Below are 144,179 nucleotides of genomic sequence, written 5' to 3'. Positions count from 1 at the left end.
CTGTGCTTGACCCGACCTAGCTTCGCGCTCTGCCTATGATTAGCCTGCGTCAAATAGTCTCGTGTAGGAGTCGGAAAAGGGAAAAAGCCGTGTCGAATCTCTCGGATTTTTGTATCTAATGGCGCGAGTGTTTTGAGATCAGCCGATGATTCTCGGAAGGTGCTAGCTTGAGGGGAGCAAGCAACTTACGTACTCGTCAAAGTCGCGCTGGGTCGCGAGTCGTATGAAACAGATCATCTCCCCGCGTACGAACGGAAGTGGTCGAAGTCAGCGGGTGCACCTGAACGGAGCTGGTCAGCTGGGTCTCCTCTCCACGGCCTCGTAAATGAAAATGTTGTTCACCGGGACCTGACAGAAAATTCCAGGTGAAATATCTGGCGCGCGTCTGTCCTCAGCATCACATGCGGCGTTCCACTTCCACTTCCACACGCACATAGGAATAGGAATAGGATGGCAGGGAATATTCGATCCCTGGCGCATATGCAGGCACGTTCACTGGCGGTGGCTGCGGCGCTCGCCGCCGCACACGAGTTTCCCAGACGCCGGCTGCTGTCCCGCTCAGCTAGCGTACAACAAATGCACGCGGAGTCCCGTCGGCCACGTCGGGCCGGCGACAAGTGGCGTCGCGGGGAGGCGGGGAAACGGAGCGGGTGGAGCTGGCCCATGCCGATGCGGCGACCGAAAGCGTGGCGGGCGCTTTTGCGGCGCGGGGTCGCCGTGAGACCGAAAGGATGGATGGATACGTTGCGTCCATGGGCAGCGTGAACCGCATCGCCGCTCACTCCATCCATCTTTTTTTTTTGAGACCGCCATCATGGCAATTTATTATTGAACAGGCGGTACACCCTCTGATTGCACAATAGCAATCAAGAAGTCAGGGATTACATCAAACGAGGAGCTAGAAGTCTCCATATTTCGTGCTACTCTTGCACACACGTGAGCTGCAAAATTAGCACTACGGTGAGAAAAAACTAATGCTTTGTTTGGATGTTGATATTCAAGGCCTTGGAATTGAATTGGCCCCAATATCAAATCCTCCCGACTTTGATATTGACATTGCACCCGAATTCTGGTGTTTGGATGTTCACAGAATTGACATCTGGAATTTGCATGAGAGGGCCAATTGGAAAGCGTGTTTGGATGGCCAATGTGTACATTGGAATTGGTTATTGTCATAGGATGCACATTGTACTTCTATGTAATTTTTTAGTTAAATTCTATGCATCATGTGAATATATTTTTTAATGTTTAAATTTAAAGAATACAACCACGGCACTTGCAAAAAAAAACGTTACTTGCACAAAAAAGGGCATCACTACTTATACAACAACAACTTTTTCTTCCACAGCCAAATACAGTACGACTATCCCGAGCTACTCTTTGTGAGATAAGGTATGCCATCCAGACAACTACACAATAATTAAGTAATTATGCATCAATTTGTACAACATATATCAATCAATCAAGATAATGTATGTTCAGTCAAGCATCGGAAGGACTGGAAGCAAAATTTGTATCAACATCACACGTTTATAACAGACCAATATCACACACAAACCACGTCAAGTACTTTGGATCTGCCTGCTGGGGAACAAAGCTCAAATCGATTGACCTGCAGAAGACTGTTGTTTTTCAGAACATCAGCACATAGTGTGGGGGTTTGAAGGGATCAGGGGATTGGGTTTTCTGCCTAGGAAAGGGAGGGGGCTAGTGGGACGGACGCACGGGGAGGGACGGGAGCCATCTGCCATGGGGGCATGCGCGCGGTGGTGGGTCAGGCCAACGACGGCCAGTGGGACGGGCGCACGGGGAGGGAGGACGGGCTCGCAAGGAGGGAGGCAGGCGCGCGGAGAGAGAGGTAGGCACATAGGGGAGGAGCGGATCCGCCGGAGAGATGGGAGAAGGAGGAGGGTGGAGAGGGGCCGACCAGCGCCGCCGGGACCTCCCGCGTCGCGCTTCCGTTCGTCTTCTGTCGCACATGTCTGGCCTATTTCTTTTCGCTTGAGAGCGGGCGAAGCGGTAAGTCAAACGAGCAATCCCGAATATCTCACGAAGTCGAGCTCTTGTGCTCTGAATTTAGGAACAGCCATGCGGCCTGGGAGAGTGGGCTAGCGAATATCGCGGGCCAATTCAGCGAGTCAATTCTGTGACCATCTGAACAATGGCATTCGGGTTGCCCAATGCCAATATCAATTTTTAGGCCCCAATATCAACATCCAAACGAGGTGTAAGGAAAATCCCTGGAAGTTTGGGAGATATGATCTCATCTCCCTGAAGATATGACCAGCACCAGACCGATCAGTTGCATCCCCTCATGCAGACGCCACCATCAGACAATCAGTCTCCAGCACAACTCTCTGAATTCCTTTCTCCATAGCCAGCTTCATACCATCTCTACAAGCTAATGCTTCAACGATGAATGGATCTGATACAGCATCATACTTTGTCATCATTGCCGCAACAAACACTCCCAGGTGGTCTCTCAAAACTGCACCCGTCCCAGCATAGTTTCTGACCGACCCAACTGCACCGTCGGTATTAACTTTGATCCAGCCTTCCTCGGGAGGTTTCCACACTGGTTGAGGCTTAGATTGTTGCACCTCCGTAGCTGCGATATCCAGAGCTCTCACCAGCTCCTGTACCAACTGCATTGACCGCAACGGCTGGTAGACTGCTTCATTATGAGTATATCTGTTTCTGTTGTTCCAAATCGCCCACATAACCGAAACGGCCACTGCTGCATCCTTCTTACTAATAAAGTTATGATCGAGCACATCCCTAGCCCATGTCACTGGATGTAATGCGGGCATTCTGAGTTCAAAAAAATCCTCTGCCTCTTCCCAGAACAGCAGCGCATGCTCGCATGTCACTAGCGTATGAAATAATGATTCATTGCTTCCTCCACACATGGGGCAGATAGCATCCGTTCTGATATGTCTCATGCATAATTCCCCATGTGATGGTAACATATTCTTCAAAGCTCTCCATATAAATACTCTTATTTTTGGCTGCACTTGCAACTTCCAGAGAGCTTTCAAGTTACTCTGTCCGCCATGAGACGAAGAAATCTGAGTTTGTAAGTTAAACTTGTTCTCAATGGCCATACGATAGGCAGACCTAACTGTGAATAATCCTGATTTCTCCCATGCCCAGCTCCAGAAGTCTGGGAGGCTCACTCTTGGACGCAGCATACTTAAGATAGCATCTGCATCTGGTGCTATGAACATAGTTCGTACCAATTGTACATTCCATTGTCCTGTATCATCCAATAAATCAGCCACTAGCTGAACTGGTACCTCTGAGAGACGACATATGGGCTTCATGGACAATGTCCCAGCTATCCATTTGTCGTGCCAAATTTCTGTCGTCCTCCCATCTCCAACTCGCCTTATTAGGCCATCTTTTAGCATGTTTCTACCGGTGATAATTGCTCTCCATGTAGGTGATGCACTCCTTGGGCAACCAGCACTCAAGAATTCACCATTAGGGTAATATCTTCCCTTCAAAACCCGTGCACATAAGCTATCTGGTCTCTCCAGTAGCCTCCATGCCTGCTTTGCCAACATTGCATCATTAAATATCTCCAAATCCCGGAATCCCATGCCACCCCTAATCTTCGAGATGGACATTTTCTCCCACGACTGCCAATGCATTCCTCTCTTATCCAGTGATCCCGCCCACCAGTACTTGGACATTACTGCCATAACTTTTTTACACAACCCCTTTGTGAGCTTGAAACAACTCATAGCGTAGGTTGGTAAGGCTTGAACCACTGTCTTGAGAAGAACTTCCCTCGCTGCACAAGACAACTTCTTTTCACACCATCCTTGCACTCTACATCTTGAACATTCATGAATATGCTCAAAGTGCTGCTCCTTGAGCCTACCAGAAGGAGTTGGTAGCCCAAGATATTTCTCAGTAAGCGCTTCCCTATGAATATCCAGTGCATTCCGCACACCCACCCGAACAGATGCTCCCGAATTTGCACTGAAAAAAACTGAACTCTTTTGCTTATTAGCTCTATGTCCAGATCCATCACTATAAATATGCAGTATCTCAGTCAGCCGAGTTGCACTCCTAACATCGGCTTTCATGAATACAAGACAATCATCCGCAAATAAGAGATGTGAGATCCACGGGGCTGTAACACCCACTCGAATACCTCTGTCAATCCATCCCGCATCATAATTTTTCAGTAGGCACGACAATCCTTCTCCACACAACAGAAACAAATATGGGGAAATTGGGTCCCCTTGCCTCATCCCTCGTGAAGGCTTAAAAGAGGGTAACAGCTCACCGTTTACCTTTATCTGGAAACTAACTGAAGCAACACATCTCATTACAAGAGAGACCCATTCTTCAGCAAAACCTAGTTGTTGCATGATTCCCTGCAAATAGGGCCATTCAACACGGTCGTACGCCTTCATCATATCGATTTTGACTGCACACCATCCCTGCTTCCCTTTCTTTCGCTTCATGGAGTGAATACACTCATAAGCTGTCAGCACATTGTCTGTTATTAACCTCCCAGGCACAAATGCGCTTTGCTCTTCTGCTATAATCTCGTCAAGGATCTCACGGAGTCGGTTAGCCAAAACTTTAGAACATAATTTGTAAATTACATTGCACAAGGAGATCGATCTATATTGGGTAATATTCCTTGGATTTTTTACTTTCGGGATTAGAACAACTACCGTTTTATTGACTGACTCTGGCATGTGACCACCATGGAGGAAGCCCAAGACAGCACGGGTCACATCCTCCTTAATAAGATCCCAATGTCGCTGATAGAATCCGGCCTTGAAACCATCAACACCCGGCGCCTTCGACGGCTTCATCACAAACATGGCACTGTTCACCTCCTCTGCAGTGAACGGCCTAGTTAGTCGTGCATTCATATGGTCTGTTACCATAGGTGGAACATGGTGCAGAACAGCTTCTACATCCAGCTCCTCTTGCGCTGTATAAAGGTCAGTATAGAACCCTTGGATTTCTGCCACGACTTCTTCCTTACTCTCGTGAAGAACACCCGCACCATCTTCAAGTGATACAATACGGTTTTGACTCTTTCGAGCAGATGCCTTCGCATGGAAAAACCCGGTGTTGTGGTCGCCAGCATGTAACCAGTCAACTCGCGACTTTTGTCTTGCCATGATTTCTTCTTTATGTAATAGTTCATTCAGATTTCTGGCAAGCTCTCTCTCCCGCTGTGACGTGCCCCTGTAAAGGGAATTTGCACGCTCACGCTCGTACTCCCGACGAATCTTATTAATCCTCTTCTTAATGTCACCAAACTTCCTGTGTTTCCAATCGGTAAGCTCATTTTGCATGTGCACTAGGGCGTTATTCAACTCCTGAAGGTCATTCATTGCCCCGGCCGTACTCCAACCTGCGAAAACAGCAGCGTTGTATGATTCTTCTCTCTGCCACACATCCTCGTACATAAATCCTCGCTGGCCTCTTCCCTGCCAAGCATCTGTCATCCTGCTGATTTTCACCTCAACCACACAGTGATCAGATCGGGGAGACCAAACATGTTTGACACTCGACGCATCATATAATTGCATGAACGCCGGGTCTGCCAACATTCTGTCCAAACGAACTTTGACGTTTGCGATACCATCCTGTTTATTATCCCATGTGAATGGGGTACCATGGTAGCCTAGGTCACGGAAATCGCAGAAATCAATCGTTTCCCTAAAGCTCTCCATCTGCCACTCAACTCACTCATGACAGCCAAAATACTCCGAATTATCCAGTATTTCATTAAAATCACCCCCACAAAGCCATGGGAGGTCGCTTTGGGTTCTAAGCCACCTCAACAATTCCCAGCTTTGTGACCGTTCAGAGCGTTTTGCCTTAGCATAAAAGCCAGTAAACCTCCACCTCTCACGGTCACCTCCTACATTTATTACATTTGCATCAATATGCTGATCAGAGACATTATTCACCTCAACATCTACCTCCTTAGACCAAAATAAAGCTAAACCGCCACTTAAGCCGTTACTGCTTACGGGCATACAACCAGCGAACCCTAACCTTGAAGCTATGTCCGCTACTCTCCTTTCGTCGATCTTTGTTTCAGACACAAAGACCAAGGCGGGCGCTTCCAGCCTCACTAAGTTGTGAAGCTCACGAACTGTCTCTGGGTTCCCAAGCCCGCGACAGTTCCAAGCGAAGCAACTCATTTGTCTTGGCGGGGCTGACTCGCAGCCTCCGCCTCGAAACTTGCACTATTGATCTCTTGAGCCTTCTTCTTCTTTGAGTCTCTGCTATCTCTAGAATCACTTGACACGTCCTCTCCGCCATGCCTCTTCTTGTTCAACGTCTCTTGATCAACCAGCATCAATGTCCCTCCAGAAGTACCCTTTGGATGTGCGTCTTTGCCATCCATGCTAACCCTCCTATAAACTCATGATTTGTCCGACCACGTCCACGGAGAGGAGATGAACCTCCCACTCTGTTGCTTCCTCCACGTGCATTGAACTGATACACAAACCTGCTGACATTGCCTTTAGTATTTTTGTTTGGTGAGGTAACTTCCTGCCCCACCTCCACTTCTTCTTCCTCGTATTCTCCTTCTTCCTGGGTAGCCCCATAGGACTGCTTTGGGTATCTCAGTGGTGCACCCTCCCAGTTCCTCTTCGGAAACGAGAACCTCAGCGACTCCTTATATGGCAGTCGCCCCTCTACATCTCTCTCTGCGGGACAGGGACAATATAATTCAGCATGTCCAAGTACACCACAAGAGAAACAGAAATAAGGCAGGTGCTCATACTGAATATCATAGAACATCACCTCCTTAGTTCTAGCTGATTCCAACTGCACCCAACGCATCAGGGGTTCCTTGACCTTGATCCAAATTCTAGCACGTAAGGCATCTCCCCATGCAAACCCTTCGCATCAGTATCAACCTTGACCACATACCCGAGCAAATCCGCAATCTTCCTCGGCCATGGGGGACAACGAAGGTTATATGGGAGCTTAGTGACCCTAGCCCAAATCTGCATCTGCTCGAACTTCCAATCATCCGGATTCGACCTGAAATCAAATATCTCAAGAACCACCACATGCTTGCCAACAGTCCATGGACCGCCTTCCCAGATGCGATCTCGATCTCTCTTAGTCTCCAGATTGGCTACAAACGTATTTTCCCCCACCGAACTAAAGTACAGCCCTTTAGGGTTCCCCCACGTAGGTCGCATAGCATCAGCAATGGTGTTGACATGTAGCACACGTTGATGCAGCACCTTCCCGATGAGCGCAAAGCTTGGCACCTGCGTCTCCTCTTGGTCATCCACAGTCAGCCTCACACTTTCCTTCTCTGTAAGATTCATCTTCTCCATCATCCTCTCCACTCCTTCACGATCCTTTCCCAGATTGTTGTTTGAACTTGCCATCTCCGCCGAAGCCGCCTAACCCTAGAACTCTACTCTCCTCGCAAGTTCCAAGGACGGGCAGGACCGATAGGGTCCCCCTTGATCGTCCCGAGAAGCAACAACGAGGGAGGAGCAGAAACCAGGGAAGTTCGGGCGAATCGCGGGTGAATTTTCTTATGATCGCGCCTCAGGAGATGAGATCGCCTGAGCGCCGCCTCATGCCACTCGAAACCCTAAAAACATTTCGGGGCACGCAACTGTCGAATTTTTTTTCTCACTCCATCCATCCATCATATTCATCATGCGTGCCGCCGCTGGGTTTGTTTGATTCCACTTCACTGCACTCCACTTCACCACTAGCCCAAGTAACCCTACGTGCATTGCGTTGGCCGTCCGTTTCTTCTCTCCACGCAAAGATGAGAAGAAACAAGCCCACACACACCACGGATCGGTTATGATGGTACACTTGAAACCCGATGATTTTTTCACCACAGGCCGTTCTGTGGTGCCAGACTACAAGTCGTTTGCAGAAACGTAGGCGCATCAGATCTTCCTGACGGACGACGCGAAGAAAAGAGCAGCAGCGTTCTTCAGACGCCTTTGTGCACATGAGCTGAACGCTTTTTTGTGAGAATCGAACGACTTGCAAAAGTGCAGTCCAAGTCAGACAACCCGCACAAGCCACAGCCTTCACCGTACTACTATAACTTGAGTCCCCCATCGTTAACCAATTATTGCATATACTCCTTTTTTAGAAAAGGAGGAAGACCCTGTCCTCTACATCTGGACGATGCATGCAACCACTTTATTAATTATTCACAAAAGTTCTTACAAAGAAATACAACAATAAGTCTGAAGCCACCGTCTGGGCAATATTTGTCGCTACTCCTATCCAGTTATGAACGGATGCTGATAGTCCGGGCCTAATACCACAGACCTCGCAGCCAAGCCTAACATCTAAGATCTGAGACCCCAACGTAGACACTTGCCGGTCTGGGGCACACACTGGTCCGGCGTGCTCTCAGAGGTCGCCGCCGCTAACTGCCACCGCTCCATCTTCAGAACTGTACTGATGCATCAACCTTGCTCGGTCTAGCTATCGTCGACGCCACCACGGCGCCCAACGGCACCTCCTCTCTGCGCGCAAACAGCTGAGCACGTCGCAGTCGCCACTGATACACCTCAGCACCATGCTGCCAAGTACCACCAGCCGACATAGCTTGAAGTCTTTGGAAGATCTGTCGTGTGTAGCACCTGCCGACCAGGCATGACAAAGCGTAGCACCTGTCGGTCAGGCATGACTTGACATCTCCACCGAAGCTCCATGCAAGACGAAGCCGCTCCATCTCCTGCCTCTGACTTTCAGCGCTGCTCCACAAACGATGCTCCCAAGAGAGGAACGACACCACAGTGCCGCCATCGTCCGATCTGGAATACCAGATCCTAGGGTTTTCCACGGAGCAGCACGAGTGGGTCGACAGTAGTTACGCGAAGATGCCTCCATCAAGGTAACAACGTAGAACGCCGTCATCGCCTGTCGTCGGCTCGGTTTTCACCGGCAACCATGTCTTCCCAACTCGTAGCCGGTACTAGATGATGGATCTCGAGATCCGATCACCAAGCCTCTGGCCGGCCATCTCTGACGAAGAAGATGACCACCACCACTGACCAACAAGACGACACGAGATGAAGTAGGGCGCTACCAGCGTGGTCCTGGCCAGCACCACCGGCGCTAGGCCCGCCGAGACCACGCCCCATGGCCGAGGGCAACGTCAAGCGCTGCCATGACGGGGACGCAGACCCGCAGCCCAGATCCGGCCCACCCATGCGCCGCCAAGTGGCCACCACCAAGCGCCGTTTAGGGGCAGCTCCGCCGCCGTGAGGGACGCCGCCCGACGGGCAGCAGGCGCCAGCCACCGCCGCGCGCCACCGATCGCCGCGAGATCTGCGATCGGCCATGGCAAAATAACAAGGACGCCCCGCCACCACCTTCCCTGGGGACCACGCGGGCTTCGCCGGTGTCCTCTCCGGCGGCGGCGAAGCAAGGGAGGAGTGGGGAGGGGCGGCTGGCGGCGCGGTTAGGGTTTGCCCCATGCGCCAGAGGGGACGCGCGGGGGCGGGCCAACAATCCTATTGCATATACTCCTAAATCAGACTAACTACTTTGGTGCCTACACTGCTTCTACTGCCAGCAGCCAAGTAACACCACTTGTTAATGCCAATCTCCTTTCCGGCGTCTGTTGCGCTCAAGCGAAAAAACCGATCGAGGAGAGACCTGCTTTTCGTTGCAAAAGGCACCCCCAACTCAGCTCTGTAGCAGTTGACGGCCCTTTGACCTTGTTGAACGCCGGTGCGCGGGCGACGTAGGATCGGCGAGATAGACTAGAGAGGATCCTCGGCAGATATGACAAAGACGGGCACCATCACACGTACTTGATATGTATGGGCCGCATGCATGAGCTAAAAATGGGACAAGTTTGAGTTGGATGAAACGGCGGAGCCTACTTTTACCTGAAGTTGACATTGCGATCGGATGCAACGTCCATCAACTATTAATTCCCTGCGTGGAGAGGAGAGAGCTTTCAGCTAATTCATTTCGAGTTCCATACACTGAACCTACTCTAAAGAAGAAGAATTGTTCCGTGCACTTGAACAGTATGGGCGTAGACTCTCATCATTTTTTTAAAGTGGTCAGAAATCTGAACGGTAGGTCTTGGAGGGATGTCAACTCAAATATGTTGCTTGCCAATTGGGCGCAGTCGTAAGAAAAGGTCTGCGTGCTTTTCTTTGCTTTGCTTTGTGTTCCAGGCAACACAGCGACGTACAAATTAATCTTCTTGTTTTTTCGATTTACGTCCAAACTAATCATTGTGTAAGAAACGGAGTCAACGTCCTCACAAAATAGCGCAGGTACAGAGAAAAGGGGGCCTGAACTTTGATCCCGAGGCAGCTAGCGTATATCGTCGTTGACATTTAACCTTGAGTAGACGAGAAGAAGCTGACCAACTCGAATAACCGTAGTAGCATTGCCTTTTGTATTGCATTCAGTACCGAACTTCTTTAAAGATGCAGTGAATCAAAAAATAACTACTTGTAGGATAGAGATTATTGTGTTGGCATCAGTGTGATTGGTGAGATCGTCTTGATGGGATGGGGACGCGGTAGAGATGTGGCCTTTTGGGCTGGCCGACTCCAGCAAGACTCATCCAAATATGAACGCCCAGATGATTCCTTCCATTGGCTTGCAAGTTGGGTGTTGGATATGGCAGTTGGCTAACCACTCAAGTGCCCCAACTTCAAGTGATCAACGAGCGGACTTGGCATGGACTGTGGTTCATCTTCGGAGAACGAGCCGACGTGTACGGCAAATTATTAGCAACGGGAGATAGCTGGAGATGAAACGCCGAGTGTGAAGTCAGCTTCGTCGGTCGGGTCGGTCCTTGTTTATCCCCTGCCGTGCTGGTCCTGCACAAACACAACAGCTCAAGTAACGTGACTTGTACTCTAATAAACAGTGTCGCGGTCCCTGAAAACAAAACTTTTACTATTTCGATGGCTCATCATTCATGCCGAATGGAGCATTACTCGGGTGTCAATTTCTATCACAAACTCACAACCCTTGTACGAAATGAAAGTATCTTACTACATGAAACAGGAAAATAGGAGGCGTCTTTTCGGGCAACTGGAAAACGTTAACGTCAGACGATTCTTCTTCTCTCGTTTTCATAGACCACCCTCCCGTCACTCTCGATAGAACTGCATACCCCTCCAACCGATGTCCGTCCCTCAATGAGGCTAAATTTTGTGTTTTGACCATTTCCTGAAACTTAATCCAAATTTGACCCTAGTCTGAAAAAGTTTCGGGATCAGACCCTTTTGGTACCGCTAGGGTCCATGGCGATACGTAGGGAATAACAGCCTACCGCTAAGGTCCCTGGCGGTAGGGTTGCATGCCCTACCGTAAATTCCTCCCAGTGCGTGCTCGTGCCTACCGCCGAGCACCTTGGCAGTAGGGTTGTACAGACTACCTTCAGCCTGTTTGGCGGTAGGGATGTTTTCTACCGCCAAGGTCCTTGGCGGTGCTGTTACATCCTACTGTTATGGACACTGGCGGTAACAAAAGGGTCAGATCTCGAATTTTTTTCAAACTAGGGTCAGATGTTGATTATGTTTCAGAAATGGGTCAAAACACAAAATTTTGCCTCCCCTCGCAACCCTGTCTGAGCAGCTTCCTTTGGCGACTTGCCGCCACACTGGTCACATCCCCCCCTCCCTCCAAGCACCCTCCCGAGCCGTCAACAACCCACAGTTACATACGCACTCGTTAACCTCCGCCTCCTCACCGTCTCATTCCTGGATCGCCCTCCTCGGAGTTGGCGAAGACAAACAAATCATCCATGTCTCCGTCTTAATGCATTGCACTGGGTCTCATTGCGGGGAATCGACTAAGACAAATCAAAAAATATTGTATATTTGTGAGTGTTTTCTTGAGACAAATTCACATGTATGATTTTTTTTATTATGCAGCCTAAATATTCGGCTTTAGTAGACAAAATTATAATTTTTTTTAACTCTAATGCTTTTCCGAAACAACACATAGCATTACCTGGTGAGAGTAGCATAGCCAGGATTTTTGAGTCTGGTGATCCAATCGACACAAAAAATTGCGGATGGAGTAGCATATCCAGAGACTCATCACACTGTTTTAACCATGTTTTCGTACCGATCCACATGTGTAAATAAAAATATCTGCACGCACCAATCATTAGGCACATGATGTACTACCAAATGATCGAGCAGCGAGTGACCACCCATGATCATCGGAAGAGCGTCACGTCCTTGGGAGGGACCCCAGGTCAGCATGATGAGGCCGGTGGCGTCAACGCACCAAGCTGGCTAGTAGCTAGGTGCGCCAGTGCAACGCGCGAGCAAACCCAGCGGCCGGCCAATCATGAGTCGGCGAGTCGATTGGGTCGCACCAAGTGTGCCGTGCAAACGCAGGACTGCAGCCCACCAAACCGCCCGTGCGACCCAATCGACCCGCCGTGTACTGCACCGGTCAGTGCGTTGGTGCCGATTATTATTGTGCTTGCCGGAATCCCCCACGGCGACGCGTCTCTGACCCGGCTGGCTTGCAGTTGCAGGCCAGGAACTCGCATCCGGCATCGTGTTTTTTTATGGGCATTGACGAACGCCGAGAAACACACGTGTACTACCTTCCACTTCCACACCGTACCGGGAAAGGCAAACGCGGCGAGCGGTTCAACAAGCAAATGCCAGAGTACGTTGCATCTGTACACTTGTCGTGGCCATGAGCAAGGTGATCCCCCCACGGCTGCACCAGTGCACCTACGTGCCCAAGCTGGTCCGCGTCGCCATCTCGTGGACGTACGCCGAGCGACCGAGGGAAGGAGGCACGGATGACAGCAAGCGCGGCCGTTGGTGGCCGAATGGTCGGAAGGAGGCACACGCGCTTTGCAGGGGCAGGGGCGGCAGTGAGTTCGGGGCCGGACTTGGGTCAACCCACCGTCCATGGCGTTGCGTGCCAGCATTGTCCCAGCAAAAAATGGCAAGAGTGGTAGTACGAAGATTTGATGGGAGCGTGACTGCTTTGGCTTCTGCCGTTCGGACACTAGTTCCGTTGCAGAACATACATCGGCTGCTTGCCACATTGCATCGTCCCTCTAAGTGCATGCACGTCGGCGTGCTCATCTGGTCGCCAAGCGATGCCCAAGCAACCGCGCAGCTGCGCCGTTTGCCGATTCGTTCAGGTGTCGCAGCCTAGCTTTCTCCTCTCCTCCACGCTTTTGTGCTGCCCTTTTGTATGCGTTGCTCTCGGCAGCCGTCTTTCTCCAGCCTTTTGTATGCGTTGCTCAAGGAATCTTGGTGGGCTGGTGCCGTACGCTTTAGATTCCGTCGCTGTCGCTCGGGCCGAAATCACTGTTTTGACCTTTTCAGCGATCTTTGCCACAAAATAAACTTGACATAAAAGTATTGTACGATCTGACCCTTTTAGCAACGCCATAGCCTGTGACGTTTCTTCTTCATATAGAAACACCGAGATATCTAGCGTTTTCGCTTCATATGGAAACACCAAGCATGTTGGCGTTGCTGCCCAGGCCGAGACGCCAAAGCTTATGGCATTGCTAGCTGAAACTCTCTTAATCTTAGGAAGGAGCTCGCGGATGCCAACGCGCACCGGGACGCCGATAGTGACCCCGACCGTTCGCTCGCTCGAGCATGGCCGCCGTTGCCATCTCAAATCCAAGTGCAAGACATCAGGTCGTGTCGTCAGGAACCGCATGGTGGTGCGCCGTCCTTAGCCTGGCCGGTTCGTGCTGCGGCAGAGGGTTCCGGTGCATTGAGCTGGTTGTTGGTAGGAGCAAAGTGCACGTCGGGTGCAGTGGGAGCATGAGACACGGAACGAGCAAGGGGCCCGAGCTCTTGCTCTCGCGCTCTGCCGTCTTCGAACAGGTTGAGAAGAAGGAATAAACGGCGGCGCACAAAGTCGCCAGAGTCACCAGGCTCGACCTCGTCGACAGCGCCGCCGTGCGACCATGCTCGCCGCTCGCGTGAACACATCTGCCCGACGAGCTCGGCCGTCTCGCCGGCTCCCTGCATCGCTTGAGCTGTCGCGCATCTACCTGCCACCGTTGAGCTGAGCTGAGCTGAGCTCAGTGCAGGGGAGGAGGACGAGCTAGTGAGCGACGTGACTAGTATTTGTTGCTTTTGCTGTGGTTTAGCCAGCCGGCCGTATCTTTCCTGATTTCTCCACGAAAAAGTTTGCATTATCCTCCTAGCTTCCCCAGCCCCTCCCTTCATGCCTTTTGTACGTGCCATTGCTCGCCGTAGCTAGCTAGCAACGCCATGAGCTTTGGCGTTTCGGCCTGGGCAGCAACGCCAAGATGCTTGGCGCAAGATGCTTGGAGTTTTCATGTGGAGCAGAAACGCTAGCTAGCTCGGCGTTTGAATGCGGACTGAAACGCGAGATATCTCGGCATTTCTATATGAAGAAGAAACGCCACGGGCTGTGGCGTTGCTAAAAGGGTCAGATTGTGAAATACTTTCATGTCAAGTTTATTTTGTGGCAAATATTATTAAAAAGGTCAGAATAATGATTTCGGCCGTCGCTCGTGGAGACTCGGGCGCTGTCACCCCTGAGGAGACCGCGAATCAGTTCAGCGTGACCGGTGCTCATAGACTAGCTAATCCTCTCTCATGCAGAGGAGATATAGATAGATGTCATATCTGCGAGCCCAACCAAGATAATGCTACTCATGCACTCTAGCTTAAAGGGGCATGATTGGTTTGACACAAGACATGTGATTTCAACTCAGCCAAGTAACTAAATAGCACTTGATTTTTTGCTGTTTGTGGAGGAGCCGCATTACTCGAACTGGGCTGGTTGACAGACAGTTGGCACTCAGCTAGCGACCTAGCGTGCTGTGAACACAACAGCTAACCTCGCATGATGAACAAAGAAAATTCTACTTGCGTGCCAGTACAAGTTCGATCTAGCTAGTAGCATAAGTCAACTGTGTAACATATACATGTCCATGTCCATGTTAGAGCATCTACAATCGAAATTGCCTGTTCCGGCTCCCTATACGTCTGAGAGCGCGCCGGCGGTCGTGACTACGTGGGCCTCAATTTGTGTCATTTGTAATCACAAAGCCCATTGCCAAAACATCCGACTCCCCCGACAGCCACTGCAGCAACACCGCCGCCGATCTCTCTCGCGCCGGCGACCTCAGCCATGCTGCGCGACACCGCGGATCGGGGCGACAGGCGCCGCCTCCTCGCACACCTGTACTACAGGCGGCGGGGTTCCCCCTCCCCTTCGTGTACGAAGCATTCCCGGAGGCGCTTCGCCTGATCCACTTGGCGTCAGACGAGGTGCTTCAGGCGACAAGGGAGCAGAGGTGGATGAAGCGGGCGAGGCGGATCTGCGACGATTCCTTCTCGTGGACGCAGTGCGAGAAGGAACGGAGGGAGGCGATGGAAGCTGCGCAGGCGGAATCAGATCCGGATCTCAAGCTCTTGAAGGAGAGGTATGTTCAAACTTGCCCAATCCAGGCGGATCGGGAGATGATGAATTTGGAGAGGAGGATTCACTTCGAGGGTTCGCCAGAGGAGCGAGCTCGTATGCCGCCGTTCCCCACATCGCCATCAGTGTCGATAATTGATAACCCACAAGTATAGGGGATCGCAACAGTTTTTGAGGGTACAATATTCAACCCAAATTTGTTGATTTGACACAAGGGGAGGCAAAAAAATATTCTCAAGTATTAGGAACTGAGTTGTCAATTCAACCACACCTGAAAGACTTAATATCTGTGACAAAGTATTTAGTAGCAAAATAGTATGGAAGTAACGGTAACGGTGACAAAAGCAACAGTAGCAGTTTTCAAGCAATCATAACAGTGGTAACAGAAAAGTAACCAAGCAAAGATCAATATGTGAAAAGCTCGTAGGCAATGGATCAATGATGGATAATTATGTCAGATGTAATTCATCATGCAACAGTTATACATAGGGTGATACAGAACTAGCTCCAGTTCATCAATGTAATGTAGGCATATATTCCGAATATAGTCATACGTGCTTATGGAAAAGAACTTGCATGACATCTTTCGTCCTACCATCCCGTGGCAGCGGGGTCCTATTGGAAACTAAGGGATATTAAGGCCTTCTTTTAATAGAGTACGAGACCAAAGCATTAGCACTTAGTGAATACACGAACCCTGAAACTACGGTCATCACCTGGAAATGTCCCGACTATTGTCACTCCGGGGTTTGCCGGATCATAACACATAGTAGGTGACTATAACTTGCAAGATAGGATCAAGAACACTCATATATTCATGAAAACATAATAGGTTCAGATATGAAATCATGGCACTCGGGCCCTAATGACAAGCATTAAGCATGAAAAAGTTATAGCAACATCAATCTTAGAACATAATGGATACTAGGGATCAAACCCTAACAAAAGTAATGTAACAGCCTGATTTTTGACCCTTTCTTTTTCTTTTGTTTTTCTGAGGTTTTTGCCTGAGTTTTTTTTTCCCGTGGCTTTGTGGTCTGGAAAGTGAAGAAGATGCCCTCTTCTTTCTTTTCAGAGTGGCTTGTCATACCCAAATCCTTCCCTAGACCTTTCCATTTCCACCTTGGACCAATTCCCAATATTCTTTTTATTGAGATTATTCCTTTTCTATTAAAGGAATAACTCAATTTGTCCTAGGTTGTGAAGCTACCCATATTTCCCTCACTCCTAAAATTCCCAAATAATTCTCATAAATTTTTTGAGCCATATCTTCATCAAAATGTGGCAAAACTTTTCATTGCCATGTTCAAAAATAAACCTCAAATAATTCATTTCATATTCTGTCCTAAATGGCACATTGTGAAGCAAGTGCTATTTTCCTTTGCCCATTGGCCCTCAAACTCCTTGGACATAGTTTTCGGTCCATATCATTGCCACATGCCAAATGCAACCTCATTTGCCTAATTATGATTTTCCAAAGTTTCTGTCCAGAAAGAAGCTTTGTGAAGGAGGTACAAGCTAGGCATATCAAAATGAGTTGCCATTTTGCATGATCCTTCATATCATCATATTACAGCCCTCCACCAAAGTAGAGCTCATGTCATGCCTCCATGTGAGCTCATCTTCAATTTTTTGATTTTGTCCAAATTTTTAGTCTGTGAAGCAAGTATATTTTATCTTGCTCCATTATGGCTGAATTTTTTTCTAGGCCTTCTATTATCCATATAACCTATCTTCACCCATTTTGGGCATATTTCATCTAGCCATTATTTCTCTAAAATTATTGCAAGTTTCTAGTCAGCAGGGGTGGTTGTGAAGCAAGTACCATTTTGGTGAATCCAATTGGTATGAAACTTTCACAGCATCTTTACATGATCAAATCATCAAGCCTTGCCAAATTTCAGCCCAAGTGGCATCACCATGTGAGTGCATCATCCAAATCTCATTTCAGGACCAAAAATGCAGTTGTGAAGCAACTATATTCATTACTGGTCCATTTCTCCTTAAACTCTCCAAGATTATAGTCCTTCCTAAGCTAATCACCCCAGACAAACTCTTTGGCTCCAATCAAGTTTCTGTTGATCACTAGTGCACGTTCAAGTTTACTGCAGTAAACTTCAGATGTTAATTACCATTTAACCACAGAGCTTTTCATCGATCTACCACCGAAGTTGAAACCTCCCCTGGAAGAAATTACCACTAGACAACACGTTCCAGGCCATTGCCCCTGCTACATGCCAGTGCATGCAGTGACCGCGTTAATGGCATAACAGTGCGCGTGCTCTGTGCTCAGTGGCCACGTCCAAGGCGCCGTTTCTGCTCGTCCTCTTCCCTACTCGTCATCTTCGCGTGTGTGACCATGTCCAACAGTTGTCCGAGTCGTCCTCTTCTCCCTGGACAGCTCACCCCCTCTGGCAGCTTCCTCGCCGATGCTCGCACACGGGTGCACTGCACCCCGTTTGGCTCCGAGCTAGGTTCGGCCTCTTGCTCTGCTCTCCGGCATCGTCTACCTCTCCCTGACCTCTGCATCAATGGTTGGTTGTGTTCCCGCGCCCTCCTGTGCTCGCTGAGCTCGTCAGAGCCTCGGCCGGATGTGCCCGGCGGCACCCGAGCCCATGCCTCTCGCCCCGGCTATAAGTAGCCCTCCCCGCAACCTCTCGAGCTCACCAGCCTCCTCACCACTCTCCTCTAGTCCTCCCCAGCCACTTGCCTGAGCCCAAGCCGCTCTCCTTGACCCCCATTGCCACCATGGCCGCCACAGACACCCTCTCAAATTAGCTCAAGCCCGAGCCCCTCTCCTCCTTCTATCACCACTAGTGCACCACCTAGTCCATGTAGATCCTCCCCATCCACTCCGTTCGTCGCCGGACGCACTGTAGCTCCAACCCCGTCCATGTTGGGGAACGTTGCAGAAAATAAAAAAAATTCTATGGTTTCACCAAGATCAATCTATGAGTTCATCTAGCAACGAGAGAGAGGAGTGCATCTACATACCCGAGATTCGATCGTCGGTACCCCAATACCTCGTTCAATCTCATTACCGGCAAGTCACTTTACTCGTACCGTAATGCATGATCCCGTGACCAGACACTTGGTCACTTTGAGCTCATTATGATGATGCATTACCAAGTGGGCCCAGAGATACCTCTCCGTCATACGGAGTGACAAATCCCAGTCTCGATCCGTGTCAACCCAACAGACACTTTCGGAGATACCCGTAGTATACCATTATAGTCACCCAGTTATGTTGTGACGTTTGGTACACCCAAAGCACTCCTACGGTATCCGGGAGTTACACGATCTCATGGTCTAAGGAAAAGATACTTGACATTGGAAAAGCTCTAGCAAACGAACTACACGATCTTGTGCTATGCTTAGGATTGGGTCTTGTCCATCACATCATTCTCCTAATGATGTGATCTCGTTATCAATGACATCCAATGTCCATAGTCAGGAAATCATGACTATCTATTGATCAACGAGCTAGTCAACTAGAGGCTCACTAGGGACATGTTGTGGTCTATGTATTCACACGTGTATTACGATTTCCGGATAATACAATTATATCATGAATAAAAGGCAATTATCATGAACAAGGAAATATAATAATAATCCTTTTATTATTGCCTCTAGGGCATATTTCCAACAGTCTCCCACTTGCACTAGAGTCAATAATCTAGTTACATTGTGATGAATCGAACACCCATAGAGTTCTGGTGTTGATCATGTTTTGCTCGTGGAAGAGGTTTAGTCAACGGATCTGCCACAGTCAGATCCGTATGTACTTTGCAAATATCTATGCCTCCATCTTGAACATTTTCACAGATGGAGTTGAAACGACGCTTGATGTGCCTGGTCTTCTTGTGAAACCTAGGCTCCTTGGAAAGGGCAATAGCTCCAGTGTTGTCACAGAAGAGAGTGATCGGCCCCGACGCATTGGGTATGACTCCTAGGTCGGTGATGAACTCCTTCATCCATATTGCTTCATGCGCTGCCTCCGAGGCTGCCATGTACTCCGCTTCATTTGTAGATCCCGCCACAACGCTCTGCTTGCAACTGCACCAGCTTACTGCTCCACGATTCAACATATACACGTATCCGGTTTGTGACTTAGAGTCATCCAGATCTGTGTCGAAGATAGCATCGACGTAACCCTTTACGACGAGCTCTTCGTCACATCCATAAACGAGAAACATGTCCTTTGTCCTTTTAAAGTACTTAAGGATATTCTTGACCGCTGTCCAGTGTTCCTTGCCGGGATTACTTTGGTACCTTCCTACCAAACTTACGGCAAGGTTTACATCAGGTCTAGTACACAGCATGGCATACATAATAGATCCTATGGCCGAGGCATAAGGGATGACACTCATCTCTTCTATATCTTCTGCCGTGGTCGGGCATTGAGCCGAGCTCAATCTCACACCTTGCAATACAGGCAAGAACCCTTTCTTGGACTAATCCATATTGAACTTCTTCAATATCTTATCAAGGTATGTGCTTTGTGAAATACCTATGAGGCGTCTTGATCTATCCCTATAGATCTTGATGCCTAATATGTAAGCAGCTTCTCCAAGGTCCTTCATTGAAAAACACTTATTCAAGTAGGCCTTAATGCTGTCCGAAAGTTCTATATCATTTCCCATCAAAAGTATGTCATCTACATATAATATGAGAAATTCTACAGAGCTCCCATTCACTTTCTTGTAAACGCAAGCTTCTCCATAAGTCTGCATAAACCCAAACGCTTTGATCATCTCATCAAAGCGAATGTTCCAACTCCGAGATGCTTGCACCAGCCCATAAATGGATCGCTGGAGCTTGCACACCTTGTTAGCATTCTTAGGATTGACAAAACCGTCCGACTGCATCATATACAGTTCTTCCTTAAGATAGCCGTTAAGGAATGCCGTTTTGACGTCCATCTGCCATATCTCATAATCATAGTATGCGGCAATTGCTAACATGATTCGAACGGACTTCAGCTTCACTACGGGAGAGAAAGTCTCATCGTAGTCAACCCCTTGAACTTGTCGAGAACCCTTAGCAACAAGTCGAGCTTTATAGATGGTAACATTACCATCCGCGTATGTCTTCTTCTTAAAGATCCATTTATTTTCTATCGCTCGCCGATCATCAGGAAAGTCTGTCAAAGTCCATACTTTGTTTTCATACATGGATTCTATCTCGGATTGCATGGCTTCAAGCCATTTGTTGGAATCTGGGCCCGCCATCGCTTCTTCATAGTTCGAAGGTTCACCGTTGTCTAACAACATGATTTCCAGGACAGGGTTGCCATACCACTCTGGTGTGGAACGTGTCCTTGTGGACCTACGAAGTTCGGTAGCAACTTGATCCGAAGTACCTTGATCATCATCATTAATTTCCTCTCCAGTCGGTGTAGGCACCACAGGAACATTTTCCTGAGCTACACTACTTTCCGGTTCAAGAGGTAGTACTTCATCGAGTTCTACTTTCCTCCCACTTACTCCTTTCGAGAGAAACTCTTTTTCCAGAAAGGATCCGTTCTTGGCAACAAAGATCTTTCCCTCGGATCTTAAGTAGAAGGTATACCCAATGGTTTCCTTAGGGTATCCTATGAAGACACATTTTTCCGACTTGGGTTCGAGCTTTTCAGGTTGAAGTTTCTTGACATAAGCATCGCATCCCCAAACTTTTAGAAACGACAGTAGGTTTCTTCCCAAACCATAATTCATACGGTGTCGTCTCAACGGATTTAGAAGGAGCCCTATTTAAAGTGAATGTAGCTGTCTCTAGAGTGTATCCCCAAAATGATAGCGGTAAATCGGTAAGAGACATCATAGATCGCACCATATCCAATAGAGTGCGATTACGACGTTCGGACACACTGTTACGCTGAGGTGTTCCAGGCGGCGTGAGTTGTGAAACGATTCCACATTTCCTTAAGTGCGTACCAAATTCGTGACTTAAATATTCTCCTCCATGATCTGATCGTAAGAACTTTATCTTTGGGTCACGTTGATTCTCTACCTCATTCTGAAATTCCTTAAACTTTTCAAAGGTCTCAGACTTGTGTTTTATCAAGTAGACATACCCATATCTACTCAAGTCATCAGTGAGTGTGAGAACATAACGATATCCTCCGCGAGCCTCAACGCTCATTGGACCGCACACATCGGTATGTATGATTTCCAACAAGTTGGTTGCTCCCTCCATTGTTCTGGAGAACGGAGTCTTGGTCATTTTGCCCATGAGGCATGGTTCGCATGTGTCAAATGATTCATAATCGAGAGACTCTAAAAGTCCATCAGCATGGAGCTTCTTCATGCGCTTGACACCAATGTGACCAAGGCGGCAGTGCCACAAGTATGTGGGACTATCGTTATCAACTTTACATCTTTTGGTATTCACACTATGAATATGTGTAACATTACGTTCGAGATTCATTAAGAATAAACCATTGACCATCGGGGCATGACCATAAAACATATCTCTCATATAAATAGAACAACCATTATTCTCGGATTTAAATGAGTAGCCATCTCGTATTAAACGAGATCCAGATACAATGTTCATGCTCAAACTTGGCACTAAATAACAATTATTGAGGTTTAAAAGTAATCCCGTAGGTAAATGTAGAGGTAGCGTGCCGATAGCGATCACATCGACCTTGGAACCATTCCCGACGCGCATCATCACCTCGTCCTTCACCAGTCTCCGCTTATTCCGTAGCTCCTGCTTTGAGTTACAAATATGAGCAACGACACCGGTATCAAATACCCAGGAGCTACTACGAGCATTGGTAAGGTACACATCAATTACATGTATATCACATATACCTTTAGTGTTGCCGGCCTTCTTGTCCGCTAAGTATTTGGGGCAGTTCCGCTTCCAGTGACCCTTCCCTTTGCAATAAAAGCACTCAGTCTCAGGCTTGGGTCCATTCTTTGACTTCTTCCCGGCAACTGGCATACCGGGCGCGGCAACATCCTATCCATCCTTCTTGAAGTTCTTCTTACCCTTGCCTTTCTTGAACTTGGTGGTTTTATTGACCATCAACACTTGATGTTCCTTTTTGATTTCTACCTCTGCTGACTTCAGCATTGAAAATACTTCAGGAATAGTTTTCACCATCCCCTGCATATTGTAGTTCATCACAAAGCTCTTGTAGCTCGGTGGGAGCGACTGAAGGATTCTGTCAATGACCGCCTCGTCCGGGAGGTTAATGTCCAGCTAGGACAGGCGGTTGTGCGACCCAGACATTTTGAGTATGTGCTCACTGACATAACTATTTTCCTCCATCTTACAACTATAGAACTTGTCGGAGACTTCATATCTCTCGACCCGGGCGTGAGCTTGGAAAACCATTTTCAGCTCCTCGAACATCTCATATGCTCCGTGTTGCTCAAAACACTTTTCGAGCCCCGGTTCTAAGCTGTAAAGCATGCCGCACTGAACGAGGGAGTAAACACCAGCACGTGACTGCCAAGCGTTCATAACGTCTCTATTCTCTGGGATGGGTGCTTCACCTAGCGGTCCTTCTAGGACATATGCTTTCTTGGCAGCTATGAGGATTATCCTCAGGTTCCGGACCCAGTCCGTATAGTTGCTGCCATCATCTTTCAGCTTGGTTTTCTCTAGGAACGCGTTGAAGTTCATGTTGACATGAGCGTTGGCCATTTGATCTACAAGACATTTTTGCAAAGATTTTAGACTAAGTTCATGATAATTAAGTTCATCTAATCAAATTATTTAATGAACTCCCACTCAGATTAGACATCCCTCTAGTCATCTAAGTGATACATGATCCGAGTTAACTAGGCCGTGTCCGATCATCACGTGAGACGGACTAGTCATCGTCGGTGAACATGTCCATGTTGATCGTATCTTCCATACGACTCATGTTCGACCTTTCGGTCTCTGTGTTCCGAGGCCATGTCTGTACATGCTAGGCTCGTCAAGTTAACCTAAGTGTTTTGCATGTGTAAATCTGTCTTACACCCGTTGTATGTGAACGTTAGAATCTATCACACCCGATCATCACGTGGTGCTTCGAAACAACGAACTGTCGCAACGACGCACAGTTAGGGGGAACACTTTCTTGAAATTATTATGAGGGATCATCTTATTTACTACCGTCGTTCTAAGTAAACAAGATGCAAAAACATGATAAACATCACATGCAATCAAATAGTAGTGACATGATATGGCCAATATCATATAACTCCTTTGATCTCCATCTTCGGGGCTCCATGATCATCTTCGTCACCGGCATGACACCATGATCTCCATCATCATGATCTCCATCATCGTGTCTCCATGAAGATGCTCACCAACTATTACTTCTACTACTATAGCTAACGGTTTAGCAATAAAGTAAAGTAATAACATGGCGTTAAATCATTGACATGCAGGTCATACAATAATTAAGACAACTCCTATGGCTCCTGCCGGTTGTCATACTCATCGACATGCAAGTCGTGATTCCTATTACAAGAACATGATCTCATACATCACAATATATCATTCATCATTCATCACAACTTTTGGCCATATCACATCACAAAGCAATTGCTGCAAAAACAAGTTAGACGTCCTCTAATTGTTGTTGCATCTTTTACGTGGCTGCAATAGGGTTCTAGCAAGAACGTTTTCTTACCTACGAAAAAGCCACAACGTGATTTGTCAACTTCTATTTACCCTCCATAAGGACCCTTTTCATCGAATCTGCTCCAACTAAAGTGGGAGAGACAAACACCCGCTAGCCACCTTATGCAACTAGTGCATGTTAGTCGGTGGAACCTGTCTCACGTAAGCGTACATGTAAGGTCGGTCCGGGCCGCTTCATCCCACAATGCCGCTGAAGCAAAATAAGACTAGTAGTGGCAAGAAAGTTGACAACATCTATGCCCACAACAGATTTGTGTTCTACTCGTGCAAAGAGAACTACGCATAGACCTAGCTCTGATACCACTGTTGGGGAACGTTGCAGAAAATAAAAAAAATTCTACGGTTTCACCAAGATCAATCTATGAGTTCATCTAGCAACGAGAGAGAGGAGTGCATCTACATACCCTTGTAGATCGAGCGGAAGCGTTCAAGAGAACGGGGTTGAGGGAGTCATACTCGTCGTGATCCAAATCACCGGAGATCCTAGCGCCGAACGGACGGCACCTCCGAGTTTAACACACGTACGGTCAGCGTGACGTCTCCTCCTTCTTGATCCAGCAAGGGGGAAGGAGAGGTTGATGAAGATCCAGCAGCACGACAGCGTGGTGGATGCAGCAGGGATCCCGGCAGGGCTTCGCCAAGCGTCTGCGGGAGGGAGAGGTGTAGCAAGGGGGAAGGGAGTCGCCAAGTGCAAGGGTGCGGCTGCCCTCCCTCCCCGCTCTTTATATAGGGTCCCCAGGGGGGGGGGGCGCCGGCCCTAGGAGATTGAATCTCCAAGGGGGGGGGGGCGGCCAAGGGGTTGCCTTGCCCCCCAAGGCAAGTGGAGGCGCCCCCTCCCCTAGGGTTCCCAACCCTAGGCGCAGGGGGGGCAAGGGGGCGCACCAGCCCACCAGGGGCTGGTTCCCCTCCCACTTCAGCCCATGGGGCCCTCTGGGATAGGTGGCCCCACCCGGTGGACCCTGGGACCCTTCCGGTGGCCCCGGTACAATACCGGTGACCCCCGAAACTTTCTCGATGGCCGAAACTTGACTTCCCATATAAAATTATTTACCTCCGGACCATTCCGGAACTCCCCATGACGTCTAGGATCTCATACGGGACTCCGAACAACTTTCAGTTTGTTGCATACTAATATCTCTATAACCCTAGCGTCACCGAACCTTAAGTGTGTAGACCCTACGGGTTCGGGAGACACGTAGACATGACCGAGACGGCTCTCCGGCCAATAACCAACAGCGGGATCTGGATACCCATGTTGGCTCCCACATGCTCCTGGATGATCTCATCGGATGAACCACGATGTCGAGGATTCAAGCAACCCCGTACAATTCCCTTTGTCAATCGGTATGTTACTTGCCCGAGATTCGATCGTCGGTATCCCAATACCTCGTTCAATCTCGTTACCGGCAAGTCACTTTACTCGTACCGTAATGCATGATCCCGTGACCAGACACTTGGTCACTTTGAGCTCATTATGATGATGCATTACCGAGTGGTCCCAGAGATACCTCTCTGTCATACGGAGTGACAAATCCTAGTCTCGATCCGTGTCAACCCAACAGACACTTTCGGAGATACCCGTAGTATACCTTTATAGTCACCCAGTTACGTTGTGACGTTTGGTACACCCAAAGCACTCATATGGTATCCGGGAGTTACACGATCTCATGGTCTAATGAAAAGATACTTGACATTGGAAAAGCTCTAGCAAACGAACTACACGATCTTGTGCTATGCTTAGGATTGGGTCTTGTACATCACATCATTCTCCTAATGATGTGATCTCGTTATCAATGACATCCAATGTCCATAGTCAGGAAACCATGACTATCTGTTGATCAACGAGCTAGTCAACTAGAGGCTCACTAGGGACATGTTGTGGTCTATGTATTCACATGTGTATTACGATTTCCGGATAATACAATTATATCATGAATAAAAGACAATTATCATGAACAAGGAAATATAATAATAATCCTTTTATTATTGCCTCTAGGGCATATTTCCAACAGTCCAAGCCCGAAGCCCCCGTCCGCCGCGGGTGATGCCCCGCTCACCTCCGACCTCTCCGGCGACCGCGCCACCCATAGGCGGGTTCGCCTCCGTCCCTTGAGTCCAATGTTAGGTCGGGCGTCGCCGTTGGTGGCCGGAGCTGCGAGCACGGCCGTCGGCGCCGGCCCTGCCTTCTGGCCGTGTGGGCGAGCGAGAGGAGGCGTGGGGGACGACGATACCCCCCTTCCCCTGCCAGTGGGTCTCGCGCGTCAGCCTCACGCGTGGACCGGGAGGACCCGCTGACGTGTTTAACTGGAGACATACTCCGCTGAGTACGCTTTCCCTTAACCGAAAGCGCGTTCCGTTTCTTCTTCAGCCGTAAGTATGTTTTCACCTCCGGAAAGCGTATTTTCTCAAAACCCGCTTCTGCCTTATCCACTCAGGGACTTGTTTGTGATGATATTTTTGCAGAAAAGTCCCAGTTCATCATCACCTTGCAACTTTTCGCTCGTAACTCCGAATGAGGTGATTCCAAAGCCCACTTCTTCGTTTCGTCGAGCCCGATCTGTTGGTAAAATTTTCACCATATTTTGACATTCTGAAAATGACAATTTTCTCCTTGCACTTAATCAGCCCCCTCCGAGGGAGACGATTTCCGGCGATTCTTTCCGCGAGCTTCTCGCACTTCTTCCCAGTGATTTCTCCCACCCCAGGCAAGCCACAAAAACCACTTGCATGATAGTCATGCAGTAGCCATGGTTTTCAACTTGAATGTTTAATAAATGTTTGCTCATGCATTGTAGTTGCATCATGTTATTTTAATATGGCTCAACTTACTGCATTCAAGTTTAACCGGACTTAATTGAACTTGAACAACTGTTGGCTGAGTCATGGTGCCACCATATCGAGTTGACCAGTGCAACCACACTTGCCTTTATGGGAGGGTCCAAACTGGGTCTATTGTCGTGCCTCCCGCCGGTGCCTCCCACGAGGGAAGGTTATGGGCGCGCGCTACCCTGATCAGGTAGGCGGACATAAGCCTTGTGTGCCAGTAGTTGTTATAGCCTTCTTGTCCCCGTTTGGGACCGTTTTTGTTTTGCCACGACGGTGGCCGTTTTGCCATGATGGTGGCCGTTGGTGCCTTTGGTAGGCACGGGGCCACCCAGGAGTTAGCCTAGTGGGGAATGAGTCAGAGTGGCCAGGAGAGTGTCATGGCAGTAGGACGGTTTTGTCGGAACACCGTTGGTCCACCCGAATGGGAGCGCGAGGCCATGGGTTCCATGGTGTGTGTAGAGTGCGCTACCTGTGTAGAGTGTATACTAAATCTATCGATAGCCGCACCCACGAATAAGGGCCCAGTTCGTAGTTGGTCACACTATGGGTCAACAGTAATAATAATAATGATGTGCTTAATAACAACCCCGGTTTGATGATGAGATAAGTTGGATATGTGATCCATGATTGATCACCGTTGGGTTATGCGGTAACCCGAACCAAGTGTGGTTCGGTGAATGATCACTGTCGTATCGAGGATACCAAGTTGTTGGATATTTGTGCGAGAATCATGGGTAAAGATCAAGGTCCTTGTGTTCATGTAATGATTACTGTGGTATTGTTTATACCATGCTTGATTTGATCCTGAGATGATCATGTGATGTCCGAGGTTGGTAAGTGATGCATGTGATGGTTACGAGGTAACCGGAACAGAGTAAGTTGGTGCATGATAGTGTCATCATGTTGCATGCTAGTATCATCAGATTCATATGTTCTTGCCATGCTCATATTATGCTAGTTGTATCATGTTCATGTTGTTCATGCCATGTTGCTATGATGATATCATGTTAATTCCTGCTTAACCTATAATTGCCATGCTGTTGTTTGTCTTGAATGCTTCTTGTTATTGTGTGCTTGCAAGTACATTCAATGTACTGACCTGGCGTGTCATGCCAGCTTGCAGGTCATGCCAAATTTGATTGCTTGTTTGCTGTGGATTCTTTGTTTGCCAGCTAGGATAAGCATTCCAGTTAGAATCCCTGCGGAGTGGAGTTCACCACCATCGTCGTTGTTCCGCTGCTAGAGTTATTAAGCTACTTCGTGTTATTCTGCTGCTTGCATAGAGCAACCGTGGCAGGCATAGTGTCGCCTTGCCAATGTAATTCCATGTTATATCGGAATCCCCTTGTACCCAATATAGATTGTAATAAAGAGATGATTTGTTCTATGCTAAGCAGTGTCGTATTCCATAAGACTTCTCCTTGATCTCTGGGCTGGAATACGGGGCGTTCCGGTTTCTGTGAGCCGGGGTGCCACAGGCTTGGTATTAGAGCAGGCCTGGCTGTAGGACGCCCTAGACCACGCGAACGTTAGAATGCGGTAGTATAGACCCCAGTTGGTTTGTTGCACTTGATTGCTGCATTTGTTTGTTGCATAGCATGCATATAGACTTATTATCTTGTCACTAACGGTTAATCTTGTGAGTGTAGGTGGCATCGGTTTTGATCCACTACCTGCACCCTCTTTCTTTGCATGCCTGCTCTTTGGTGTTCGACATCATCTTTGTCCCAGCAGAGTGATGCCCTGGTCCCGAGTGTTCCAGACACCATTTGCAGGAATTATGCTCAGGTATCGCATTGATATCTTTCCGCCACCCACCCATATTATTTTGGTGATAGATTTGTCTCTATCCCGAATCGTGCCATCCATCTCGTCCCCTTGGCAACCCTTGCTGATCTTTCTTATCAAAAAAGGGCAATGCCATTAAACCCAGTCTTCCACCGTTATCTTGCCCTGTCATTCCATTCTTTGCACGTGTACGATTCCCGTTCTTACGCTTGATGATGATGTGGTCGTGACCGTTGTGTCTCGCTACTTGATCACCAAGTCTGTCGTCGCCTCCATGTTCGTCTAGATGTAACCGGTGTTCAGCCAGTGCTTGGTGTAGCTTTGGTTACGCCAACTCCTTCCACACAGATTCACTTCGTGCATACCGTCACAGCATATTAGACTGCAATACCGGAGTTTCCGTGAGATTTGTGTGCTTAGAAATGCATGCATATTATTGTGTGAGTAGCAGCAATATGTGATGTGCTTGATTAGTTATATTAGTAGTATGCTTGTGTGCTTTTGTTTTCGTCATTTCTTTTGTTTCTTTGGGCCTTCGGTGTTACATATTTTTCCCCTATTAAAGTTGCTCGTCAACTGACACAGGACCCGAAGAGTCAGCAAGAAATGCATATATTTGGAAACTCAACTAAACAGAGTAGAATTATCAGCACGCGGTAGTGAAATTGGAAATATCTTGTCTGAATACAAAAGAAATCCTGGATGGACTGTCAGTATCAAGTTTGCATTAGCGTGCACTCCTCATGACAGAATGGAATTCTCAGTCGTCTGCATTAAGATTGGGGGATATCTGATCATGATACTGAATAATCAAGTTTGTCTCAGTGTGCACTCTTCATAGCAGAAATAATCAAATCAGCAAGAAGATAAATTGTGTGCAAGGTTGACAGAATATTATCAAAGGTATGACTCACATACAAGTTTGATTCTTCGTTGAGGATGATTTTGAAACATGATATACCTGGAAGCAAACAAAAATATGGCATGTACTCAAAAGGGTGGGTAATTCTGCAAAACCCCGTTTCATACAAGAAATCAATAGCAGAAACATTAAGATGGTATGTATATGTGATAATCGATCTGCATATCACAATGAGAAGCTTTTGGTGTAAGCAACCCCATTTTCCCTCGCAAAGCTACTAGAGAAGCTTACAAGGCAAGATTCATCTAGTAAGCAACCGTGAAAGCTTTCGGCATAAGGTACCACATCTTTCCCCAGCAAAGTCTTTAAGGGGGTAAGCTTCTGAAGCACGATATCCAGTCTTCTTCGGCAAGCTGTCCGATGAAAGTTTCGAGCACAAGCCATCCAATCTTCCTTAGTAAGGCATTGGTACAAGGTAGCACGCTATGAATTGACAGCATATGGCAGCGAATCCCAAGAATCAGATCCACAACCGTTTGGTTCGAAGCAAGAATCAGTCTGAGCACACGTCTATCTCGGGAATCAGATTCTCATATATATGCGGTAAGCCTACCACCAAGGAATTACAAGTCACTCGGACGAGGATCTGTCAACCATGCGAAGATTTTTAAGAGAAGAAAGCCAGTATACACCACAGTGTGACAAAGGATTATGAGGATTTACAACATCAATGAGCTCAGTGCAAGTACCTGTGAACCTCGAATATGATCTTTATGAGCCCTCGTCTTCTTTCTCTGGGTTCGGATGATCATTTTCCAACAGTCAGAACTTGAGAAGTGATGAACCTAACATTTAAACAATATTACGGTGTCAGAAGAATGAGGATAAGTTATGATTGCTGAAGGATTGCACCGACAATACCTATGGTCACACGAAGAATGCAATATGACCAAGCTCTTTCAATAAAGGATCCAGACAAAGAAACCAAGAATGAAGGAGCAAAGACCGCCAATACAGGTATGAAAATTGTTGCATGACCCTCATGGTGCAGATGCTCCAGACAGTCTGAGTCAGTATTGATCACCATGAATATTCAACTGCATGGTCTACTCAATTTTGGTAAGGACCCCTATCCAGACAACCCGCTCGATTAACAATATATGCTCAGATTTGTCAGTATCAAATATCTGAGTCTGTCAAGTCAGACTAAGAGTCAACTCAATAGTTTGACTCCAGCAGATATGGTAAAGCATCACACATCCTGCTATCCTCATGGACATACCGACAAAATGAATAATTAGAAGTTGAAATTGAAGGAAATATGCCCTAGAGGCAATAATAAAGTTATTATTTATTTCCTTATTTCATGATAAATGTTTATTATTCATGCTAGAATTGTATTAACCGGAAACATAATACATGTGTGAATACATAGACAAACATAGTCTCACTAGTATGCCTCTACTTGACTAGCTCGTTAATCAAAGATGGTTAAGTTTCCTAACCATAGACATGAGTTGTCATTTGATTAACGGGATCACATCATTAGGAGAATGATGTGATTGACTTGACCCATTCTGTTAGCTTAGCACTTGGTCGTTTAGTATGTTGCTATTGCTTTCTTCATGACTTATACATGTTCCTATGACTATGAGATTATGTAACTCCCGTTTACCGGAGGAACACTTTGTGTGCTACCAAACCTCACAATGTAACTGGGTGATTATAAAGGTGCTCTACAGGTGTCTCCGAAGGTACTTGTTAAGTTGGCGTATTTCGAGATTAGGATTTGTCACTCCGATTGTCGGAGAGGTATCTCTGGGCCCTCTCGGTAATGCACATCACTATAAGCCTTGCAAGCATTTTAAGTAATGAGTTAGTTGCAGTATGATATATTATAGAACAAGTAAAGAGACTTGCCAGTAATGAGATTGAACTAGGTATTGAGATACCGACGATCGAATCTCGGGCAAGTAACATACCGATGACAAAGGGAACAACGTATGTCGTTATGCGGTTTGACCGATAAAGATCTTTGTAGAATATGTGGGAGCCAATATGAGCATCCAGATTCCGCTATTGGTTATTGACCGAAGACGTGTCTCGTTCATGTCTACATAGTGCTAGAACCCATAGGGTCCGCACGCTTAAGGTTCGATGACGGTTATATTATGAGTTTATGTGTTTTGATGTACCGAAGGTAGTTCGGAGTCCCGGATGAGACCGGGGACATGACGAGGAGTCTCGAAATGGTCGAGACATAAAGATCGATATATTGGATGACTATATTTGGACACTGGAATGGTTCCGGGTGAGATTGGGACAATACCGGAGCTCCGGGAGGTTATCGGAACCCCCCGGGAGGTATATGGGCCTTAATGGGCTTTAGTGGAAAGGAGGGGAAAGGAGCAAGGGAGGGGGCGCCCACCCCAAGCCCAATCCGAATTGGGAGGGGGGCCGGCCCCCCTTTCCTTCCTCCCTTCTTCCTCTTCCTTCCCTCTCCCTCTTCAAATAGGAAAAGGAGGAGTCCTACTCCCGGTGGGAGTAGGACTCCCCCCTTGGGCGCGCCTCCTCCCATTGGCCGGCCCCCTCCTCCACTCCTTTATATACGGGGGAAGGGGGCACCCCATAGACACAACAATTGATCATTGATCTCTTAGCCGTGTGCGGTGCCCCCTCCACCATAGTCCTGCTCGATAATATCATAGCAGTGCTTAGGCGAAGCCCTGCGTCGGTAGAACATCATCATCGTCACCACGCCGTCGTGCTGATGGAACTTTCCCTCGACACTCGGCTGGATCGGAGTTCGAGGGACGTCATCGAGATGAACCTGTGCAAGAACTCGGAGGTGCCGTGCTTTCGTTGCTTGATCGGTCGGGCTGTGAAGACGTACGACTACATCAACCGCGTTGTGCTAACGCTTCCGCGTTCGGTCTATGAGGGTACGTGGACAACACTCTCCCCTCTCGTAGCTATGCATCACCATGATCTTGCGTGTGCGTAGGAATTTTTTTGAAATTACTACGTTCCCCAACAGTGGCATCCGAGCCTAGGTTTTATGGTTGATGTTATATTTACGAGTAGAACACAAGTGAGTTGTGGGCGATACAAGTCATACTGCTTACCAGCATGTCATACTTTGGTTCGGCGGTATTGTTGGATGAAGCGGCCTGGACCGACATTACGCGTACGCTTACGCGAGACTGGTTCTACCAACGTGCTTTGCACACAGGTGGCTGGCGGGTGTCAGTTTCTCCAACTTTAGTTGAACCGAGTGTGGCTATGCCCGGTCCTTGAGAAGGTTAAAACAACATTAACTTGACAAACTATCGTTGTGGTTTTGATGCGTAGGTAAGAACGGTTCTTGCTAAGCAAGTAGCAGCCACGTAAAACTTGCAACAACAAAGTAGAGGACATTTAACTTGTTTTTGCAGGGCATGTGGTGATGTGATATGGTCAAGACGTGATGCTATATTTTATTATATGAGATGATCATGTTTTGTAACCGAGTAATCGGCAACTGCAGGAGCCATATGGTTGTCGCTTTATTGTATGCAATGCAATCGCCCTGTAATTGCTTTACTTTATCACTAAGCGGTAGCGATAGTCGTAGAAGCAATAGTTGGTGAGACGACAATGATGCTACGATGGAGATCAAGGTGTCGTGCCAGTGATGATGGTGATCATAACGGTTCTTCGGAGATGGAGATCACAATCACAAGATGATGATGGCCATATCATATCACTTATATTGATTGCATGTGATGTTTATCTTTTATGCATCTTATCTTGCTTTGATTGACGGTAGCATTATAAGATGATCTCTCACTAAATTTCAAGATAAAAGTGTTCTCCCTGAGTATGCATCGTTGCCAAAGTTCGTCGTGCCTAGAAATCACGTGATGATCGGGTGTGATAAGCTCTACGTCCATCTAGAACGGGTGCAAGCCAGTTTTGCACATGCAGAATACTCAGGTTAAACTTGACGAGCCTAGCATATGCAAATATGGCCTCGGAACACTGAGATCGAAAGGTCGAGCGTAAATCATATAGTAGATATGATCAACATAGTGATGTTCACCATTGAAAACTACTCCATCTCACATGATGGTCGGACATGGTTTAGTTGATTGGGATCACGTGATCACTTAGATGATTAGAGGGATGTCTATCTAAGTGGGAGTTCTTAAGTAATATGATTAATTGAACTTAAATTTATCATGAACTTAGTCCTGGTAGTATTTTGCAAATTATGTTGTAGATAAATAGCTCGCGTTGTTGCTTTCATATGTTAATTTTGATATGTTCCTAGAGAAAACTGTGTTGAAAGATGCTAGTAGCAATGATGCTGATTGGATCCATGATCTGAGGATTGTCCTCATTGCTGCACAGAAGAATTATGTCCTTGATGCACCGCTAGGTGACAGACCTATTGCAGGAGCAGATGCAGACGTTATGAACGTTTGGCTAGCTCAATATGATGACTACTTGATAGTTTAGTGCACCATGCTTAATGGCTTAGAATCGGGACTTCAAAGACATTTTTGAACGTCATGGACCATATGAGATGTTCCAGGAGTTGAAGTTAATATTTCAAGCAAATACCCGAGTGGGGAGATATGAAGTCTCTAACAAGTTCTATAGCTAAAAGATGGAGGAGAATAGCTCAAGCAGTGAGCATGTGCTCAGATTGTCTGGGTACTACAATGGCTTGAATCAAGTGGGAGTTAATCTTCCAGATAAGATAGTGATTGAAAGAGTTCTCTAGTCACCATCACCAAGTTGCTAGAACTTTGTGATGAACTATAGTATGCAAGGGGTGACAAAAACAATTCCCGAGCTCTTCGTGATGTTGAAATTGACGAAGGTAGAAATCAAGAAAGAGCATCAAGTGTTGATTATTGACAAGACCACTAGTTTCAAGAAAAGGGCAAAGGGAAAGAAAGGGAACTTCAAGTAGAATGAAAAACAAGTTTTCACTCCCACGAAGAAGCCCAAAGCTGGACCAAAGCCTGAAACTGAGTGCTTACACTGCAAAGTAAATGGTCACTGGAAGCGGAAATGCCCTGAATATTTGGTGGATAAGAAGGATGGCAAAGTGAACAAGGGTATATTTGATATACAGGTTATTGATGTGTACCTTACTAGTGTTTATAGTAGCCCCTGAGTATTTGATACTTGTTCGGTTGCTAATAATTAGTAACTCAAAACAGGAGTTACAGAATAAACAGAGACTAGTTGTGGGTGAAGTGATGATGTGTGTTGGAAGTGGTTCCAAGATTGATATGATCATCATCGCACACTCCCTATACTTTCAGGATTAGTGTTAAACCTAAATAAATGTTAGTTGGCGTTTGCATTGAGCATGAATATGATTTGATCATGTTTATTGCAATACGTTATTCATTTAAAGTCAGAGAATAATTGTTGTTCTGTTTACATAATTAAAACCTTCGATGGTCATACACCCAATGAAAATAGTTTGTTGGATCTCGATCGTAGTAATACACATATTCATAATATTAATGCCAAAAGATGCAAAGTTGATAATGATAGTGCAACTTATTTGTGGCACTGCCGTTTGGGTCATATCGGTGTAAAGCGCATGAAGAAACTCCATAAAGATGGAATTTTGGAACCACTTGATTCTGAATCATTTGATGCTTGCGAACCGTGCCTTATGGGCAAGATGACCAAAACTCCGTTCTCCGGAACAATGAAACGAGCTAGTGACTTATTGGAAATAATACATACCGATGTATGCGATCCAATGAGTGTTGATGCTCGTTGAGGTTGTCCTGGATTAGGGGGTATCCGGACAGCGAGACCGTATACTCTGTCCGGACTGTTGGAGCGTGAAGATGCAAGACTCAAGACTTCATCCCATGTCCGAATGGGACTCTCCTTTGCATGGAAGACAAGCTTGGCGATCCAGATATTATATTTCTTTCTTTGTAACCGACTCCATGTTAGCCCTATCCCTCTCCGGTGTCTATATAAACCGGAGAGTTTGGTCCTTAGAGGGACGATCACAATCATAATCATCATAGGCTAGCTCCTAGGGTTTAGCCTCTACGATCTCGTGGTAGATCAACTCTTGTACTACTCATATCATCAATATCAATCAAGCAGGAAGTAGGGTTTTACCTCCATCGAGAGGTCCCGAACCTGGGTAAACATTGTGTCCCTTGCCTCCTGTTACCATTAGCCTAAGACGCAAAGATCGGGACCCCCTACCAGAGATCCGCCGGTTTTGACACTAACATTGGTGCTTTCATTGAGAGTTCCTCTGTGTCGTCGCTGCAAGGCTTGATGGCTCCTTCAATCGTCAACAACACGGTCCAGGGTGAGACTTTTCTCCCCGGACAGATCTTCGTGTTCGGCGGCTTTGCATTGCGGGCCAATTCGCTTGGCTAACTGGAGCAGATCGACAACTACACCCCTGGCCACCACGTGAGGTTCGGAAACCTGAACTACACGGCCGATATCCGCGGAGACTTGATCTTCCACAGAATTAGGCCTGCGCCAGGAGCGCCGGACAGTTACGACGAGCACAGCTTAGACCTGCTGGTGGACAATGCTCAGGATATCACCCCTGCAGTAGCCTCGGACCTAAATCCGGAGCAGAATGCATGGCCCAAGGACGGGTGGATGGACCCTGCCCCGCAGGCCGCACACTCATCGGCGGTAGAGCCGAACACAGGCCTCACCTCTAAGGAAGCCTGTGACTCCGGACCCCCGGACTCGTATCTAGTTGTAGGTTCCAGTCCGCGCGCTCCTGAGCCCGCCGAGCCTGGTTGGGCTACGATAATGGAGTTTACCACTGCGGATATCTTCTAGCACTCGCCCTTTGGCGACGTGCTGAACTCATTAAAGTCTCTCTCTTTGTCAGGAGGCTCGTGGCCGAACTATGTCTGGCTCGAGTGGGAAGCAGGAGACGAAGGAATTCGCTGCCCACCCACCACCCACTTCATTGCCACGGTCGATGATCTAACCGACGTGCTTGACTTCGACTCCGAAGACATCGACGGTATGGACGACGATGCAGGAGAAGTACAGGAACCACCGCTCACAGGGCGGTGGACAACCACCTCCTCATACGATATATATATGGTGGACACTCCGAAGGAAACCAATGGCGATGAGGCAACGGAGGATAACCCCTCAAGGAGAAAAACAAAGCATGGGCGTCATCGGCGCCGCTCCAAGCCCCGCCACAGCAATACCTGCCCAGGAGACGAAAACAATCCGGATGCCGAAGAGGAATACTACCTTGATCAGCCTGCCTTCGAGCAGGCCGAGCAGGAAGACGGGCAGGTCAGCCCAGACGAGCAGGCGACGGGTGGATATCCGGAGGAGGACAACTACATGCCCCCTCCAAAGACTAGCATGCGACAAACGGATTCCGGCCTGTGCCAGGAGCGCCGGACAGTCACGATGAGCATGGCTTAGACCTGCTGTCGGACAATGCTCGGGACGCTGCCCCTGCGGTAGCCCCGGACCTAAATCCGGAGCAGACTGCATTGCCTAAGGACGCGTGGATGGACCCTGCCCCGCAGGCCGCACACTCATCGGCGGTAGAGCCGAACACAGGCCTCACCCCAAAGAAGCCTGTGACACGGGACCCCCGGACTCGTATCCGGCTGTAGGTTCCAGTCCTCGCGCTCCTGAGCTCGCCGAACCTGGTTGGGCTCCTGCAATGGAGTTCACTGCTGCGGATATCTTCTAGCACTCGCCCTTTGGCGACATGCTGAACTCGTTAAAATCTCTCTCTTTGTCAGGAGACTCTTGGCTGAGCTATGCCCGGCTCAAGTGGGAAGCAGGCGACGAAGGAATTCGTTGCCCACCCACCACCCACTTCATTGCCACTGTCGACGATGTATCAGACGTGCTTGACTTCGACTCCGAAGACATCGACGGTATGGACGATGATGCAGGAGAAGATTCAGAACCACTGGGGCACTGGACTACCACCTTGTCATACGATATATACATGGTGGATACGCCCAAGGAGGACGACGGCGACAATCCGGAAGATAAAACCCCCAGGCAAAAGCCAAAACGACGGCACAGACGCTGCTCCAAGTCCAGCAACAGTAAAAATAGCGACAAGAGCTCCAGAAAGATCGACACCCTAGTCAACTCTAAAGGCAACAACGACCATATGGACCCAGCAATGGAGCAGGATGAGCCAGGTCACGCCGAACATAGCTCAGAGCAGACACCCGATCACAATGATCCCGAGGGACGAATTAATCAAACCGCCCCGGGACAAGAACACAGTCCGGATGACGATGCATTCATCATCCCGGAAACACGCTTGGAACGAGATAACCTCCACCGAAGGCTTATGGCCACTGCGAGAAGTCTAAAGAACCAGAAGCAATGGCTAAAGGCCGCACAGGAAACGCTCAATCTTAGATGGAATAAAGTGCTAGACACTGAAGAAAAGTACGGCGACGATCGCCATACAAAGAGCTACCCAAAACGCAAGCTGCTACCAGAATTTGACGACGAGGCCGTTCCACCAAAGGACAACACAACCATGAGGCCGGACAAACCACTTCATAACCGCAACAGCGCACGTACCGATGCCGAACATGATTTACATGAGCTCCTGGATAAGAAAGCCGGCGTGGCCAGGTCCATCTATGGATATAAAAGACACACCCCGGCGCAGGACTATGGTCACCACAACGATCATACCGATCGGATACTAGTTCGGAATGAACACCGGACACAACAGCAGCCGACGGCATGCCACAGCACGTCCAGATACAGAGGGGCTGCCCACCCCTTGTGCTTCACCGAAGAAGTACTGGACCATGAATTTCCACAGGGTGTTAAACCTGTGAACATAGAGGCATACGACGGAACGACAGACCCAGGGGTCTGGATCGAGGATTTAATCCTACATATACACATGGCTCGTGGGGATGACCTCCACGCCATCAAATACCTTCCCCTCAAGCTGAAGGGACCAGCTCGACACTGGTTGAAATGCCTCCCCAAAAATTCAATTGGAAGTTGGGAGGAACTCGAGGACGCTTTCAGGGCCAATTTTCAAGGGACCTATGTCCGGCCTCCGGATGCGGACGATTTAAGTCACATAATCCAACAGCCCGGAGAGTCCGCCCGCAAGCTTTGGAATAGATTCCTCACTAAGAAGAATCAAATTGTCGATTGTCCGGATGCCTAAACCTTAGCGGCCTTCAAACACAGCATCCGAGACGAGTGGCTCGCTAGACACCTCGGCCAAGAAAAGCCAAGTACAATGTCAGCCTCAACAAGCCTGATGACCCGCTTTTGCGTGGGTGAAGATAGCTGGTTGGCCCGTAAAGGCACCAGCGACCCAAGCACATCCAAAATAAGGGATGGCAACGGGAAGCCACGCTGTAATAAAAAAAACATCAAAGCAAGGAAGAGAGCCCGGACAACACAACGGTCAACGCCGGATTCAGGGGCTCTCGACCCGGTCAGCAAAAGAAGCCATTTAAAGGCAGTAAAGACGGACCGTCCGGTTTGAACAGAGTCCTGGACAGACTATGGCAAATTCATGGCACCCCCGACAAACCTGCAAACCACACTCACAGAGAATGCTGGGTCTTCAAGAAGGCCGGCAAATTAAATGCCGAACACAAGAGAAGGGAAACACCAAGTGAAGACGAGGATGAACCTTGCCAGCCGAACACTGGGGGACAGAAAAAATTCCCACCAGAGGTAAAAAACAGTAAACATGATCCACGCGACTCACACACCCATGAGAAGGCGCAAACGCGCACTCAGAGACGCATATGCTGTAAGGCCCGTCGCCCCAAACTTAACCACTGATCGGCCTGCCCGATCACCTTCGATCACAGGGACTACCCGACTAGTATGCGGCACGGAGGATCAGCTGCCTTGGTGCTCGACCCAATAATCAATGCATACCATCTCACTCACGTCCTCATGGACGACGACAGTAGTCTCAATTTAATATACCAGGACACTGTCCGCAGGATGGGGATAGACCCTTCCAGAATCAGACAAAACAACACCGCCTTTGAAGGGGTGATACCAGGCGTTGAAGCACATGGCAGGGGCTCCATCATACTGGAGGTAACATTCGGTTCCCCCGGCAACTCCAGAAGCGAAGAACTGCTCTTCACCATCGCCCCCTCCAAAGCGGCTGTCACGCATTGCTCGGGAGAACGGCACTCGCCCACTTCAACGCAGTGCCGCATTACGCCTACCTCACACTCAAGATGCCCGGTCCACCTGGCGTCATCACCATTATCGGAAACGCAGAGCACTCCTCACGCACCGAGGAATACAGGACGACTCTAGCAGCCGGACTCTAAGAGGCCTCCAGTACCAGAAAGCATGGCTGGTCGTTAAGACCACAGACACAGCTAGACGAGTCCGGCAGCCCGGATAAACCCGAGCTAGGGCACCATGCACATAATCCTATAAAGGACACCAGGGGCTATAGATATTTAATACAGCCCCACTGTTGGCTTGACCTCATTAACAGGCCAATGTCTTACACTTCTACTATCCATTGCACGCTTATGTTATACTCTCCTACATGAGTTTTTCTTTTTCACAGACACAATACGCGCGATGCCCTTCCAGGAAACGGCACAACGGAGAGAAAGGCGCACACGTGCAGCAGGGCCCCGCTTAAAGGTTTCTCTTTAGATTTTGCCCCTGTGTAAACCTTTTTATTGTCTCTTGTTGTTTTCACATCCCATGGGTACTATACCCACAGAGGGTACTGCCGTTATTGACATTTCTCCATGACAGACTAATGCACGTACCTGGAACTACTGGGTTCATAATGAAAGGGCATTCTTCAGCCCATTATATATTGCAAAGTCCGAATACCTTCGGGAGTGTTCGGCGTCACGAGTTTGGCCCTATATGCATCAGCTCCGAATCATGTCTTTGGTCAAATGTTGGGTTTGCCCGGCTCCTGGGTTTGCCACCTTACGTTCCATTCTTATCGGCTAAGGCGGCCAAAGGAGAACTACTGCGATTGTGCCTCGGTTATTCCGGACGAGCACCTCAGTAGAGAAAGCCGAAAACTGACTGTCATGATACATCGAGAGACTGTTCAACCACTCCAAGACTTACCAGAATCTTTAGGATTCCTCTGCATTAACGAAGGACCATTCCCCGGTCATGTACACACGCGCCCGCATTAGGATGCACGCGAAGGTACCAGGGGCTACATAGTAGCCCCACCGTCAAACTCCTATGGCTAAGTGAAAGTGTTACAATTATATAGTCCGGTTGCCTAGTTCGACGTGCGATCACCTCCTTAACGGACCAAGACATTGGATCAAGTGTGATTACACATATTTTTCATGAACACCCCCGCATTGTATGCGTGGGGGCTGAAGCCAACGACTGCTAACTTTCAGATTACACATATTCATAAAAACGGCCGCACAGGAGGCACAATAATACTTTTGGGCACAAAGTATAAATATAGCCTCATAATCAAAATAACATTGTTTTTACAATGACACGATTTGTCACTCGAACATGACATCCTTCGAGCACAGAGCCTCTATCAAACGAGCACCTTCTGTTACCTGCTCCAAGTAGTGCTCAGCCAGATCTTGGCCTCCCGCCGGATTCTGGGTCGCAATGATGGTGGCCTCCATATCTGTCCAATATGCTTTAACACGGGCAAGTGCCATCCGTGCACCCTCTATACACGCCAGCCTTCTCATGGCATCGATCTGAGGTATGGCACCGATGAATTGTTGCACCAAACCAAAATAACTGTCCGGCTTAGGACCCTTCGGCCAAAGATGGTCTATTATAGACCGCATTGCAATCCTGGACAGCCTATGAAGCTCAGTCACAGCAGCCATCTTCTCACTCAATGGCAATGGGCGCGCGGGAGCATTGAATTGCGACCAGAACAACTTCTCCACTTCTTTATCACCTTGATCCTCGAAAAACTTGGCTGCATCAGCCGTACTCTTCACCAAGTCCGCATACGCGTCTGCAGCACTCCAGCGTCGATCTAGGGGAGCATACTTCGAATCCAAAAACTTCATCCGCAATAAGTAGGGGTTCCCAGCCGCGATCTTCCCGGCCTATCGAAGCTCCTCCCGCACATCCCTGATTTCGGTCCGCATATCCTTGGCCGCATCAAGTGCCTTGTTCAGGTCAGCTAAATTAACCTGATTCTCCTTTTCAAGGAGCTTATACTGGTCGGCGACATTTTTCAACTCCACCGCCATTTCAGCTATCTTGTCTTCACTTCGGCGATGAGCACCCTGTTCGGCTCTCAACTCTTCGGCCGCCTTTAGGGCGGCCGCATTACTAGCCCGAGCTTGTTCCTTGGCCTGGGCAAGCTCCGCTCTCAGGGCTTCCACGGCAGCAGCACCATCTACAACACACACATATCACATCAATATTATACTCATTTTAATTAGGGGGTATCCGGACAGTCGGACTGTATACTCTGACCGGACTGTTGGAGCATGAAGATACAAGACTCGAGACTTCATCCCGTGTTCGGATGGGACTCTCCTTTGCGTGGAAGACAAGCTTGGCGATCCGGATATTACATTTCTTTCTTTGTAACCGACTCCATGTAAACCCTAGCCCTCTCCTGTGTCTATATAAACCAGAGAGTTTGGTCCTTAGAGGGACGATCACAATCTTAATCATCATAGGCTAGCTCCTAGGGTTTAGCCTCTACAATCTCATGGTAGATCAACTCTTGTACTACTCATATCATCAATATCAATCAAGCAGGAAGTAGGGTTTTACCTCCATCGAGAGGGCCCGAACCTGGGTAAACATTGTGTCCCTTGCCTCCTGTTACCATTAGCCTAAGACGCACAGATCGGGACCCCCTACCCGAGATCCACCGGTTTTGACACCGACACTCATGGCAAGTATTGTTATTTTCTGACCTTCACAGATGATTTGAGCAGATATGAGTATATCTACTTAATGAAGCACAAGTCTGGAACATTTGAAAAGTTCAAAGAATTTCAGAGTGAAGTGGAGAATCATCGTAACAAGAAAATAAAGTTTCTACAATCTGATCGTAGAGAAGAATATTTGAGTTACGAGTTTGGCCTTCATTTAAAAACAATGTGGAATAGTTTCACAGCTCACGCCACATGGAACACCACAGTGTAATGGTGTGTCCGAACGTCGTAACCGCACTTTATTGGATACGGTGGGATCTATGATGCATCTTACCGATTTACCACTATCATTTTGGGGTTATGCATTAGACACAGCTACATTCACTTTAAATAGGGCACCATCAAAATCCGTTGAGACGACGCCTTATGAATTGTGGTTTGGCAAGAAACCAAAGTTGTCATTTCTTAAAGTTTGGGGCTGTGATGCTTATGTGAAAAAATTTCAACCTGATAAGCTCGAACCCAAATCGGAGAAGTGCGTCTTCATAGAATACCCAAAGAAAACTGTTGGGTACACCTTCTATCACAGATCCGAAGGCAGGATATTTGTTGCTAAATTTGGATACTTTCTAGAGAAGGAGTTTCTGTCGAAAGAATTGAGTGGGAGGAAAGTAGAGCTTGATAAGGTAATTGTACCTTCTCCCGAATTGGAAAGTAGTTCATCACAGAAATCAGTTCTAGTGATTCCTACACCAATTAGTGAGGAAGCTAATGATGATGATCATGAAACTTCAGATTAAGATACTACAGAACCTCATAGGTCTTCCAAAGTACAGTCCGCACCAGGGTGGTACGGTAATCCTGTGCTGGATGTCTTGTTACTAGACCATGATGAACCTATGAACTATGAGGAAGCGATGATGAGCCCAAATTTCGTGAAATGGCTTGAGACCATGAAATCTGAGATGGGATCCATGTATGAGAACAAAGTGTGAACTTTGGTTGACTTTCCTGATGATCGACAAGCCATAGAAAATAAATGGATCTTCAAGAGGAAGATAGACGCTGATAGTAGTGTTACTATCTACAAAGCTAGACTTGTCGAAAGAGGTTTTTGACAAAGTTCAAGATGTTGACTACGATGAGTTTTCTCTCACTCGTATCGATGCTTAAAGTCTGTCCGAATCATGTAGCAAATTGCCACATTTTATGAAATCTGGCAAATGGATGTAAAAACTACATTCCTTAATGGATTTCTTAAAGAAGAGTTGTATATGATGCAACTAGAAGGTTTTGTCGATCCTAAAGGTGCTAACAAAATGTGCAAGCTCCAGTGATCCATCTATGGACTGGTGCAAGCATCTCGGAGTTGGAATATACGCTTTGATGAGTTGATCAAAGCATATATTTTTATACAGACTTGTGGTGAAGCCTGTATTTACAGGAAAGTGAGTGGGAGCACTACAACCTTTCTGATAAGTATATGTGAAAGACATATTGTTGATCAGAAATAATGGAGAATTTTCTGGAAAGCATAAGGAGTGTTTGAAAGGAGTTCTTCAAAAGAAAGACCTTAGTAAAACTACTTACATATTGAGCATCAAGATCTATTGAGATATATCAAGACGCTTGATAAGATTTTTCAATGAGTACATACCTTGATAAGATTTTGAAGTAGGTCAAAATGGAACAGTCAAAGAAGGAGTTCTTGCCTGTGTTGCAAGGTGTGAAGTTGAGTAAGACTCAAAACCCGTTGACTAAGTTGTATAAAGTATACTATGTTGTATACCAGACCTATTGTATACCTTGCTCTGAGTTTGGCAAGGGAGTACAATTTTGATCTAGGAGTAGATGACTGTACAGCGGTCAAGAATATCCTTAGTGAGGACTAAGGAGATGTTTCTCGATTATGGAGGTGATAAAAGAGTTCGTCATAAAGAGTTACATCGATGCAAGCTTTTACACTAATCTAGATGACTCTAAGTCTCAATTTGGATACATATTGAAAGTGGGAGCAATTAGCTAGAGTAGCTCCGTGTAGTGCATTGTAGACATAGAATATTTGCAAAATACATACGGCTCTGAATGTGACAGACCCGTTGACTAAACTTCTCTCACAAGCAAAACATGATCATACCTTAGTAATCTTTGGGTGTTAATCACATAGAGATGTTAACTAGAATATTGACTTTAGTAAACCCTTTGGATGTTGATCACATAACAATGTGAACTATGGGTATTAATCACATACATATGTGAATATTGGTGTTAAAACACATGGTGATGTGAACTAGATTATTGACTCTAGTGGAAGTGGGAGACTGAAGAAAATATGCCCTAGAGGCAATAATAAATTTATTATTTATTTCCTTATTTCATGATAAATGTTTATTATTCATGCTAGAATTGTATTAACCGGAAACATAATACATGTGTGAATACATACACAAACATAGTATCACTAGTATGCCTCTACTTGACTAGCTCGGTAATCAAAGATGGTTAAGTTTCATAACCATAGACATGAGTTGTCATTTGATTAACGGGATCACATCATTAGGAGAATGATGTGATTGACTTGACCCATTCCGTTAGCTTAGCACTTGATCGTTTAGTATGTTGCTATTGCTTTCTTCATGACTTATACATGTTCCTATGACTATGAGATTATGCAACTCCCGTTTATCGGAGGAACACTTTGTGTGCTACCAAACATCACAACATAACTGGGTGATTATAAAGGTGCTCTACAGGTGTTTCTGAAGGTACTTGTTGAGTTGGCGTATTTCGAGATTAGGATTTGTTACTCCGATTGTCGGAGAGGTATCTCTGGGCCCTCTCGGTAATGCACATCACTATAAGCCTTGCAAGCATTTTAACTAATGAGTTAGTTGCATGATGATGTATTACAGAACGAGTAAAGAGACTTGCCGGTAACGAGATTGAACTAGGTATTGAGATACCGACGATCGAATCTCGGGCAAGTAACATACCGATGACAAAGGGAACAACGTATGTTGTTATGCGGTTTGGTCGATAAAGGTCTTCGTAGAAAATGTGGGAGACAATATGAGCATCTAGGTTCCACTATTGGTAATTGACCGGAGACGTGTCTTGGTCATGTCTACATAGTTCTCGAACCCGTAGGATCCGCACGCTTAAGGTTCGATGATAGTTATATTATGAGTTTATGTGTTTTGATGTACCGAAGGTAGTTCGGAGTCCCGGATGAGATTGGGGACATGCGAGGAGTCTCAAAATGGTCGAGACATAAAGATCGATATATTGGACGACTATATTTGGACACCGGAATGGTTCCGGGTGAGATTGGGATAATACCGGAGCTCCGGGAGGTTATCGGAACCCCCGAGAGTTATATGGGCCTTAATGGGCTTTAGTGGAAAGGAGAGGAAAGGAGCAAGGGAGGGGCGCCCCCCCAAGCCCAATCCAAATTGGGAGAGGGGCCGGCCCCCCTTTCCTTCCTCCCTCCTTCCTCTTCCTTCCCTATCCCTCTCCAAATAGGAAAAGGAGGAGTCCTACTCTCGGTGGGAGTAGGACCCCCCCCTTGGGTGCGCCTCCTCCCCTTGGCCGGCCCCCTCCTACACTCCTTTATATACGTGGGAGGGGGCACCCCATAGACACAATAATTGATCATTGATCTCTTAGCCGTCTGCGGTGCCCCCCTCCACCATAGTCCTCCTCGATAATATCGTAGCGGTGCTTAGGCGAAGCCCTGCGTCGGTAGAACATCATCATTGTCACCACGCCATCGTGCTGACGGAACTCTCCCCCAACACTCTGCTGGATCAGAGTTTGAGGGACGTCATCGAGCTGAACGTGTGCAAGAACTCGGAGGTGCGTGCTTTCGGTGCTTGATCGGTCAGGCCGTGAAGACGTACGACTACATCAACCGTGTTGTGCTAACACTTCCGCTTTTGGTCTACGAGGGTACGTGGACAACACTCTCCCCTCTCGTTGCTATGCATCACCATGATCTTGCGTGTGCGTAGGATTTTTTTTGAAATTCCTATGTTCCCCAACAGTAATAATAGTCTCGTAGCATGTGCCCTCACTTATGTGAATCACCAAAGGGTAGCCTGTCTGAAACAAAAATTTTCCGCCAGACCCACCGTCAGTCAAGTCTGAGGATATTATCATGTAAGGTCATACCCCTTATGCTGGCCCCAACAGGCGACAATCAAATATCTGGTATGAATCTGAAACTCAAGACAGTGAGGCCAGTCAGAACAATTCAGAAGTTCCAGCAATAAGTCAAAATCTGCCAGGAAAATGGTTATGCCTCAACTCACTATTTGGATCCCGAAGGACTTGCATTTAGTGGATAAACCCAATGCAAGGAGTCAGAGCTTGGGTTTTCATCAGAAAAACCTGATCACCACTTCATGAAAAGTTGTCAGTGCCGGATGGCACGCCCATCGGATTTAACTCTTGGATTTGTGAGACAGACATATATTTCATTCATGATAACAAATCACACTCAGCTAAGTTAGCAGACCTAAAAAGAAATTGGAGCCTGTATCAACATGAACAAGCCAGGTAAGATCTGCCAGAATGTGGATACAGTAAAGCAAACCACCCAGAGCCAGTCAGACAAAATTTAGTGGGAACAACAATCAAGAAAAAGGATACCCGAGTTGGAAACGGTTTCCTTAAGTCAATATATTCATACTTGTTCCTTGAGAAACTAAATCTCGAGGATGAGATTTCTTTAAGGGGGTAAGAGTTGTAACAGCTTGATTTTTGTCCCTTTCTTTTTCTTTTGTTTTTCTGAGGTTTTTTCCCGAGTTTTCTTTTTTCCTGTGGCTTTGTGGTCTGGAAACTGAAGAAGATGCCCTCTTCTTTCTTTCCAAAGTGGCTTGTCATACCCGAATCCTTCCCTAGACCTTTCCATTTCCACCTTGGACCAAATTCCAACATTCTTTTTATTGGCAATATTCCTTTTCTATTAAAGGAATAACTCAATTTGTCATAGGTTGTGAAGCAACCCATATTTTCCTCACTCCCGAAATTCCCGAATAATTCTCATAAATTGTTTGGGCCATATCTTCATCAAATGTGGGAAAACAATTATTTCCATGTTCAAAAATAATCGTCAAATAATTCATTTCCTATTCTGTCCTAAATGGCACATTGTGAAGCAAATGCTATTTTCCTTTGACCATTTGCCCTCAAACTCCTTGGACATATTTTCCTGTCCATATCATTGCCACATGCCAAAATGCAACCTCATTTGCCTAGTAATTATTTAATTATGATTTTCCAAAGTTTCTGTCCAAAAAGAAGCTTTGTGAAGAAGGTACAAGCTAGGCATATCAAAATGAGTTGCCATTTTGCATGATCCTTCATATCATCATATTATAGCCCTCCACCAAAGTAGAGCTCATGTCATGCCTCCATGTGAGCTCATCTTCAATTCTTTGATTCTGTCCAAATTTTCAGTCTGTGAAGCAAGTATATTTTATCTTGCTCCATTGTGGCTGCAAATGTTTCTAGGCCTTCTATTATCGATATAACCTATCTCCACCCATTTTGGGAATATTTCATCTTGCCATTATTTCTCTAAAATTATTGCAAGTTTCTAGTCAGCAGGGGTGGTTGTGAAGCAAGTACCATTTTGGTGAATCCAATTGGTATGAAACTTTCACAGCATCTTTACATGATCAAATCATCAAGCCTTGCCAAATTTAAGCCCATGTGGCATCACCATGTGAGTGCATCATCTAAATCTTATTTCTGGAACAAAAATGTAGTTGTGAAGCAACTATATTCATTACTGGTCCATTTGTCATTAAACTCTCCAGGATTATAGTCCTTCCTAAGCTAATCACCCCAGACAAACTCTTTGGCTCCAATCAAGTTCATGTTGATCACCACTGCACTTGAACTGCAGTAAACTTCAGACGTTAATTACCATTTAACCACGTAGCCTTTCATCGATCTACCACCGCAGTTGAAACCTCCCCTGGAAGAACCTACCACTAGACAACACGTTCCAGGCCATTGCCCCCGCTACATGCCAGTGCACGCGGTGACCGTGTTAATGGCATAACAGTGTGCATGCTCTATGCGCAGTGGCCTCGTCCAGGTCGCCGTTTCTGCTCGTCCTCTTCCCTTCTCATCGTCTTCGCGTGCGTGACCTTGTCCAACAGTTGCCTGAGTCGTCCTCTTCTCCCTGGACAGCTCACCCCCTCCGGCAGCTTCCTCGCCGATGCTCGCCGACGCTCGCCCACGGGTGCACTGTGCCCCGTTTGGCTCCGAGCTAGGTTCAGCCTCTTCCTCTTCTCTCTAGTGTCGTCTGCCTCTCCGTGACCTCTGCATCAATGGTTCGTCGTGTTCCCGCGCCCTCCCGTGCTCGCTGAGCTCGCCAAAGCCTCGGCCGGACGTGCCCGGCGGGACTCGAGCCCGTGCCTCTCGCCCCGGCTATAAGTAGCCCTCCCCGCGAGCTCCCGAGCTCACCAGCCTCCTCACAACTCTCCTCTAGCTCTCCCCATCCACTTGCCTGAGCCCGAGCCGCTATCCTCGACCCCCATTTCCACCATGGCCGCCGCGGCCACCCTCTCAAATTAGCTCAAGCCCGATCCCCTCTCCTCCTTCTATCACCACCAGTGCACTACCTATTCCACGTAGATCCTCCCCACCCACTCCGTTCATTGCCGGACGCACCATAGCTCCAACCCCGTCCAAGCCCGAAGCCGCTGTCTGCCGCAGGTGATGCCCCGCTCGCCTCCGACCTCTCTGGCGACCGCGCCACCCATAGGCGGGTCCGCCTTCGTCATGTGAGCCCAACGTTAGGTCGGGTGTCGCCGTTGGTGGCCGGAGCTGCGAGCACGGTCGCCGGTGCCGGCCCTACCCTCTGGCCGTGCAGGCGAGCGAGAGGAGGCGAGGGAGACAATGACACCCCCCTCCCCCTGCCAGTGGGTCCTGCGCGTCAGCCTCATGCGTTGACCGGGTTGGCCCGCTGACGTGGTTAAGTGGAGACGTACTCCGCTGAGTACGCTTTCCCTTAACCGAAAGCGTGTTCCGTTTCTTCCTCGGCCGTAAGTACATTTTCATCTCTGGAAAGCGTATTTTCTCAAAACCCGCTTCTGCCTTATCCACTCAGGGCTTGTTTGTGATGATGTTTTTGCAGAAAAGTCCTAACCTTCATCATCTCACAACTTTTCACTCGTAACTCCGAATGAGGTGATTCCAAAGCCCACTTCTTCGTTTCGTCGAGCCCGATCTGTTGGTAACATTTTCACCATGTTTTGACATTCTGAAAATGACCATTTTGCCCTTGCGCTTAATAAGCCCCCTCTGAGGGACAATGATTTCCAGCGATTCTTTCCGCGAGCTTCTCGCACTTCTTCCCGGTGATTTCTTCCACCACAGGCAAGCCATAACAACCACTTGCATGATAGTCATGCATTAGCCATGGTTTTCTACTTGAATGTTTAATAAACGTTTGCTTGCTTTGATACGGTTATCGTTGTTTTGGTGATGCTTTGAGATCTGTGTTCACTTTCATGCTATGCTCTTCTACATCTTGTTATCTTGCACTTATTACTAGTATTATTTTTATATGTCATGCTTGGTAGTAGTAGCAGTGTGTTCTTTTAGATGCATGTTTATGATCTGTTATCTAGTGCTGTAGCTATGCATGTTTTGTATCTAGTTGGTTATATGCTTCCTTGGTAGTTTTCTAAATGAGTTCTTGCATGGTATTTATTTATGATGCTAGTGGTCATGGCATGTTCATGTGTAATGTTATGCTCATCAGTTTGCCATGCTCATTTGGTTAATGTTTCATTAGGGTTATGCTCGATGATTATTTTGCACTTCCCTGCTTATGTTGATCCATGCTCATGCATTGTAGTTGCATCATGTTATTTTACTATGGCTCAGCTTATTGCATTCAAGATTAACCGGACTTAATTGAACTTGAACAACTGTTGGCTGAGTCATGGTGCCACCATATCGAGCTGACCAGTGCAACCACACTTGCCTTTATGGGAGGGTCCTAACTGGGTCTATTGTCGTGTCTCTCGCCGGTGCCTCCCATGAGGGAAGGTTATGGGCGCGCGCTACCCTGATCAGGTAGGCGGACATAAGCCTTGTTTGCCCGTAGTTGTTATAGCCGACTTGTCCCCGTTTGGGACCATTTTTGTTTTGCCACCACGGTGGCCGTTGGTGCCTTTGGTAGGCACGGGGCCACCCAGGACTTAGCCTAGTGGGGAGTGAGTCGGAGTGGCCGGGAGAGTGTCGTGGCAGTAGGACGGTTTTGTCAAAACGGTGTTGGTCCACCCAAATGGGAGCGCGAGGCCATGGGTTCCGTGGTGTGGGTACAGTGCGCTACCTCTATAGAGTGTATACTAAATCTATCGATAGCCGCGCCCGCAGATAAGGGACCAGTTCATAGTTGGTCACACTATGGGTCAACAGTAATAATAATAATGTGCTTAATAACAACCCCAGTTCGATGATGAGATAAGTTGGATATGTGATCCGTGATTGATCACCGTTGGGTTACGAGGTAACCCGTTGAACCAAGTGTGGTTCGGTGAATGATCACTGTGGTATCGTGGATACTGAGTTGTTGGATATTTGTGCGAGAATCATGGGTAAAGATCAAGCTCCTTGTGTTCATGTAATGATTACTATGGTATTGTTTATACCAAGCTTGATTTGATCCTGAGATGATCGTGTGATGTCCAAGGTTGGTAAGTGATGCATGTGATGGTCACGAGGTAACCCGAAGAGAGTAAGTTGGTGCATAATAGTGTCATCATGTTGCATGCTAGTATCGTCAGATTCATATGTTCTTGCCATGCTCATATTATGCTAGTTGTACTATGTTCATGTTATTCATGCCATGTTGGTATGATGATATCATGTTAATTCCTACTTAACCTGTAATTGCCATGATGTTGTTTGTCCTGAATACTTCTGGTTATTGTGAGCTTGCAAGTACATTCAATGTACTGACCTGGCGTGTCATGCCAGCTTGCAGGTCATGCCGGATTTGATTGCTGGTTTGCCGTGGATTCTTTGTTTGCGAGCTAGGATAAGCATTCTAGCCAGAGTCCCTGCGGAGTGGAGTTCACCACTGTCGTCGTTGTTCCGCTGCTAGAGTTATTCCACTGCTTCGTGTTGTTCTGCTGCTTGCATAGAGCAACCGTGGCAGGTGTAGTGTCGTCTTGTCAATGTAATTCCATGTTATATCGGAATCCCCTTGTACCCAATATAGATTGTAATAAAGAGCTTATTTGTTCTATGCTAAGTAGTGTCGTATTCCAGAAGACTTCTCCTTGATCTCTGGGCTGGAATATGAGGCGTTCTGGTTTCTCTGAGCGGGGTTGCCACAACTAACTTGATTACATGGTAAATCTCATCCAACCCATCACCGTCCAGCATGCCTACGAAGGGATTACTCACGCACGACGGTGAGCATCATGAAATTGGTGATGGAGGATGGTTGATGATGACTATGGCGACGGATTCCCCTCTCCGGAGCCCCGAACGGACTTCAGATCAGCCCCCCAAGGAAGATTAGGGCTTGGCTGTGGCACCATATTGTAAAACGCGATGAATCCTTTTCTCTGATTTTTTTCTCCCGGAAAGTGAATATATAGAGTTGGAGTTGTGGTCAGTGGTGGTCCAGGGGACCCACGAGGCAGGGGGCCGCCCTAGGGGGGTGGGCACACCCTGCACCCTCGTGGACAGGGTGTGGATCCCCCTCTGTTGATTCTTTCGCCAATATTTTTTATTAATTGCAAAACGTGACTCCGTGGAGTTTTAGATCATTCACAGAACTTTTATTTCTGCACAAAAATAACACCATGGCAATTCTATGAAAATAGCATTAGTCCGGGTTAGTTTCATTCAAATCATGCAAGTTAGAGTCCAAAACAAGGGCAAAAGTGTTTGGAAAAGTAGATACATTGGAGACGTATCAACTCCCCCAAGATTAAACCTTTGCTTGTCCTCAAGCAATTCAGTTGACAAACTGAAAGTGATAAAGAAAAACTTTTACATACTCTGTTTGGTCTTGTTGTTGCAAATATGTAAAGCCATCATTCAAGTTTTCAGCAACGATTATAACTAACCATATTCACAATAACACTTAGGTGTCACATTTACTCATATCAATAGCATAATCAACTAGAGAGCAATAATAATAAATCTCGGATGACAACACTTCCTAAAAAAAATCATAATATGATATAACAAGATTGTATCTCGCTAGCCCTTTCCGAGACCGCAAAACATAAATGCAGAGCACCCCTGAAGATCAAGGACTGACTAGACATTCTAATTTATGGCAAAAGAGATCCAGTCACAATCATACTCAATCTAAATTAATAGCAATGCACACAAATGACAGCGGTGCTCTCCAACTGGTGCTTTTCAATAAGAGAATGATGACTCAACATAAAACTAAATAGATAGGCCCTTCACAGAGGGAAGCAGGGATTTGCGGAGGTGCCAGAGCTCATGTTTTGAAACAAAGATAAATAATATTTTGAGCGGCATAATTTCATTGTCAGCATAACAACCAAGAGATCTCGATATCTTCCATGCTACATACATTATAGGCGGTTCCCAAATAGAATGATAAAGTTTATACTCCCCCACCACCAATGAGCACATTCCATGGCTGGTCCGAAACAACGGGTATCGTCCAACTAACAACAGTCCAGGGGGAGTTTTGTTTGAAATTATTTTGATTTGATTTGATCATGGGACTGGGCATCCCGGTTACCGGCCATTTTCTCGTGAATGATGAGCGGAGTCCACTCATCATGAGAATAACCCACCTGGCATGGAAGATATAGACAACCCTAGTTGATACATGAGCTATTCGAGCATACAAAACAGAATTTCATTTGAAGCTTTAGAGTTTGGCACATACAAATTTAGTTGGACTCATATGGAATAACTTTGGGGTTCATGGAGGTGGATGCACAAGCAGTATTCCCGCTTAGTACAAGTGAAGGCTAGAAAGAGACTAGGAAGCGACCAACTAGAGAGCGACAACAGTCATGAACATGCATTAAGATTAACCAACAATGGGTGCAAGCATGAGTAGGATATAAATCACCATGAACATGAATATCGTGAAGGCTATGTTGATTTTGTTTCAACTACATGCATGAACATGTGCCAAGTCATGCCACTCGAATCATTCAAAGGAGGATACCACCCTATCATACCACATCACAACCATTTTAATAGCATGTTGGCACGCAAGGTAAACCATTATAAACTCCTAGCTAATTAAGCATGGCATGAATAACTATAATCTCTAATTGTCATTGCAAACATGTTTCATTCATAATGGGCTGAATCAGGAACGATCAACTAATCATATTTACAAAAACAAGATAGGTCGAGTTCACAACAGCTTCTCTCATCTCAATCATTTCATCGTATATCGTCATTATTGCCTTTCACTTGCACGACCGAACGGTGTGGATAATAATAATATTGCACATGCATTGGACTAAGCTGGAATCTGCAAACATTTAATTCAAAGGAGAAGACATGGTAATATGGGCTCTTGGTTAGATCAACAATAATGCATATGAGAGCCACCCGTCATTTTCATTGTGGTCTTCTCCCCTTGAACCCCAAAGAAAAGAAAATAATTTCAAATAAAAATAAAACTATTTACACGGGAAAGCTCCCAACAAGCAAAAGAAGAACGGGAAATCTTTTTGGGTTTTCTTTTAGTATTACTACTACAAGCATGGAAACTAAACTAGCTAAAAGCTACAACTATTTTTTTTTGTTTTTTCTCAATGTTTTTCAAACACCCAAGAAGAAAGCAAGAAAAGAAAATAAACTAACATGGATAATACAATGAAAAAGTATGAACACCGACAACTAGAATGAGTGTATGAACATGAATATGATGTGGGTGAGAAATATGTACTCCCCCAAGCTTAGACTTTTGGCCTAAGTTGATCTATGGCCATGGTTGGCCTGGCGGATATCCAAAGTTGTAGTCAGGGTTGTACTGAGATGCAACAGCTACTGCCTTGAGAGCTGCAGCCTGGAGACGCGCCGCCTCCGTCCTCCTCTCATATTCATTTGCTTCCTCCCTGGTTATAAAATATCTCATGTTAACCTGAAAGTTAAAGAAAGTAGGAGCAGGAAGAGTATATGGATAGTACATCGTGTGTTAAATATTAGTCAGTACTGAAGGAACTGTTCGTTCCTCTGAAGAAACTGATGGTGAACCATAGCATTATAATCTAGATAAGCAGGTGATAACTCAATATCATTTCCATTTATGGGTACACCAAGATAATCAGCTAAACGAGTTGCATAAATTACACCAAATAAATCTCCACTTTTACCATTAAGATGCAACCTCCGTGCAATAATGGCCCCCAAGTTATATTGTTTATCACCTAATACCGCACTCTTAAGGACACTAAGATCTGGAACGCACATGTGACAAACCTCATCTTTACCGTTAATGCATCTACCTATAAAGAGAGCAAAGTAATGTATGGAAGGGAAATGAATGCTCCCTATGGTAGCTTGTGCGATTTATCTAGTTTCTCCCACAATGATACTAGCAAAAAAATCTTTATATTCATATTTGCGAGGTTCACTAAAGTTGCCCCACTGTGGGATTTTGCAAGCAGTATTAAAATCTCCAAGGTCCATGGTATATTATTTATCATAGAGATCAAATAAAACAGTGTGAGTGTTGCCCGTGGATGAAAATTTAAATCTCCTCACAAAGGAAACAATGAGGCAATAGTATTGTTGGCACTTATCTGATACGAAGTCCTCAAGATCAGCATTACGTACATACGCATCAAATTCATCCTTGAAGCTTGCTTGGACCATAAACTCTTCCGACGGCCAATCACAAGGCCGCACTTGAGCTTCCCTTGGTGGTTCAAGGTCCAGCTCACGCATCGCGAGCCTTCGTTCTTGCTTCCTTGAAGAACCACCTTGGTACATTTTCCTAAACATTTTTCTTCCTCTGAAAATTCCGAAATTTTTAGTGACTCAAAATAAAAGTGAACCAAACTCAACAAGATTGATAGCAACTACTCCCACAAGTGCCTAGATGCTATATCATGCATTAAAACTACTTTGGACCATATAAATTTGACATGCAAGCTCAAGAACATGGTCACCATAGTAGCAAAAAATTGCAATAAATAAATCGCTAGAACAAAAACTAATTGGACCATTGGAGGAGTCACATACCAAAGAACAATCCCCCAAAGCAGTTTTGTGAATGGAGCTTTGAGCAAGCAGATAAAAAATGGCAGCAAAATGAGCTAGAACACATGTTTGAGCTGAGGGATGATTTTTTCTGGAGGAATACGAAGTGTGTGGGTGCTAGAATAAGTGGAGGGGGGCACGTGGGGCCCACGAGGCAGGGGGTGCGCACAGGGGGGTAGGGCGTGCCCTCCACCCTCGTGACCAAATGGTGGCCCACCTGGTGTGTTATAAGTGCCAAAAATTCTTAAATATTCAACAAAAAATCATACTCAATTTTCAGGGCATTTGGAGAACTTTATTTTCGTGCTATTTTTTATTTCACAGATAATTCAGAAAGTAGACAGAAAATAATATTTGTGCTTTATTAAATCTAAATAACAGAGAGTAAAAGGAGGCCACAGAAGGTTGTGATTTCTAACTTCATCCATCTCATGCTCATCAAAAGGAATCCACTAACAAGGTTGTAGGTTGATCAAGTCGTGTTAACAAACTTCTTTCGAATAACATAAAACCAGAGAATTTTTGAATAACACTAAGTTACCTCAACGGGGATATGCATGTCCCCAACAATAAGAATATCATATTTCTTTCTGACTGTAGGAAGAGGGAATTCAAAACCTCCAATAGTAATCGTTGAAATTTTTCCAATAGAATTGATACTATGAACTTGAGGTTGTTTCTTCGGAAAGTGTACCGTATGCTCATTACCATTAACATGAAAAGTTACATTGCCTTTGTTTCAATCAACAACAGCCCCTGCAGTATTCAAAAAGGGTATACCAAGGATGATCGACATACTGTCGTCCTCGGGAATATCAAGAATAACAAAGTCCATTAAAATAGTAACGTTTGCAACCACAACAGGCACATCCACACAAATACCGATGGGTATCGCAGTTGATTTATCGGCCATTTGCAAAGATATTTCAGTAGGTGTCAACTTATTCAAATCAAGTCTATGATACAAAGAGAAGGGCATAACACTAACACCGGCTCCAAGATCACATAAAGCAGTTTTAACATAGTTTCTTTTAATGGAGCATGGTATAGTTGGTACTCCTGGATCTCCTAGTTTCTTTGGTATTCCACCCTTAAAAGTGTAATTAGCAAGCATGGTGGAAATTTCAGCTTCCGACATCTTTCTTTTATTTGTAATGATATCTTTCATATACTTAGTATAGGGATTCATTTTAAGCATATCAGTCAAACGCATACGCAAAAAGATAGGTCTAATCATTTCAGCAAAGCGCTCAAAATCATCATCATCCTTTTTCTTGGATGGCTTCGGAAGAAAAGGCATGGGTTTCTGAACCCATGGTTCTCTTTCTTTACCGTGCTTTCTAGCAACGAAGTCTCTCTTATCATAATGTTGATTCTTTGATTGTGGGTTATCAAGATCAACAACAGGTTCAATCTCTACATCATTGTTATTACTAGGTTGAGCATCAACATGAACATCATCATTAACATTATCACTGGGTTCATGTTCATTATCAGATTGTGTTTCAGCATACGAAATAGAAATGTCATTGGGATTCTCAGGTGTGTCAACAATAGGTTCACTAGAAGCTTTCGTAGTCCTATCATTTTTCTTTTTCTTTTTCTTAGAAGGACTAGGTGCATCAACATTACTTCTCTAAGAATCTTGCTCAACTCTCTTAGGATGGCCCTCAGGATTCAAAGGTTCCTGTGCCATTTTACCACCTCTAGTCATAACTCTAATAGCATTATCATTGTTCTTATTATTTAATTCATTGAGCAAATCATCTTGTGATTTAAGTACTTGTTCTACTTGAGTGGTAACCATGGAAGCATGTTTACTAATAAGATTAAGGTCACCTTTAACTCTAGAAATATAATCACTCAAGTGTTCAACCATATAAGCATTACGTTTCAATTGTCTAACAACATAAGCATTGAAGTTTTCTTGTTTAATAATAAATTATCAAACTCATCCAAGCATTGACTAGCACACTTATTACGAGGAATATCACCTTCATCAAATCTATGAAGTGAATTTACCTTTACTACCTGTGTCGAGTTATCAAGACCATGTATTTCTTCAATAGGTTGTAAATTCTTAACATCTTCAACTTTAATACCTTTTTCTTTCATAGATTTCTTTGCCTCTTGCATATCTTCATGACTGAGAAATAGAATACCCCTTTTCTTTGGAGTTGGCTCAGGAAGTGTCCAATCATTATCATTGCTCAATATATTATCCAATAGCAATTCAGCTTGCTCAACCGTTCTTTCCCTGAAAACACAACCAGCACAACTATCCAGGTGGTCTCTGGAAGCATCGGTTAGTCCATTATAATAGATATCAAGTATTTCATTTTTCTTGAGAGAATGATCAGGCAAAGCATTAAGTAATCGGAGAAGCCACCCCCAAGCTTGTGGGAGACTCTCTTCTTCAATTTGCACAAATTTAAATATTTCCCTTAGGGCAGCTTGTTTCTTATGAGAGGGGAAATATTTTTCATAGAAGTAATAAATCATATCCTCGGGACTACGCACACAACCAGAAGCAAGAGAATTAAACCATATCTTAGCATCACCATGTAATGAGAAAGGAAACAATTTAAGAATATAGTAATAGCGATTTTTTCCTTATGAGTGAAAAGGGTGGCTATATCATTCAATTTAGAAAGATGTGCCACAATAGTTTCATATTCATAGCCATAGAAAGGATCAGATTCAACCAAAGTAATTAAATCATTATCGACAAAGAATTCATAATCCTTATCAGTAACACAGATAGGTGAAGTAGCAAAAGCAGGGTCATATTGATGGAAATATGCCCTAGAGGCAATAATAAAGTTATTATTTATTTCCTTATATCATGATAAATGTTTATTATTCATGCTAGAATTTTATTAACCGGAAACTTAGTACATGTGTGAATACATAGACAAAACATAGTGTCCCTAGTATGCCTCTACTAGACTAGCTCGTTAATCAAAGATGGTTATATTTCCTAACCATAGATATATGTTGTCATTTGATGAGCGGGATCACATCATTAGGAGAATGATGTGATGGACATGACCTATCCGTTAGCTTAGCATTATAATCATTACAGTTTCATTGTTACTGCTTTCTTCATGACTTATACATGTTCCTCAGACTATGAGATTATGCAACTCCCGAATACCGGAGGAACACCTTGTGTGATATCAAATGTCACAACGTAAATGGGTGTTTATAAAGTTGCTCTACATGTGTCCCCGAAGGTGTTTTTTGGGTTGGCATAGATCAAGATTAGGATTTGTCATTCCGTGTTTCAGAGAGGTATCTCTGGGCCCTCTTGGTAATGCTCATCACTATAAGACTTGCAAGCAATGTGACTAATAAGTTAGTTGCGGGATGAAGTATTACGGAACGAGTAAAGAGACTTGCCAGTAACGAGATTGAACTAGGTATGATGATATCGACGATCGAATCTCGGGCAAGTAACATACCGATGACAAAGGGAACAACGTATGTTGTTATGCAGTTTGACCGATAAAGTTCTTCGTAGAATATGTAGGAGCCAATATGAGCATCCAGGTTCCGCTATTGGTTATTGACCAGAAATGTGTCTCGATCATGTCTACATAGTTCTCGAACCCGTAGGGTCCGCACACTTAATGTTTCATGACGATTTGTATTATGAGTTATGTGATTTGATGACCGAAGTTTGTTCGGAGTCCCGGATGAGATCACGGACATGACGAGGAGTCTCGAAATGGTTGAGAGGTAAAGATTCATATATTGGTAGGCTATATTCGGACATTGGAAAGGTTCCGAGTGATTTGGGTATTTTTTCGGAGTACTAGGGAATTAGGGAATTTACCGGGAGAAGTAATGGGCCTTATTGGGCCATACGGGAAAGGAGGAGGCATGCCAAGGGGAGGTGGCACGCGCCCCCCTCACGGGTCCGAATTGGACTAGGGGAAGGGGCGGTGCCCCCTTACCCTTTCCTAATCCCTCCCCCTTTCCCTCTTTCCTTCTCTCATACTCCGAAAAGGAAAGGGATTCCTACTAGGACTTGGAAGTCCTAGTAGGACTCCATACTCTTGGTGCACCCCTATGGGGGCGGCCTCTCTCCCTCCGTCCTTTATATACATGGGAAGGGGGCACCCCAAAGAGACACCAAGTAATCTCTTAACCGTGTGTGGTGCCCCCCCACAGTTACACACCTCAATCATATAGCCATAGTGCTTAGGCAAAGCCCTGCGCCGGTAACATCATCATCACCGTCGCCACGCCATCATGCTGATGGAACTCACCCTCGTCCTCAACTGGATCAAGAGCACGAGGGACATCATCGAGATGAACCTGTGCTGAACGCGGAGGTGCCTTACGTTCGGTACTTGGATCGGTTGGAACGCGAAGAAAATCGACTACATCAACCATGTTACTAAACGCTTCAGCTTTCGGTCTATGAGGGTACGTGGGCACACTCTCCCGTCTCGTTGCTATGCATCTCCTTGATATATCTTGCGTGATCATATGATTTTTTTTGAATTACTATGTTCCCCAATAGTGGCATCCGAGCCAGGTCTATGCGTAGATGTTTTATGCACAAGTAGAACACAAAGAGTTGTGGGCGATAATAGTCATACTGCTTACCACCAATGCCTTACTTTGATTCGGCAGTATTGTTGGATGAAGCGGCCCAGACCGACATTACATGACCGCGTTCATGAGACTGGTTCTACCGACGTGCTTTTGCACATAGGTGGCTGGCGGGTGTCTATTTCTCCAACTTTAGTTGAATCGAGTTTGACTACGGCCGGTCCTTGTTGAAGGTTAAAACATCACAGTTGAAGAAAAATCGTTGTGGTTTTGATGCTAGGTAAGAACGCTTCTTGGTAGAAGCCCATAGCAGCCACGTAAAACTTGCAACAATAAAGTAGATGACGTCTAACTTGTTTTTGCAGGGCTTTTTGTGATGTGATATGGTCAAGGCATAATGAGATATAAATTTTTGGATGAGATGATCGTGTTTTGTAACAGAGTTATCAGCAACTGGCATGAGCCATATGGTTGTCGCTTTGTTGTATGAAATGCAATTGCCATGTAATTACTTTACTTTATCACTAAGCGGATAGTCGTAGTAGCCATAGTTAGCAAGACGACAACGATACTACGTTGGAGATCAAGGTGTCAAGCCAGTGACGTTGGAGATCATGACGATGCTTCGGTGATGGTGATCATGAGCACAACATGATGATGGCCATACCATGTCACGTATATTGATTGCATGTGATGTTTATCTTTTATGCAACTTATTTTTCTTAGTAGGGCGGTAGCATTATAAGATGACCCCTCACAAAATTTCAAGTTATAAGTGTTCTCCCTGAGTATGCACCGTTGCTACAGTTCGTCGTGCCGAGACACCACGGGATGATCGGGTGTGATAAGCTCTACGTTCACATACAACGGGTGCAAGCCAGTTTTGCACATGCAAAATACTCTGGTTAAACTTGACGAGCCTAGAATATGAAGATATGGCCTCGGAACACTGGAGACCGAAAGGTCAAGCGTGAATCATATAGTAGATATGATCAACGTAGAGATGTTCACTAGTGAAAACTACTCCATCTCACATGATGATCGGACATGGTTTAGTTGGTATGGATCACGTGATCATTTAGATGACTAGAGGGATGTCTATCTAAGTGGGAGTTCTTATGTAATATGATTAATTGAACTTTAATTTATCATGAACTTAGTCCTGATAGTGTTTTGCAAATTGCGTTGTAGATCAATAGCTCGCGTTGTAGCTTCCCTATGTTTTTTTATGTTCCTAGAGAAAACTAAGTTGAAAGATGATAGTAGCAATGATGCGGACTGGGTATGTGATATGAGGTTTATCCTCATTGCTGCATAGAAGAATTATTTCCTTGATGCACCGCTAGGTGACAGACCTGTTGCAGGAGCAGATGTAGACGTTATGAACGTTTGGCTAGCTCAATATGATGACTACTTGATAGTTAATTGCACCATGCTTTACAGCTTAGAACCGGGACTTCAAAAACGTTTTGAACACCATGGAGCATATGAGAGTTTCCAAAGAGCTGAAATTTGTATTTCAGACTCATGCCCATGTCGAGAGGTATGAGACCTCTGACAAGTACTTTGCCTAAAAGATGGAGAAGAATTGCCCAGCTAGTGAGCATGTGCTCAGAATGTCTGGATACGACAATCACTTGAATCAAGTGGGAGTTAATCTTCCAGATAAGATAAGTGATTGACAGAGTTCTCTAGTCACCATCACCAAGTTCCTGGAACTTCATGATGAACTATAGTATGCAAGGGATGATGAAATGATTCCTGAGTTCTTCGTGATGCTGAAATCAACGAAGGTAGAAATCAAGAAAAAGCATCAATGTTGATGATTAAACAAGATCACTAGTTTTAAAAAAAGGGCAAAGGTAAAGAAAGGGAACTTCAAGAATAATGGCAAGCATGTTGTCACTCCCGTGAACAATCCCAAAAGCTGGACCTAAGCCTGAAACAAGTGCTTCTACTGCAAAGGAAATGGTCACTGGAAGCAGAGTTACCCCAAATATTTGGTGGATAAGAAGGATGACAAAGTGAACAAAGGTATATTTGAAATACATGTTATTGATGTGACCTTAATAAGTGCTCGTAGTAACCCCTGGGTATTTGATACTTGTTCAGTTGCTAAGATTAGTAACTCGAAACAGGAGTTGCAGAATGAATAGAGACTAATTGAGGGTGAAGTGACGATGTATGTTGGAAATGGTTCCAAGATTGATATGATCATCATCGCACACCCCCTATACTTTAAGGATTAGAATTGAACCTAAATAAATGCTATTTAGTGTTTGCATTGAGCATGAATATGATTAGATCATGTTCATTGCAATACAGTTATTCATTTCAGACAAAGGATAATTGTTATTCTGTTTACATGAATAAAACCTTCTATGGTCATACACTCAATGTTGATGGTTTATTGAATCTTGATCGTGGTAATACACATATTCATAGTATTGATGCCAAAAGATGCAAAGTTGATAATGATAGTGCAACATACTTGTGGCACTGCCGTTTAGGTCATATTGGTCTAAAGTGCATGAAGAAACTCCATGCTGATGGTCTTTTGTAATCACTTGGTTATGAACCATTTGATACTTGCGAACCGTGCCTTATGGGCAAGATGACTAGAACTCCGTTCTCCAGAACAATGGAACGAGCTAATGACTTATTGGAAATAATACATACTGATGTATGCAGTCCGATGAATATTAAGGCTCCTGGCGGGTATCGTTATTCTGACCTTCACAGATGATTTGAGCAGATATGGGTATATCTACTTAATGAAACACAAGTCTGAAACATTTGAAAGTTCAAAGAATTTCAGAGTGAAGTGGAGAATCATCATAACAAGAAAATAAAATTTCTACGATCTAATCGTGGAGGATAATATTTGAGTTACAAGTTTGGCCTTCATTTAAAACAATGTGGAATAGTTTCACTACTCACGCCACTTGGAACACCATAACATAATGGTGTGTCTGAACGTCGTAACCGCACTTTATTGGATATGGTGCGATCTATGATGTCTCTTGCCGATTTACCACTATCGTTATGGGGTTATGCATTAGAGACAACTACATTCACTTTAAACAGGGCACCATGAAAGTCCGCTGAGACAACACCGTATGAACTGTGGTTTGGCAACAAACCTAAGCTGTCGTTTCTTAAAGTTTGGGGATGTGATGCTTATGTCAAAAGGCTTTGGCCCGATAAGCTCGAACCCAAATCAAAGAAATGCGTCTTCATTGGATACCCAAAGGAAACTATTGGGTACACCTTTTATCACAGATCCGAAGGCAAGATATTCGTTGCTAAGAATGGATCCTTTTTAGAGAAGGAATTTCTCTTGAAAGAAGCGAGTGGGAGGAAAGTAGAACTTGATGAGGTAATTGTACCTTCTCCCGAATTGGAAAGTAGTTTATCACAGAAATCAGTTCCAGTGATTCCTACACCAATTAGTGAGGAAGCTAATGATGATGATCATGAAACTTCAGATCAAGTTACTACCAAACCTCGTAGGTCATCCAGAGTATGGTCCGCACCAGAATGATATGGTAATCCCATTTTGGAAGTAATGTTACTAGACCCTGATGAACCTACAAACTATGAGGAACCAATGATGAGCCCAGATTCCGCGAAATGGCTTGAGGCCATGAAATCTGAGATGGGATCCATGTATGAGAAGAAAGTGTGGACTTTTGTGGACTTGCCCAATGATCGGTAAGCCATAGAAAATAAATGGGTCTTCAAGAGGAATACGGACGCTGATAGTAGTGTTACTATCTACAAAGCTTGACTTGTTGCAAAAGGTTTTTGACAAGTTCAAGGTGTTGACTACAATGAGATTTTTTCAACTGTAGTGATGCTTAAATCCATCTGAATCATGTTAGGAATTGCCACATTTTATGAAATCTGGCAAATGGATGTCAAAACTGCATTCCTTAAATGGATATTTCTTAAAGAAGAGTTATATATGATGCAACCAGAAGGTTTTGTCGATCCTAAAGGTACTAACAAGGTGTGCAAGCTCCAGCGATCCATCTATGGACTGGTGCAAGCATCTCGGAGTTGGAATATACTCTTTGATGAGTTGATCAAAGCATATAGTTTTATACAGACTTACGGTGAAGCCTGTATTTACAAGAAAGTGAGTGGGAGCACTACAACCTTTCTGATAAGTATATGTGAATGACATATTGTTGATCGAAAATGATGTAGAATTTTCTGGAAAGCATAAAGGAGAGTTTGAAAGGAGATTTTCAAAGAAGGACCTCGGTGAAGCTGCTTACATATTAGGCATCAAGATCTATAGAGCTAGATCAAGATTTTGAAAGAGTTCAAAATGGATCAGTCAAAGAAGGAGTTATTGCCTGTATTACAAGGTATAAAGTTGAGAAAGACTCAAAGCCCGACCACGACAGAAGATAGAAAGAGAATGAAAGTCATTCCCTATGCCTTAGTCATAGGTTTTATAAAGTATGCCATGCTATGTACCAGACCAGTTGTGTGCCTTGCTATGAGTTTGGCAACGGGGTACGATAGTGATCCAGGAGTGGATCACTATATAGTGGTGAAAGTTATCCTTATTTATCTAAGAGGACTAAGGAAGTATTTCTCGATTATGGAGGTGATAAAGAGTTCATCGTAAAGAGTTATGTCGATGCAAGGTTTTACACCGATCCAGATGACTCTAAGTCTAAATCTGGATACATATTGAAAGTGGGAGCTATTGGTTGTTGGTCACATGTCAATGTGAACTATGGGTTTTAATCTCATACAGATGTGAACTATCGGTGTTAAATCACATGGCGATGTGATCTAGATTATTGACTCTAGTGCAAGTGGGAGACTGAAGGAAATATGCCCTAGAGGCAATAATAAAGTTATTATTTATTTCCTTATATCATGATAAATGTTTATTATTCATGCTAGAATTTTATTAACCGGAAACTTAGTATATGTGTGAATACATAGACAAAACATAGTGTCCCTAGTATGCCTCTACTAGACTAGCTCGTTAATCAAAGGTGGTTAGGTTTCCTAACCATTACATATGTTATCATTTGATGAGCGGGATCACATCATTAGTAGAATGATGTGATGGACATGACCCATCCGGTAGCTTGGCATTATGATCGTTACAGTTTCATTGCTACTGCTTTCTTCATGACTTATACATGTTCCTCAGACTATGATATTATGCAACTCCTGAATACCAGAGGAACACCTTGTGTTCTATCAAATGTCACACCGAAATGGGTGCTTATAAAGATGCTCTACAGGTGTCTCTGAAGGTGTTTTTTGGGTTGGCATAGATCAAGATTAGGATTTGTCACTCAGTGTTTCGGAGAGGTATATATCTCTGGGGCCTTTCGGTAATTCTCATCACTATAAGACTTGCAAGCAATGTGACTAATGAGTTATTTGCGGGATGAAGTATTAAGGAACGAGTAAAGAGACTTGCCGGTAACGAGATTGAACTAGGTATGATGATACCGATGATGGAATCTCAGGCAAGTAACATACCAATGACAAAAGGACAACATATGTTGTGATGCAGTTTGACCGATAAAGATCTTCATAGGATATGTAGGAGCCAATATGAGCATCCAGGTTCCTTTGTTGGTTATCGACCAGAGATTTGTCTTGGTCATGTCTACATAGTTCTCGAACCTGTAGGGTCCGCACGCTTATTGTTCGATGTCGATTTGTATTATGAGTTATGTGATTTGATGACCGAAGTTTGTTCGGAGTCTCGGATGAGATTATGGACATGACAAGGAGCCTCAAAATGGTCGAGAGGTAAAGATTCATATAATGGAAGTCTATATTCGGACATCGTAAAGGTTCCGAGTGATTCGGGTATTTTTCAGAGTACTGGGGAGTTACGAGAATTCATCGAGAGAAGTAATGGGCCTTATTGGGCCATACGGGAAAGAAGGAGGCAGTCCAAGGGGAGGTGGCGTGCGCCTCCCCTCATGGGTCCAAATTGGACTAGGTGAAGGGGGTGGCGCCCCCCTTACCCATTCCTACTCCCTCTCTCTTTCCCTCTTTCCTTCTCTCCTACTCCAAAAAGGAAAGGGATTCCTACTAGGACTTGGAAGTACTAGTAGGACTCATACTCTTGGCGCACCCCTAGGGGGGCGGCCTCTCTCCCTCCCTCCTTTATATACGTGGGAAGGGGGCACCCAAAGAGACACCAAGTTATCTCTTAACCGTGTGTGGTGCCCCCCCCACAGTTACACACCTCGATCATATCGCCATAGTGCTTAGGCGAAGCCCTGCGCCGGTAACATCATCATCACCGTCGCCACTCCATCATGCTGATGGAACTCACCCTCGTCCTCAACTGGATCAAGAGCACGAGGGACATCATCGAGATGAACGTGTGCTGAACGCGGAGGTGCCGTACGTTCGGTACTGGGATCGGTTGGAACGCGAAGATGTTCGACTACATCAACTGTGTTACTAAACGCTTCAACTTTCGGTCTATGAGGGTACATGGACACACTCTCCCGTCTTGTTGCTATGCATCTCCTAGATAGATCTTGCGTGATCGTATGAATTTTTTTGAATTACTATGTTCCCCAACACATTTTTCATTCTAGCATTCAAAGAATTTTCTTTCAGCTTTGGTAAAACTTTTTTAAGATTATATCTATCATTGCAAGCAAGAAAGTCTCTAGCAGTTTCTTCATCGATAAGATAACCCTCAGGTACCATAGGCAATTCATATCTCGGGTGAGAATCTTGATCATCACTTTCATTAATATCATCAGTTTCAGTAATTTCATTCTCTCTAACCCTAGCAAGTTGTTCATCAAGAAATTCACCTAGTGGCACAGTATTATCAAGAAGAGAAGTAGTATCATCAAAAGCATCATGCATAGCAGAAGTGGCACCATCAATAAAATGCGACATATCAGAATCAATAGCAGGTCGAGGTGTCACAAGTTTACTCAAAACAGAAGGTGAATCAAGTGCAGATCTAGATGACAGTTCCTTACCTCCCCTCGTAGTTGAGGGGAAAATCTTGGTTCTTTCGTCTTTCAAATTACTCATAGTGATCAACAGATATAAATCCCAAGTGACTCAAAGAATAGAGCTATGCTCCCGAGCAACAGCGCCATAAAAAGGTCTTGATAACCCACAAGTATAGGGGATCACAACAGTTTTCGAGGGTAGAGTATTCAAACCCAAATTTATTGATTCGACACAAGGAGAGCCAAAGAATATTATCAAGTATTAGCAGCTGAGTTGTCAATTCAACCACACCTGAAAGACTTAATATCTGCGGCAAAGTATTTAGTAGCAAAGTAGTATGGAAGTAACAGTAACGGTGGCAAAAGCAACAATAGCGGTTTTGTAGCAATCGTAACAGTGGTAACGGAGAAGTAACTAAGCAAAGATAAATATGTGAAAAGCTCGTAGGCAATGGATCAATGATGGATAATTATGTCGGATGTAATTCATCATGCAACAGTTATAACATAGGGTGACACAGAACTAGCTCCAGTTCATCAATGTAATGTAGGCATGTATTCCGAATATAGTCATGCGTGCTTATGGAAAAGAACTTGCATGACATATTTTGTCCTACCCTCCCGTGGAAGCGGGGTCCTATTGGAAACTAAGGTCTATTAAGGACTCCTTTTAATAGAGTACGGGACCAAAGCATTAGCACTTAGTGAATACACGAACTCCTCAAACTACAGTCATCACCGGGAAGTGTCCCAAATATTGTCACTCCGGGGTTTGCCGGATCATAACACGTAGTAGGTGACTATAAATTGCAAGATAGGATCAAGAACACTCATATATTCATGAAAACATAATAGGTTCAGATCTGAAATCATGGCACTCGGGCCCTAGTGACAAGCATTAAGCATGGAAAGTCATAGCAACATCAATCTTAGAACATAATGGATACTAGGGATCAAACCCTACAAAATTAACTCGATTACATGGTAAATCTCATACAACCCATCACTGTCCAGCAAGCATACGATGGGATTACTTACGCATGGCATTGGTGATGGAGGATGGTTGATGATGACGATGGCAACGGATTCCCCTCTCCGGAGCCCCGAACGGACTCCAGATCAGCCCTCCCGAGGAAGATTAGGGCTTGGCGGTGGCTCCATATCGTAAAACGTGATGAATCCTTCTCTCTAATTTTTCTCTCCCCAAAAGTGAATATATAGAGTTGGTGTTGAGGTCGGTGGAGGTCTAGGGGGCACATGAGGCAGGGGCGTGCCCTGCACCCTCGTGGACAGGGTGTGGGTCCCCCTCTGTTGATTCTTTCGCCAATATTTTTTATTAATTCCAAAATGTGACTCCGTGGAGTTTCAGGTCATTCCGAGAACTTCTATTTCTGCACAAAAATAACACCATGGCAATTCTGCTGAAAACAACGTCAGTCCGGGTTAGTTCCAGTCAAATCATGCAAGTTAGAGTCCAAAACAAGGGCAAAAGTGTTTGGAAAAGTAGATACGTTGGAGATGTATCAATAATTCACTGGGCGAAGGGGGAGGGCCGCTCAACCAATTCGCGAAGGAAGGCCAGGTGGATCTCTTTGATAGGACATCGACCAAGAAGCGTTCCGCCACCGCCAGAGATAGTGGATCCTCTCCCATATTTGTCACCGGAAATCTGATTCAAAATGAAGACAAGCAGAAGAACAAGATGGGAGGAGGCATTGAGACAGAAGATGAACAAGACACATTTGATATTGATGGAATTAATGGAGTCTGCAGAAGTGAAAAGGGAGATAGTTGGAAGGAAAACCAAATTGGGGGTAGATTTTGGGCTCTGGAGCAGAGTGATGATGAAGACAAAGAAGAAGATGTTGTTGAAGAAGATCAGGGAACTCCTTATCTAGCAACTATAGCTGATGCAATTGCTTGTGCCAAGAGAGGGAAGCCTAGGAAGAACAGAGGGATGCAGAATGGGAAATAAAATGGCAATAGGGAGCTAGTTGTGGGGAAAGTAAGCAACAATTCAATGAATAAAGCACCAGCAAAATACAGAATAACAGGTACTTCTTGTTTCAGAAACACCAAATTTCCTCATGTTCATTGCGATTTAGTTCAGAGTGATAGATGGTACGAAGTAGTCGAAGGTAAAAATGTTGATGCAGGGCTTGGGTTAGAACCTAACTAGGTGCATATGGGACATGGGTGGAAGGGGAGGAACAGATCAGTAAGACCGCTGACTAATTTCCCCCTTTCCATATGATCGCCAGCACGCTAGGAGGGGGAAACTGGGGATGATTTTGAAAAAAAGGAGATATGCGTATTTCTATCCATATGATGGGCCGACAAGGGGTGAATGGCTGGCCACGGGCCTAAAGTGGGGAAAGCCCAGGAGGCCCGAGAACAAGGGTGAGGCTATACATTCTGGTCGGAACCAGGGTGTGGATCCCAACCACTTCTTGCGGTCTAGGGTTTCCCACCAGTGGTGCGCTCACCCTCGAGCCGCCGTAGAGTGTAGTAGAGAAAATCAAGATAATATGGTTGATCGATTCGGTCCGGGGCGTGGTGGTGGTTGCTACCTCTTGAGCACTGCGTTGGTTTTCCCTTGAAGAGGAAAAGGTGATGCAGCAAAGTACCGTAAGGATTTCCCTCAGTTTTTGAGAACCAAGGTATCAATCCAGTAGGAGGCTCCTCAAAAGTCCCTCGTACCTACACGAACAAACAAGAACCTCGCAACCAACACGAGAAAGGGGTTGTCAATCCCTTCACGGTAACTTGTGAAAGTGAGATCTGATAGAGATAATAAGATAAGATAAATATTTTTGGTGTTTTTATGATATAGATTGGAAAGTAAAGATGCAAATAAAAGTAGATGGGAAACTTATATGATAAAATATAGACCCGGGGGCCATAGGTTTTGATAACCCACAAGTGTAGGGGATCGCAACAACTTTCGAGGGTAGAGTATTCAACCCAAATTTATTGATCGACACAAGGGGAGCCAAAGAATATTCTTAAGTATTAGTAGTTAAGTTGTCAATTCAACCACACCTGGATAACTTAGTATCTGCAGCAAAGTATTTAGTACAAAGTAGTATGATAGTAATGGTAACAGTGGCAAAAATAAAGATAATAGTTTTGTAGTAGTTGAAACAATAGCAATGGAAAGGTAAATAAGCAAAGCACAATATGTGAAAAGCTCATAGGCATTGGATCAGTGATGGATAATTATGTTGGATGCGATTCCTCATGTAATAGCTATAACATAGGGTGACACAGAACTAGCTCCAGTTCATCAATGTAATGTAGGCATGTATTCCGAATATAGTCATACGTGCTTATGGAAAAGAACTTGCATGACATCTTTTGTCCTACCCTCCCGTGGCAGCGGGGTCCTAGTGGAAACTAAGGGATATTAAGGCCTCCTTTTAATAGAGAACCGGAACAAAGCATTAGCACATAGTGAATACATGAACTCCTCAAACTATGGTCATCACCGAGAAGTATCCCGATTATTGCCACTTCGGGGTTGTCGGATCATAACACATAATAGGTGACTATAGACATGCAAGATAGGATCGAGAACTCACATATATTCATGAAAACATAATAGGTTCAGATCTGAAATCATGGCACTCGGGCCCTAGTGACAAGCATTAAGCATAGCAAAGTCATAGCAACATCAATCTCAGAACATAGTGGATACTAGGGATCAAACCCTAACAAAACTAACTTGATTACATGGTAAATCTCATCCAACCCATCACCGTCCAGCAAGCCTATGATGCAATTACGCACGCACGGCGGTGAGCATCATGAAATTGGTGATGGAGGATGGTTGATCATGACGATGGCGACAAATCACCCTCTCCAGAGCCCCGAACGGACTCCAGATCAGCCCTCCCGAGAGAGATTAGGGCTTGGCGGCGGCTCTGTATCGTAAAACGCGATGAAACTTTCTCTCTGGATTTTTTCTCCGTGAAACGGAATATATGGAGTTGGAGTTGAGGTCGGTGGAACATCAGGGGGCCCACGAGACAGGGCGCGCGCCTAGGGGGGAGGGTGCGCCCCCCACCCTCATGGACAGGGTGTGGCTCCCCTGGCCTTGATTCTTTCACCAGTATTTTTTATATTTTCCAAAACTTATCTCCGTGGATTTTCAAGTCATTTCGAGAACTTTTGTTTTCTGCACAATAAACAACATCATGGCAGTTCTGCTGAAAACAGCGTCAGTCCGGGTTAGTTTCACTCAAATCATGCAAGTTAAAGTCTAAAACAAGGGCAAAAGTGTTTGGAAAAGTAGATACGTTGGAGACGTATCAACTCCCCCAAGCTTAAACCTTTGCTTGTCCTCAAGCAATTCAGTTGATAAACTGAAAGTGATAAAGGAAAACTTTTACAAACTCTATTCACTCTTGTTGTTGTAAATATGTAAAGCCAGCATTCAAGTTTTTAGCAAACATTATGAACTAACCATACTCACAATAACACTTAGGTCTCACAATTACTCATATCAATGGTATAATCAGCTAGCGAGCAATAATAATAAAACTCGGATGACAACACTTTCTCAAAACAATCATAATATGATATAACAAAATGGTATCTTGCTAGCCCTTTCTGAGACCGCAAAACATAAATGTAGAGCACCTTTAAAGATCAAGGACTGACTAAACATTGTAATTCATGGTAAAAGAGATCCAGTCAAGTCATACCCAATCCAAACTAATAGTAATGAATGCAAATGACAGTGTGCTCTCCAGCGGGTGCTTTTTAATAAGGATGATGATTCAACATAAAAGTAAATAGATAGGCCCTTCGCAGAGGGAAGCAGGGATTTGTAGAGGTGCGAGAGCTCGATTTTAAAATAGAGATGAATAACATTTTGAGCGGCATACTTTCACTGTCAACGCAACAACTATGAGATGGCGATATCTTCCATACTACATGCATTATAGGCAGTTCCCAAACAGAATGGTAAAAGTTTATACTCCCCCACCGCCAACAAGCATCAATCCATGGCTTGCTCGAAACAATGAGTGCCTCCAACTAACAACAACCCTGGGGGAGTTCTGTTTAATTTTTTTGATTTGCTTTGATCTTTTTGGATCATGGGACTGGGCATCCCGGTTACCAGCCCTTTCTCGTGAATGAGGAGCGGAGTCCACTCCTCTTGAGAATAACCCACCTAGCATGGAAGATACATGCAGCCCTAGTTGAAACATGAGCTGCTCGAGCATAAAAAACAGAATTTCATTTGAAGGTTTGGAGTTTGGCACATACGAATTTACTTGGAACGGGAGGTAGATACCGCATATAGGAAGGTGTAGTGGACTCATATGGAACAACTTTGGGGTTTATGAAGTTTGGATGCACAAGCACTATTCCCGCTTAGTACAGGTGAAGGCTAGCAAAAGACTGGGAAGCGACCAACTGAGGGAGCGACAACAGTCATGAACATGCATTAAAATTAATTTACACCAAGTACAAGCATGAGTAGGATATAATCTACCATGAACATAAATATAATGAAGGCTATGTTGATTTGTTTCAACTACACGTGTGAACATGTGCCAAGTCGAGTCACTCAATTCATTCAAAGGAGGATACCATCCCATCATACCACATCACAATCATTTTAATAGCATGTTGGCACGCAAGGTAAACCATTATAACTCATAGCTAATTAAGCATGGCACAAGTAACTATAATCTCTAAATGTCATTGCAAATGTGTTTACTTCATAATAATCTAAATCAGGAACGATGAACTCGCCATATTTACAAAAACAAGAGAGGTCGAGTTCATACCCGCTTTTCTCATCTCAATGAGTCCATCATATATCGTCATTATTGCCTTTTACTTGCACGACCGAACGATGTGTATAATAATAATAGTGCACGTGCATTGGACTAAGCTGGAATCTGTAAGCATCCAACTCAAGGGAGAAGATAAAGTAATATGGGCTCTAAGTTAAATAAACAATCATGCATATGGGAGCCACTAAACATTTTCAATATGGTCTTCTACTCTCGACCCCCAAAGGAAAGAAAATAAAACTATTTACACGGAAAAGCTCCCAACAAGTAAGAAGAAGAACGAGATATCTTTTTGGGTTTTCATTTTAATTTCTACTACAAGAATGGAAATTAAACTAACTATTTTTTTTTGGTTTTTCTTAAGGTTTATCAAACACACAAGAAGAAAGCGTGAAAAAGAAAATTAAACTAGCATGGATAATACAATGAAAGAGTATGAGCACCGATAACTATAATAGTGTGTGAACATGAATGTAAAGTCGGTGAGAAATACACACTCCCCCAAGCTTAGGCTTTTGGCCTAAGTTAGTCTAATGCCAAGGGTAGCCTGGCTGATATCCTTAGTTGTAACTAGGGTCGTACTGAGATGCAGCAGCAAATGCCTCTTGAGCTGCGGCATGTTGGCGAGTCGCCTCCGCTCTCCCCTCGTGTTCAGCTGCCTCCTCCCTGGTAACAACATATATATCTTCGTTTTGCCTGGTAATCAAAAAGGAAAGGAGCGAGGAGAATAACATGGACAGAGCTATGTCTGTCAAAGATTAGTCGATACTGGAGGAATTGTTCATTCCTCAAAAGAAAATGATGTTTGACCATCGCGTCATAATCTAAATAAGCAGGAGGCAACACCATATCCCCCTCTCGTGGGGCTATACCAAGATAATTAGCAACACGGGTCGCATAAATACCTCCAAATAAATCTCCAGACATACCATTATTATGCAACCTACGTGCAACTATTGCCCCCAAGTTGTAATCTTTATTACCTAACACAGCACTCTTGAGGACACAAAGATCAGGGACACACATGTGACATGCTTCATCTTTACCGTTAATGCACCTACCAATGAAGAGAGCAAAATAATGTATAGCAGGAAAGTGAATCCTCCCTATGGTATCTTGTGCTATATCCCTAGATTCTCCCATAGTAATACTAGCAAGAAAGTCTTTATATTCAGATTTGTGGGGATCATTAACGTTGCCCCACTGCGGGAGTTTGCAAGCAGTTGTAAAATCTTCTAAGTCCATGGTATAAGATTTATCATAAATATCAAACAGGACACTCTGAGAATTACGTGAAGATTTATCTTTAAACCTTCTTACAAATGAATCAGTCAATTGATAGTACTGAGGACACTTATCTTGTAAGAAGTCCTCAAGATCGGCATTATGCACATATGTGTCAAATTCATCCTTGATGCCTGCATTAACCATGAACTCGTCTGATGGCCACTCAAAAGCTCGCACTTCGGCATCCCTTGGTGGTTCATCGTCTTGCTCACGCATAGCACGCCTGGGTCCTTTATTTATTGAGGAACCACCTTGATACATTCTCCTAGACATATTCTTTTCTGAAAAAATTCTAAAATTTTAGTAACTTCAAAATAAAAGTGAATAAAACTAAACAAGATTGGTAGCAACTACTCCTACATGTGCCTAGAGCCTATATCATGCATTGGAATTACTTGGGACCTCATAAATTTGACATGCAAGCTCAAGAACATGGTCACCTATGCAGCAAAATTCTGCAATGAATAAAGCACTAAAACAAAAACTAATTGGACCAATGGAGGAGTCACATACCAAGCAACAATCTCCCAAAGCAGTTTTGTGAATGGAGCTTTGAGCAAGGAGATCGAAAATCGCAACAAAATGAGCTAGAACTCATGCTTGAGCTGGATGGAGATTTTTTTGGGAAGAAGATGGACTATGTGGGTGCAGGAATAAGTGGAGGGGGCCACCATGGGCCCACGAGACAGGGGGGGCGCGCCCAGGGGGTGTGGGTGTGCCCTCCACCCTCGTGGCCAGGTGCTTGCCCCTCCTGCAGTGTTTTAAGTGCCTAAAATCCTCAAATATTCCATAAAAAATCATAATAAATTTGCAGGGCATTTGGAGCACTTTTATTTTCGGGATATTTTTTATTGCACAGATAAATCAGATAACATATAGATAATACTATTTTTGCTTTATTTAATCTAAATAACAAAAAGTAAAAAGAGGGTACATAAGGTTGTACCTTCTAGTTTCTTCCATCTCATGATCATCAAAATGAATCCACTAACAAGGTTGATCAAGTCTTGTTAACAAACTCGTTCCGAATAACACGGAACCGGAGAAATTTTGAATAACACTAGGTTACCTCAATGGGGATATGAACATCCCCAACAATAAGAATATCATACCTTTTCTTAACAGTAGGAAGATGAAATTCAAAACCTCCAATAATGATAGTTGGAACTTTTCCAATAGAATTGATGCTATGAACTTGAGGTTGTTTCCTCGCAAAGTGTACCGTATGCTCATTACCATTAACATGAAAAGTGACATTGCCTTTGTTGCAATCAATAACAGCCCCTGCAGTATTCAAAAAGGGTCTCCAAGGATAATCGACATACTATCGTCCTCGAGACTATCAAGAATAACAAAGTCCGTTAAGATAGTGACATTTGCAACCACAAAAGGCACATCCTCACAAATACTGACAAGTATAGCAGTTGATTTATCAGCCATTTGCAAAGATATTTCAGTAGGCGTCAACTTTTTCAATTCAAGTCTATGATATAAAGGGAGAGGCATAACACTAACACCAGCTCCAAGATCACATAAAGTAGTTTTAACATAGTTTCTTTTAATGGAGCATGGTATAGTTGGTACCCCTAGATCTCCAAGTTTCTTTGGTATTTCACCCTTGAAAGTATAATTAGCAAGTATGGTGGAAATTTCAGCTTCCAGTATCTTTCTTTTATTTATAATGATATCCTTCATATACTTAGCATAAGGATTTACCTTTAGCATATCAGTTAGGCACATACGTAAGAAGATAGGTCTAATCATTTCAGCAAAGCGCTCAAAATCCTCATCATCCTTTTTTTAGGGTTACCTCATCATCCTTTGTCTTGGATGGTTTAGGAGGAACGGGCATGGGTTTCTAAACCCATGGTTCTCTTTCTCTACCGTGCTTCCTAGCAACAAAATCTCTCTTATCAAAATGTTGATTCTTTGATGGGTTATCAAGATCAACAGCAGGTTCAATCTCTACATGATTATTTTTGCTAGGTTGAGCATCAACATGAACATTATCATTAACATTATCACCAGGTTCATGTTCATCACCTGATTGTGTTTTAGCATCAGAAATAAAAATATCATTGGGATTCTTAGGTGTGTCTACAACAGGTTCGTTAGAAGCATGCAAAGTCCTATCGTTTTTCTTTTTCTTCTTTTTGGAAGAACTAGGTGCCTCTAAATTATTTCTCTGAGAATCCTGCTTGATTCTCTTAGGGTGGCCTTCAAGATACAAAGGTTCCTGAGTCATTCTACCAGTTCTAGTAGCCACTCTAACAGCAAAGTCATGTTTATTATTTAACTCATCGAGCAAATCACTTTGAGCTTTAAGTACTTGCTCAGCTTGAGTGGTAACCATAGAAGCATATTTGCTAATGAGTTTAAGTGCATCTATAACTCTAGACATATAATCACTCAAGCATCCTATTTCGAAAGCATTATTCTTTAATTCTCTATCAACATAAGCATTAAAACTTTCTTGTCTAGCCATAAAGTCATCAAATTCATCTAAGCATGGGCTATGGAATTTAGTAGAAGGAATTTCAACCTTATCATACCTATAGAGAGAATTTACCTTTACTACCTGTGTCGGGTTATCAAGACAATGTGTTTCTTCGACAGGCGGTATATTAAGACCATGTATTTCTTCAATAGGTGGTAAATTCTTAACATCTTCAGCTTTAATACCTTTCTCTTTCATTGATTTCTTTGCCTCTAGCATATCTTCAGGACTGAGAAATAGAACACCCCTCTTCTTCGGAGTAGGTTTGAGAACAGACTCAGGAGTTGGCTCAATTGGTTCAGGAATTGCCTCAAGAATTGGCTCAGGAAGAGTCCAATTATTTCCATTAGTCAACATATTATTCAATAGTAATTCATCCTGGTCGATCGTTCTTTCCCTGAAAACACAACCAGCACAATTATCCCAGTAGTCCTTGGAAACACCGGTTAGTCCATTATAAAAGATATCAAGTATTTCATTTTTCTTAAGAGGATGATCAGGCAAAGCATTAAGTAACCGGAGAAGCCTCCCCCAAGCTTGTGGGAGACTCTCTTCTTTGATTTGCGCAAAAATATAAATTTACCACAAGACAGCTTGTTTCTTATGAGCAGGGAAATATTTAGCAAAGAAGTAATAAAACATATCCTGGGGACTACACACACAACCAGGATCAAGAGAATTAAACCAAGTCTTAGCATCACCCTTTAATGAGAACGGAAATATCCTAAGGATATAATAATAGCAAGACTTCTCATCATTAGTAAATAGGGAGGCTATATCATTCAACTTGGTAAGATGTGCCACAACAGTTTCAGATTCATAGCCATAAAAAGGATCAGATTCAACCAAAGTAATAATCTCAGGATCAACAGAGAATTCATAATCCTTATCAGTAACACAGATAGGTGAAGTAGCAAAAGCAGGGTCAGGTTTCATTCTAGCATTAAGAGATTGCTGCTTCCATTTAGCTAATTACTTCTTAAGATCATATCTATCTTTGCAAGCAAAAATAGCTCTAGCAGCTTCCTCATTCATAACATTACCCTCAGGAACAACAGGTAATTCATAATTAGGGGGAGAACTTTCATCCTCACTATCATCAATAATAGCATCTTCAATAATTTCATTCTCTCTAACGCTAGCAAGCTGTTCATCAAGAAATTCACCTAATGGCGCAGTAGTATCACGCACAGAAGTAGTTTCACCATAAGTATCATGCATAGCAGAAGTGGCATCATCAATTATAGGCAACATATCAGAATCAAAGCAGTAGCAGGTTTAGGTGTCGCAAGCTTACTAATAACAGAAGGAGAATCTAGTGCAGAGCTAGATGGCAGTTCCTTACCTCCCCGCGTCATTGAGGGAAAAATCTTAGTTCTTTCGTCTTTCAAGTTCCTCATAGTGATCAGCAGATATAAATCCCAAGTGACTCAAAGGATAGAGCTATGCTCCCCGGCAACAGCGCCAGAAATTAGTCTTGATAACCCACAAGTGTAGGGGATCGCAACAGCTTTCGAGGGTAGAGTATTCAACCCAAATTTATTGATTCGACACAAGGGGAGCCAAAGAATATTCTTAAGTATTAGCAGTTGAGTTGTCAATTCAACCACACCTGGATAACTTAGTATCTGCATCAAAGTATTTAGTATAAAAGTAGTATGATAGTAATGGTGACAGTGGCAAAAATAAAGATAATAGTTTTGTAGTAATTGTAACAATAGCAACGGAAAAGTAAATAAGCAAAGCACAATATGTGAAAAGCTCGTAGGCATTGGATCAATGATGGATAATTATGTCGGATGCGATTCCTCATGTAATAGCTATAACATAGGGTGACACAGAACTAGCTCCAGTTCATCAATGTAATGTAGGCATGTATTCCGAATATAGTCATACGTGCTTATGGAAAAGAACTTGCATGACATCTTTTGTCCTACCCTCCCATGGCAGCAGGGTCCTAGTGGAAACTAAGGGATATTAAGGCCTCCTTTTAATAGAGAACCGGAACAAAGCATTAGCACATAGTGAATACATGAACTCCTCAAACTATGGTCATCACCGAGAAGTATCCCGATTATTGTCACTTCAGGGTTGTCGGATCATACACATAATAGGTGACTATAGACTTGCAAGATAGGATCAAGAACTCACATATATTCATGAAAACATAATAGGTTCAGATCTGAAATCATGGCACTCGGGCCCTAGTGACAAGCATTAAGCATAGCAAAGTCATAGCAACATCAATCTCAAAACATAGTGGATACTAGGGATCAAACTCTAATAAAACTAACTTGATTACATGGTAAATCTCATCCAACCCATCACCGTCCAGCAAGCCTACAATGGAATTACTCACGCACGACGGTGAGCATCATGAAATTGGTGATGGAGGATGGTTGATGATGATGACGGAGACGAATTCCCTCTCCGGAGCCCTGAACAGATTCTAGATCAGCCCTCCTGAGAGAGATTAGGGCTTGGCGGCGGTTCCGTATCATAAAACGCGATGAACCTTTCTCTCTGATTTTTTTCTCCGTGAACGGAATATATGGAGTTGGAGTTGAGGTCGGTGGAGCATCAGGGGGCCCACGAGACAGGGGGCACGCGCAAGGGGGAGGGCGCGCCCCCACCCTTGTGGACAGGGTGTGGGCCCCCTAGCCTTGATTCTTTCGCCAGTATTTTTTATATTTTCCAAAACTTATCTCCGTAGATTTTCAGGTCATCCCGAGAACTTTTGTTTTCTGCACAATAAACAACATCATGGCAGTTCTGCTGAAAACAGCGTTAGTCCGGGTTAGTTTCACTCAAATCATGCAAGTTAGAGTCCAAAACAATGGCAAATGTGTTTGGAAAAGTAGATACGTTGGAGACGTATCAGGTTTCCCTATTGGCTTCTCTCAAGATAGCATAAGTATTACGGTGGGTGAACAAATTACTGTCAAGCAATTGATAGAAAAGTGCATAGTTATGAGATTATCTGGGCATGATCATGTATATAGGCATCAAGTCCGTGACAAGTAGATCGAAACGATTCTGCATCTACTACTATTACTCCACACATCGACCGACTCCTGCCTGCATCTAGAGTATTAAGTTCATAAGAACAGAGTAACACATTAAGAAAGATGACATGCTGTAGAGGGATAAACTCATGCAATATGATATAAACCCCATCTTTTTATCCTTTATGGCAACACTACAATGCGTACCTTGCTGCCCCTGCTGTCACTGGGAAAGGACACCGCATGATTGAACCCAAAGCTAAGCACTTCTCCCATTGCAAGAAAGATCAATCTAGTAGGCCAAACCAAACTTATAATTCGAAGAGACTTGCAAAGATAACCAATCACACATCAAAAGAATTCAGAGAAGATTCAATTATTTCTCATAGATAAACTTGATCATAAGCCCACAATTCATCGGATCTCGACAAACACACCGCAAAAAGAGTTACATCGAATAGATCTCCAAGAAGATCAAGGAGAACTTTGTATTGAGATTCAAAGAGAGAGAAGAAGCCATCTAGCTAATAACTATGGACCCGAAGGTCTGTGGTAAACTACTCACAACTCATCGGAGAGGCCTTGGAGATGATGTAGAGGCCCTCCATGGTCGATTCCCCCTCCGGCGGAGCACCGGCGAAGGCTCCAAGATGGGATTTCGCGGATACAGAAGGTTGCGGCGATGGAAATAGTTTTTCGTGGTGCTCCTGGATGTTTTCGGGGTATGTAGATATATATAGGCGAAGAAGGTAGGTCAGGGGAGCCATGAGGGGCCCACAAGTGTGGGGCGCGACCTCCTGCCTCGTGGCCGCCTCGGCTGCTTCTTGACGTCCACTCCAAGTCTCCTGGATTGTGTTTGTTCCAAAAAGATCACTCCCGAAGGTTTCATTCCGTTTGGACTCCGTTTGATATTCCTTTCCTTTGAAACACTGAAATAGGCAAAAAAAACAGCAATTCGGGCTGGGCCTGCGGTTAGTAGGTTAGTCCCAAAAATGATATAAAAGTGTAGAGTAAAGACCATAAACATCCAAAACGGGTAATATATAGGAGGAAGAAGTAGGTCGGTGGCCGCCCGAGGGGCCCACGAGATAGGTGGGCGCGCCCTCTACCCTTGTGGCCTCCTCGGCTGCTTCTTGACTTGCACTCCAAGTCATCTAGATCACGTTTGTTCCAAAAATCACGCTCCTGAAGGTTTCATTCCGTTTGGACTCCGTTTGATATTCCTTTTCTTCAAAACACTGAAATAGGCAAAAAAATAGCAATATGGGCTGGACCTCCGGTTAGTAGGTTAGTCCCAAAAATGATATAAATGTGTAAAGTAAAGCCCATAAACATCCGAAACGGGTAATATAATAGCATGGAACAATAAAAAATTATAGATACGTTGGAGACGTATCAAGCATCCCCAAGCTTAATTCCTGCTCGTCCTCGAGTAGGTAAATGATAAAAACAGAATTTTTGATGTGGAATGCTACCTAGCATAATTCTCAATGTAATTTTCTTTATAGTGGCATGAATGTTCAGATCCAAATGATTCAAGATAAAAGCTCATAAAACATAAAAATAGTAATACTAACAAGTAATCATGTCTTATCAAAATAGCATAGCCAAAGAAAGATCATCCCTACAAAATCATATAGTTAGGCCATGCTTCATTTTCATCACACAAAATACTCCCATCATGCACAACCCCGGTTTCAGCCAAGCAATTGGTTCATACTTTTTAACGCGCTTCAGCCTTTTCAACTCTCACGCAATACATGAGCGCAAGCCATGGACATAGCACTATATGTGGAATAAGGTGGTGGTTGTTAAGACAAAAAGGGAGAAGATAGTATCACATCAACTAGGCGTATCGACGGGCTATGGAGATGCCCATTAATAGATATCAATGCGAGTGAGTAGGGATTTCCATGCAATGGATGCACTAGAGCTATAAATATATGAAAGCTCAATAAAAGAAACTAAGTGGGTGTGCATCCAACTTGCTTGCTCACGAAGACCTAGGGCATTTTGAGGAAGCCCATCACTGGAATATACAAGCCAAGTTCTATAATGAAAAATTCCCACTAGTATATGAAATGACAACATAGGAGACTCTCTATCATGAAGATCATGGTGCTACTTTGATGCACAAGTGTGGAAAAAAGATAGTAACATTGTCCCTTCTCTCTTTTCTCTCATTATTTTTCTTCTTCTTTTTTTCTCTTTCTTTTTTTCTTTTATTTATTTGGTGGGCTTCTTTGGCCTCTTTTTTTGTATGGGCTTCTTTGGCCTCTTTTATTTTTATAAAGTCCGAAGTCTCATCCCGACTTGTGGGGGAATCATAATCTTGATCATGCTTTCCTCACTTGGGACGATGCTGTAATAACGAAGATCGTCACACTTCTATTGATTTACAACTCAAGAATTACAACTCAATTCTTAGAACAAAATATGACTCTACGTGAATGCCTTTGGTGGCGTACCGGGATATGCAATGAACCAAGAGTGACATGTATGAAAAAATATGGAGGAGGCCTTGCCACAAATACGATGTCAACTACATGATCATGCAAAGAGCAATATGACAATGATGGGGCATGTCATAATAAACGGAATGGTGGAAAGTTTCATGGCAATATATCTCACAGTGGTTATGGAAATGCCATAATAGGTAGGTATGGTGGCTGTTTTGAGGAAGGTAAATAAAGGGTGCATGATGCCGGCGAAAGTTGCACAACATACTAGAGGCTAGCAATGGTGGAAGGGTGAGAGTGCGTATAATCCATGGGCTCACATTAGTCATAAAGAACTCATATACTTATTGCAAAAGTCTACTTGCCCTCGAAGCAAATTACTACTACGCATGCTCCTAGGGGAAGGGTTAATAGAAGTTAACCATCGCGCAATCCCGACCCCCACACATAGGGAAGACAATTAAAAGAGCACCCCATGCAACAAATTTGTCACACAACTTTTACCATACGTTCATGCTACGGGACTTGCCAACTTCAACACAAGTATTTCTCAATTTCATAATTACCCAACTAGCATGACTCTAACATTACCACCTTTAAATCACAAAACAATTATCAAGCATCAAATTGATCATTCTAGGACCAATTTTATAACCATAGCAAATCCATGCTGTTCTAAAAGACTCTCAAAATAATATAAGTGAAGCATGAGAGATCGACAATTTCTACAAAATCAAGCCACCGCCGTGCTCTAAAAAGTATAAGTGAAGCACATAGAGCAAACCTATCTAGCTCAAAAGATATAAGTGAAGCACATAGAGTATTCTAATAAATTCCAAATAATGTGTGTGTCTTCCAAAAGGTGTGTACATCAAGGATGATTGTGGTAAACTGAAAAGCAAAGACTCATATCATAGAAGACGCTCCAAGCAAAAACACATATCATGTGGCGAATAAAAATATAGCTCCAAGTAATGTTACCGATAGACGAAGACGAAAGAGGGGATGCCTTCCGGGGCATCCCCAAGCTTAGGCTTTTGGTTGTCCTTGAATATCTTGGGGTCCCATGGGAATCCCCAATCTTAGGCTCTTGCCACTCCTTATTCCATAGTCCATCAAATATTTTACCAAAACTTAAAAACTTCGCAACACAAAACTCAACAGGAAATCTCATAAGCTCCGTTAGTGCAAGAAAGAAAAACCACCACATAAGGTACTGTAATGAACTCATTATTTATTTATATTGGTGTTAAACCTACTGTATTCCAAGTTCTCTATGGTTCATACCCCCCGATACTAGCCATAGATGCATCAAAATAAGCAAACAACACACGAAAAACAGAATCTGTCAAAAACAGAACAGTCTGTAGAAATCTATAACTTTCGAATATTTCTGGAACTCTAAACATCCTACCAAAATAGGAAGTCCTGGAAAATGTGTGTATTGATCTACTTCAAAAAGATTCAACTAAAAAGCACGTTTCTGTGATTTATTAAAATTATTCTCGTGCGTGGAGAAGTTTCTGTTTTTCAGCAGAATCAAATTAACTATCACCGTAGGTTATCCTATAGGTTCTACTTGGCACAAACACTAATTAAAACATAAAATCACATCTAAACAGAGGCTATATGAAATATTTATTACTAAACAGAAGCAAAAATAAAGAAACAAAAATTAAATTGGGTTGCCTCCCAACAAGCGCTATCGTTTAATGCCCCTAGCTAGGCATAAAAGCAAGAATAGATCTACGTATTGCCATCTTTGGTATTCAACTCATAGGTGGCTCACATAATAGATTCATAAGGTAATTTGACTTTCTTCCTAGGAAAGTGTTCCACGCCCTTCCTTAATTGAAATTGGAATCTAATATTCCCTTCCTTCATATCAATAATTGCACCAATCGTTCTAAGGAAAGGTCTACCAAGAATAACAGGACATGAAAGATTGCAATCTATATCAAGAACAATGAAATCTACGGGCACATAATTCCTATGTGCAACAGTAAGAACATCATTAATCCTTCCCATAGGTTTCTTAATAGTGGAATCCGCAAGGTGCAAGTTTAAACAGCGATCATCAAATTCATGGAAACCTAGCACATCACATAAAGTTTTTGGAATCGTGGAAACACTAGCACCGAAATCACACAAAGCATAGCATTCATGATCTTTAATTTTAATTTTTATAGTAGGTTCCCACTCATCATAAAGTTTTCTAGGTATAGAAACTTCCAACTCAAGTTTTTCCTCATAAGATTGCATCAAAGCATCAACGATATGTTTGGTAAAAGCTTTATTTTGACTATAAGCATGAGGAGAATTCAACATGGATTGCAACAAGGAAATACAATCTATTAAAGAACAATTATCATAATTAAATTCCTTGAAATCCATAATAGTGGGTTCAATGCTATGTATAGTTTTGACCTCTAGAATCCCACTTTTACCAAATTTAGCATCAAGATCTAAAAACTCAAAATCATTGGGACGCCTTTTAACTAATGTTGACTCATCTCCAGTCCTATCATTATCAAGATTCATATTGCAAAACAAAGACTTAATAGGAGACACATCAATAACTTTTAGATCTTCATCATTATTTTCGTGAAAACTAGAAGAACACGGTTTTACAAAGCAATCTTTCTTAGCATGCATCCTAGCGGTTCTTTCTTTGCACTCATCAATGGAAATTCTCATGGCTTTGAGAGACTCATTGATATCATGCTTAGGTGGGATAGCTCTGAGTTTCAAAGAATCAACATCAAGAGAAATTCTATCCACGTTCCTAGTCAATTCATCAACTTTAAGCAATTTTTCTTCAAGCAGAGCATTGAAATTCTTTTGAGAGATTATAAATTATTTAACACTATTCTCAAAATCAGAGGGAATCTTATTAAAATTTGCATAAGAATTGTTGTTGGAATTACCATAATTATTAGAGGAATTACTAGGAAGCGGCCTAGGATGAAAGTTTCCTCTATACGCGTTGTTACCAAAATTATTCCTACCAACAAAATTCACATCCATGGATTCAGTATTATTATCAATAGAAGTAGACAAAGGCATATCATTAGGATCAATAGCAGCACTCTTAGTAGCAAACAATTTCATAAGTTCATCCATCATTCCACTCAAAACATTAATTTCTTCTATCACATGAACTTTTTTACTAGTAGATCTTTCGGTGTGCCATTGAGAATAATTAAGCATAATATTATCTAGGAGTTTAGTAGCCTTCTCCTAAAGTGATTTCCATAAAAGTTCCTCCCGCGGCCGAATCTAAAAGATTTCTAGAAGCAAAATTCAATCTGGCATAAAAGTTTTGTACGATCATCCATAAATTCAAACCATGTGTAGGGCAATTGTGAATCATTAATTTCATTCTTTCTCAAGATTGGGCAACATGCTCATGATCAAGTTGTTTAAAATTCATAATATAGTTTCTAAGAGAGATGATCTTGGCGGGAGGAAAATACTTAAAGATAAAAGCATCTTCGCACTTATTCCATGAATCAATACTATTTTTAGGCAAAGATGAAAATCAAGTTTTAGCACGATCTTTAAGTGAAAACGGAAATATCTTCAATTTAACAATATCATTATCCATATCTTTTTTCTTTTGCATATCACAAATCAACAAAGTTGTTTAGTTGAGTAGCGGCATCTTCACTAGGAAGGCCGGAGAATTGATCTTTCATAACAAGATTCAACAAAGCAGCATTGATTTCACAAGATTCAGCATCATTAAGAGGAGCAATTGGAGTGCTAAGGAAATCATTATTGTTGGTATTGGAAAAGTCACACAATTTGGTATTATCTTGAGCCATCGTGATAAGCAATCCAACACACAAGCACACAAGAGGAAAGCGAAAAAGAGAGGCGAACGGGAAAGAGAGGGCTAATAAAACGGCAATAGTGAAGTGGGGGAGAGGAAAACGAGAGGCAAATGGCAAATAATGTAATGCGAGGGAGATGAGTTTGTGATGGGTACTTGGTATGTCTTGACTTGAGCGAAGACCTCCCCAGCAACAGCGCCAGAAATCCTTCTTGCTACCTCTTGAGCATTTGGTTTTCCCTTGAAGAGGAAAGGGTGATGCAACAAAGTAGCGTAAGTATTTCCCACAGTTTTTGAGAACCAAGGTATCAATCCCATAGGAGGCTCCTCAAAAGTCCCTCATACTGACACAAACAAACAAGAACCTTGCAAAAAACGCGATAAAGGGGTTGTCAATCCCTTCACGGTAACTTGTCAAAGTGAGATCCGATAGAGATAATAAGATAAGATAAATATTTTTTGTATTTTTATGATATAGATTGGAAAGTAACGATGCAAATAAAAGTAGATGGGAAACTTATATGATAAAAGATAGACCCGGGGACCATAGGTTTCACTAGTGGCTTCTCTCAAGATAGCATAAGTATTACGATGGGTGAACAAATTACTGTCGAGCAATTGATAGAAAAGTGCATAGTTATGAGATTATCTAGGCATGATCATGTATATTGGCATCACGTCCATGACAAGTAGATCAAAACGATTCTGCATCTACTACTATTACTCCACACATCGGCTGACTCCTGCCTGCATCTAGAGTATTAAGTTCATAAGAACAGAGTAACGCATTAAGAAAGATGACATGATGTAGAGGGATGAACTCATGCAATATGACATAAACCCCATCATTTTATCCTCGATGGCAACAATACAATACGTGCCTTGCTTCCCCTGTTGTCACTAGGAAAGGACACCGCAAGATTGAACCCAAAGCTAAGCACTTCTCCCATTGCAAGAAAGATCAGTCTAGTAGGATAAACCAAACTGATAATTCAAAGAGACTTGCAAAGATAACCAATCACACATAAAAGAAATTAGAGAAGATTCAATTATTTCTCATAGATAAATTTGATAATAAACCCACAATTCATCGGATCTCGACAAACACACCGCAAAAAGAGTTACATCGAATAGATCTCCAAGAAGATCAAGGAGAACTTTGTATTGAGATTCAAAGAGAGAGAAGAAGCCATCTAGCTAATAACTATGGACCCAAAGTTCTGTGGTAAACTACTCACAACGCGTCGGAGAGGCCTTGGAGATGATGTAGAGGCCCTCCGTGGTCGATTCCCCCTCTGGCAGAGCGCCAACGAAGGTTTCAAGATGGGATCTCGCGGATACAGAAGGTTGCGGCGGTGGAAAGAGTTTTTCGTGGTGCTCATGGATGTTCTCGGGGTACGTAGATATATATAGGCGAAGGAGGTAGGTCAGGGGAGCCATAAGGGGCCCACGAGGGTGGGGGCGCGCCTACCCCCCTAGGGCGCGCCCTCCTGCCTCGTGGCCGCCTCGGCTGCTTCTTGACGTCCACTCCAAGTCTCCTTTGCGTTTGTTCCAAAAAGATTGCTCCTGAAGGTTTCATTCCATTTGGACTCCGTTTGATATTTCTTTCCTTCGAAACACTGAAATAGGCAAAAAAACACAATTTGGGCTAGGCCTCCGGTTAGTAGGTTAGTCCCAAAAATGATATAAAAGTGTAGAGTAAAGCCCATAAACATCCAAAATGGGTAATATAATAGCATGGAACAATAAAAAATTATAGATACATTGGAGACTCTGTGTAACCCTAGCCCTCTCCGGTGTCTATATAAACTAGAGGGTGTAGTCTGTAGGACAACAACAATCATAATCATAGGCTAGCTTCTAGGGTTTAGCCTCTACGATCTCGTGGTAGATCAACTCTTGTAATACTCATATCATCAAGATCAATCTAGCAGGAAGTAGGGTATTACCTCCACCGAGAGGGCCCGAACCTGGGTAAAACATCGTGTCCCCTGCCTCCTGTTACCATTAGCCTTATACGCACAATTCGGGACCCCCTACCCGAGATCCACCGGTTTTGACACCGACGTTGGTGCTTTCATTGAGAGTTCCACTGTGTCATCACGATAAGGCTCGATGGCTCCTTCAACCATCTACAATGATGCAGTCCAGGGGGAGGTTTTCCTTCCCGGACAGATCTTCATATTTGGCGGCATCGTACTGCAGGCCAACTCGCTTGGCCACCTGGAGCAGATCGATTGCTACGCCCCTGGCCATCAGGTCAGGTTTGGAAGCTTGAACTATACTACCGATATCCGGGGAGACTTGATCTTTGATGGATTCGAGCCCATGTCAGGTACGCCAAACAGTCGCAACGAGCATGACATAGATCTGCCATCAGACAGTGTTTGGGAGATCGCACCTGCGACGGCCCCACGAATCAATCCGGAGCGGATTGCGCCTTCCGGGGACGGGTGGATGGACCCCGCCACGGAGGCTGCACACTCATCGGTGTTGGAACCGAACACTGATCCCGCCTCCTGTAAGGATGGCATCATCGGACCCTCGGACTCGTCTCCAGCTACAGGATACGAACCGCGTATGCCTGTGCCTATCAAATCTGATTGGGCACCGGTCATGGAGTTCACCTCCGCGGATATTTTTCAGCACTCGCCCTTGGGTGACGTGCTAAATTCGTTAAAGTCTCTTTCCTTGTCAGGAGACTCTTGGCCGAACTATGCCCGGCTCGAGTGGGACGCGGATGACGACGAAATTCATTCCCCACCCACCACCCACTTCATAGCCACTGTCAATGACCTAACCGACACGCTCGATTTCGACTCCAAAGACGTTGATGATATTTATGACGATGCAGGAGAAGAACAGGAACCACCGCCCACTGGGCGCTGGACTGCCACCTCATCATATGATATATATATGGTGGACACACCAAAAGAAGGATAATCCCCTTGATAAGCCACCAAAGCGGCGCTGTAGGCGCCGTTCTAAATCCCGCCACAGTAAAAACAACGACAACAGCGCAAGAAATAATAATACCCCGGTTGACTCCAAAGGAAACGACAACCCCGTGGACCCAGCGATGGAGCAGGGTGAGCCAGGGGACGGTGAACATAGTCCGGAGCCGACGTCAGTTGACGCTGATCCCGAGGGTAAGATTCACCAACCTGTCTCTGGAGAGGAGAGCAGTCCGGACGATGATGCACTCATCATCCCAGAAAACTCTTGGAACAAGAGAACCTCCACATAAAGCTTATTGCCACCGCGAGGAGGCTAAAGAAGCAGAAGAAAAGGCTTAAGGACGCGCAGGATACACTCAACAGCAGGTGGAACAAAGTGCTCGACACAGAAAAAAATACGGCGGCGATCGTCACACAAAGAGCTATCCAAAGCGCAAGCTGCTACCCGAATTCGACGACGAGGCCATAGACCCCATTCAGCCGAAAATGACCGATCAGCCGGACCGACCACCCCGTGGCCGTGACAAGACGGCTAACGATGCCACACACAAGTCAGCACACGATTTACGTGAGCTCCTGGACAAAAAGTCTGGTATGGCCAGCTCCATCTATGGATCTAGGAAGCGCGCTTCGGCACAGGATCCGAGCTACCAAAACGATCACATTGATCGAATACCAGGTAAGAATCAGCACCGAACACAACAACCGTCGACAGCATGCCACGACACGTCCAAATACAGGGGTGCCGCACACCCCCGGTGCTTCATCGATGAGGTGCTGGACCATGAATTTCCGGAAGGATTTAAACCCGTGAATATAGAGGCATACGACGGAACGACAGACCCTGGGGGTCTGGATTGAGGACTTTATCCTTCATATCCACATGGCTCACGGAGATGATCTCCACGCCATTAAATACCTACCCCTCAAATTGAAAGGACTAGCTCGGCACTGGTTGAAAATCCTTCCTGAAAACTCAATTCGAAGTTGGGAAGAACTTGAGGATGCTTTTAGGGCCAATTTTCAAGGGTCCTATGTCTGACCTCCGGACGTAGACGACCTAAGTCACATAATTCAACAGCCCGGAGAGTCGGCCCGAAAACTCTGGTACAAATTTCTTACTAAGAAGAATCAAAGCGTCGATTGCCCGAATGCCAAAGCCTTAGTGGCCTTCAAACACGGTATCCTGGACGAATGGCTGGCCAGACACCTCGGCCAGGAAAAGCCGAGGACAATGGCAACCTTAACAAGCCTTATGACTTGCTTTTGCGCGGGCGAGGACAGCTAGCTGGCCCGTAGCGGCACCAGCGGCCCAGGCACATCCGAAGTCAGGGATGGCAACGGGAAGCCGCAACGCAACAAAAACAAGCGTCAAAACAATGAGGACAATCCAGAGAACACGACGGTCAACGCCAGATTCAGGGGCTCTCGACCCGGTCAACGGAAGAAGCCATTTAAAGGCATCAGAGATGGACCGTCCAGCCTAAACAAGATTCTAGACAAATTATGTCAGATTCACGGCACCCCCGAAAAACCTGCAAATCACACCCGCAGAGAATGTTGGGTTTTCAAGCAGGCCAGCAAGTTAAATGTCGAACACAAGGGGAGGAAGACGCCAAGTGAAGACAAGGACGAGCCTCGCCAGCCGAGCACTGGAGGACAGAAAAAATTCCCACCAGAAGTCAAAACAGTGAATATGATTTACGCAACTCACATTCCAAAGAGTAGGCGCAAACGCGCACTCCCAGACGTATACGCTGTGGAGCCCGTCGCCCCCAAATTCAATCCCTGGTCGGCGTGCCCGATCACCTTTGATCGCAGGGATCATCCGACTAGTATCCGGCATGGAAGATCGGCTGCCTTGGTGCTCGACCCAATAATTGATGGGTACCATATCACCCGAGTCCTTATGGACGGCGACAGAAGTTTAAACCTAATATATCAGAACACTGTCCGCAAAATGGGGATAGACCCATCAAGAATCAGCCAAAGTAATACTACCTTTAAAGGAGTGATACCAGGCATCGAGGCCCGCTGTATGGGCTCTCTAGTACTAGAGGTTGTATTCGGTTCTCTCGACAACTTCAGAAGCAAAGAACTAATCTTTGACATCGCTCCATTTCGAAGCGGCTATCACGCGCTACTAGGAAGAATGGCCTTTGCTCGTTTTAATGCAGTACCGCACTACGCCTACCTTCAACTGAAGATGCCCGGTTCGCATGGCGTCATCACAGTTAGCGGAAGTACAGAGCGTTCCTTACGCGCGGAAGAATATGTGGCGGCTCTAGCAGCCGAACACTGAGCGGCCCCTCCTACAAGTATAAATGGTCGTCAAGACCACTGACACGGTTAGACGAGTCCGGCGCCCCACTAGATATAACAGCCCAGATAAACCTGAGCTGGGGATACCCCCATAAGTGGTCCTAGGGGCTGCTCGCAAAAAAAGAAGCCCTTAGTTTGGCTCGACCCCATTAATACAATAGCATATTGCATTTTCATGGTTCATTCAGACTAACCAACTCTTCGCACGAAGTCTCTCACCTGGGTTTTCCCCTTTTTACAGATGATCTTCGTGCTACACCCTTCTAGGATACGGCACAACGGAGATAAAGGCGCAGACGTGGAGCAGGACCCCGCTCAAAGGTTTCTCTTTAGATTAAGACCCTGCGTAAACCTTTCTTAATGTCTCTTGTTGCTTCTTCCCCTCCGGACACTTAACACAACCAGGAGAAATACTGGCATTCTTGACACTTCGTCATGCCAGACTAATGCATGTACTTGGAAACACAGTGTTCATTATCAAGGGCGTTATTCAGCCCAGTATATGTCGTAAAGTCAGAATACCTTAGGGAGTGTTTGGCGTCGCGAGTTTGGCATTATATGCATCAGCTCTGAATCTTGTCTTTGGTCAAATGTTGGGTTTGCCCGGCTCCCGTGTTTTGCTACCTTCAGTTCCGCTCTATCGGGTAAGGCGGCACCGGGAGAACTACTGCGATTGTGCCCTAGTTCATTTGGATGAGCACCTCAGTAGAGAAAGCCGAAAACTGACTGTCATGATAAAGCGTGAGACTGGTCAACCACTCGATGACTCATTAGAATCTTCGTGATTCCTCCGCATTAACGAAGGAATGGTTTCCCGGTCACGTACATACGCGCACCATATTCGGATGAACGCGGAAGTACCAGGGGCTATATAGTAGCCCCACCGTCAAACTCCTATGGCTAGGTGAAAGTGTTAAAGCTATATAGTCCGATTAGCCTGGTTCACCGCGCTATCACCTCCTTAACAAACCAAGACGTTGGATCAAGTGTGACTACGCGTTTTCTCGAATACCCCCGCATTATGTGCGTGGGGGCTGAAGCCGACGACTGCAAACTTTCAGGTTATATACATACGTAAACGGCCGCACAGGAGGCACTATAATACTTTTGGGAAAAAGTATAAACAAAACCTTTATAATCAAAATAGCATTGTTTTTACAATGGAGATACATGTCACTCTTACATGGCATTCTTCGAGCACTGAGCCTCTATTAAATGGGCGCCTTCTAAGACTTTTTCAAAATAGTTCTCGGCCGGGTCCTGGCCTCCCGCCGGACCCCGGGTTGCAATAGCGGTGGTTTCCATCCCTGCCCAGTATGTTTTAACACATGCAAGAGCCATCCGTGCACCCTCAATGCACGCCAACCTCTTCAAAGCATCGATATGCGACACAGTGCCAAGAAATTGTTGCACTAATCCAAAATAACTGTCTGGCCTTGGCCCTCATGGCCAAAGATGATCCATGCCAGACCTCATAGCGAGCCCGGACAACCAATGGACCTCGGCCCATGCGGCCATCCTTTCATTCAACGGCAGCGGATGCGTCGGGGCACTGAAATGTGACCAGAATAACCTTTCCACCTTATGGTCTTTCCGATATTGGTAAAATTCGGTCGCATCAGCAGTACTCTTTGCCAAATCCGCATACGCGTCCGCAGCGCTCCACAACTGATCCAGAGGGGCATACTTCGGATCGCCGAACTTCATTCACAACAAATAGGGCTCCCAGCCGTGATATCTCTGGCTTCACGAAGCTCCTCCTTTATCCCTCTCATTTCAGAGCGGGTTTCGATGGCTGCCTTTAGGGCCTTCTTCAGGTCAGTCGCTTTCACTTGGTTTTCCTTTTCAAGGAGCTCATGGAGGCCGGCGACATCCTTTAGCTCGGCAGCCATCTGGGCTGTCTTTTCTTCGTAAGGCGATGAGCAGCCTGTTCAGCTCTTAACTCTTCGACCACCTTCATAGCGGCCGCATCACTTATCCGGGCTTGCTCCTTGGCTCAGTCAAGCTCCGCCCGAAGGGTCTCTACGGCAGCAGCTCCATCTGCAGTCACAACATATTATAGATACTAGCATCATGCGCCTCTTAAATATTTGTTGACAAGTTAAACATACATACCCTCGGCCTCGTCAAGCCGCTTGTTAACAAGCGCGATGTCGTCATCGGCCATGTCAAGCTGCCACTTCAGTTTGGCAAAATCAGCAGTCCGGTCAGCCGGCGGACCCTCAACCGCCTGCACATAAAACAACGCGATTATTACCAGAGATTATGATCCTCTGTTTGTCGCCTTTGGATACCAACCAGAGTCTCAGGGGCTACTATCTATACAGAGCACACCTAGTATGTGTGGTACCGTCAATTTTTTTTTGTGTGCCTCAAAGCCTCTCAACAGACTCGTAAAAGCTTCATTCAAACCGCTTTTAGCGGATGAAATCCTCTCGACCACCGTACCCATTAAGGCACGATGTGTCTCTGAGATGGCCGCTCGCTCCAGAAGACCCATCAGTGTGTCCGGCTGTGTGCCGGACAATCCCGTACTCCTCCTAGAGCTCTCCTTGGGAGCTAGATATTCCGGACTATGGGTAGCCGAAGTGTCAACTTCTGGCCTTGGCGGATCAGGAGAACCTCCATGACGACACCTCGGCATCGTCCGCCCCATGTGGCGGGGAGTCAGGAGGAGGCGATTCACTCTCCATCATCTTCGGAGGAAGATCCCCCAAAGACGAACTCTGTGGAGAAGGGCTATGAGCCGGACTGCGGCAAATATGTCTCATTATTATTCTCAAAGACAAAAGAGGATATACTTACCAAAGTACCTTTTTTCACTTACAACTCGGTTGAGGGTTGGCCCCCTTGCAGGCGCTGTACGGTAAGGATGCCCTCTGGGGCAGGGCCCCCTGGTGAGGGTTTCTTCCCTCGCTTGGAAACCTCCATTTCCAAGTCTTCAGAGGTGGCCCTTTTCTTACCGTGGGGAGAGGGGATTTTGGATTCACCTCCCTGATTATCCTCCTCTGCGGAAGCACTTACTCCCCTGATTTGGATGTGCAAAGTGTGAAGCCTATCGGTGGCTTCTCTATTCCTCCCCTCATCTTCTCTTGATGGCACCTGATACGGTGCAAACTCAAGCATCCTAGTCAATAGAGGATCCGGAGAGCCTTCGGGAAGAGGGGCCGAACACCTAATTATCTCCACCTTCCTTATCCAGTCCTGGCAGAGAACAATTTTTTAGAATGATGTTATAACAAACATAAAGGACGGTGTGTTCGGTAGTGGAATTACTTACCTGGGTATCCGGACGGTTGCAGTTGAGACCCACGTCCTCGGTGGTGTCCGGACACTTTATTCGTGATCCGAAGAATGACCCATACATCTCTTCGAGCATCATGCCTAAGAATTGTTGAATGGTACACGGTCCTTCCGGGTTGAACTCCCACATACGGAGAGGTCCACGTTGGCAGGGCAGGACCCGACGAACCAGCATCACCTGCATTATCTTGACAAGGCTGACGTCCTTCTTAAGAAGGTTTCGGATGCGGCTTTGCAGCGTCAGCATGTCGTTAACTGCCCCCAGTCTATCCCCTTGTTGACCCATGACGCCAGTTGCGGCGGAGGGCCCGGGTGGAACGCTGGAGCGGCCGCCCACTTTGTACCTCGTGGAGCTGTGATGTAAAATCACCCCCGTTGCCATAAGTCAGAGGTTTCTGTGAAGGAACCCTTTGGCCACTCCCGTTGCCATAAGTCGGTGTCAAAACCGGCGGATCTCGGGTAGGGGGTCCCGAACTGTGCGTCTAGGCGGATGGTAACAGGAGACAAGGGACACGATGTTTTTACCCAGGTTCGGGCCCTCTCGGTGGAGGTAAAACCCTACTCCTGCTTGATTAATATTGATGGTATGGGTATTACAAGAGTTGATCTACCACGAGATCAGAGAGTCTAAACCCTAGATGCTAGCCTATGGTATGATTGTTGTTCGTCCTACGGACTAAAACTCTCCGGTTTATATAGACACCGAAGAGGGCTAGGGTTACACATAGTCGGTTACAATGGGAGGAGATCTTCATATCGTATCGCCAAGCTTGCCTTCCACGCCAAGGAAAGTCCCTATCCGGACACGGGACAAAGTCTTCAATCTTGTATCTTCATAGTCCGGGAGTCCGACCAAATGTCATAGTCCGGCCATCCGGACACCCCCTAATCCAGGACTCCCTCAATAGCCCCTGAACCAGGCTTCAATGACGACGAGTCCGGCGCGCAAATTGTCTTCGGCATTGCAAGGCGGGTTCCTCCTCCGAATACTTCATAGAAGATGTTTGAACACAAGGATAGTGTCAGGCTCTGCAAAAATAAGTTCCACATGCCACCATAGAGAGAATAACATTTACACAAATCTAATCTGCTGACGTATTCCGCGGCGTGACACCATGCCACGGCCAAGCCTTTATTCGAATCGTTTTACTGTTCCACCCCAGCACGTTTAGCGAGGCGGTTTTCTTGGCGTGTCTTGTCGAAGCAGAGATCGTGTCCCCTTATCCCGGGATTCTCATCAATACGGGCGTGGGTAACCCAACCATGCCTTTTGGTATGACTCTCTAATTGAAAACGTGTCCCAAACGGTTACGAGGAGGGCTCTTGGTATTCAACTCCTTTATAAAGAGACCAAGGCTCGATTCCCTTTTCTTTCAATCCAATCGAATCCGCCCCTCGCCTCGAGTTCCAACTCTCAAGGCTTCTAGTTTTAGGCGCTTCGGACCTCCGATGATGTCTGGCTCCAACCTTCAAGGCCGGTGGGTGCCTTCCTCCGTTACGGAAGAAGACGTGCGAAAGCTGAGAGATGCCAGGTATCTAACCGGCGAAATCTCGCATAGGCTGCCTGCTCAAGGGCAAGCCATTCCTTCTCCTCAGCCCGGTGAGAGCGTGGTGTTCACATCTCACTTCCTTCGGGGGTTAGGTTTCCCGATTGATCCCTTTGTGAGGGGGCTGATGTTCTATTACGGGCTGGAATTTCACGACCTAGCTCCGGAGTCCATCCTCCAAATTTCATCATTCATTGTAGTGTGCGAAACCTTCCTCCATATCACCCCTGACTTCGGATTGTGGCTTAAAACCTTCAAGGTAGAGCCGAAGATGGTCAAGGGGCAGCAAGCTGAGTGCGGAGGAGCTATCATAAGCAAGATAGTCGGCGCTCCATGGACCGAGGGCACTTTCCAAGAAGAGTTCGGCTTATGGCAACGGGACTGGTTTTATATCACAGCCCCCAGGGGCACCACATGGGTGGCGCCACCTACTTTTCGCTCGGGTCCCCCACCACGGCGAGCGTCATGGGTCAATGAAGGGCTTATTTGGGGGCCATCCAAAGATGTGCCCCTTCTGCAGGACCGCATTCAAGATCTCCTAGAAAGAGATATTAACTTAACCGTGGTGGCGCAAGTTATGCTGATCCGCCGCATGCTGCCCTGTAAACGTCGCCCTCTCCGCTTGTGGGAATTTAATCCAGAGGGACCGCGAGTCCTCCAACACTTTATGGGCGCGACGCCCATGGAGATGTACAGATTGTTCTTCGGACCACAAGCAAGGTGTCCGAACTTATCCGAAGACGCAGGTCTGAGCTGCAATTGCCAGGATGCTAAGGTAAGTAGCCCCATATCTGGACACACCATCCGTATTTTCATCATAAAGTGGCCCTTTAACAGAGCTATTCTTTGAACAGGAGTGGATAGCGAAGGCAAAGCTTATCAGGTGTCCAGCCCCTCTGCCCGAGACCATGCCAAATCCCGTGATAACCAGGATGCTGGAGATTATGCTTTCGGCCGAGGGCGAAGAGGGGAACCAAGGAGCTACCGCCTCCACGGAGGAGACGGTCAGGAAGGGAGGAATTGATAATTCCCTCAACCTGGGAAGAAAAAGGAGTGCCTCTGAAGACCCGGAGGGGATGACCTCGAAACAGGGGAAGAAATCTTCGTCAGAGGATCCGGCGCCGGAGACTGCCCCGGCCGCATTGCACCCTCAAGGGGATCAGCTTTCGTCCGAGCCGTAAGTAAAGAGAGGGGTTCAAAAATTAGTGGCATCCCTGTTTTATTTCCGAAAAAGATAACCGAAATATTACCTTGCAGTTCGGATCTCAACCCTTCTCAGCAGAACCCGGAGATGATGGAGAGCGAAACACCTCCCCTAGCTGCACCAATTTACGAGGCGGGCGACCCCGAGGTGTCGTCCCGGCGGGTGTCTCTGAGTCCGGATCCTGAAAAAGGTCGTCGGGCTGGTACGGTACCCTCTGGTGCGTGGTCGGAGAGGTTGAGGGATCTGCTCAGGCGAGCGTCCGTCTCAGAAGAACATCGTATGTTGATGAACACGGTGATTGGAAGGATTGTATCCGCGAAAAGCGGATTGTACGAGGCCGCCAGGAGTTTACTGACAGGCTTTGAGGTATGTCAAAAGGTGTACCTTTTGATAGAGCTGCATAAAATGCGCCCTGTATAAATAGTAGCCCCTGAGACTCTGTGTGTCATCAAGAGTGATGGCACACGGAGGATCAAAACCCCAGGTATAAAATGTTACCTTTTTATGAAGGTTGCGAGGCGTTCGGTGGCTAGCCGGACTGATGAATCTGCCGAGCTAAAGCGGCAATTGGACGTGGCGGATGCCGACATCGTGCTTGTAAATAAGCGACTAGACGAGGCACAAGGTATGCTACGTAGATACCTGATAAGAGGAGTTCGATGCTCATGTCTGACAATATATATGCTTGTTGCAGATAGTGCTACTGCCGTGGAGAACCTTCGGGCGGAACTTTCCCAAGCCAAGGAGCAAGCAAGAAAAAGTGATGTGGCTGCCGTTAAGGCGGCTGAAGAGCTGGAGGCCGAACAGGCTGCTCACTGCCAGAGTAAGAAAGTAATAACCGAAATGGCTATAAAATTGAAGGATGCTACCGACCACTGTACATTTCTCGAGCAAGAAGAAAGGACGGCTCAGAAGGACCTTGAGAAGATCACTGCCGAGGCCAAGGATACTCGCTCTGCAATGAGAGCTATGAAGGAAGAGCTACGTCAGGCCGGTGATATCACGGCTGGAAAGACCTATATGTTGTGGATAAAGTTCGGGGATCCTAGGTATGCTCCATTAGACCGGCAGTGGAGTGCGGAAAATACTTATCTGGATTTGGCAGCGAGTGCGGCGGACGCAACCGCACACTTCCGAGGTCGAGGTGACCATAAATTGGAAGATCTTTTTTGGTCGCAATTCCACAATCCAGATTGTCCACTTTTGGTGTCCGACCGTTTGGCCGCCTTTGCGGAGCTGAACGGTTTATCTGGACTCGCCATGAAGTATGTTGCGAGTCGTTTGTGGCCGGGGGAGCCAGAGCCGAATAGTTATTTTGGATTGGTGCAACAGTTCCTTGGTTCTGTGCCGCATGTTGATGCAATGAAGAGGTCGGCGTGCATAGAGGGTGCGCAAATGGCTCTTGCCCGTGTCAAGACATACTGGGCGGATATGCAGGCCAGTGTTGTCGCATCCCAGGATTCGGACGAAGGCCGTGTGCCTGCCTGGCACTACTTTGAGGAAGTTCTTTCGGGCGCTCGTTTAATAGAAGCGCCGTGCTCAAAGGATGTTGTGTTCGAATAGCAGGTGCTATTGTAAAAGAAATATTTTGATAGAATATAAAAGCTTTTTATACTTGTGCTTGCAAGAATTATAACACCTCCTGTGCGGTCGTTGATGTATATGTGTATATAACCTGAAAGATGGCAGTCGTTGGCTTCAGCCCCCACGCATATAATGCAGGGGTGTTTGCAAAAAATGCGCCTTTTCACACTTAACCCAACGTCTTGGTCCTACAAAGGAGGTGATAGCGCGGCGAACGAGGCAACCGGACTATAATGCTTTATCACTTTCACTTAGCCATAGGAGTTTGACAGTGGGGCTACTTAATAGCCCCTGAAGGCACCGCGCTCTCCCGAATTCGGGGCGCGTGTGTGCCTGACCGGGAAGCGGTCCTTCGTTAATGCGGAGGAATCCTAGAGATTCCGAGAGTCATCAAATGGTTGACTAGTCTCTCGCTATATCATGACAGTCAGTTTTCGGCTTTCTCTACTGAGGTGCTCGCCTGGCCGAACCGGGGCACAATCGCAGTAGTTCTCCTGGTGCCGCGTTAGCCGATATAACGGAACGTAAGGCAGCAAAACACAGGAGCCGGGCAAACCCAACATTTGATGAAAGACATGATTCGGAGCTGATGCATATAAGGCCAAGCTCGCGACGCCGAACACTCCCTAAGGTATTCGGTCTTTATGAAGACGGGCCGAAATGGAGCCCTTGGTAAAAAAGCCCCTGGTGTCCAGGTACGCGCAAAATTCTGGCGTGGCCACATGCCAAGACGCCAGCCTCCTCCTCGGTTATGACGAAAACCGGGGGATGTTGTCAACAAGAGACAGTAAAAAAGGTCTACGCAGGGTCTTAATCTAAAAAGAATCCTTTGAACGGGTCCCTACTGCATGTCTGCGCCCGTGTCTCCATTGTGCCATATCCTTGACGGGCGTAGCACGGTGTTCGTCTGCGAAAAAGAGGAACTTTAGTAAATAAGCGTGCGAGAAATCTATATTAGGATAAACAAAATATAGTTGGAGCAAGAAGTGAGCCGCATTGTCTCCTGGCGTAAACTCGCGGAGCCCCTTGTACAGGGTTATGCAGCTATTAAGTCCATGTGTGCTGACATCGGACTCGTCCAGCCGTGTCCGGAATAGTAGGGCTAGATTAGTGTGCGGCTGTCCAGGTGGCCGCACCCTTACCCGTACTTTGGGGGTCAATTGTCATTCCCCTGTAATGAGATGATGCCTCGTGGGCTGGGCATTTTAAGTGTAAGGGATGCATAATGCGGTATTGCATTAAAGCGGGCGAAAGCTTCACGTCCCAGTAGCGCTTGATAGCGACTTACGAATGGGGCGATGTGGAAGGTTAGCTTTTCGCTTCGGAAGTTGTCGAGTGAGCCGAACGTGACTTCTAACGAAAGGGAACCCATACTCTGGGTATCTGGACCCGGCGTGGCTCCTCGAAAGGAAGTGTTGCCATGGCGGATTAGCGCTGGGTTTACCCCTAGTTTGCGGATTGTGTCCTAATATAACATGTTTAAGTCACTGCCGCCGTCCATAAGGACTCGTGTAAATTGTAGTCCGTCAATAACCGGATTCAAGACCAAGGCAGTCCAGCCTGCGTTCCGGGCCCCTCTGGAGTAATCCTGACGATCAAAGATGATTGGTTGTAACAACCAGTGGCGGTGCTCCTTTGGGGCTGGCCGTATGGCGCGTGTCTTCATAAGCGCCATTCTGTTTTGCCCTTTCGTCATCTTAAGTGAATTTACTGTTTTGACTTCTTGTGGGAACTTCTTTTGTTCTCTGGTGTTCTGCTTGTGTGGTGCGTCGTCATCCTCGCTTGGTGTGTCGAGCCCCTTGTGTTTGGCGTTAAGTTTGCCGGACTGCTTGAAAACCCAACAATCTCTGTGGGTATGGTTTGCAGGTCTCTTGGGGGTGCTGTGGATTTGACATATTTTGTCCAGGATTTTGTTGAGGTTAGACAGCTCGTCCCTGTCATCGTTGGGCGGCGGCTTTTTCTGATTTTGCCGAGAGCTTTTGAATCCGGCGTTGACTGCCGTGCTCATTGGGTTGTTATCCTTGATTCGGCGTTGTTCTTTGTTACGGCGTGGTTTCCCATTTCCATCTCTGGGTTCGGATGTACTCGGGTCGCTGGTGCTGCTTCTTGCCAACCAGCTATCCTCTCCTACGTAAAAGCGGGTCATGAGGCTTGTTAATGCGGCCATTGTTCTTGGCTTTTCTTGGCCGAGGTGTCTGGCGAGCCATTCGTCTCGGACGCTATGTTTGAAAGCTGCTAGGGCCTCAGCGTTCGACAGTCGACTATCTGATTCTTTTTAGTAAGGAATCTGTTCCAGAGTTTCCGGGCTGAGTCTCCGGGTTGCTAGGTTATATGACTCAGATCATCTGCATCCGGAGGTCGGACATATGTCCCTTGAAAATTTTCCCGAAAAGCCTCCTCGAGCGCTTCCCAACTTCCCATGCTGTTTTTGGGAAGGCTTTTAAGCCAGTGCCGGGCTGGCCCTTTGAGCTTAAGGGGTAAGTATTTGATGGCGTGGAGGTCATCTCCTCTGGCCATGTGTATGTGGAGGATATAATCCTCGATCCAGACTCCGGGGTCTGTTGTTCCGTCTTATGCTTCTATGTTCACGGGCTTGAATCCCGCTGGAAATTCATGATCCAGCACCTCATCAGTAAAACATAGGGGATGTGCGGCGCCCCTGTATGTAGGTGTTCCGCGATGTTCGGATATTTTCTGCATTGCATTGCTCGCTGGAGCTTGCTTTCTTGGCCCATAGATGGATCTGGTTGGGCCGGTTGTTTGATGCGAATCCTTAGGCGGATCGCGCGCCGTATTGAGTGCAGCGCCCTTTGTCGCTTTACATCTATCGTTGGGTCGTCTATCCGACTTGGTGGCTTCCTTGTTTTTTGACTGTGGGGGCTTTATGGCCTCTTCATCAAATTCCAGTAGTAGTTTCCGCTTAGGATAGTTCTTTATGTGACGACTGTTGCCGTACTTGTGTGCGGTATTGAGTACTTTGCTCCATCTGATCCTAAGTGCATCTTCTGCTGTTTTGAGCCTCCGCTTCTTCTTTTTCAGGCTACGTCCAGTGGCAACGAGCCTTTGATGGAGGTTCTGATGTTCCAGCAATTTGTCCGGCGTGAGGTCGTCCGGACTATTATCTTTCCCGAGGATTGGTTGTTCGGATTGCCCATCCTGTTTGGACGGTTGCTCGATGGCATGTTCGCCTTCCGTTGATTCGCCCTGCTCTATGGCTGGGTCTTTGTCGAGGTGGGGCTTGGCGTGGCGCTTACGTCGCCGCTTTGATTGTTTTTCAAGGGAGCGATCTCTGGTTGCGCCCTTTTGATCCTCGTTGTTATCCCTTTTGGGTGTGTCCACCATGTATACATCGTATGATGAGGTGGCCTTCCAGTGCCCTATAGGTGCTGGTTCTTGGTCGTATCCTTCATCGGCGTCCATACCGTCGATGTCTTCAGGGTCGAAGTCGAGCATGTCAGTTAGATCGTCGACAGTGGCTACAAAGTGGGTGGTGGGTGGGTTTCGAATTTCTTCGTCATCCGCATCCCAACCCTGCTGACCATAGTCCGGCCGGGGATCTCCTGACAAAGAGAGAGACTTTAGGGAGTTCAGGATGTCGCGAGAGGGCGAGTGCTGAAAGACGTCCGCGGCGGTGAACTCCATGATCGGAGCCCAATCGGGTTCGATCGGAAGGGGTGCAGAAGATTCGGAGTCCGAAACGGAGTCCGGCACCTTGGAGTCACGGGCCTTGCAAAGGACTAGACTGGTATTCGGCTCTATCGCCGTAGAGATTGCGGCTCCTGGGGCGGCGTCCAACCGTCCGTCCCTGGTTAGTGCAGTCGGCTCCGAGCTATTGGTCGGAGCGGACTCCTGAGCGGCACTCTGGGCGCTGTCCGGCGGCAGAGCTAGATCATGCCCATCGAGACAGTGCGGCACGCTCGGCCGTGGCTCGAATCCGTCGAAGATCAAGTCCCCGCGAATATCGGTCGTGTAGTTTAAGCTTCCAAGCCTGACCTGATGGCCAGGGGCGTAGCTTTCGATCTTCTCCAGATGGCCAAACGAGTTGCCTGCAGTGCAAAGCCGCCGAATACGAAGATCTGTCCGGGGAGAAAAGTCTCGCCCTGGACCGCGTCGTGGTTGATGATCGAAATGAAAGCACCAATGTCGGTGTCAAAATCGGCGGTTCTCGGGTAGGGGGTCCCGAACTGTGCGTCTAGGCGGATGGTAACAGGAGACAAGGGACACGATGTTTTTACCCAGGTTCGGGCCCTCTTGGTGGAGGTAAAACCCTACTCCTGCCATATTAATATTGATGGTATGGGTATTACAAGAGTTGATCTACCACGAGATCAGAGAGGCTAAACCATAGATGCTAGCCTATGGTATGATTGTTGTTCGTCCTACGGACTAAAACTCTCCAGTTTATATAGACACCGGAGATGGCTAGGGTTACACAGAGTCGGTTACAATGGGAGGAGATCTTCATATCGTATCGCCAAGCTTGCCTTCCACGCCAAGGAAAGTCCCTATCCGGACACGGGACGAAGTCTTCAATCTTGTATCTTCATAGTCCGGGAGTCCGGCCAAAGGTCATAGTCCGGCCATCCGGACACCCCCTAATCCAGGACTCCCTCAGTTCACGGTCCTTCCGGGTTGAACTCCCACATACGGAGAGGTCGACGTTGGCAGGGCAGGACCCGACGAACCAGCATCACTTGCATTATCTTGACAAGGCTGACGTCCTTCTTAAGAAGCTTTTGGATGCGGCTTTGCAGTGTCAGCACGTCGTTAACTGGCCCCCAGTCTATCCCCTTCTTGACCCATGATGCCAGTTGCGGCGGAGGGCCCGGGCGGAACGCTGGAGCGGCCGCCCGCTTTGTACCTCGTGGAGCTGTGATGTAAAACCACTCCCATTGCCATAAGTCAGAGGTTTCTGTGAAGGAACCCTTTGGCCATGGGGCGTCGGTGCCCTTGCTTATTATAGCGCCTCCGCACTCCGTGTGACGCCCGTCAATCACCTTCGGCCTCACATTGAAGGTCTTGAGCCATAGGCCGAAGTGGGGGTGATGCGGAGGAAGGCTTCACACATGATGATAAACGACAAGATGTCAAGGATGGAATCCGGAGCTAAATCATGGAAATCTAGCCCGTAATAGAACATGAGCCCTGTCACGAAGGGATCAAGACTAAACCTAGCCCCCGAAGGAAGTGGGAAATAAATACGACACTCTCATTGGGTTCGGGAGTGGGGATGGCCTGCCCTTGAGCAGGCAGCCTGTGCGGGATTTCGGCGGTGAAATACCTAGCCTCCCTAAGCTTCTTGATGTCCTCCTCTGTATCAGAGGAGGCCATCCACCGGCCTTGAAGGTTGGATCCGGACATGGTCAAGGGTCCGAAGTGCTTAAGCTTGAGCTTGGGTGTTGGAACTCAAGGTACGGGTCAAGGAAATATGCCCTAGAGGCAATAATAATGTTATTATTTATTTCCTTATTTCATGATAAATGTTTATTATTCATGCTAGAATTGTATTAACCGGAAACTTGATACATGTGTGAATACATATACAAACGGAGTGTCACTAGTATGCCTCTACTTTACTAGCTCGTTGATCAAAGATGGTTGTGTTTCCTAGCCATAGACATGAGTTGTCATTTGATTAACGGGATCACATCATTAGGAGAATGATGTGATTGACTTGACCCATTCTGTTAGCTTAGCACTTGATCATTTAGTATGTTGTTGTTGCTTTCTTCATGACTTATACATGTTCCTATGACTATGAGATTATCCAACTCCCGTTTACCGGAGGAACACTTTGTGTGCTACCAAACGTCACACCGTAACTGGGTGATTATAAATGAGCTCTACAGGTGTCTCATAAGGTACATGTTGAGTTGGCATATTTCGAGATTAGGATTTGTCACTCCGATTGTCGGAGAGGTATCTCTAGGCCCACTCGGTAATGCACGTCACTATAAGCCTTGCAAGCATTGTAACTAATGAGTTAGTTGCGGGATGATGTATTACGGAACGAGTAAAGAGACTTGCTGGTAACGAGGTTGAGCTAGGTATTGAGATACCGACGATCGAATCTCGGGTAAGTAACATACCGATAACAAAGGGAACAACGTATGTTGCTATGTGGTTTGACCGATAAAGATCTTCATAGAATATGTAGGAGCCAATATGAGCATCCAGGTTCCGCTATTGGTTATTGACCGGAGACGTGTCTCGGTCATGTCTACATTGTTCTCGAACCCGTAGGGTCCGCACGCTTAAAGTTCGGTGACGATTTATATTATGAGTTTATGTATTTTGATGTACCAAAGGAGTTCGGGGTGCCGGATGAGATCGGGGACATGACGACGAGTCACGAAATGGTCGATACGTAAAGATCGATATATTGGACGACTATATTCGGACTTCGGAAAGGTTCCGAGTGATTCGGGTATTTTTCGGAGTACCGGAGAGTTACAGGAATTCGTATTGGGCCTTAATGGGCCATACGGGAAAGGAGAGAAAGGCCTCAAAGGGTGGCCGCACCCCTCCCCATGGACTGGTCCGAATTGGACTAGGGAGGGGGGGCGCCCCCTTCCTTCTTTCTCCTTTTTCCTTCCCTTCTCCTACTCCCACAAGGAAAGGAGGAGTCCTACTCCCGGTGGGAGTAGGACTCCCCCCTTGGCGCGCCCTCCTCCTAGGCCGGCCGCCTCTCCCCTTGATCCTTTATATACGGGGGCAGGGGGGCACCTCTAGACACACATGTTGATCTGTTGATCTCTCCCAGCCGTGTGCGGTGCCCCCCTCCACCATATTCCACCTCGGTAATATCATAGCGGTGCTTAGGCAAAGCCCTGCGTCGGTAGCATCATCAACACCATCATCACGTCATCGTGCTGACGGAACTCTCCTGCAAAGCTCTGCTGGATCGGAGTTTGTGGGACGTCATCGAGCTGAACGTGTGCTGAACTCGGAGGTGCCGTACGTTCGGTACTTAGATCGGTCGGATCGTGAAGACGTACGACTACATCAACCGCGTTGTGCTAATGCTTCCGCTTTCGTTCTACGAGGGCACGTGGACAACACTCTCCCCTCTTGTTGCTATGCATCACCATGAACTTGCGTGCGCGTAGGATTTTTTTTGAAATTACTATGTTCCACAACAGCGGGAGGGGAAGGATCGAGCGTGGGAAGAAAGGGACAGGCCTTGGCCCCTTTATAAAGAGGATGAATATCAAACACCCCCCGCGTGACCGTTTGGGACTTCCCTAAAATCGAGGAATCGTATTAAAGAAGCACGGTTGGGTTACCCACACCTCTATTGATGAGAATCCCGTGATAAGAGGAACACGATCTCTTCTTCGACAGGACGTGCCAATAAAACCGCCTCACGATACGTGCGGTGGCAAGTTGTGGAAAACGGTTCGAATAATGACCGGGCCGTGGCGTGATGTCATGCTATGAAAAGTTGTCAGTAGATTAGATTTGTGGAATATTGTGCTCTCTACAGTCGTACGTGGAATTTGTTTTACAGAGCCGGACACGATTCTTGTTTTCAAAATCTTCTATGGAGTATTCGGAGAAGGAATCCGCCTTGCAATGCCGAAGACAATCTGCGCACTGGACTCATCGTCATTGAAGCCTAGTTCAGGGGCGACTGAGGGAGTCCTGGATTAAGGGGTCCTCGGACAGCCGGACTATATACTTTGGCCGGACTATTGGACTATGAAGATACAAGATTGAAGACTTCGTCCCGTGTCCGGATGGGACTCTCCTTTGCGTGGAAGGCAAGCTTGGCAATTCGGATATGTAGATTTCCTTCTCTGTAACCGACTCTGTGTAACCCTACCCCCCTTCGGTGTCTATATAAACCGGAGGGTGTAGTCCATAGGACAACAACAATCATAATCATAGGCTAGCTTCTAGGGTTTAGCCTCTACGATCTCGTGGAAGATCAACTCTTGTAATACTCATATCATCAAGATCAATCTAGCAGGAAGTAGGGTATTACCTCCACAGATAGGGCCCGTACCTGGGTAAAACATCGTGTCCCCTGCCTCCTGTTACCATTAGCCTTAGACACATAGTTCAGGACCCCCTACCCGAGATCCGCCGATTTTGACACCGAGAACCACGGACCTACTTCTTCCTCCTATATATACCCACGTGCCCCGAAAACATCAGGGGAGCCAACGAAAAACTATTTCCACCGCCATAACCTTCTGTATCCGCGAGATCCCATCTTGGAGCTTTCGCCGGCGCTCCGCTAGAGGGGGAATCGAGCACGGAGGGCTTCTACATCAACACCATAGCCCCTCCGATGAGTTGTGAGTAGTTTACCTTAGACCTTCGGGTCCATAGTTATTAGCTAGATGGCTTCTTCTCTCGATCTCAATACCATGTTCTCTTCGATCTTCTCGGAGATCTATTCGATGTAACTCTTTTTGCGGTGTGTTTGTTGAGATCTGATGAATTGTGGGTTTATGATCAAGTTTATTTGTGAGAAATATTTGAATCTCCTCTGAATTCTTTTATGTGTGATTAAGTTATCTTTGCAAGTCTCTTCGAATTATCAGTTTGGTTTGGCCTACTAGATTGATCTTTCTTGCAATGGGAGAAGTGCTTAGCTTTGGGTTCAATCTTGCGGTGTCCTTTCCTAGTGACAGTAGTGGCAGCAAAGCACATATTGTATTGTTGCCATCGAGGATAAAAAGATAGGGTTTATACCATATTGCATGAGTTTATCCCTCTACATCATGTCATCTTTCTTAATGCATTACTCTGTTCTTTATGAACTTAATACTCTATATGCATGCTGGATAGTGGTCGATGTGTGGAGTAATAGTAGTAGATGCAGGAAGGAGTCGGTCTACTTGTTGCGGACGTGATGCCTATATACATGATCATGCCTAGATAATCTCATAATTATTCGCTTTTCTATCAATTGCTCGACAGTAATTTGTTCACCCACCGTAATACTTATGCTATCTTGAGAGAAGCCACTAGTGAAACCTATGGCCCCCGGGTCTATCTTTTATCATATAAGCTTTCAATCTAATTTTATTTGCATCTTTACTTTTCCTATCTATGTTATAAAATACCCAAAATATATTTATCTTATCATACTATCTCTATCAGATCTCACTTTCGCAAGTGGCCATGAAGGGATTGACAACCCCTTTATTGCGTTGGTTGCGAGTTCTTTGTTTGTTTGTGTAGGTGCGTGGAACTTTTGAGTAGCCTCCTACTAGATTGATACCTTGGTTCTCAAAAACTGAGGGAAATACTTACGCTACTATTGCTGCATCACCCTTTCCTCTTCAAGGAAAACCAACGCAAGCTTAAGACGTAGCAAGAAGGATTTCTGGCGCCGTTGCCGGGGAGGTCTTCGCTCAAGTCAAGACATACCAAGTACCCATCACAAACTCATCTCCCTCGCATTTACATTATTTGCCATTTGCCTCTCATTTTCCTCTCCCCCACTTCACCCTTGCCGTTTTATTCGCCCTCTCTTTCCCAATCTTCTCCTCTCTTTCGCTCGCCATTTTGTTTGCTTGTCTGTTGGATTGCCTGTCGCCATGGCGCAAGATAATACCAAATTGTGTGATTTCTCCAATACCAATAATAATGATTTTATTAGTACTCCGATTGCTCCTCTTAATGATGTTGAGTCTTGTGAAATCAATACTGCTTTGCTGAATCTTGTTATGAAAGATCAATTCGCCGGTCTTCCTGGTGAAGATGCCGCTACCTATCTAAACAACTTTGTTGCTTTGTGTGATATGCAAAATAAGAAAGATACGGATAATGATATTGTTAAATTGAAGTTATTTCCGTTTTCACTTAGAGATCGTGCTAAAGTTTGGTTTTCGTCTTTGCCTAAAAATAGTATTGATTTTTGGAAGAAGTCCAAAGATGCTTTTATCTCTAAATATTTTCCTCCCGCTAAGATCATCACTCTTAGGAACGATATTATGAATTTTAAACAACTCTATCATGAGCATGTTGCCCAATCTTGGGAAAGAATGAAATTAATGATTCGCAATTGCCCTGCTTATGGTTTGAATTTATGGATGATCAAACAAAACTTTTATGCCGGATTGAATGCTTCTAGAAATCTTTTAGATTCGGCCACGAGAGGCACGTTTATGGAAATCACTTTAGGAGATGCTACAAAACTCCTTGATAATATTATGGCTAATTATTCTCAATGGCACACCGAAAGATCTACTAGTAAAAAAGTGCATGCTATAGAAGAAATTAATGTTTTGAGTGGAAAGATGGATGAACTTATGAAATTGTCTGACACTAAGAGTGCTTCTATTGATCCCAATGATATGCCTTTGTCTACTTTGATTGAGAATAATAATGAATCTATGGATGTGAATTTTGTTGGCAGGAATAGTTTCAGAAACAATGCTTATAGAGGAAACTTTAATGCTAGACCGTTCCCTAGTAATTCCTCTAATAATTATGAAATTCCTACAATAATTCTTATGGTAATTTTAATAAGATGCCCTCTGATTTTGAGAATAGTGTGAAAGAATTTATGATCTCTCAAAAGAATTTTAATGCCTTGCTTGAAGAAAAATTGCTCAAAGTTGATGTTTTGGCTAGGAACGTTGATAGAGTCTCGCTTGATGTTGATTCTTTGAAACTTAGATCTACTTATCCTAAGCATGATATTAATGAGTCGCTCAAAGCAATGAGAGTGTCCATTGATGAGTGCAAAGAAAGAACCGCTAGATTGCGTGCTAAGAAAGATTGATTTGTAAAGGCGTGTTCTTCTAGTTTCCATGGAAATAATGATGAAGATCTTAAAGTTATTGATGTGTCCCCTATTAGATCTTTGTTTTGCAATATGAATCTTAATAATAATGGGACTGGAGATGAGTAAACTTTAGTTAAAAGGCGTCCCAATGATTCAGAGTTTTTAGATCTTGATGCTAAATTTGGTAAAAGTGGGATTGGAGAGGTCAAGACTTTAAATAGCATTGAACCCACTATCTTGGATTTCAAGGAATTTGATTATGATAATTGTTCTTTAGAAGGTTGTATTTCCTTGTTGCAATCCGTTGTGAATTCTCCTCATGCTTATAGTCAAAATAAAGCTTTTGCCAAACATATTGTTGATCCCTTGATGCAATATTTTGATGAAAAACTTAATTTGGAAGTTTCTATACCTAGAAAACTTAATGATGACTGGGAACCTACTATAAAGATTAAAATTAAATATCATGAGTGTTATGCTTTTTGTGATTTGGGTGCTAGTGTTTCCACGATCCCGAAAACTTTATGTGATATTCTAGGTTTCCATGCTCTTGATGATTGCTCTTTAAATTTGCACCTTGCAGATTCCACCATTAAAAGGGCAATGGGAAGGATCAATTATGTTCTCATTGTTGCTAATAGAAATTTTGTGCCCGTAGATTTTATCGTTCTTGATATAGATTGCAATCTTTCTTGCCCTTTTATTCTTGGTGGACCTTTCCTTAGAACGATTGGCGCGATTATTGGTATGAAGGAAGGGAATATTAGATTCCAATTTCCATTAAGGAAAGGCATGGAGCACTTTCCAAGAAAGAAAGTTAAATTACCTTTTGAATCTAACATGCGAGCTACTTATGAATTGAGTGCCAAAGATGGCCCTACTTAGACCTATCCTCGCTTTTATGCCTAGCTAGGGGCGTTAAACGATAGCGCTAGTTGGGAGGCAACCCAATTTATTTGTGTTTTTTGTTTTTGTTTCTGTTTAGTAATAAATTTTGCATCTACCTTCTCTTTAGATGTGTTTTTATGTTTTAATGAGTGTTTGTGCCAAGTAGAACCTATAGGATAACCTATGGTGATAGTTAATTTGATTCTGCTGAAAAACAGAAACTTTGCGCGCACGAAATTAGTTTTGTTAAATCACATAAACGTGCTTTTGTGTTGATTATTTTTTCTGTAGATCAATAGACAAATTGTCCAGGATTTCCTATTTTGGTAGACTTTAGAGTTCCAGAAGTATTCGTGGGTTATAGATTTCTACAGACTGTTCTGTTTTTCACAGATTCTATTTTTCGTGTGTTGTTTGCTTATTTTGATGCATCTATGGCTAGTATTAAGTGGTATGAACCATAGAGAACTTGGAATACAGTAGGTTTAACACCAATATAGATAAAGAATGAGTTCATTACAGTACCTTATGTGGTGGTTTTTCTTTCTTTCACTAACGGAGCTTTTGAGATTTCCTGCTGAGTTTTGTGTTGTGAAGTTTTCAAGTTTTGGGTAAAGATTTGATGGACTATGGAATAAGGAGTGGCAAAAGCCTAAGCTTGGGGATGCCCATGGCACCCCAAGATATTCAAGAATAGCCAAAAGCCTAAGCTTGGGATGCCCCCGGAAGGCATCCCCTCTTACGTCTTCGTTCATTGGTAACTTTACTTGGAGCTATATTTTTATTCGCCACATGATATGTGTTTTGGTTGGAGTGTCTTGTATGATATTAGTCTTTGCTTTTTAGTTTACCACAATCACCCTTGCTGTACACACCTTTTGGGAGAAGCCCACTTGATTAGAATTTACTAGAATACTCTATGTGCTTCACTTATATCTTTTGAGCTAGATAGTATTTGCCCTAGTGCTTCACTTATATCTTTTAGAGCACGGCGGTGGCTTAATTTTGTAGAAATTGTTAGTCTCTCATGCTTCACTTATATTATTTTGAGAGTCTCTTAGAACAGCATGGTATTTGCTATGGTTATGAATTTGGTCCTAGAATGATGAGCATCCAAGTTGGGTATAATAAAAACTATCATAGAAAGTGCATTAAACACTAGGATCAATTTGATGCTTGATAATTGTTTTGAGATATAAAGGTGGTAATATTAGAGTCATGCTAGTGGATAATTATGAAATTGAGAAATACTTGTGTTGAAGTTGGCAAGTCCCGTAGCATGCACGTATGGTAAAAGTTGTGTGACAAATTTGTTGCATGAGGTGCTATTTTGATTGCCTTCCTTATGAGTGGAGGTCAGGATCGCGCGATGATTAACTCCTACCAACCCTTCCCCTAGGAGCATGCGTAGTAGTACTTTGCTTCGAGAGCAAGTAAACTTTTGCAATAAGTATATGAGTTATTTATGACTAATGTGAGTCCATGGATATACGCACACTCACCCTTCCATTTTGCTAGCCTCTATTATGTCGTGCAACTTTCGCCGGTATCATGCACCCATTATTTACCTTCCTCAAAACAGCCACCATACCTACCTATTATGGCATTTCCATAGCCATTCCAAGATATATTTCCATGCAACTTTCCACCGTTTCGTTATTATGACACGCTCCATCATTGTCATATTGCTCTTTGCATGATCATGTAGTTGACATTGTATTTGTGGCAAGGCCACCCTCATAATTTTCATACATGTCACTCTTGATTCATTGCATATCCCGGTACACCGCCGGAGGCATTCATATAGAGTCATATTTTGTTCTAAGTGTTGAGTTGTAATTCTCGAGTTGTAAATCAATAAAAGTGTGTTGATCTTCATTATTAGAGCATTGTCCCAAGTGAGGAAAGGATGATAAAGACTATGATTCCCCCACAAGTCGGGATGAGACTTCGGACTAAAAAGAAAAAAAAGAGAAAAGAAAAAAAGGCCAAAGAGCCCACCAAATAAAAAAAGGAAAGGCCAAAAAAAAGAGAAAGGCCAAATAAAAAAATGAGAGAAAAAGAGAGAAGGGACAATGCTACTATCTCTTTTCCACACTTGTGCTTCAAAATAGCACCATGATCTTCATGATAGAGAGTCTCTTATGTTGTCACTTTCATATACTAAGTGGGAATTTTTCATTATAGAACTTGGTTTGTATATTCCAATGATGGGCTTCCTCAAAATGCCCTAGGTCTTCGTGAGTAAGCAAGTTGGATGCACACCCACTTAGTTTCTTTTGTTGAGCTTTCATATATTTATAGCTCTAGTGCATCCGTTGCATGGCAATCCCTACTCATTCACATTGATATCTATTGATGGGCATCTCCATAGCCCGTTGATATGCCTAGTTGATGTGAGACTATCTTCTCCCTTTTTGTCCTCACAACCACCACCATATACCACCATAGTGCTATGTCCATGGCTTGCGCTCATGTATTGCGTAAGAGTTGAAAAAGCTGAAGCGCGTTAAAAAGTATGAACCAATTGCTTGGCTGAAACCGGGGTTGTGCATGATGGGAGTATTTTGTGTAATGAAAATGAAGCATGGCCTAACTATATGATTTTGTAGGGATAAGCTTTCTTTGGCTATGCTATTTTGATAGGACATGATTATTTGTTAGTATGCTTCGAAGTATTATTTTTTTATGTTTTATAAGCTTTTATCTTGAATCATTTGGATCTGAACAATCATGCTACAATAAAGAAAATTACATTGAGAATTATGCTAGGTAGCATTCCGCATCAAAAATTGTATTTTTATCATTTACCTACTCGAGGACGAGCAGGAATTAAGCTTGGGGATGCTTGATACGTCTCCAACGTATCTATAATTTTTTATTGTTCCATGCTATTATATTACCCGTTTTGGATGTTTATGGGCTTTACTTTACACATTTATATCATTTTTGGGACTAACCTACTAACCGGAGGCCCAGCCCGTATTGCTATTTTTTTTCTATTTCAGTGTTTTGAAGAAAAGGAATATCAAACGGAGTCCAAACGGAATGAACCTTCAGGAGCATGATTTTTGAAACAAACCTGATCTAGATGACTTGGGGTGCAAGTCAAGAAGCAGCTGAGGAGGCCACGAGGGTGGAGGGCGCACCCACCTATCTCGTGGGCCCCTCGGGCGGCCACCGACCTACTTCTTCCTCCTATATATACCCACGTACCCCGAAAACATCAGGGGAGCCAACGAAAAACTATTTCCATCGCCGTAACCTTCTGTATCCGCGAGATCTCATCTTCGAGCCTTTGCCGGCGCTCCGCTGGAGGGGGAATCGACCACGGAGGACTTCTACATCAACACGATAGCCCCTCCGTTGAGTTGTGAGTAGTTTACCACAGACCTTCGAGTCCATAGTTATTAGCTAGATGGCTTCTTCTCTCTTTTTGGATCTCAATACCATGTTCTCCTCGATCTTCTTGGAGATCTATTCGATGTAACTCTTTTTTTGGTGTGTTTGTCGAGATCCGATGAATTGTGGGTTTATGATCAAGTTTATCTATGAGAAATATTTGAATCTCCTCTGAATTCTTTTATGTGTGATTAAGTTATCTTTGCAAGTATCTTCGAATTACCAGTTTGATTTGGCCTACTAGATTGATCTTTCTTGCAATGGGAGAAGTGCTTAGCTTTGGGTTCGATCTTGCGGTGTCCTTTCCCAGTGACAGCAGGGGCAGCAAGGCACACATTGTATTGTTGCCATCGAGGATAAAAAGATGGGGTTTATGTCATATTGCATGAGTTTATCCCTCTACATCATGTCATCTTTCTTGATGCGTTACTCTGTTCTTTATGAACTTAATACTCTAGATGCATGCTGGATAGCGGTCGATGTGTGAAGTAATAGTAGTAGATGCAGGCAGGAGTCGGTCTACTTGTCGCGGACGTGATGCCTATATACATGATCATGCCTAGATAATCTCATAATTATTCGCTTTTCTATCAATTGCTCGACAGTAATTTATTCAGCCACCGTAATACTTATGCTATCTTGAGAGAAGCCACTAGTGAAACCTATGGCCCCGGGCTCTATCTTTTATCATATAAGCTTTCAATATACTTTTATTTGCATCTTTACTTTTCCTATCTATATTATAAAATACCAAAAATATATTTATCTTATCATACTATCTCTATCAGATCTCACTTTCGCAAGTGGCCCTGAAGGGATTGACAACCCCTTTATTGCGTTGGTTGCGAGTTCTTTGTTTGTTTGTGTAGGTGTGTGCAACTTTTGAGGAGCCTCCTACTGGATTGATACCTTGGTTCTCAAAAACTTAGGGAAATACTTATGCTAATATTCTGCATCACCCTTTCCTCTTCAAGGAAAACCAACGCAAGCTCAAGACGTAGCACTCACTCAGAGTAATTTGCCTACGACTGCCAGCACGTATCAACAGAAGGTGAATACAACTGTCAGTGGAGGGGGAGGGGGCAGCGAAGATCAAGCTTCCAAAGCTAACTCAGCTGGTGCAGTGATGACATGGAATCAAGGATCTATGGTTGTTTCTGAGAGCAAAACACCAGTGAATGACAAGACTGTGTGCCATAAGTGTGGAGTTAAAGGTCACAATTCCAAAGGCTATGAAGCTAAAGTCAAGTGTGTAATCTGCTCCAAAGATACTCACATCTCTGATTTATGTGCCTGGCCGCATAAAAATAACCAATTGCTACCTTGGTTGGATTTGGGGGGAAGGACTCGGCATTTTTGTGGCTGAACATGCCAAAGAGATGGTTGGCAATAGCAAAAGCGATGTTGTGGCTCTGGTGAGGTTAAGGGAGGGTTGTGACCAGGAAATAGAAGCTAAAACTTTGATCAAATGTCGTGCAAAAACTTATCCGTGGAGATGGGACTCGAAAGCTAAAAAGGTCTCAATTGGAGTTTTTCTTGTTAATTTTCCTTCAACTGCGAGAATCAATGAAGCTGCTGTGTATGACTGGGTTCACTTAAAAGGAGGAAACATAATGGTGAACGTCAGGGTTTGGAATGATGATGAGATGGCTATTAGCAAACTGTCTGTGGTGTGTATTGGAGTGAAAGGAGTTCCAAAAACCATGAAGAACTATCATGGCTTATGTCAGATTGGGTCGACGATCGGATACAGTCAAACTGTGGATATGGAGTTGATGAGCAAAACTGGCTTGGCTAGACTTAAAATTACATTAGTGTATCACATCAAGATACCCAGATGGACCAAACTGACAACTCCAGATCTCATGGTGTTCAGGTTTTTTTTTGAAGTGGAAGAAGTGGTGGAAAATGGCTGGGCAAAAGAGGAAGATGAACTATCACAGGGATATGAGGAGTGGATGGATTTTCAACAACAAGAAGATGAGAGTAGAGAGGCGAAAAAAGCAAAAATCAATGAAGAAGGGGTTGCTAAAGATCATATATGTGCAAGCACAAGGACCAGAATAGCTTCAGAGGAGAGAGATGCTGCTTTGAAAGAACAAGAGGTTGCTGATATATTGATGTATAACAAAAACACAAACAAGGGCAAGCTTGGTAACATAGAAGAGGAAGTTGGATCAGTGTAAGTGAATGGGGAAGGAGAAAAGACAGATGGTGAAAAGCTGCTGAATGAAGGATCTGGTGAGGATATGGAAGAGGAAGTTGAAGCTTCTCAATCCATCAGCCTGGGTACTAAGCATGGAATAGTGACTCGGGATGAGGAGAATAAAGAGAATGAAAAGGTTAACAATGTGGATCAGGGGGGACAGAGGTACAGTGGGAGAATAACATCAAAAAACACAGATGACATACCTATTCTGGATAGAGCCATGACGTTGGCGAGAGCCAAGAACTTGGTTTTGTCTGAAGGTATGACATCTACTCCTGAGACTTCAAATAACATTTATGCTGAGAACATGAAACCTATTAATGTAGCAGATGTTTTAGGTATTGACTTGGGGGTTACTTCTCCTGAGACTTCAAATCACCATTTCCTCGTCGGCCCCTTCCCCTTCTGGCCGTCGGCGCGGCTGTGCCGCTCCTCCGTGTAGGCATCGGCGTGCAGAGGTGTGTCGTCGTCGGGGCAGGAGGTGTAGCGTCCGTCATATCTGAGTCGGAGCTGCACCTCATACCCGACAGCCTGCGGAGCTGGCGGTCCTGCTCCTTCGCATGGCGGGCCGCCTTCGCCTTCGTCGCTGCCTCCTTTGTTGCCTCTCGCTCTGACAACTCGATGGCAAGTCGGAGTGCCTTGGCATTCTTGCGGCGGAGGCGCCGCGCATCCGTCTCCGCCATCGTGAGCAAGCGGTGGAGGACAGAAGCGAGGAGTGCTGCCTCAGGATTGACCGACGCGCGGACGCCGGCTCGGACGCCACTGCCCTCTTCATCGCCCACTATCTCTCACGCTGGGCTGCTCGTGCCTCCGACTCGGGCGTCCGAGAGCACGCCGGCCCCACCACCGGCACGAGGACCCAGCGTTGGTCGGGCAGCACCTCCAGAGCAGAGGGTGCTGGTGGTGGGCGGCGTACCTGGAGGAGCGGAGCGGAGTGGCCGGAGTTGCACGCCGGGCGGGAAGGGCCGGCGACGCCGCCGACGCTGCGTCGACAGGCGCCGAGGAAGTGGATCCACCTTGGTCGATGAAGGAACGCCTCAATGCGATGTGGAGGGCGACTTCCTCCACATCGTCAAGGTTCACTTCACGTAGCAGGCTAGACAAGTCGTCGACGAAGCCGGAGTCCCCATAGGACGTAGCGCTGCTTCGGTCGCCGACCATCGGATGCGTTTGGAGGGTATCGGAAATGGAGTGGATGGAGAGTGGAATGAAGTGGAGTTCGGATTGACTGCAGTCTAGGGTTTTCCGGATGGCAATATTTGTGGGGCGGGCGTGGGCCAGGCTGGCCCAAGTCAACGTGACGGACGCGCCCGGACCGCTCCACATTTGGGATGGATATGAGGGATGCCAGTCAGTTCGGACGTTTGAGGGTGGTTTGGAAGGCCTGGTTGAGTCGAAATTCATAACTGGTTAGTGACGGGACGACCTGTGTGTTGGGGATATAACTATTTGTAAGCCGCCCGGGAGGGGCCGGGTTACGCAAAGAAGGTTCACCAGAAAGAAGCCCAAGGCCAAACATGAAGATGGCGGTTCAATAAAGGGCTTAAGGCCCACAGGCAACTTAAGGCCCGTTGTAGTAAACCGCCATAATGGCATGACTTGTATCATAAGGTATATTTAACTAGTCACTGAGCCGGATACTGTTTATAAGCCGGCCGGGACTCTGTAAGCCGCAGGGCGTCAACCCGTGTATAGAAGGGGACGACCTGATGGCGGCTTAGGGCAAGAAACAAATCATCGAGAGCCGGGCATAGTGTATCTCGCTCCCTGGTCATCGAAACATCAATACCAACCCAACTAGGCGTAGGCCTTACCTTCACCGTAAGGGGCCGAACTAGTATAAACCCTCTCGTGTCCTTTGTCCCGTTTAACCCCTTCAAGCTTCCTAGTTGCGATGGCTCCACAACTAAGTCCTTTCACGAGGACATCTGACGTGAGAATTCCACGACAGTTGGCGCCCACCGTGGGGCCAGCGCACGGTGGATTTGAGTTCTGGAAGGGCAACTTCGAAGGGCTCAAGGGATACGTAACGGGCCGGATGACCAAGAGTCGTCGTGGCAAGATCTACATCGACGACGAAGGCTGGGGCCCCGACGCCGGCTCAATTGAGTACGGGTACCAGGTCCCCTTCGGCGGAATCCATGTCTTCATCGGCCGGATTGGAGAGCCGGGACCTGAGCCGGACAGCGGCACCGACCTCATCGAGACGACTCAGCGTGCAAGGAAGACCCGGGCCCAACCCGTCATGAAGCGTGCGTTCGTGGGCTGCTTCCACGGAGTGGAACTTTCTAAAGGATCTGAAGATGATGGTGAGACGGCCGTCCTCTCAGACGGTGATTTGTCCGCCGGTTCAACAGATTTGTTGTATCAGGTGCAAGACGGCGTGCTAGGGGGCTGTTCCGATGGCATCAGTATTCCGGACCCCCATGAGCCGACAAGATGGGCAGGGATCTTCATGGCTGGGACTCAGCCCGGCGCTAACTCTGCGGTAGCAGCAGCGATAACATCCGGAATAGGGACAGCCAGGGCAGGTGGCCCTGTGCGCCCGCCGGCTCAGGTGCTGATAGAGCTCATGGACAAGCTTACGGCCCTGTTAACCGCCACAGTGATCCCAGTGAACAAAGATGAGCATGACGCGGAGGTGGCACGGGTGTGTGAGGAGATAGCACAGGCCAAGGAGGCCTTGGAAGCTGAGGATACTAGACTAGCTACAGAGCGGGCGGCTCTCGACGCCCAGGCACAGCGGTTGCAGTCAGAAGCTTACCAGCTCACGATGAGCTTAAACGCGTCCAATGAGGTAATGAGGAGGAGACACCAGAAAACCCAATCTCGTTTGCCTCCGAATTACGACCCTCGGGTTCTTTTTGCTACACCCGGAGCCGGCCCAAGTAACCCGCCGGAGGCCAATCAGCTTATGACAGCCGGAACAGGAGGGCCAACTCAGCCTCGGGAGATGGCACCACCTCACGTGACCATGCCACCGCCGCGTTATGTGTCGGTTCCACCGGGTCACTTTTCCAACCCCATGGAGAACTTAATCGCAGCTTCAACGCGTTTGGCGGCTCTTCCTATGGACGGTGATGACCCGGCGGCAGTGGAGACCTGGAGAGTGAGAGAACTCCTCTAGACGCCTTAGCTCAGCAGGAGACCTATTCTTACAGCCGGGACATGATTCATTCAACTCCCCCGCCTTGGTTAGCACCGCCTCGCCAGAACCGGAGCCCGAGTTACAGCACGCACATGGAGTCAGAAGCTTTGTCAAGCAACGCCCAACGCCGTAACCAGCCCGGTGGCTATAATCCGGTGCAAGATCGGATACGTCAGGAGAACGAGCGGGCGGCTCAGTTAGCGGCCCAACAGACTGCACATCAAGATTTTCCAGAGTATCCAACGACTTCTGTTGAGGCGGGAGTAGCCACTAGAACCGGTGGTGTTCCTTGCCTGGTTCTGGCTTTGCGTAATGTGTGGTTGCCCAAGGACTTCAAGGGACCTCGAAAGGTGCCGAATTACATGGCCGACTTGGAGCCCGGAGCATGGATTGAGAGTTATGAGATGGCCATGGAGCTGTTGGAAGTGAGTGACGCGGCGATGGCTAAATATTTCACCATGATGTTAGATGGAACGGCCCGGTCTTGGTTAAAGGGTTTGCCACCCAATTCCATTGGTTCATGGGAAGAATTAAAAGCCCACTTCATCTAGAATTTCAAAGACACCTGTAAGCAATCTATGTCAATCGTGGACTTGATGAATTGTAAGCAGGCGGAAGGTGAATCCACCACCCATTGGGTGCGCCGGGTCAAGGACATAATTCATTCATCTGACAAGATGGATGCCGGTTCTATAGTCCTTATGTTGGAAAAGAATTGCAGCTTTGAGCTGCTGAGGCAGAAACTGGGGCGCCTTAAACGTGACTACAATGATATGGGTACGCTGATGGCGGCTTTAGTCAAATATGCCGATTCTGATAGTACCAAGGATCCCGCGTCTGACGATGAGAAGACAGGGAAGGGAAAAAGGAACGGCAATGGAAAGGGTCAACAGCATAACCCGGGGAACCAAAGCGGCAATAAGCGCAAGGCGGACGGTAACCCAGAGTTTGTGGCCAATGCCAACGCGCGGGGTAACAATAAGAGATATAAGGGTAAGCCGCCTCGGTTCGGCGGGTCAGGCCCATCTCTTGAGCAGCTACTCAATGAGCCCAGCCCGAAACACGGCACCCGAGAGCACCCCGCCACACACCTATGGAAGGATTGCGCGATCATGAAGGCATTTAAAAATTCCAACACCTTCGATGGTAGTCATGGATCTGGCGGCAGCTCAGGGGCTGGCGGTTTTCATGGCCCGGGCGGTGGCTCAAATTCCAGTTTTCAAGGGCATCCAGGTGGTAATAATCAGCAGCAGTCTGGTCAAGGAGGGCAGCAGCAGCAGCAGTCGGGCTATCAAAGTCATCCGAAACAGTTGAGTGGTGGGCAGTATCACGTGTTTACCACTAGTTTATGCAAACGTGACCAAAAGGTTCATAAGAGTGCCGTGAATTCTGTTGAGCCGGCAATTCCTCGTTATTTGAGGTGGTCAGAACAACTCATTATATGGAGCAGAGAGGATCACCCTCCACGGGTCGATAATCCGGGTCATTTAGCCTTGGTGGTAGCACCCCAGGTTGGTGGATATAAGTTCACTAAGGTGCTCATGGACGGTGGTAGCAGCATCAATATCCTCTACTACGAGACCTTTCAGCGCATGGGATTGACTGAGAAAAATTTGAGAACATCCAACACTGTTTTCCATCGGGTGTTTCCGGGTAAGTCAGCTTACCCAGTCGGTAAGATTGAATTGGAGGTGGCCTTTGGAGATGAGCACGACTCCAGGGCTGAGAAATTGACATTTGAAGTGGTTAAAATCAGAAGTCCATATCACGCTCTGTTTGGGTGACCGGCTTATGCTAAATTCATGGCACGGCCATGTTACGTTTACTTACAGCTCAAGATGCCAGGATACAAGGGAACCATTACTGTGCATGGGAGTCGAAAGGTGGCCTTGGAATGCAAAGAAGGCGACGCGGCTTATGCGGAGTCCGCCTTTGCCACGGAGGAGCTCAAATTTTATCAAGACAATGTTGACCTGGCGAATATGACCTCCCTCCAGAAACCAACTACTGAGCATGACCTGGTGTTGAAATTTAAATCGGCCGCTGAGACAAAGCTTGTTGACTTTACCCCAGGAGATGCTTCTAAGCAGTTCAGTATCAGTGCCAATTTGGATCCTAAATAGGAAAGCGCGCTCATCGAGTTCATCCGTGAGAACCGGGACATCTTTGCATGGAAACCTTCTGACATGCCGGGTGTACCGAGGGAACTCGCTGAGCACACTCTCAATATTGATCCAAAGTATAAGCCGGTCAGGCAGTTTCTCCGACGGTTCAACGAGGAGAGACGGAAGGCTATTGGGGAAGAGGTTGCCTGGCTCTTAGCGGCCGGGTTTATTGTTGAAGTTTTTCACCCGGAGTGGTTGGCTAACCCGGTGTTAGTACTCAAGAAGAACGGCACTTGGCGGATGTGTGTGGATTACACGGACTTAAACAAGGCTTGTCCGGCCGATCCCTTTGCTCTCCCCCGTATTGATTAAATTATTGATGGTACGGCGGATTGTGAACGTTTGAGCTTCTTGGATGCTTACTCTGGTTATCATCGGATCAAGATGGCAGTTAAGGACCAGGAGAATACGGCTTTCATCACTCCGTTTGGAGCCTTCTGTTATGTATCTATGCCATTTGGACTCAAAAGTGCCCAGGCGACTTATCAGCGGTGTGCGCAGAACTGTTTGCACGATCAAATTGGGTGTAATGTTCATGCTTACATGGATGACATTGTGGTGAAGTCCAGAGAAAAGGAAACCTTGATATCTGACTTGAAAGAGACCTTTGATAATCTAAGGGTCTATAAGATGATGCTTAACCTGGCCAAGTGTGTGTTTGGTGTGCCTGCAGGCAAGCTCTTAGGTTTTCTGGTGTCAAACAGAGGCATTGAAGCTAATCCGGAGAAGATTAAGACGATTACCTCTCTAGCTAAGCCGGCGTGCATCAATGATGTTCAGCGACTGGCGGGTCGTGTTGCCGCTTTAAGCCGGTACGTAAGCCGGTTAGGTGAGAAGGCCCTTCCATTATATCAGATGATGAGGAAAACTGACACTTTCGTCTGGAGTAACGCTGCAGATGCTGCCTTTGAAGACTTAAAGAGGCAATTGTCTGAACCACCGGTTCTTGCGGCTCCCGTTGACAGAGAACCGTTGTTGTTATATGTAGCTGCTAATTCACGAGCGGTCAGTGTTGCCATCGTGGTGGAGCGTAAGGAAGCTGGCAAGGAGTATCCGGTTCAACGGCTGGTTTACTATATCAGTGAGGTGCTCATTGAGTCTAAGCAAAGGTATCCACATTGGCAGAAACTTGTTTACGGAGTGTTTATGGCCAACCGGAAGTTGAAGCAGTACTTTCAAAGTCATCCTATAACTATGGTAAGTTCTGCCCCTTTGGGAGACATCATCCAGAATAGGGAGGCCACAGGACGAGTCTCCAAGTGGGCTATCGAGCTTGGGCCTCATGGTTTGAAGTACATGCCACGGACTGCTATTAAGTCTCAGGCCTTGGTGGACTTTATCAATGATTGGACAGAGTTGCAGGCACCTGAGGAGAAGCCAAATAACACATATTGGACTATTCACTTTGACAGGTCCAAGCAGCTAGAAGGCTCGGGGGCTGGAATTGTTTTAACTTCCCCTCAAGGTGACAAATTTCGTTATGACCTCCGGCTTATGTTCCCATGTACTAACAATGCAGCTGAGTACGAGGCCTTACTTCATGGTCTCCGGATGGCCAAGGAGATGAACTTAAGCCGGGTAAGGTGCCTGGGCGACTCAGATCTCGTCGCTAAGCAGGTGTCAGGCAAGTGGGATTCCAAGGATCCTCTCATGGCGGCTTATCAACGTGAAGTAGATGCCGTGGCTGGACATTTCAAGGGTTATCAAGTGGAGCACATTGATCGAAGGAAGAACGAGGCGGCTGATGCTTTAAGCCAGCTGGGATCTCAACGTAAGCCGGTGCCACCTAACACCTTTCTTGATGTTTTGCATAACTCTTCTGTCAAGGTGCCTACCGAGGAAGAACTAGCGGTGCCAGACCCGGAGGCACAACTGGTGGCGGCTCTTCATGTCATCCCGGATTGGACAGTGCCCTATTTGGCTTACATGACCCGGGGTGAGTTACCTGAGGATGAGACCTTAGCAAGACAAATTGTCACGCATTCCAAATCTATGACGATTGTTAACGGCGAGTTACACCATCTAAGTGTCACTAGGGCGTTTCAACGCTGTGTGTCGCCTGCAGAGGGACAAGAGATACTTCGTGAGATTCATGAAGGAGATTGTGGTCATCATGCCGGCTCAAAATCTCTTGTGGCCAAGGCTTTCCGTCATGGTTTCTACTGGCTCACGGATCATGCTGATGCGGAGGATCTAGTCAGTAAATGTGACGGTTGTCAGAAGTTCTCACGACATGCTCATGTGCCGGCTCAAGAATTAAGGATGATCCCACTTACTTGGCCGTTCGCAGTCTGGGGGCTTGACATGGTTGGACCTTTCAAAAGGTCTAAGGATAAAAAGACACATCTCCTGGTAGCAGTGGATAAATTTACAAAGTGGGTTGAGGCGGAGCCAGTCAGTAAGTGTGATGCGGCCACAGCGGTTCAGTTCATGAAAAAGGTGATCTTTCGTTTTGGTTTCCCACATAGCATTATAACTGATAACGGTACAAATCTCTCCAAGGGAGCCATGGAAAGAGTTCTGTCAAAGAGAACATATCCGGCTTGATGTTTCATCTGTTGCTCATCCTCAATCCAATGGTCAAGCGGAAAGAGCTAATCAGGAGATCCTGAAGGGTATCAAGCCCCGGCTCTTTGTCCCCTTAAAACGGACTCCGGGTTGATGGGTGGAAGAGTTACCCTCTGTGCTATGGAGCATCAACACTACGCCTAACAGATCCACTGGTTACATACCTTTTTTCATGGTCTATGGAGCAGAAGCAGTTCTGCCAAGTGACATCCGACACGACTCACCCCGTGTGGCGGCTTACGTTGAGGCGGATAACGAAAAGGCTCGTCAGGATGCACTTGACTTGTTGGATGAGGAGCGAGACTTGGCCATAGCCCGCTCGACGATTTACCAGCAAGACCTGCGCCGCTATCACAGCCGCCGGGTTAGGAGCAGAACCTTTCAGGAAGGTGATTTGGTACTCTGGCTCATCCAAGATCAATCTAACATGCACAAGCTATCTCCGCCTTGGGAAGGACCCTTTGTGGTCATCAAGAATCTGAACAACGGGTCATATTACCTCATTGATGTTCGAGAGTACAAAGACTCACATAAGTCGGAGAAGGAGACCCGCCGGCCGTGGAATATTGCCCATCTTCGGCCTTACTATACTTGAGCCACCGGGTCTGACATGGATCATATTCGAATCAGCGTCATTAAACAACTTTTATGTTCACTTGGGGGCTTCCTGTTCAAACATAGGTCGTATTCGAACCAAAGAGAACATAGTTGTCGATACTCACTTGATCGGCATCGCCGGAGCCACTGGGGGCTATATGATCGTATCTGAATCTTAGCTTAACCCCTTTGGGATGGTTCTCTGATCGTATTTGAATCAGGAGCCTGTGAACATTGCTTATAAATATAGTTACTTTAACTATCTTGAAACCTTCTTAAGGAGATTGTTCTTGATTCTTCCGGTTTAATATTGAGTACCCCAGGTTCTAAAAGTTCCAGATAAAGCATCATATGAGCCAGGAAGGTTACCAAAGGGTTCGCAGGTATGCTATTGTGATTATAAAACAATCATAAATCGGCCTGTATATGATGTCTTTGTGTTATGTTCCGGGTTATCAATACTCTATAAACCCCTGGCGCGGTAAACCGCCAAGAAAAATTTTGCTTGCAGGACAAGGCAAAACAAATTTAACATCAAGGAGACAAACGATCAACATAAGCCGGAAATATATAACAATGGCGGTTTTCTGAAAGTGTTAAAACGCCATAAACATGCGCGAAGGCATGGCAAACATTGAGAGGTTTTTTCTATCCTATTACAAGACTCCCCGAGTCTGAATAAGTGAAGCATTGTTTTTTCAAGGTTATGAAACGCCTGGCGATTCATTCCTTCAGTGGGCTTGAAGACTCCGGGTTATCCTTCTCCGCCTCTCCGTCGGTTGCTTTGTCCTGGAAGGTGGATGAGGCCCAGTCGATACCGCTCAAGGCTTCAAATTCAGCCTCATCATCTATTAAACCGGCCGGGTCCACTTCAGGGGCAAAGGTATGCTTACGCGTTGGAGGGATCAGGCTGACTTGGTCATATGAAACATTTGGGATTCTCCGCTTCTCGCTATCATAGCCCGGCGAATACTTAGTGAGATCAGTATCATTCCCAATGAGAGTCGCCAAGGGACGCACGACTTTGACACAAGCGGTGAAGTCTTGATCATCAAATACAGAGCCATCCTCCTTCAGGCTTGGATATCCAAGAGTGAGATCAGCCAAGTCAAGTTCTCGCACCCATGCCTTTGCCCGGCTTAATGCGGCCAAGGCTTCGGCTCTTGTAGATGCCTACCTTAAATCCTGGATCCGTTGAGGTAGCACTGCGAGATGCTCAGCACATCTTGTAGGAGGCGAGGAGTGGTATTTGATAAGGCCACAATGGCCAAGGCACGTTGTGACCCGGAGTACAGCTGCTTTACTAAAGTGTAAACCGCCTTAAGCTTGATCAGCATGTTTTGCTTGAGGTTGGTACTCCTGGGGCCTGTATGTTCACAATCATAACAATAATCCGTAGATAACTATCACAATAATCCTTGGAAGATTACAATGTTTAAGGTTTTTCAGAGTAACTTACCGAAGATGGCTGAGACCATTTGGGATATCTGCCGTTTTAAGTCGGACAGTTCGGTTGTTGCTTCTGCAAGAGATGCTTCTGCTGCCTCGGCCCGAGTCACTAGTGAAGCCCTCTCATCAACCCAAGTTTTCTTCTCCGATTCAAAATTTTTCTTCAATTTCTCTTGTTCAGAGACACTGAATTCGAACTTGGAGTTTGCTTTCTGAGTTTCAAGCTCTTGAAGTTTCAGCTGGCTCTTCAGGTCGGCAATCTCCGACTCAAATTGACTTATGGTGGCCTGCATTGACACCAGGTTATGGTTAGAATCATGATAAGGTAACATTCAAGTCCCAAACACTTTACAAGTAAAGATATTTGGCACTTGGGGGCTAATGCATGCTTAAAGATTTTTTTTTAACCTATCCTACCAAGTCATACATATTAAGTCTCAAGCACTTTACAAGTAAAGATACTTGACACTTGGGGGCTAATGTGTAACACAAATTCAAAGTTTCATGCTATCACCGGGTTAAATGTATTCACTTTAAACCGGACAACCGAACAGCAAGTAGATTTCTAAGTCTATAGCATATTCATTCATAAGCAATAGACTTGGGGGCTGGTACAGTAAGTAAGGGTCAGAAAGAAAAGCATAAATTATACCTCAGATTTGTGTTGTATTTGTTTTACCGTCACGACTATTGTGCACTTGGTTCAGATAGCCCGAGACTATATCACCAATGCTTAGGTGAGTATAATCAGTGATGTCCTGTTTGGTTTTTCAATGTTGGGCAAACTCCTCCTTGACAGTGCATTGGGCAAGAACAGTAGGCTGGCCCGGTTCAACATATTGACTCTTCACAAATTCAACTTCCAGGTCAGTCGTCTTGACCAGGCTAGGAATTTCCGGGTTATCAACGTTGTGGATAACGTCTTCTGCAGGCGGATCAGAGGTTGGCACCGGAATATTAGAAGCCGGCTCAGGTGGTGGCTGATGAGTGGAGCTGTCAGGAGCGGATGAGCCAAGCACCGGCTCAGCGACCACCGAATCTTGAGACGGTTTGTTCTTCTTTGCCATCTTGCTGGGCTAAACTTGCAGGCTGTCAATCAAAGTAGAAGGATGAGTGTTAAGATATAAATATGAAAAAGCTTAAAGTAAGAAAGGTTATATTACCCGGGAGCCGTTTTGAAAGCCGGCATGTTTGATTGCATCGACTCGTCAGAAGAAGGAGAGGTATCCTGATAATTGGGGTCGGATGAATTGAAAGGTTGGCGAATCAAACCCGCCAAAGGTAAAGCAGAACGTAAGTCAGAGATAACCTCAGTCCGACGCTTCCTGGTTACATCGGGTAAGTCGGAGGAGAGTTCTGCGTCTTGAGTGGCCCGAGTCTGCCTCCGGTTCTCAAGCTGTTGTTGCTTCAAAAGAAATTTAGGATCTTGGTAAGCTAGAGGATGTGAAAATCTTACTTTCCGGGTCGCCCTTCGGATTTTTTGCTTTGGCAAAGGCTCTGAGTCGGAGGAGATTATAGTTACCTCTTCGTCAATTGCTTGATTGTTCCTTGTATCATCCTGAAAGGATAGAATGTCAGTAGAGTAACAACAAAGGAGTTAAGAAAATCAAAGGGTTACCTCTTCATCATCCGAAGAAGAGTCATCCAATTTAAGCATATCGGAGGCGCTGGGTTTCTTCTTCTTTGAGGTGCCTGTCTTGACGGCTTTCCTTTCAGTTTTCTTGGCTGCACTGGCCTGTTTGGCAGCCTCATGGTCATACTTGACCTTCCAGAAATTATCACCGGCCTGTGGGAAAAGACAAGGAATCATAAGTACAAGAAGTTATAACATGTTAAAGAGTATTTATGAGGATTGTTAACTTACCGCAGGGGCCACGTTCTTTTTGCAGAAGGGAAGTAAGCCGAAGGCATTACTAGTTATAGTGCCCTCCTTCAACAGTGACTGGGTTGTGCATCTACCACATCATCTAGTAAGTCGTCGGGACTGTGACGCATTGGATCATCCTTCTCGCCTGTGTAAGTACACATTAAGCCAGAGCGGCGACTTAATGGTAGTATCCGCCAGGTGACCCAGACTCGAACCAGATCGATGCCGTTTAGCCCGTTTCCTAGAAGAGCTTTGATCTTCCTGATGGTGGGGTTGAGAGGCAGGCGCTCAACAGTGGATAACTTATGCGCTAGCGGATGATTGGATTCAAGGCGTAGGGCGCGGAAGCCGGGCAGAGGCTTCTCATCAGCCGGTGACGTGTCTTGACAGTAGAACCATGTCTGGTTCCAATCTTTTGGGTGACTCGGGAGCTCAGCGTAAGGGAAAAGACAATCCCTCCGCCGCTGGATTGAGATGCCGCCAAGCACAAGACTAGGCCCGTTGGCACGTTCATTCTGTCGGTTCAAGTAAAAAAGTTCTCTGAACAACAGCAGACTTGGCTCCTCTCCCAGGTACACCTCATAGAAGACTTGGAAATTGCAAAGGTTTGACATGGAATTGGGTCCAATGTCTTGAGGTCTAAGATCAAAGAAATTCAGAACTTCCCTGAAGAATTTTGAGCCGGGAGGGGCAAATCCCCGGTTCATGTGGTCCGTGAAAACTAGGACCTCCCCTTCCTTGGGTTGAGGCTTATCTTCAGACGGGTCAGGAGCGCGATAAGACATGACCTCCTTTTTTGGCAGGTGGCCAAACTTCACGAACTCAGCCAGCTTACTTTTGGTGACTACGGATGGGACCCAATTGCAGGTCACAGGGGCCTTGGCCGCCTTAGGAGCCATGATAACAGTTAGCCTATGACAATAAGAAGTTCCGGTTCAAATTTTAAACCGGGAGACATATCCCCATTATTTAGGGTAGCGGCTTATGAAGGGGCCTAATGGCATAAGGATGACTGCGCAACAATACTTAAGCCGCTACGAGTATCCAGAGCTGTTCAAAAATTCTTAAAGTCATGAGAAGCAAGTAAGGCTTACAAATCAGTATCACTTATTTAAACCGGACACCTGGGCAGTTGCGTTTAAGGGCATTTACCAGAAGAATCCTTCCGGGTGATAGAAACAAGTTTCACAAACGACAGCTATTACTCTGGATCAAATTATTGCTCTGAGAGGAAAATTTTCTAGACCTAAAAGCAGGGCAGAGAAGTTCATACACTCGAAGGGGGTTTCCGAACAAGAGAAATGAGATCTGTTTCTATGCAGGATCAACACAAACACGTGCCGCAGCAGTTCTACATAGCTTTTACGATCTAAACAGGGCATTGGAGGTGCAAACTAGCAAGGGTTTGCGTCGGGTGGTGATGAACTCCGACGAACTTAACAGGGTTCCGATGCAGATCTACAGAAAGGGAAGGAGAGGAACTCACGGATTGGGGCGAGCTGCGGAGGTTCGCCGTCGATTTCTGGTCAGAGTCAGGTTGATGCAGCAGCTTGAGTCGGTGAATACGAGGGGTTCGACGGCGGCGGCGGCAGGAAGCAAGAGGAACAAGACGACCAAAGGGGGAGAATGGAGAAGACCTAAGTTGCGCCTATTTATAGGGAGAGGATAACTGAGACGGCGCGGGAAATGAGGAGATGAGAATTACTATCCAGCGGCCCCGATGCCTTGATTTTCGGAACAATCAATGAAAGCAGAGATCCATTGAAGGATACGATGGAATAAAATATGAGTTTTATTAAAGATGATGTCATGGTGATTAGACCCTGATCCAGATGATGACGTCACGGCGGGTTAAAGTTTTTGCATAGTCAGAAGACTGAAGATTTGTGTTTTAAGGTATTTTAAGATTGACATGAACAGGTTCAAATCAATCTGGGGCCTAATGATGGGGATATAACTATTTGTAAGCCGCCCAGGAGGGGCCGGGTTACGCAAAGAAGGTTCACCAGAAAGAAACCCAAGGCCAAACATGAAGATGGCGGTTCAATAAAGGGCTTAAGGCCCATAGGCGACTTAAGGTCCATTGTAGTAAACCGCCATAATGGCATGACTTGTATCATAAGGTATATTTAACTAGTCACCGAGCCGGATACTGTTTATAAGCCGGCCGGGACTCTGTAAGCCGCAGGGCGTCAACCCGTGTATATAAGGGGACGACCTGATGGCGGCTTAGGGCAAGAAACAAATCACCGAGAGCCGGGCATAGTGTATCTCGCTCCCTGGTCATCGAAACATCAATACCAACCCAACTAGACGTAGGCCTTACCTTCACTGTAAGGGGCCGAACTAGTATAAACCCTCTCGTGTCCTTTGTCCCGTTTAACCCCTTCAAGCTTCCTAGTTGCGATGGCTCCACAACTAAGTCCTTTCACGAGGACGTCTGACGTGACAATTCCACGACACTGTGTGAGCGTTTGAGACGAGTTTGAGGGGTCCGGTTGTAGATTCTCTAACGACTTCCGGGGGAGCTACAGCAATAGCGTCGTTCCTCTTGCAGTTTGGTGTGCTGTGATCCAGCATTTTGAAGGGTGCACATGTCGTGACCCGATCGACTCGCCGCCTCTCATCGTGATTGTACAGCCGCTGCGTTTCCGGAGTAGTTGCATTGGCTAGAATTGTCGTCTTCTTTCTTATGTTGACGCCATGGTGCTCATCATGCTGACCTGGGCTCCATCTCTCCGAGGAACGTGACGCCCTTTCATGGATCATGGGCAATCATTCGTTGCTATCGTGGGTCTAATGATTGGTATGAGTAGACATCTTTAGATAATATCCGGTTGTAGATACCACGGGTCTGTCTAGGGCACATCTAAGCTGATGTCCACTATGTTTTTGTTCTTTTTTCTTGTCCTAATTTTTTTGTTTCGTATTGTTGCATTATATATTTGTGGGAGCTTAGACATGACATCCTTAAAAAAACATCTAGATGTAAATTAGACAAATTATTTCAATAAACTTCCATGTTCACTGCACGTAATCTCGGTGCCAACTGTCTGCCAACCACACCCAATTCCATTTGAGTAATGTGACCGATCAATTGTCTTATCGCTTTGTGGCTCCTACAGAAACAACAAGACACCAAGTGCTCGTTAATTAGTTAGTTGAGGTCTGGTGCACCCCCCCCCCCACCAGGGCCCAAGGCGCCTCAAGAGAAGAGAGGGGGCAAACCCTAGGGCAGATGGGCCCTAAGGCCCACCCCAGGTGCACCTCCCCCTCTCCCCCTTTGGCCGCCACCCTAGATGGGATCTAGGGGCTGTCGCACCCCTTGGGGGGGGAACCCTAGAGGGGGCGCAACCCCCTTCCTTCCCCCTATATATAGTTGAGCTCTAGGGGCTGCCCAACATATGAGTTATTCTCTCCAAGGCGCAGCCCTACCTCTCTCCCTCCTCGTCTCTCGCAGTGTTTGGCGAAGCCCTGCTGGAGTGCCACGCTCCTCCACCACCACCACGCCGTCGTGCTGCTGCTGGACGGAGTCTTCCCCAACCTCTCCCTCTCCCCTTGCTGGATCAAGGCGTGGGAGATGTCACCGGGCTGCACGTGTGTTGAACGCTGAGGCGCCGTGGTTCGGCGCTTAGATCGGAATCAACCGCGATCTGAATCGCTACGAGTACGACTCATTCATCCGCGTTCTTGTAACGCTTCCGCTTAGCGATCTACAAGGGTATGTAGATGCACTCCCCTTTACCTCGTTGCTAGATTACTCCATAGATTGATCTTGGTGATGCGTAGAAAATTTTAAATTTCTGCTACGTTCCCCATCATACACATCATCTATCTGAATTATGGCATGGCAACCCATTTAATAAAGACATCATATAGTTGTATCATCTCATCCTGTTTAGTGTTTACAGTCATCATATTTAGAATTATGGCATTCTATCCATGAATGTATGTGAATTATGGCATGCCAACCTATTTAATAAACACATTATATAGTTATGTCATGTCATCCTGTTTACATAGTCTCATATTTTGAACTATGTCTTTCCATCTTTTTTAGTTAGCCATCATAACGTGAAATTGTGTCATGCTATCCTGTTTAGTTAGTCATCATATATGTGAAATTGTGGCATGCTATCCTGTTTGGTTAAACAACATAAATATGAATTATTTCATGCCCTCTCTTATTCCCCACTATCCATTGCACCTGTTTATCATACAATGTCTATACTTTCAATTACTTTTCTTGTTTATCAGCCATTTGAATTGGAGAGCGTGATGGCAGTATCTAAGGGAGTAACAACACGGTCTTCAAAAAAGATAGTGCTACCAGTTGATGCAGATAGAACCACAGTTGTACTTGCCCAAGGACCAGATCCACCACACATAACCCAGACTCTCGCAGATTGTACCCCTACCCAGTTGGACAGAGAACCAGCTACACCCCTTCTAACCCCAACCCTGGCAGATAGTAACCCAGTTCCAGTTGACACAGCACCGTCTCCACCACAGAGCACCCAAACACGAGCGGTTAGTAAGGGAACTGCAGTGCCAAAAGCACGAGGACCACCACTCCGAATCCCAACTCAACGCTTAAAGGAGAAGAAGATTTGTTCTCAGGTCAGGTTCTGTAGCTATGGTTCGTACTCCTTTGCTCTTGCATTACTGTATTTACTCATACCAACTATTTTCAAATTTGAAGGATGGAATTGAAACTCCAATGGCGCAACAGGTATGTTTTAAACATGTTTCTTTAACTGGTTTGCTGTTGTGACCTGCTCTATGTTGATTTCAATTTCAATTGAATAAACAGTTACGTTCTCATGTCATGCACATTACAAGTGTTGTTATACTCTATAGTTACCCACATTTATATTCTGTCTATTCTGCTTTTTCTTGAACAAATATTATTTGGACTGTGTCTCTATCTTGATTTGGCAACAAAAACTAGAATGATATAGACCATAAAGTGACCATGGTACATAGATATATGTTTGTTTCATGCTGTTATCCTGTCCACTTTACTACTGAACTCATTTACCAAAATGAGTTTCATATACAACATGGTAAACATGTGATGTGTCTGCTTGTTTCTCTTTTAGAATGTGGACAAAATATTGGAGAACAGTACCGCGTTATCCAATGGTAAAGGAAGTAATGTAGATAAGGTTCAAGATAGTGCGACATCCCTGTTGGTCTTCAAGAAAGCTGATAAAAACTATCTTGACGACAGTGAGGGAACCCAAAAGTCCGGTCTTGATGTAGTGTTCGAGTTACTGGCCACTACTGCTGGCACAAGCTCTTCGAACTCGCTTACTGAATCAGTTCGTCTTCTTGAGTCTCAACTTCAAGTTGAAAGACATCGATCAGACGTGCTGCGACAGGAAGCTGAAGGACTGAGGAAGTCCCTGCAGAATTCAGATGCATATTTTCTGGTGCAACAGCAAGCGCTCGAGGATTTAAGCGCCAAACAAGAAAAAGTTAATAAGCTTGCTAAGCATCTTGCCAGCATTATGGGTACCCAGGATATTGTTTCTTGAGATCTTCTGAAGTGGTTTCAGTTCTGGATTTGTTTTGTTGCGGTGTTTATTTGCGTTGGTCGCCAACTTTGACAACCAGTGTATATGATATGCTGCTTTGTTCCCTATATTTGCACTGGTGGTGAACTTTGATGCCCAGTGGATGTAATATGTGTAACAGCCGTGATATCCTAGCATAAGTTGCTTGCTTATTTATTTCCTTGTTGTCTTGTTTATTTGTTTGCTTGTAGTCAGTGTAGTTCTTTTCAAAACTAGGCCACAATAACCATGGGCTAATATTAACTGTAGTGACACTGGGCCTCCTACGGGTCGTAGAAACAGTGGGCCTTCTACGGGCGGTAGAAACAGTAGGCCTTCTACGGGCCGTAGAAACAATGGGCCTTCTATGGGCCATAGAAACAATGGATCTTCTACGGCTCATAGAAACAATGGGCCTTCTACGGGCCGTATCATCAATGGGCTTTATACGGGCCATATGATCATAACGGGCCATCGTTAATAGGCCGTATTTGATGACGCTATGAAAACAGCCCAATGTATTAACGGACCACAAACGGGCCGATGTAACCACGGGCTGTATTTGGCCCTCAAGCAGAAAATGACAGTAACGGGCCGTAAGTAAACGAATGCTGGAAATGAGCCCAATAATAAATGGGCTCTGAGAAGGCCGAAAGATAACATTTGCTGGAAACGGCCAACTGAATAACGGGCCCTTAATGGGTATAAAGTGATATACTGTTTATTACGGGCCAGTTTCACTACGGACTGTTAATGGGTATAAAGTGATACACTGTTCATTGCGGGCCAGTTTTACCACGGGCCGTTAATACGCCAAGAGTTACATAGGGCCTCATATGGGCCGAAAGACGTCATGGGCCATACATGGGCCAGAAGTGAAAACGGGCTGGAATCATATTGGATGGCCCAGCTGACGCTACTGGGCCTAATTCGGATAAGGTGTAACGGGCCTTGGGTTAGCGGGCTGTAAATGAGCTATATGCGAACATGCCGTTAACAGGCTTTCCATGGGCCGGCCCGCCACCTTTTGACCAAGTCAAACGGGACGTCCTTTTCACAGAAAATGGGCCTCTGTTGGGCCGTGCCACGTGTCGACGTATCATAGGCGCCTTCTGTCCAATGAGTGGATGACATCTGTCCCAACGGTGAGCCGACACGTGTTTCCTCCAGCCAATGATGATTTTACACATGGAAAATCCCCATTGGTCGGGGCTGTTAATGGGTTATCGGATCCAAAAACCGACCCGATAGCTTAACGGCGTTCCGTTACGGTGGGTGCCACGTGTCGGTCACTCTTGACGAAAGCACTTCTGTGACGCGTGATTTATCGTCATGGAAGTGGACATTTCCGTGATGATAATTTTGATAATGGCATGGAACACTTCTACGACAGCATAGGTATGACTATCTTGATTCTATCATAAATTTGTCATGGATGTACATACATGACAAAAAACGCCGTGTGTGGTCGATTCGCCCAAGTGCGCCGCGTCGCTGCCTCACCGCTTTTCTCCTGCCTTTTACGCAACGGACGAGCGAAGAGCCACGGAATCTTGATGGCCCGGTGCCGTACACTTCTCTGTCGCGAGGACTCGGGCAGCTGATCGCGAACCGATTCAACGTCACCGGTGATCATAGGCCAACTACAATGCTCCATTTGCTTCCTTGTGGTAGTAGTACATTGATAAGGTTGCACACACAAATTGCGTACTCTGGCAAGAAAACTAACCAACGAAGTCAGCGCGACGGGCAGCCATGTGTCCCGGTGTCGCAGCGCGCGGGCGCCTTTCTGGGGTTGGACAGCAAGAGAAACCAGTTGGCACGGCGCCGCTGGCCTAACGACTTTCCGGAGGAGCTGCGGCAATAGCATCGTATCTGGTGCAGTTCACACATGGCGCGACCCGATCGACTCGCCGCCTCTCCTCATGATTGGACAGCCGCTGCGTTTCGGGAGTAGTACTAGTTGCATTGGCAGCTAGAATCATCGACCCGTCGTCTTCTTTCTTATGTTGACGCATGATGCTCATCATGCTGACCTGGGCTTGAACTCTCCGAGGAACGTGACGCCCTTCCCTGGATCATGGGCAACCATTCGTTGCTATCATCGTTCCCGGAAAAAAAAATGGAAAAAGTCCAAAATAAACCTTGAACTTGTAGATGATAGATAAATCAAATCCTGAACTTTGAATCCCGAAAATTGGCACTCTAAACTTGTTGATCCCGGTCTATTTTGGACCCTTCACTTGTTTGGGGCACTGGGAATACAACAATCCCGGACGGGATAACGTGCTACTGTCAATGACGATTCGGGCCCACGTGTCATTTCACCCCCTTCTTAGATCTCTCAAATTCACCACCGTGTTCCCGCAGCCGGCGAACTGGCACTCGTGGAGGCCCCCGCCGCAGCCGGATAGGTGTGCTAGTGCAGGTCCCAGCGTGTGTCGTGCCGCCGCACAGATCGATCAAGCTAATTAATGGCGTCCAAGCTAGCTCCTGAAAAATCAATCCACCTACTTGACTAGCTCCAAGCTTCCATTGCTCTCAAGGAGCAGTTCGAGCACGCACTTGTACATATTGCCGTGGCCCGCCGCACCACATAGTGGCTATTGGCTAACGATGTGATTGCCGAGTGACTTCAGCACGAAGCCGACCAGGCCCGTGTAGCCATTGTACGGGCGCGCCGCGTCGTGCACCTCCAGCCGGCCATCGCCATAACAGAGCTCGTCGCCACGCGGGTCCGCCTCGTCGACCCATCCGCTCGCGCCGCTCTGGTCTCCCACATACCCGACCTGCAGACGGTATTCCACTGCGTTGGCGCGCGCCGGCGACCACCACGCCATCACGGGCCACCCCTTCGCAGCTCACCAGCGCTGGCGCGGGCCACGTCGTCCTCTATGTGGAGCGGACCTCCATGAATGCCCCTGCGCGGGGCATGCGAACCAAAAATAACGCCAGAACCGGGAGCCCTCCATCCGCGCCTTCCAGCGGTACAACTGTTGCAGGCTCTGATTTCAGAAGAGACGCGGGAGTGTGTTCGCATTCAGCGGCAAGATGGTCCGGAGAGAAAAATTGGAAGGGGAAAGAAGGTTGAAGATTGATATGACAAGTGGGCCAGTGCTGTCAGTGAGAGTAGCAATTTGAGTTTTTTTTTTCTGCAATGGAAAACAGGCGCAGGGTTTAGAATAGACCGGGATCGATAAGTTTAGAGTGCCAATTTTCGGGATTCAAAGTTCAGGGTTCGATTTATCTTTCTTCTATGAGTTTAAGATTTGTTTTGGACTTTTTCCAAAAAAAATCGTTGGTATCATGGGTCTAATGATTGGTAGTACGAGTAGACATTTTTTGATACTATTATCTGATTGTAGATACCACTGATAGTAAAAATTGTCTTCTGAAGACCATGCCACTGTTCAAAATGTTAACTGCAACAATAACCCCTCTTCTCTCCTCGTTTGCCTTCCCTAAACTAATCGGCTAGGGCAAAGTCTTTCCTCCAAACTTCACCAGCAAGTCTGTGGATTCGCCTCCCCTCTGCCTGCCGCTCCAGCGTCAGTTGCGTGGAGGGTAATCCCAGTGCCTCCGCTCCGGTTAGTAGTTTACGTTAGGGTTTTTTAATCCTCGCAGGTGCGGTGCTCGGGTGGATGGCGACGCTACTTCTTCGAGTTTGTCTTCCAGGCTCGGATCCTCCTCGAATTTGTTCGTCTGGATGGAATCGATGCAGCTCTGGCGTAGATTCCTACCGCCTTTTTGGGGCGGTGAGGTTAGGGTTTCTAATCTTGTGGCGAGATTTGATGTCAAGTGTTTCAGATCTATGCAAGAGTTCAACGTCGACGACTATGGCTCCAGGGCGTTAGCCCTTAGGGGCACCTGCACGAAGACTTTCCGGTTGTCATCAACAAGGTCAAGTCGGCTCCGGTAGAGGAGCGGCGCGTCGACGGCTCGTTTTGACGGCAGTAGTGCTTGTTTGCGGGTCTTGGAACCACAATGTATTTTTATTATGTTTCAGATGCTTTGTACTTCTGCTGAGCTTTGATAATAGATTTGGATTATTCTAAATAAAAAAATCACCACTTTATCGTAGGCTTGGCAGGCAAGCAACCTTGTCCAGCTCTGCCACTGGTTAGTTCCGTACTTAGTAGAATTACCATTTTGGCAGAATCATCTTAATACGTGTTAGAATATATATATTTTTTATTTTTTTTAAATACGTGTTGAAATATCCTTTGCTCGTCACACCGACGTTTTACACAGATCTTCAATAAACTTCCCTGTTCACTGCACGCAATCTCGGTGCCAACTGTCTGCCAACCACACCCAATTCCGTTTGAGTAATGTGACCGATCAATTGACCTATCGCTTTGTGGCTCCTACATAAACAACAAGACACCAAGTGCTCGTTAATTAGTTAGTTAGATGAGTAGACATCAGATGTCTTGCGTCAAACCAACCATGCATTGATGCATGCATGTGTATAAGCCAGAGCCCGGAGTACAGCCGTCGCATCATTTTAGTTAGGTCATCAGTGAACTCACCTATGATCATCATCGGTCAAGTCGACCTGATCAATGCTCTCCCGGCCATGCATCAAAAAGATTCTCAGACGGTTTACTCAGTTGGTTACCAGGGCCGTTGAGGGGCATGTACGAGCTGTGCGCTCGCACAGGGGCCTCCAAAATTTTTGAGGCCCTCATTTTGGGCTAAATTATATGTATATTCATGTAAATTAGTCACTTTTTTAAGGCCTTGTAGGCCTAATCTGTTCGAGTCATCAGGACTCCCACGTTCTGGGCCTCACGGGCCAAGTCGGCTAGCGTCTGTCTCGTTTTGGTTCTTCATATCGTGACTCGATGGATCGGCAAGTTCACTTGCCACAGTTGCAGCTCTGCATTTGAGCAGGTTTTCTTTTCAGCAATACAGGTTGCAGGCATACACGCGCATCAGTTTTTTTAATTCTATTCTTTACATATTTGCTCGGTAGTTCAATGGTCTAGGTAAGCTAGTTTGCTAGTTGCTCAAGGTCCTGCTCCAAAAAACTTTAAGATACTTGAAAATGAACAATTGTAGAAAATTAATTATGAAGACATAATTGAAAATTTAGTTCCATAAATAATGGACGGATGATGTTCTTTTTTGGTTGGACGGATGATGCTATGTTCTATTGTTTTAAAAATACCTTTAGTCTTTTAAACATTTTATTTGATATATTTTAAAGTAGTGTATGAAATAACTCATTAATAAAGTTGCATAACTAATTGACAATATGCTATAGTTATACTATGAGTTTCTTCAACATTTTAGGGCCCAGTTTTCATTCCACACAGGGGCCTCGAATTCCTGGAGACGGCCATGTTGGTTACGTAAGCACTGGTGATCAATGCTCTTCCGCCATCTCCAAATAAGTGTCTTAGTTTTATACTTTCTCTGTTTTTATTTACTTTGCATATTAGGTTTAACTGATTAAATTTCGTAAAATTTAAACAAGTTTATAAAAAAATTAAACATATAGCATAATAATCTATATGATGTGAAAGTACATTCAATAATGAAGCTAATAGTATTGATTTATCCCATGGGACCGATGACCCACAAGTGTAGGGGATCTATCGTAGTCCTTTCGATAAGTACGAGTGTCGAACCCAACGAGGAGCAGAAGGAAATGATAAGCGGTTTTTAGTAAGTTTTTTTCTGCAAGCACTGAAATAGTAGGTGACAGATAGTTTTGTGATAAGATAAATAGCAACGAGCAAAAAGTAAATAAAGTAAATAAAGTGCAGCAAGGTGGCTCAATCCTTTATGTAGCAAAGGATAAGTCTGGACAAATTCTAATAATGAAGAAGGAGCTCCCGAGGACACATTGGGAATTATCGTCAAGCTAGCTTTCATCACGCTCAAATGATTCGCGTTCGGTACTTTGATAATTTGATATGTGGGTGGACCGGCACTTGGGTACTGCCCTAACTTGGACAAGCATCCCACTTATGATTAACCCCTATTGCAAGCATCCGCAACTACAAAAAGGAGTATTAAGGTAAATCTAACCACAACATTAAATATATGGGTCCATATCAACCACTAACGAAGCAACGTATAAACTAGGGTTTAAACTTCTGTCACTCTACCAACCCATCATCTACTTATTACTTCCTTATGCCTTCCTCTAGGCCAAATAATGGTGAAGTGTCATGTAGTCGACGTTCACATAACGCCACTAGAGGAAAGACAACATACATCTCATCAAAATATCGAACGAATACCAAATTCACATGACTACTAATAGCAAGACTTCACCCATGTCCTCGGGAACAAACGTAACTACTCACAAAGCATATTCATGTTCATAATCAGAGGAGTAATAATATGCATAAAGGATCTGAACATATGATCTTCCACCAAGTAAACCAATTAGTATCAACTACAAGGAGTAATCAACACTACTAGCAACCCACAGGTACCAATTTGTGGTTTTGATACAAGATTGGATATAAGAGAAGAACTAGGGTTTTGAGAGGAGATGGTGCTGGTGAAGGTGTTGATGGAGATTGACCCCCTCCCGATGAGAGGATCGTTGGTGATGACGTTGGTGATGATTTCCCCCTCCCGGAGGGAAGTGTCCCCGGTAGAACAGGTCCACGAGAGCCCTAGATTGATTCCGCCAAGGTTCCGCCTCGTGGCGACGGAGTTTCGTCCCGTAAGCTTGCCCACGATTTTTTCTAGGGGAAGAGTGATGATATAGCAGAAGATGGACGCCGGAGGCCCACCAGGGGGCCCAGGAGATAGGGGCCGCGCCCTACAGGGGGGGCGCGCCCCCCCGTCTCCTGGCCAGGGTGTGGCCCCCCTGGCCTATTTCTTTTGCTCATAAATTCTTAATAAATCCAAAAAGTTGTTTCATGGAGTTTCAGGAATTTTGGAGTTGTGCAGAATAGGTTTCCAACGTGTCCTCCTTTTCCAGCCAGAATTCCAGCTGCCGGCATTCCCCCTCTTCATGGTAAACCTTGTAAAATAAGAGAGAATAGCCATAAGTATTGAGATATAAAGTGTAATAACAGCCCATAATGCAATAAATATTGATATAAAAGCATGATGCAAAATGGACGTATCAGGGACGTGGGACTAGAACCTCCAACCCTTGCTCCCGCACGTCCGCGCTGGGCCACAACGGGGTAGCCCCCGCCGGTCGGCTCAAGGCTTCCTCTGCACCAAGCTCCTCCCTCTCGCCGCTGCTACTGAGGGCGTCGCCGAGCAAAGCCCGCGTGACATGGTAGCGGCGGCGGATCTACTCGGCCATAGACCGGATCGAGGTGGCGGCCGCACCGGCCATTCAACGGCAGTGTCGCGGGGTGGCGGTGGCCAAGATCTGCTACCTGCGATGACGGATGGTCAAGGCCAACGGGTGACGACAGCGGTGGACGTGTCCGATCTAGGCCCAGATGGGTTCAGGCGGGCAGCCACCCACACCGTTGTACCGACTGCATTCAACGTCTTTAACGTCAGCTTGCGGGTTTCTGGGCTAGTCCCGCAGCAAGTGGAAGCCGGTGGCTCTAGCCCCTTGTGTGGCGGTGGTGGCCTCCTCCTCTACCAGAGGTGGCCAGCCGTCAGGTTATGGTGGATCCCTATATCCCAGGTAGTCCCAGCGGCGAGTTGGGAAGGCTTGGCTGCCGGTGAAGCCAAGCTCCGACTACAGTCATGGTAGGTGATGGCGGTGTCTGCGTGCCGTTACTTTGTTGAATGCATCGTCATTGTTGCCACATTCTACCCACTCGCGCTGCTCTGGGGGAACCCCAGATCCGGTATCCCGGATCGGACGATGGAGGCTCTCTCGGTGCCGCTCTTCCTCATGAGGGCATTATTTTGGAGCAGTTGTTGAACAGAGGATGCAAGGAGTAGAGCGGTGTACTGCTACGTCTTGAGCTTGCGTTGGTTTTCCCCGAAGAGGAGAGGGTGATGCAGCAAGTGTAGCATAAGTATTTCCCTCAGTTTTTGAGAACCAAGGTATCAATCCAGTAGGAGGCTCCTCAAAAGTTCCACGCACCTACACAAACAAACTGAGAACTCGCAACCAACGCAATAAAGGGGTTGTCAATCCCTTCACGGCCACTTGCGAAAGTGAGATATGATAGAGATAGTAAGATAAGATAAATATATTTTTGGTATTTTATAATATAGATGCAAAAAGTAAAGATGCAAATAAAAGAACATTGGAAGCAAATATGATAAGAGATAGACCCGGGGGCCATAGGTTTCACTAGAGGCTTCTCTCGAGATAGCATAAGTATTACGGTGGGTGAACAAATTACTGTCGAGCAATTGATAGAAAAGCGAATAATTATGAGATTATCTAGGCATAATCATGTATATAGGCATCACGTCCATAACAAGTAGACCGACTCCTACCTGCATATACTACTATTACTCCACACATCGACCGACTCCTGCCTGCATCTAGAGTATTAAGTTCACAAAGAACAGAGTAACGCATTAAGCAAGATGACATGATGTAGAGGGATAAACTCATGCAATATTATATAAACCCCATCTTGTTATCCTCGATGGCAACAATACAATATGTGCCTTGCAACCCTTTCTGTCACTGGGTAAGAACACCACAAGATTGAACCCAAAGCTAAGCACTCCTCCCATGGCAAGAAAGATCAATCTAGTAGGCCAAACCAAACCGATAATTCAAAGAGACTTGCAAAGATAACTCAATCATACATAAAAGAATTCAGAGAAGATTCAATTATTATTCATAGATAAACTTGCTCATAAACTCACAATTCATTGGATCTCAACAAACACACCGCAAAAAGAGATTACATCGAATAGATATCCACAAGAGAGGGGAGAACATTGTATTGAGATCAAAAAAGAGAGAAGAAGCCATCTAGCTAATAACTATGGACCCGTAGGTCTGTGGTAAACTACTCACAACTCATCGGAGGGGCAAGGATGTTGATGTAGAGGCCCTCCGTGGTCGATTCCCCCTCCGGTAGAGTGCCGGCGAAGGCTCCAAGATGGGATCTCGCGGATACAGAAGGTTACGGCGGTGGAAATTGTTGGAAATATGCCCTAGAGGCAATAATAAAAGTACTATTATTATATTTCCTTTTTCATGATAATTGTCTTTTATTCATGCTATAATTGTATTATCTGGAAATCGTAATACACGTGTGAATACATAGACCACAATACGTCCCTAGTAAGCCTCTAGTTGACTAGCTCGTTGGTCAACAGATAGTCATGGTTTCCTGACTATGGACATTAGATGTCGTTGACAACGGGATCACATCATTAGGAGAATGATGTGATGGACAAGACCCATTCCTAAGCATAGCACAAGATCGTGTAGTTTGTTTTGCTAGAGCTTTTCCAATGTCATGGTATCTCTTCCTTAGACCATGAGATCGTGTAACTCCCGGATACCGTAGGAGTGCTTTGGGTGTACCAAGCGTCACAACGTAACTGGGTGACTATAAAGGTGCACTACAGGTATCTTCGAAAGTGTCTATTGGGTTGACACGGATCGAGACTGGGATTTGTCACTCCGTATGACGGAGAGGTATCACTGGGCCCACTCGATAGTGCATCATCATAATGAGCTCAAAGTAACCAAGTGTCTGGTCACGGGATCATGCATTACGGTACGAGTAAAGTGACTTGCCAGTAACGAGACTGAACGAGGTATTGGGATACCAACGATCGAGTCTCGGGCAAGTAACATACCGTCTGACAAAGGGAATAGTATACGGGGTTGCTTGAACCCTCGACATCGTGGTTCATCCGATGAGATCATCGAGGAGTATGTGGGAGCCAACATGGGTATCCAGATCTCGCTGTTGGTTATTGACCGGAGAACCGTCTCGGTCATGTCTGCATGTCTCCCGAACCCGTAGGGTCTACACACTTAAGGTTCGGTGATGCTAGGGTTGTATGAATATGAGTATGCAGCAAACCGAATGTTGTTCGGAGTCCCGGATGAGATCCCGGACATCACGAGGAGTTCCGGAATGGTCCAGAGGTAAAGAAAACTATATAGGAAGTGTTGTTTCAGCCATCGGGAAAGTTTCGGGGTCACCCGGTATTGTACCGGGACCACCGGAAGGGTCCCGGGGGTCCACCGGGTGGGGCCACCTATCCCGGAGGGCCTCGTGGGCTGAAGTGGGAGGGGAACCAGCCCCTAGTGGGCTGGTGCACCCCCCCCCTTGGGCCCCCCCCCTGCGCCTAGGGTTGGAAACCCTAGGTGGGGGGCGCACCACTTGCCTTGGGGGGCACTCCACCCCCCTTGGCCGGCGCCCCCCTTGGGAGATTGATCTCCCAGGGCCGGCGCCCCCTGGGGGCCTATATAAAGGAGGGCAAGGGGGAGGGCAGCCGCACCCAAGTCTTGGCGCCTCCCTCCCCCTGCTACACCTCGTCCTCCTCTCGCAGCAGCTTTGCGAAGCCCTGCCGGAGTTCTGCTGCATCCACCACCACGCCGTCGTGCTGCTGGATCATCATCAACCTCTCCTTCCCCCTTTCTGGATCAAGACGGAGGAGACGCCACGCTGACCGTAC

The sequence above is a fragment of the Triticum dicoccoides genome, chromosome 1B (genome assembly GCF_002162155.2).
Source record: "Triticum dicoccoides isolate Atlit2015 ecotype Zavitan chromosome 1B, WEW_v2.0, whole genome shotgun sequence".
NCBI lineage: Eukaryota > Viridiplantae > Streptophyta > Magnoliopsida > Poales > Poaceae > Triticum > Triticum dicoccoides.
Note: the sequence above shows the minus strand (reverse complement) of the source record.